This window comes from Tachypleus tridentatus, chromosome 4 (genome assembly GCF_004210375.1).
Source record: "Tachypleus tridentatus isolate NWPU-2018 chromosome 4, ASM421037v1, whole genome shotgun sequence".
NCBI lineage: Eukaryota > Metazoa > Arthropoda > Merostomata > Xiphosura > Limulidae > Tachypleus > Tachypleus tridentatus.
In genome coordinates this window covers 50,352,356-50,496,534 of record NC_134828.1, presented here as the reverse complement: position 1 = coordinate 50,496,534, position 144,179 = coordinate 50,352,356, and the positions used below count along the sequence as shown (strand labels likewise).

The 144,179-nt window shown below is 33.4% G+C and overlaps 1 protein-coding gene and 2 long non-coding RNA genes across 3 annotated transcripts; 2 read left to right on the top strand and 1 right to left on the bottom strand.

Moving 5' to 3' along the window:
• Positions 1-26,851: 26,851 nt before the first annotated feature.
• On the bottom strand, positions 26,852-83,893 carry LOC143249109 (uncharacterized). Its single transcript, XR_013027554.1, has 3 exons — positions 83,796-83,893; positions 29,219-29,314; positions 26,852-27,278 (listed from the first exon to the last, which is right to left on the bottom strand). It is a non-coding gene; the product is annotated as an uncharacterized LOC143249109 (long non-coding RNA).
• A 734-nt stretch (positions 83,894-84,627) lies between these two features.
• Positions 84,628-111,820, top strand: LOC143249108 (repulsive guidance molecule A-like). Its single transcript, XM_076498430.1, has 3 exons — positions 84,628-85,049; positions 87,137-87,630; positions 108,577-111,820. Exons 1-3 carry the CDS (start codon positions 84,947-84,949, stop codon positions 109,210-109,212), a joined length of 1,233 nt encoding a protein of 410 aa, XP_076354545.1. The 5' UTR covers positions 84,628-84,946; the 3' UTR covers positions 109,213-111,820.
• Positions 111,821-115,060: 3,240 nt separating this feature from the next.
• Positions 115,061-119,746, top strand: LOC143248331 (uncharacterized). Its single transcript, XR_013026917.1, has 2 exons — positions 115,061-115,824; positions 117,405-119,746. It is a non-coding gene; the product is annotated as an uncharacterized LOC143248331 (long non-coding RNA).
• Positions 119,747-144,179: the final 24,433 nt, after the last annotated feature.

The following is a 144,179-nucleotide window of genomic DNA, read 5'->3' as shown; positions in this document are numbered from 1 at the left end:
ACACTAATATTTACATAGTTTCAAAATTAGTATTCAAAACGTTGCATCCCCAGTGACTTGCACCGTTAGAAACCGGGTTTTGATACCTGTGGTGAGCAGAGCACAGACAGCCAATTGTAGAGCTTTGTGCTTGATTACAATCAAACAATAATCCAAATAGCTAATACCTTTAAGCTAACATTCTCTCAGAATCATGAACTTCATAGTTACTATCTTTAAATCACCACTTACATTGTCTCAAAATCAAGAATAATCTTGTGGATACTTTTAAATTAGCAATTATACTAACTCAAGTTTACGAACAACTTGGTGCCTACCTTTAAGCCATTGGCTCAAGAAGAAGAACTACCTTTACTGTTTCCAGGTCAGAAATCACATAGTTTATATAACAACGCTTACATTATCAGAGCAGCAGAAACTACTCGTTGTTTACTTATAAACCAATTCTATGCTGCTCCTATTGGTTACCTTTAAAATACTGCTTCTTGTGTTTCATTTCCAAGAGTCATCTTTTACATTTTTCACATACAAATATACTAACATTGTTTGCAGTCCAGAAATAATTTTAAACTACCTATATAATGCATTAATATTGTTTCCTTTCCAATAATCATCTTTTGCCTATCTTTGAATTAATACTGTTTCAAGTACAAGAATAATCTTTCATCTATTTATATACTTATATGTGAGTATTGTTTGAAGTTCAGAAATCATCCTTTTCTTATTTAAATACTAATACACTAATGTCTGTTTTGGAGCATTAGCTTGTAATTTATAATAATATGGTATTAATTTATCTCCTGAAAAACAAATCAAGTTATGCAGACCATGTGAAACCAGAAAACCGAACCTAACTGAGATCACAAATTAATATGTAGTCACAAAAAGTACAAGACTGGTGGCTACAAATTTATATTTTTGGCATTCAAAATATAGTATCTCACTGGTTAGTATCTCACAAAAGTCTTCACCCTTAACAATAATGTTACGTTTTGATAAAATACGAATAATGTAAACTATTTGTTAATGAACTTGTTTTTATTCCAAAACTCTAATGATCAAACGTGACACTGTTTTATTACAATTTACAGCTTTTATAGCAAAATTAATTTTTAGAACAGGTATGATGTTTCGATTTTTGATTCAATTATTATCATAAGGTTTTACGGTCTTATCAATATATTAGTGAGAAAACTCAATACGAAACGTAACATTGTTATTTATATCTGAAGGAGGTTGAATGTCAGCAGTACCTCTAAAGAAAATATATAAATTGAAATTTCTGATTCAATAAATATTCAGTTCCCTAAGTCGGTACTTGGCGGAAGTACCTTTAGCAACAGTTACTGCTGTGATTCTTTTTGGATAAGTCTATACCAGTTATATGCAATAGAATGATGCAAGTTTCGCCCATTACTCCTTACAAAATTGCTCAAATTCTGACAAGTTCGTTGGGAATTGTTAACGGACTGCGATTTTTAAGTCTCAGCATAAATTTTCTAATGCATTCAAGTCAAGACTTACTGGGCTACTCCAAGACTTCACTTTCTTCTTTCGACATCGCTCCAGTAACGCTTTGATTTTGTGCTTCGGATCATTCGTCTGTTGCAATATGAATTTTCGACCCACTTTTAAATTATTGTCCCACTTAGGCAGGTTTTTCTATAAACTTCGCCTGTACTTAGAACTATCCGTCTTGCTCTCAATCTTGATAAGCTTTTCAGTTCCTGCATAACATCATGCTTAACAGTTGGGCTGGTGTTAACTGGGCGATGTGCTGTATTGAATTTGTGCCAGATGTAACTCATTGAATTTACACCATGAAGGTCAATTTATGTCGTCTGACCTTCTGTTATATGTCTCCAGTATCATTTACATATTTTGTCGCGAATTCCATGCAAGATTTAAAACGATTCTTTCTCCGTAATGGATTTTTTTCTTTCCATTCACTCATACATGCCAGCTTTACGTTGGGACTGCGATATCGCCAATTTATGAACACTGACTCCCATCTCAGGCATTGAACTTTGGAAATCTTTTAAATTCACTGTTGACTCCATAGTAGCACCTAACTTACGAACTAACTGCTTAGTTTGGAAGAATGGCCTAATCTGGGTAGTGGCTGGGCGGTATGGAATGCATCCCACTTCATTGTAATAGATTTTATCATACTCAAAAGGAAGCTTTCAATAATTTCTCTTGATCTGCGCTTTTTTACCATTTTATCTCTGGCTTGTTTGGAAAGCTTTTTGATTTTCATGGCTGGTTTATAGTATCACTGTATGAGTTGTGGCTTGAACAGGTGTATTTACTCTGAAGTCAATTTAAAACATTTTTATTACACACAGAAAGGGACCATTACACTAATTTTTTGACCTTTTAAACTCAATCTTTCGCATCTGAACTGTTTTAGGGTTTGCCGTAGCAAAGGGAATAAATAGTTATGCAGCTAAAAATATTCAAATTTTCTTTCAAGACCTAACTTACTTACGTTATAAAAATGTTTTTGGCCTTCTCAGTTTTAAGTAAATTTTGTAGATTCTAAATATAAAGTCCTATTAGAAAATTTTATGACTGCAAGTTGAGACGGCAACAAAATGTAAAACTTTGCAGGGTGTGTTTACTTTTGCACAGCAATGTACATGTATATAGATAAACAGTAATCTCTTTGTTTAGAAACAAAGTCACACTGGGCTATCTGCTGTTTCCATCGCGTGGAATCTAACCTCGAAATTTAGCGTTTTAAATCCATGAACTTATCGCTGTCTCATAGGGAGACAATAGACATGCCATTATCCCTTATGATCTAATGATCCAGTGTTTTAAATATACTTTCTCAGTGTTCGCTACAATTTGGAATATGACTTTGCTACTATACTGGGTTAATTGGTTTAGAATTCTAAATTTACATTGATACAATTAAATAAACAAATATACTTGCAGGACTGACAGCTTTAACATTCAGTAATAAAAGTCTTAGTTGTATACTCAACGTTACAATTTTAGTATTAAAACTTCATACACTTCAGCAGATGGTTGCGTCACTAGATATGTTCGACACTATGTTAATGAAATTGCAAGTCGTTTTTAATTATGAAATCGTGAAACTGTTTCTTTTAAGAATTCCTATTGTGGTTGCTAGGTGGCGCAAGTAAGTTGTACCTATACTTATAACACAAAAACAGAGAAAATTTATAGTAAATACCGCACTTTCTTGTTTTTACCATTCTATGTAGATAAATCATTTTCATTAAGAAACAAATATCTGAGCTCTAAACTTATTTTGATATTTTTAGGTATTATTTCTCTCACTAATTTCTTATTAAATGAGATTGTGAGGTAGCAATGTGTCGCCTTTGTTTGGATATTTTTGTCAGACCAAAACAAGCCTTAGTTTAGAAACTCCCGAGAATGCAATGACTTCGTGTCTCCTGGTTATGTGTTTATTTTTTTTTGTATGAGAAACTCGACAATTACTCTTGCTTTAACACAAATGTTAAGTTTCAAGCCAAAGTATTACATACGCACATATGTAGCTATATTCCGGTAAAGTGAAATGCATTACAAACCCAATAACATTATTGTTCCTTAGTGAGACATACTACGTGTATTAACACCAGTTGAACTATTTGTTTTTAAGAGCGAAGTCACATTAAGATGTCTGTTTTGTCCATCGCGGGAGATCCAACCACGGATTTTAGCATTGACATTTCGTAAATGATCTATAATTTATAACTTATATTATTAGAGTCCTGCCATTGTGACCAGTAACAACAAACAAACAGGTAAGTTATTGCAGAAATCTTATAATTTCACCTAAAATCAGAAATAATAACTTTTGGTTTGGAAACGGATTAAATGCATACAGAAGTGTGGAAATGAGAAATTGTCAGTATCTGCTATGCTTTGTGAACACAACCTAGATACAATAAAAAAAAACGAAAAATTGAATAAAAGTAATTACAGCTACAATATCAATAAAATAATTAGATACTGATAAGTTGCAACATGATTATTCATAGTATAAAGGGTTGAGTACGTTATAGTAAAATTATTTTGAATAACCAAATCGGCAGATCACGTGACAACCACAGCTGTTATAAAGTCATGACAGAACGGCAGATATCAGGATTAAATTTTGACATTGTTTGGCGTTAGATGGGTAATGTGATGCTACAGAAAGTTTAAAGGGTATGTAACAGCCCTTTGCTATATAAACTATTCATGTACTCGGATCATAAAGATATATTCAAATCGGAAATTTGGAACTCCCATTATAAGATTGGAATAAAAATGAACAGGACTGAGCTTCAGACAATTGGACCATCCAAATAAAACCTGCAACAAGTAGCACCTAACCCCAGGCGTCTTGTAAAGAGGGGAATCCAAACAGAAAGGGCAGTGTCAAAAAAACATTCACATTCCTCAAGCATCAGTATGCAACATAATCAAGAAGAATCTTCGTTTGTAAACGATGCCAGTAGTTTATAGGCTTACTACCAAGATATGGGTTCTTCATATCTTTCATTCAACTGTCGTATAGCTCAAGTAAATGAACAATGAAGCATGCTACTCCACACGAAGACCGTTAGAACAGATTTATTATTATGTATTCATTTTACTGTCTATGTTTTTCAGTTTAATATATATTTAGAAATCCATATTTGTATTGTGAAAGTCTCACCTGTTCTCCAAATTTGTAGAAATGTCTCGAACGTGAGAATGAACAATGTGTATATCTACCTAAATACCTAAAGTATTCGAGAACTTCGCCTGAAGAGACAGTTTAATATTATTGTTAGTTTACTACAGTCATTGCATAAACCTCGAAACCTATAATTTTGGTAAAAGCTTATTAATAGGAAAACTACAGATATTTGACCAGAAACGTTTATAGATTTTGAACATTACAAACCGTTTAACTTTCGTGAATTAACTTCAGACGTTAGTTTCCACAAAGAAATTTTCGTCGATGGAAAACTTAACGTGTTTCAAGGTAGCCAGCCGTCAAGAGAAGTGTATTAGTGTATCAACGTAGAATTAATTCGCCTTCCGTGAACGGTGGATAAAAAGATTAAGTTCCAGATCATATAGATAATTCAGTATTATTTGTAAGGTTGCAAAACTTTTGTATGTAAATTATTATTTGTAATAAGAATTATTATAAATTGTATTGGTGTTTGTATATTAAAATACATTTATGTTAAGAATGAAAATTGCGTATATGAATCTTCTTGGCATGTATCATAAATTTGACACATATTGACATTCAATTAACTTCTATGTTCACATTCAAATTTCAGGCCATTTGAAATCGTAATATGTAACATAATAAACTGGAGATTCGACCAAGATAAATTATAGTACATAACATAACAAATTGTAAGTTCAAGTCCGAGATCTGAATCAGAGACAAAATCTGTTCTAAGTTAAAATTCAAATCTTAATTAAATTTATATTTATCAGTGCCAATAAGATTATATCTGATTATTGAGGTTTTCTTGGATCACCATCCCACGAATAACTTGAAAAATATAACAAAAGTGAATTGCTCGAAATTGCCAAAATTTTAAACTCAGAAGTTAAGAAATCAAGGAGAAAAAATGAACTGAAAAAGCATATTGTTGAAATACTAGTCGATGATAATTTGTTGTCTCAGGAAGCATTAGGGAAATACTGTAATGTCTCCACTAGCCAATCAGATTTGATCGATAAAAATAAGTTAAAAATCCAGTTTAAACTCAAACAAATGGAGCTTGAACAAGCCCATATCGAAGCTGAAAGAGAAAATAAACGTCTCGAGGCCAAACAAGCTCGCATTGAAGCCGAGAAAGAAATTAGGCTAAAAGAAATGGAAGTTAAACTCAACTCCGATCGACCACGACAAAATGATAACTCTGAACTCAATCGAAATATTAAAGTAGAGCCGTTTAATGAAAATGAAGTTAATAAATATTTCTAACATTTTGAGAAGGTTGCCCAAACCAGAAAAAATATTATTATTGTAGTGTTTTAACTCTTTCTCTCTCTCTCTAGAATATTCTACGGATTAAGATAAGGTTAAAACAGCTATTCTCAAAATATACGAGTCAGTACCAGAGGCTTATCGCCAAATGTTTCAAGGTTATAACAATCAAGATAGCCAAAGTTATATAGAATTCGCCCTCTAAAAAGAGCTTTATTTTGATCGATGGTGTAATTCTATGCACATTGGAAACAGTTTCGTCAAACTAAGACAATCTTGTCTAATTGAAGAATTCAAACGTTGTGCAAACAACAACCTCAAAACTGACTTGAAAGTCGAGACCCTACAAAAAGCATCTCTTCTTTCCAATGACTACATTTTAACACATACACAGAAATTCCTACCATTTTGACAAAAGCTATGTCCCTTTACTCTTCTAAAAATCCAGCTTCTCTAGTTAGAAATCATATTACACTCAGGATAAAACTTCAAAGTCATTAAGGCCTGTGCGCCATTTTTGTAAAGACCTTGTCATGTTATGTCCGATTGTTGGTGCTTAAAATGGTAAAGGAGGCAACATCCAGTACGTTTGTGTCCACATTTGGACGTACTTTTAAGTATCATAAATTTAACACATATTTCTTCGAAATTAAAAGTAAAATTTCTACCTATTTGAGATCGTAACAGTTAAAGTGCATAACATAATAAATCGTTAAGTTGTTTGAGATAAATTATAGTACGTAACACAGTCGAGAAATAATGCTAATTTGCTGAACGCAGCACCTCAGGATTCCTGTGCGATCGGGTTGCAAAAGCTGGTGCTGGAAAACTGTTGTATACTATAAATAAACTTGTTGTATTTTATACATATCAGCCTCACAACGGAGCTTTGTTTTTCAGTGAAAACTATGCTGCAGGGCTATTGTCAGAATGATTGGCTATCAGATCAGACATGACCGTGGCAACATGGAATGTAAAGACACGGTGAGGGACCAGAATCATTTCAATATGACGCTCTCAACTTAAGTGCTTCCAAATTAAAGACTGTAATGAGTATTTCTTCAAACAAAATAAGAATAATTTGAAAATTTTATACATTCTTCCAACTAAATGGTACGAATGCAGAATATTCTTTAAAACTTCTAAGATCTAAAAAAATTACATTTTTTCACTTCTATTCAATTTCTCACCACCACAGTTTCTTTTTTGCATCCATGTGAGTTGATCACCCCTAATTGCAGTATATTCCTCCTTCCCCAAAAAATTCTTAAACTAGCAAAATGAGAAATTTGGGAAGAATAAAAAGTAAAGACATATAGAAACAATTGGCGCCAACACGTTTTGTCATTTCAAAATAAGAATTATTTTTGTCATTTGACATGTTTGTTTATTTACTGTTCTGAGCAAAACACAGCACAATGTTCTGTCTGCGCTGTTCATGCAACAGGGATCGACACCAGAACTATAGAACTATAAACTGCGAAGCTTACCGCTGAGTATCGGGAGGTGAGGTCACAGTAATAAATACCTATGTAACAGTAAGAAAGTACAAAAATACGAAAGTCCTGAACTCTACTTAAAAGAAGAAAACCTCTTAATTTTTTTTATTGCTTATCTGTTTCAGTGACGCTAAAAAGCAAAATGAAGACTGTTGTGATTTAATTTCTTCTCTAGCTGAAACTTTTATATTTATAGATTTTGTTATATGTATCACACACTGAAATACATGTAGATAAAACAGCAGCCTCTTACTATTAATTTACCCAATTCGCTATCTTTCTGTTGTATTGTGTGTGTGTGTGTGTGTGTGTGTTTTCTTATAGCAAAGCCACTTCGGGCTGTCTGCTGAAACCACCCAGAGGAATCGAACCCCTGATTTTAGCGTTGTAAATCCGTAGACTTACCGCTGTACTAGCGGAATGTTTTCTGTTTTATCAACTCCCAGCAAACGAAATGTTATTAGCAGCGTGTATGCATTAGGCTTATTTCGGGTACTAACAGTGTGTTTCAGTCTATTCAACATTAAAGGTACTAACAGTTATACCCACTCTCCAGGCAAGTATATAACTACTATTTTTTGTAGAAGGCTATACAGCCTTCGCCCTTTTCTGGAATTGTCTGACGGTTCTTCAGCTGTGTACTCATACTTGACATTCGATAGCGCTTACCATGCATGAGAAAAAGAATTTTGATGACATTTTAGTTTAAAAGTGAGCTGTCACCACAGTACTATATCACAGCATGAATTTTATTGAAGTATTTATTTGTATCATGAAGTTCTGTTTAATTTTATGTTTTTTTTTAATTTAGTAGATGACATTCAATTCTGCTCAGTATCTTATGGATAAAGTTGTTTATGCTTTTATTGTAATTTGATTGTTTAGGAATCTACATTCTTTATTTTTGCCTTGAAATGTCTTTGTAATTTCATTATCAACATTCTTATCTTGTTGATATTTCCTTCTTGAATTTCAAAAGATGAAGCGCTCTTGTTTGCTGGTTTAATTTTATTTTTGTATGGTTGATTGTTGGACTAATCTTCTAGTTAACTCTTCTATTCTGTCTTTGATTTCTAAGATATAAACATTTTAGTGTGTTCCGTGATGACAATAAACTGAAGATGACCGAAGAAGATCGAAACGTTGTTCGCTCCTCTACAAGTGCTTTCTTTAGTCATACCAGCCATTTTTAAATATATAATTTTAATGTGTTATTGTGCAGTTTAGGCCTTTGTCTAAAATTTTTTCCTGGGTTAGTGTTAGGATTGTTTTTTGATAAATTAACTATATTTGAGTCTCTCTTTCTTGTATTGTCGTTTTTAGGCTAAATTAGGGACGGTTAGCGCAGATAGCTCTTGTGTAGCTTTGCGCGAAATTAAAAAACGAACAAACAATTATACTGACTCGATTTTAAGTTCACCTAACTTTGACTTTACCTTACAACACTTGTTTCAAGTTAACTAATAATTGAGTTTCAAAATGACTAAAATAATTTATTGTAGCTCAAGGAAGATAACTTATCTCAAGTTTACCAAAAGTTATTGTGTTTTAAGTTCACTATTTAAAATATATCACATGTATGCACTAGCAGTTATCACGAAGATCATTTGTGTCGAGTTCACTGAATACTACCCATTTCAAGTCTACTACAACTCACATTATGAAAATAAAAGAACTAGTATGAGAAGTGTTACTAGTTCTAACTTTTGAGTTCGCCACATACAAACAAAAAACTGACATGGTTATTTAAGTTCTGTTATATTGTGATGAATACAGCTGAACACCTGCTTATGTCCACATAAGTTTATTGTGCATAGTGGTATGACAGTTTAGTGCTTGTCTCCACACAAGTTTGGTATATTGGTATAACGGTTTCATGCTTGTATCCACACAAGTTCAGTATGCACGAGATTTATAGTGGTATAACAGATTAGTCCTTTTCTCTACACAAGTTTAGTACACAAGAGACGAATAGTGGTTTCATTAGTGATCAGCTATATATTAATTCTTTAAATGTGCATGATTAGCTGATGGTCTAAAGAAAAATGTTCGCTCGCAGACATCATGAAAACGACAAATAATTGTGGAATAACTACTATTGGCGGTGGGTGGTGATGACTAGCTGCCTTCCCTCTAGTCTTACACTGCTAAATTAGGGACGGCTAGCACAGACAGCCCTCGAGTAGCTTTGTGCGAAATTCCAAAAACAATTAAACCTGTACTGTTCATTCATTATTTTATGACTATAATTTTAAATCATAAACCTGTACTGTTCACTTAATTATTTCATGATTAGAAAGTTATTTCACAAACTTGTACTATTCACTCATTGTTCCATGAGTAAAAAGTTAAACCATAAACGTGTATAGTTCACTAATTCTTCCATGACTATAAAGTCAAATCATAAATCTGTACTGTTCTCTCATTATTCCACGAGTAGAAAGTACTGCAACGTTATTCTTCATTACTAATAGACTGCTCTTACTATATTGTCAGTGTAAAATATTATTCGTTCGTACAGACAGTGGTCTTATAGATTGCAGTTCATTTAGAGTTCTGCTTGTGCTTGTCTATTTCGCTGACATAAGCGTTTGATCACCTGAATGCAGAAATGCTTAAGGTTACCAAATGTGGTATATATAGTGTATATGGCATACGTCTAAAACGATATATCCTTAGACTGTGTTTAATGTGATAGAGGAGAGATGTAAAGTTCTATTTGTTTATAAACTCAAAATCGAAACGAAATACCAATAACATACAAAGTTATTCAACAAAAAAGGAAGTTAATTATGTTTACAGTGACATTCTCTTTAATATTATAGCATGATGCACTTACAATAATCTCCACAAATACCACTTCAGTTTGTTATCCTCTTTCACACTGTTACGTTACGTTTTATTACATTTGTTACAGTAAAGCCATGCCCATGCACGCTAAGTCTTGAAATGAGAAATATAAGAGCAGTGTTATTATGAACCACTTTCACTTTTTCTAACACTACCATTAGGGTTTACAATTTTGGTTTGTCTTGAATTTTGCTTAAAGCTAAATGAAGGATATCTGCTCCAGACGTTCCTAATTTAGCAATGATATACTAGAGAGAAGGCAGCTAGTTAACACAAGTAGTTGCTAACTGTCGGGTTACATTTTTACCACTAAATAGTGCGATTCACTGAAACATTATGACACCACATAGCTAAAAGAGCGAGCATATTCGATGGGACGTGGATTCGAATCCATGTCTATCAAACTGGGAGTCCAGCATTTTAATCATCAGGTCAGAGTTTACAGTGTAATCATACTTAAGCATTTTGATATGTTTAAAAGTGTCTTGAGAAACGTTACTGGAGGTGAGGGGGGGATTACAGTACTCTTTGGGACACCATAAAAAAAAAAAACAGACAACAAATGTACATGCCGAAATTCATCCGATCGAAAATATTCAATTATTAATGCCACTCTTGGAACTTTACTGGGGGAAATCATTCTGCATGTCTTAATATGGTATGTATAGTCAAAACTATCCTGCATGTCTTGGTAGATCATTTATAGTTAACATTATCCCGTATGTTTTGATAAATTACTTGTAGTCTAAACTATGCTACGGGTCTTTGTAGGTCATATATAGTTAAAATTACCCTACATATCATGATAGACTACTTATAGTCGAAATTTATTATGAATGTCTTTGTAGGTTGGCCAGGTGGTTAGAGCTCTCGACTCGTAAGCTGAGGGTTGCGGGTTCTAAATCCTGTCACACCAAACATGTTTCCCTCGTCGGGGCGTTATAATGTGACGGTCAATTCCACTAATCGCTGATAAAAGAATATCCTAAGAGTTGGCGGTGGGTGGTGATGACGAGCTGCCTTCCCTCTAGTCTTACACTGTTAAATTAGGGACGGATAGCGTAGATAACCCTCGTGTATCTTTGCGCGAAATTAAAAACCAAACAAACAATCTTTCTAGGTCGCTTGTAATATAAATAATCTTACATGTCTCTGTAGGTCGTTCGTAGTGTAAATTATCTTACATATCTTTGTAGTTAACTTATAATGTAAATCCTGAAATTTAACGGTTAAGCTTTTGCTTATTTTAGATTAAATGTAAAACATTTCTAGGAATTTCATATAAAGAATTGTTTGTTGGCATAAATACATCTTCTGCATATTATATATATATATATATATATATATAATTTAAGAACAACAAGAGATCTGTTCATCCAAATAGGTTGTTCTATTCACTAAACTAAACTTTAAAATAAAAACAAAGCACTCAAACCCAGTTCTTATCATTTATTAAGCATTTTCTTAAGTTTCCTTGAGCTACATTTACTAGATCTGAAAGTAACCCACTCCAAAGGCCAACTACCCTGTCAGAAAAAATAAAGCTCGTAAATACTCTGCTCAAATTTATAGTTCTGTAACGTAGTTCTATCATTTTCACCATTAAGCACAAAAATATTTTATCGTCAACACTAACAGTCTTAATCACCACACTCGGATCTTCTCTAACCTTTCTTTTTTTCAAAACAAAAACAATTTCAGACTTTCTTCTTGTATTTCAACTTTCGTATCAACTGAATGTTCTGCCTAAAATAAAGTAATCAAGTCTGAAGACAATAAAACAAATGTAACAAAATCAACGACCTATACAATAAAACAGTAATCTCTTTAGACTTGTATTCAGTATTTCTGTATATGTACAACCTAAAAACGAATTTGTCCTACCACAAGCAATAGCTCATTTCTTGAATGGGTTTAGCAAATACAACACCAAGATCTTATTCTTCCATAACATTATTAAGATTATTCCATCAAAATTATGCTGATAATTCAAATTGTGATAATCAACATGCTCTACCCTGTATTTATTTTAAATAAAGCCCATCTGTCATTTCTTCACCAATAATCCAAATCCTTTTATAAAGCAACAGCAGTATCCTCATACCCAGCAACACTCATAACTTCAATATCATCAAGAAATGTTAATAATTTATTGACCATTTTTTCATCTATGTCATTGATGTCCAAAGTTTTAACACTGAGCTCTGAGTTACCCCAATTCTTCCATTCAGCCAATTTTTATATCCAATGAATCAACCCGTTCTCCACACCTACAGAAATATTTTTACAAGCCTTATACTGACACTTTCTTAAATGCTTTCTGATAATCCAGACAATTGCCTAATTCTACATTAACCACAGCCTCAAAGGATTAGTAAGGGAAGATTTCTCCTAATTAAACCTTGTAGATTAATCAACAAAATATTAAACTTTTCAAAGCATCGTTTATCAGACTTTTAAAAAAATCCCATTACTGATGTAAGAGTAATATACACATAATGAATGGAACAGTTTTTAACTCTTGAAAGTAGGACTAGCATCAGCCCACTTCTAATATTCTAGAAGCTGCTCATTATTCAAGAACTTACAAAAAAATAGTAGGAAATGGCTAGGTGGCGTTTCCAGTCCTTAACTAAGACATCATATTTCATCTGAAGAACAATAAAATCACCGCTCAAACTGTTAGCCATTGGAAAACATTAGTCTGAACTTTGTGCGAGCGACTGTCATCTCATTATAGAAACTTTTCTGCAATATTATGAATTTGTTCATAGTAATGTTCTAAGTTGTGTGTAAATGCTACCGCGCAGAATTCCCTTAAGTATTGCACATCAAAAACAGCAGGCCGCTTAGTTTATTTTAGTATCATGATGAAACTGAGTAAACAAACTATGACGAATGAAGTGAAAAGGTTTTTGGAAGAAGACAAAACTTATTTAGAAGATACATCGAGTTAACCAAAATGTAAAATTAAACTTTAGATTTCAAGTCCAGTAACAATGTGTGAATCAATTATTATGCAAAGAAAGATAACTTTTACAGAAAGTGAATTTCTACACGTTTACTGTGATTCTGTTATATTGCGTTTTTGCTAAGATGATGGTGTGACATGTTAAGTCTGGTATTATCTGACTGACTTAACGTTTATTACTGTAAAGTCTTGTATAAAGACAAGAATTTGAAAAAAAAGCAAAAAACAGACACACAGAGAATGATTTGTATAAAGGGTAAAACATTTTGTGAGGATATACATCTGAGGGTCGTGGAGTCATGTCTAAAATAAACCAAACCTTCACACACCAAGCATAGACCGTAGATCTTAAACACCTAAACCTAATTCCGCGGGCTTGGGAGATATAAAACCAAAACAACTGCCAAGTTAGTTAATTAGCTAGAATAAATCAAGAAAGTATCTCATGACTAGATTGACAAAAAATCTGTCCATTTGTCATATTCATATTTAGTACCTTTCGAGCCTCTTCTACTTGTTTAGCGGTAAGTTATCGGAGTTACAAAGCTAAAACACGGGATTCGAGTTCTTGCAGTGGATGAAATGCAGATAGCCCACTGTGTAGCTTGATATTAAAACATAACCCCAAAGAAAAATTACTTTTAAGTATAATAGCTTATCATCCACTTACTCTACAGAATTGCTCTGCACTTTTCTATCATGTAATATCATTGTTACCTACTGTACTTGTCACATAAGCAAAAAGGTTTTATGCATCTCGCTATGTTCAAACCAACTTAAAATATTATCTTAATAAATAATATAGTTATGAACAGGCTATAATGTCTAGTACGCAATTCTTGATGACAAATTCAAGCTTTAACTATTTAGGTATCATATATCCTTTATGTCTCCCCCTGTCGTATAACGAACATTTTATATTTACACTGTAGTAAAGGGCTTCCTTCGTTTAACTACGATAGACATAACTAAGCATTCGTGGCTTATTGTAAAAAAAAAGAAAAATTCATTCATTCTTTCAAATTGTAGTTTAAACTGCACGTAAAGATTGTATACAAAACATTGTGCTATAAAAGATAGAATATGTTACATGAGTGTTTTTAGTTGAGTGTTTTTGTTCTTTTGTTTGTGATTGAATCTGGCGTGGTCCAATTGTTTAGTGCACCTAGAGTGTCAATCCGGCGATTTTTGTTTGCAATTTGTTGATGCAAAAACCCACTCTGCACTTTAGTATTGTGGGTATACAATAACATTGACAGTCAAATCCCATTATTCGGCCAAACAAAAGCAGCTCAAAAGCTGTAAATTAGTTCTGTTCACTAGCCAGCTGCCTTCCTTCTAGTCTATCAGTTTAAAAGTGACGACAACTAATTAAAGTTATTTTTTTATATACAATTTGATATTTCATCAGTAGAACATAATAAATTCAAATTGCGTGCGCGAAAATCTGAAACAAACAAAAACTCCATTGTATTTACAAATCGACTCTAATTCTATTTTCGCAACCATTTGTTGCCATTCCAGGGTAAAAAAAGTATCAGGGGTGAGCCATAAGGAATGAAAAATACAACTGTTGTTCTAGCTTAGGGAATGTAAACACCGATCACGTTTTGTTGTGAGTCTTCATTCTGCATGCTCATTCGCAAGACAAGTCAAATCACCTTTGATAAATAAAAAGAATAACCTGCTTTGTTTTCAATGACCTGATGTAAATGTTACAAACATCAGGACAACATAGAAATTTTGTAAAGAGACAAATTCTTTGCACGGGAGCTCAGCTGTATATAACATTGAAGGCTTATGAAGCTAACGTGCGGGGATCGGTCTTTCTGGGTGGCACAGTTACTTTGTGTAACTTTAAATCAAACTAACGAATTCCTGTCTTATAAATTAACATACTTTTTTTGCTTCGTAAAAACAATCGTAAACTTTCTATGACATAGAAATAGTCTTCCGATTTCATATTTTTCAACACTTGATAAAATGTGGAGTGCAAAGAACAAGTTGAAAGTTCTCAACAATCTCAATTGCTGTTTTTTTCTGAAAATATACGACTACACTAAGACAGGGTAAAAGTCAATATTCATTTTGTGTTTTGAGGGGAGGGTAATATATGATAAATATGAGTTTTATTAATTGTATAGTAGTTTAAAACTGTCTGAGTAAAAACCAGATCGCTTTCGTATTGCGCATACCACTATTCTGAAGCGATTCAGTGTGTACTTAATAGCAGAGGAATGTAATGTAAAGGTTGAAGCGACGAACGCGTCAGCTGTCGAGCATAATGCAAATTACAAGAAGTCTTATGATTTTTTTTCTTTTTTGCTACAACTTTCTTCAACTTGCATTAATCTAAACCACGAAATATTCATTACGTCTACGACTTCTAATAATCAGATGATCAAATATGTTTGCGGTATCTCTTAGGAGTCAATGCTAGAATGGTACATACACGAGATACACACATTAGAACAATAAATGCTCCATGTGGAAGTTCAACCGTGGGGGCGTTATAATGTTACAGTCAATCCCACTATTCGTTGGTAAAAGAGTAGCCCAAGAGTTGGCGGTGGGTGGTGATGACTAGATGCCTTCCCTCTAGTCATACACTGCTAAATTAGGGACGGCTAGCGCAGATAGCCCTCGAGTAGCTTTGAGCGAAATTCAAAACAAACAAACAAACCATGTGGAAGACGATCCTTCATACACATTTTACTGATGTCAGACAGTACAAACTGCAATGTTAAACGCTATTTATATTGCGTTATTTTAGTGTCTACTGACTGACTGATAGACAACACATCAATTTATAGTGTTCTGAGTGGTTAAAACAGATAACTAAACACCTGAATTACAAATACTATTAACAATAATGTTTTTACATCGACTTCAGAGAAAATAAAATGCACCAATAAATCAGTATTATAAATAGTAACTTATAAAAATAATAGTTTTACCTCCAAAATAAACCAGACTGATGTCTGTGATATTCATTATTTATATCCGTCGATGAAAACAAAAAGCGGAAGATTTTAGGTGCAACAGTAAATTTTAGTTAATAGTGTTGGCTCGAGTACTGAAATCTCAATGGAATATATATGAAGCCACAGAAATGAAAGTAGAAGATTAACGCAGCATGATAAGACACTCTGGAAGCAATTATATAGTTATTTAACACTTTCAATATCCAATGGTGCAATATATACAGATAGATAAATAGAACGATTCACGAGTTTCAATTTAAAAACTTTATTCAACTAAAAACTGGAGTAATTAAAAACATAAATAATTATTAAAAAGATGTTTCGCCAACGTGCATCTTTTGGTGATTTTCAATAATTATCTAAGTTTTTAATTATTTCAGTTTTTCGCTGAATAGTGATTTTAGAATGTGTGATTTTTAAAACTCAGTAGTTCCTATTAAAAAAATAGACATGTCAAAATAACAAGTTGAATTATTCTTACTTTATCAATTTTTCTATTCATTCACTTCCAAAAACAGCAGATTTGAATGCATGATTAATGAATGTAATGTAAAATATTATTAAAATATAGATGACATGATATAAGTAGTTACAGAAAATCATTTTGTGTTATTTTGCGCATTTGAATATCTTCAGACTGAATATATTTTTAATATTTAACACTTAAAGATACTGTCTGTATACAATTATTGTAACACAAAATAACTTCACATATTGAGAAACTCTAGGGTTATAAGTTCATATCTGTCTTTGATTTGAATGAAAATTAATTGCAACGCCACTCATTGCCGAAAGACAATCATTATGGCACATTTTGATGTGGTGAGCCTTTCAAAACGGAGGAGTTTAATATTTTTATTATGAGGAATAAAACAGATCTTGAATGTTTATCTGTCGAACCCCTACGTTTACTGATCTGCGTGTAACATTTAATTCATATGTAACAAATTCTCGCTTTTAAAAAGGGCCAGTAGGTTTAACGTATATAATTAAAGTAGAACTGAGGGATTGAGAATAGACTTAACGTGAATAACCAATGTATGAGTGGGGTCTCTGAGATAGTCAAAAGTAAAAGTACCATATAGTATTACAAAAACTCTACTATTAGATGTGATAAGTGAGCTCTACCGATGAATTTCGTTTACCACTACAAACATAACAAACGCCACAAACTAATGTGTCTTTTATATATGACAATAAACAGTCAACTAGTTATTCAAGGATATTGTAAAAATTTAATACAAACCAAGTAACGTCGCGCGAAAATCATAAGTAGACATGTGAATAGAAGTTCTTGTTAAAGCCTCTTGCTACACTTCATAATAAAATGTCGATAATAAATTTACTTTATATTTTTCTTCTCTTTTGTAAAAACAAAAATTCTATTACACGACGCTTAACCGCATATGTTGTGGAGAACGAAGGAAAAAAACACTAAAGCTATAATACATATTCCCGGGACGCAAAAGACGATATCACATAAAATTATTGTTGTTGTTTTTAATTTCGCCAAAAGTTACGCGAGGGCTATTTGAGCTAACCATCCTTAACTTAGCAGCGACAGACTACAGAGAAGGCAGCTAGTCATCAACACCCGCCACCAATCTTGGGCTACTCTTTTACCAACGAATACTGGGATTAATCATTACGTTATAACGAGCCCATAAACGAAAGAGCGAGTACGTTTAGTGGGACAGAGATTCGAACTTAGGAGTCAAGCACCCTAACCACCTGCACATATCGGGCCTACAAAAAAAGAGCATGTTGGAGTCATCCAGAGTTTCTTTGTTTCAAAAAATCGCGCTGTGGAAAATCTTGTTCAGCAAGTGAGAAGAATCATGTTTATTTTTAAAACATTCCATCTTCATCAAAGTTTTTTTATCTATTTCAATCTTTAACTGAGTAAAGTGTTAAAATCCGTGTGTTTTTCGTATACCAAAGCCACAAAGGGCTATCTGTTCAGCCCACCGAGGGGAATCGAACACCTGATTTTAGCCTTGTAAATCCGGAGACATACCGCTGTACTAGTGTGGGCATGTTAAGATGCAAATTTAAAATAGAATATATTTTCAACCATATTATCACTTAAAACATTACCTTTTCCTTTTTTAAACAAACATTCAGGTTACATACAGATGAGGCCCGGCATAGCTGGGTGGTTAGGGCGCTCTACTCGTAATTTAACGGTCGCCCTTTCAGCAGTGAAATCGTTATAATCTTACGGTCAATCCCACTATTCGTTGTTACAAGGGTCGGTTGTGTGTAGTGATGACTAGTCGCTTTCCTTTAGTCTTACACTGCTAAATTATGAACGGCTAGCGCAGATAGCCCCCGTGTAGCTTTGCATGAAATTTAGAACAAACATACATACACATAGCTGGTATACTACCAGACGGCTACAGCTAGAATACTTTACTACCAGCTGGCTACAACTCGTACACGTTACTTCCAGCTGCTCACAACGGTACACTTCACATCTAACTGGCCAGAACTAGTACACTTCAATATTAGCTTGGCACAGTTAGGACACTTTGCAACCACTTGGAAACAGCTACTTCACCTTACTACAAACTAGTAACAACTAGTACACTTTACAAGCAGCTGCTAACATTTAAGACACTTCACTACCAGTTGGCCACAATTAGCATATTTTAGTACTATCTGGCCATAATTTTGATATATTACAATATGTTGGTCACAGTTATTATGCTTTACTACTAAATAGTTAAAACTGTACAAATTACTTATAACTTTTGTTGTATAACGTTGACAATACCAGTATAATAGTTTTATCGGTTTGGAAACTACAATAACAGAAGACAGCCACTTGTTTTAGTTATCAACAATTATTTCATTACGTGTGAATGATGACGAAGTCACCAGAAAGTTTTTGTTCCACTAAGAAAAGGCGTAATGCTAGAACATCAGTACTGGATATCTGCAATATCTGCTAAGATAATCTGATTACATTTAACGTAAAACTTGATAGCTGAAACTAATCCTACTCTTCACAAGCTGAGGACAAAGACCCAATTCAGTCTAGAATAATAGGTTATTTCCAACAACGCAGTAGTTATCAACAATATTTTATTGCTTGCCTGGTATCCACAAGAAAAGGTAATGACCATCAGGGCTAATAACCCTTAATATGGATGTTGGATTCCTTCCAGTGACCACAGATCTTACAGCTCTTTGTGTAGTTTTATGCTTAAATATAAGAAAGAAAGTACTAGAAAAATAAGAAGAAATGAACAATATTTAAGCATAAATCTACCTACCTACTATTCAACTATTTTATAATTACCAGGCAGCACAGCAGTTTTCAGACAGCTTCTGTTAAGTGAACGAGAAAAATCCTTAATTATCAAGTTCGTTTGTTTCGTTGCCGCTTCTAAAATAATTTTCAGGTAGTCTGACATGATAGTGAGAGCCTTCTCTGTACCACTAAAATAATTATATCTCGTAGTAACACAGGTAGTCTTTACTTCAATTCGTGCCGCCGGAATGAGAAAAGTAGAGTAATTTTAAGAAAACCCAAAAGCGGAGAACAAAGGCCTCGAAGTCGACTAAGTTTTTAGGACCGAAATAAACATTTGTTAGAGATAACATATAAGCCGATGATCCTTTACAAACATAGAACAAAACGTCTGTGCAGTGAAAGTCATCGAAGTGCGGAAGCCATTGACGTAAGTCTGGTTACCAAGGTGGTGAGACTCACAATAAAATGTTCCTTCTAGACAGATCTATGTAAGCCTACGGCAACTTACATACCAAGGTCATTGTCTAGCAGATCCAACTTACATACCAAGGTCATTGTCTAGCAGATCCAACTTACATACCAAGATCATTGTCTAGCAGACCCAACTTACATACCAAGGTCATTGTCTAGCAAATCCAACTTACATACCAAGGTCATTGTCTAGTAGATTCAACTTACATACCAAGGTCATTGTCTAGCAAATCCAACTTACATACCAAGGTCATTGTCTAGTAGATTCAACTTACATACCAAGGTCATTGTCTAGCAGATCCAACTTACATGCCAAGGTCAATGTCTAGTAGATCCAATTTTTTCTTTATGGTTGATAAGTCAACCGAGTTTCTGTACACTTGATTTACAGAACGAAAGATTTGGTTTAAGTCAGAAATGGAACAGTTTGTGTTTTGTTTGTTTAATTTCAAAAACGGGTTATGCCAATTTTACCAACAAAAAATTCAGAAAATAAAGTATTCCTACTCAGAAAATAATTCCACATGCGAAACATAATTATATCTTTACCTAAAGTTAAAAAATACACGCCGAATAAAATCAAAAGTTTCAGTTGTAAAGATACAGAAGTTTGTGTGAAAGGACATGTAATGAAATTAGAAGACGTGCGCCCAGAGCCTGATCTGAATTATCACTCCTTCTTCCATCTGTGCTCCGTTCCCTTTATATACATTGATATCTATCTAATCGTTCAAACTCACTATCCATCTTCCACATAATTATCTTTAATCGTTTATATTTTCCTTGTATATTTTTTCCCTGAAAAATTATGCAAATCTATATTTTATACTATTTATAACACACACCAATGATAAAGAATAACTTTTGTTGTCAAACAGTTGTACGACTAAATATTGTAAAGGTTAATATCGGAGATTAAATTTAGCGATTTTTATCACTTTTAAACTCGTAGCTCACACAGTAAGAACTTTAAACATATAATAAACATTTGGTAACATCAGACAATTTAAAAACACATAGTTCTAGTATCCGTTGATTTATTATTTTTCAAACAAGATACCAGAAAGCACTACGTCTCGTAATAAATAGGCGAAACTAAAAGGACTTTAAAGCAATACGAAATGGAATTCTGTCTAGCGAAGATGTTATTTTTATTCCATTCCGAATTTGACCTATTTCCCTCTTCTTCAATACGACACAAATCAAATGAAAGTCACGTAACCATGGAATCGATCATACGAGCATAATAGATCTAAAACAAACATGTTACTGCCACTAAAGGAGTTTGAATTCCTTACGGCTTAACATATAAACTTAATATGCATGAATTTCAGTGTAAAGTTGTTTTAACAAACAATACTAAAATATAGAGGGCGGAGCTGTTTGGTGAATCTTGATACAACAAATAAAATAAGAATGTGATGCTTTTTGAAGATAAGGTCTCCGAACGTGAAGACATTTGTTTATTGAACGTTGATATAATCGAAAGAAGTGTGACTAAACTGATCCACACTGGATAAATGAGCTCTTATATTTCTGTTAAAAAATATATTAAATAAGATGGTATTCCGTTATTTTGATCAACAAGATGTTTATATAACCATAAACAAAATAACTATGACTAGAGAGACCAAAGGAAGCACCAGGCTGGTGACATTAGGAAAACAAGTAAACCACAAAACATGTTGAAAGGTTACTGAGAATGATGCGATACATGTGGAAAGAAAACATAACAAGCATCTTTGAAACAAAAAATCAAGATAAGTGAACAACTTTCTAAAACAACCGCGAAATCATTAGTGTTATAGAAACCAAAAGCGACCACATGACTTTTTTAGTAAGAAAGACAAATGACTGTTTAGCTCCTGAGATTCTTTAGTTAGACAAGACGGTTCAACAATACGATAAAGATATAGGCAAAACTGCAAATCACAGTTCTGATGTAATAGTCTTCAGTATCAGTAACTTTTACAACTTTATTTTTATAGTATTCAAAATTATGATATATATATATACAAATTATATATGTTTGTAAAAGTCCATTCTTTATCTCTCTTAATTTGTATCATAAGACTGGCATTTTCATGGTAGTTACTAATTTTACCCTATCACCGTATTCTTTGGATTGTTTGGTTAAAGTAACTCAGGAGTTAACATTTTATATAATTTTTAACTGACCTTCCTATGACATTTATAGTGATCAGATAATAATTACTTACATGTGGTTTGTGGAAACTAGGGTAGCGATCTTTCTATTTTACTGATGTATAATGAGCATAATCTCAGTCTCTTTCTAGAAGAATAAGTAGAGACAATTTAATATTCTAGCTGTGGAGAGAAATGTCTTGCAGTTGCATATTATATTTGATTCATATTTTGTGTTTAGTTGAGTTAAATTTTACTGCAAGTTTTGTTATTTGTGCTCTGTAAAATAACCGAGCCGTTGAGAACTGAACGAAGACAAAAAAAAACATCTACAGCAGAGATGAGCAACTCCATCGCCACTGGCCACATGTGGCCAGTGGATAGCACAATTGTGGCCAGCTCCAATTTAGAAATCAACTTTTTCATACTTTATTTTTATTGCAAATTTGGTAATCATCAACTGCACTGCTTCACGTCATCGCTAGTGTCGTGCGCTTCATCACTACCACAGACTCCGCCAATTTTATAACGTCAGTCTGGCTTAGACGTTTGATATCGAGTGTGCGTTGCTTTGCATGCGTTTGCAAACATATTTGTATTGTGCAACTTTTGAGTGTTTAAATATATTTTGTTTTTAATCCCATAATATTGATAAGTGGATAATTCGAAAACGAAAGAATCCAGATGATGGTGGACACTTGGAAAATAAAGATAATTTAACTGATTCTGGCATTACTGTCAAAAAGAGAATGGCGCGTGACTGGAAAAACATGAAACGAGAATTTAACGAAAGTTGGGAGTTGAAATTTGCAGTGATTGAAGCAAATAATAAATATTTATAGTGGTCATTGAAACTCTGTTTGAGAATTATGATTCAAAAACAAAATATGATGTTCTTCAAAAGGTAAATAATTTGCAATGAAGTCGAAGAACAATTGTCCGCAGAATGTTAGAGTTAGCAAAAGACACAGGAAATCAGTTGCTTGAACAACTAAAAGACTGTTTGTAGTTTTCTTTAGCACTAGATGAGTTAACAGATGTTAGGGACACTGCGCAGTTGATATTTTGGGTTCGATATGTAACTTCAGATCTTCAAGTGAATAAAGAAATGCTTGGCCTTTGTGGATTACGAGATCGAACGTGTGGAAAAACATATTTGAAAAATTTCCTGAAATGTCCAAAAAATTCAATTTGAATTTAAAAAAAAAAAACAGTTTCTGCCACAACAGATGGTGCTCCTGCCATGACTGGGGCGAAATTAGAATTTGTTTCTCTTTTGAAGTCGCATTTAATTGAAAATGATGTAAAATACACGCTGCCATCTTTCCATTGCATTTTGTATCAGAAAAAAAAATTATGTGCTCAGATGTCTAAAAGTGATGAATTGAAAAAATTGATGGACATTGTTGTGAAAATTGTGAACTATATTAGAAGTAGAAGCTCTCTCACCAATCGACTGTTTGTTGAGTCTTTGAAGGAAAGCAGTTATTGTACTTTTGATGATCTTACTGATTTTGCAAATGTAAGATGGTTAAGTAGAGGAAAAGTCTTGAAACGATTTACATCTTTATTTTCTCAAATAAAAGAGTATCTTGTTGAAAAAGATAAGATTGAAAATTTTCGTGAAATTGAAAGTGGCAGTGTGATTTGCACTTTCTGTGCAACATGATGGCTCACTTGAATAATTTGAATACGAAGCGTCAAGGAAGAGGTGAAATAATAAGCGAGCAATCACAGTCTATTCATGAATTTGAATTAAAGCTAAACCTCCTTGCGGAACAATTATAAAAGAATGATTTGACACATTTTCCAAAGCTGAATTGTTTCCTAGAAAATGATGCGGACTATGATTTCTTTGATGCTAAAGATAATCTATCTGTGAACTGAATCACGTTTCTCCAAATTTAAAAATTTGAAACTGATATTTGAATTTTTGCATGATCCATTTCAATTTGACTTAGGAAATTTCAGTAAGGAAATTACATTTTTTTGTCTTTGGATGAGTGTGGATTTGAAGACGAGATGCTTACTCTGCAAAGTGTAGGACATATAAAAGGTAAACAAAAATGTTCTATCAGAGAGATGTGGCTCACTACTCTGATAAATGAGAGTTTTTCAAATTTAAAGATAGCAATTTCAAAATTATTTTCCATGTTTGGATCCACATGGTTGTGTGAGTCAACATTTTCTACACTATATTTTCTCAAATTTAGAGATAGATCTCGGCTTATTGACATAAATTTAGAGGCAGAGCTAAGATGCTCATTAAGTATAGATATTAAGCCAAATTTTATGAAACTTGTTGATGAAAACCCCAATCAATTTTCACATTGAAGGTTAGTTAAAATGCAACTATTTTGATTAAACTAGCATCTTTCTTTCTTTTTTTAATAGTATGGCCAACGTTATTTTCATTAGCCACAGTTGTGGCCACTATGAAAAATAAGTTGCCCAACCCTGATCTACAGGAATCTGTTTACTTCTATAGTTTCTAATTTGTATAATTTTTTTGACTAAAGTCATAATTCTTTTAACGCTTGTTCACACTTATATTTACGTTCTCTACGTTTTATAAATTAATTAGTACACTGTGAATCTCCTGTTACTAGCGGTGATAACTCACTGTCAGAACTTCTCTTAACAAGAATGGCAAGCTAGCCAGATGATTATTGATGAAAAAAGGAAGTTGAACAATATGTTAAGAGACTCGTGATAAAGACGATATAACATATGCTATGTATTATAATTTATTTTGGGCGAGTTTCCGATTAGGTACGTTACATATTAGTATTTAAAATAACCATCAGTTTGAATTTGAATTTAAAAGTTAATGAAATGTTAATATGAATCAAATTTATCATATTTACTAATAAGATTGGTACGCACAATATTTTTAGCACAAAGATATTCTAATTTACAAACAAAAATCAAAATAATTTATAATAAAGGTTATTACTAGTAGTTATTATAAATGCTGGTTTATATACAAAAGTTTTACAAGCTTACAAAATACTGATTCTTATATCCAGTATAGAATTTAATAGTTTATCAACGATCCAGGCCCACGATGAGCAAATTAATTCAGGGTTAATATTGTCACACCTTGCTTAAGCTACCTAGCTGTCGTTTCTTGATTGACCTCACACCGTTACAAGGTGACTTTTTACGGCGAAGATATTTAATGTACTCGTAGAAATACTAATGTCTGAAGTTGATTCACTGAAGTTAAATGGTTCGTAATGTTCGAAATCTACAAACATTCTTGGTCCAATTCTGTAATGTCTCGGTTAACAGGCGTCAAACACAATTATATTCCCAAGGCCTATAGCATATTGACTGTAGCTGTCCTATAATAATATTCTTCTGTGTCTCGCTTACTTCTTTTATACGAATCGTTTTCGTGAAACAAATATTGTCGATTCTTACTATCAAGAATATTCCAAAAATTTAGAGAACAGGCGGGACTTGCACAATACAAGCTCACATGCAAAAAAAAAAGAGAAAACTCTAGTGAAACGAGCCTAGGTATTAAAATAAACGTGTAACAGTGAATCCCTTACACATAGAAAAGAAGAATCTCATAATTAGCAGAAAAAACTCGAATCTGTTTTATATAACAGCCTTAAGCTAGAGCTAACTTCACTATTCCATCTGAAATGTGAGTAGTTATTAAAAATATAAATACACACAACATACAATGAACCAGACACATATTATAGACACAATTGAGTACTCTTTGTGAAGTTTAATAAATTATATTACATGTGTACAAATGCTGTAAAAATATTCTGTTTTAAAGGTTTCTCTATGTTTCTACATCTACAACTTGTAGCAAATGACAGTTAAAGTTTACAGTCACAATGGGTCAAATTTTGTAATCTTAGAATATTTTTCTTGTATTCCTGTCGCTGCAACTAGCTTTTGTGACACCCAGGGATGATCATCACTGGAACTTAACACTGTTCATTCTAGAAGCTGGTACTAAATTTCATTATGTTTAATATATTTTGGCAGTTTCACTTGAATAGTGCATGAAGGGGTGCCACTGACAAGAAGAAATCCTGATAATCCAGCATAGACCCCGGGGAAGGATGGTGTGTCGGCCCCCTCTCTCAAGCAATTTACCCTGCTCCGTGTAGAGTCTCTTTCAGAGCATTGGGATCCAGAGAACGTTTTCTGGCTCCCCACCTTCCCGATGGGCCTGAAGGGTAATTTCACCACTGCTTAGAATACAGTGGAGAGGTTCGATATCTGTATGGCCTTAATTTTTTAAGTTACATCGTATAAATTGAAATGTAATTTCTGCAAGATGTCTAAGACAGAACTGTATTAAAGCCAGATCTATTTATCTAATAGTTAAAATTAGCTAATATAAGGTAAGCAGACGCAGCTTGCTCCTGTTATAGATCTTTGGATTTCGGAATTAGCAAACTAGATTCAAATCCGTGTGATACCAGAAAATAATTTTTGCGCTTTAAGCGTAGGTGCGTTATAATTCGATCCCTTGACGTCGATGGCGGTGGTAGGGTGTTGCTAACCAACCGCTTTCTCTGAGTCAAGAGTTCAAAATTAGGAATGACGGCAGATAGCCTAAGTAGCTTTGCCATGAATACGAATGATGTGGTAATGTAGAACACTCAATAAACAAGATACAGTCATCACGTCTAAGGTTTTTAAACTGTATACTTTTAATATAGTCACACACACAATAAACAATATACAGTCATCATATCTGAGAGTTTTAACCAGTATACATTTTTACATAATTAATGTTTTTGTTTGTGTGTAATTAAGAACAAAGCTAAACACTGGGCAATGTGTGTTCTGCCCACTACAACTATCGTAACCTAATTTCTAGCATTGAAAATCTGCGGGAATATTATGGAAGAGAATAAAGAACGCAGAGTAACTTGAACATCTGTAAAATCACTTCATTTGTAAGATTGGTTTACTAATAATGGAAAATGAGATCAAATATATTTTTCCTCAGGATGAAAGCAAAAGTGCAGCAGATTCTCCCTTGTGTCTTCAAGTGCAGCGTGCATTTTATGGCAGAACTTGTGCTGATGACGTCAAACCAGTGTGTGAAACGTCAGTGTTTTTAAACAAGTGGGTTGTTCATAAGGTCTGACCCCTTGAAAATAGAAGGATAGATAAGTAAGAAAGACAGGTTAAGATTCATATGATGTGCAGTTAATCCTACTAAAAACAAATCATGTACATATATACATAAATACGTACAACATGCACACACAAATGCCAAGGTTTATATTTGTATATTCGAATCTGTGCATACTTATTTATTTACCTTTTAGGATGAATGAATGATATATTAACGACTGATAATAATTAAGCTTAACCAAACACTTGATCATTAATTTTTAATTAAGCTACAAGTTAAAAATCTTTCTAATTCAACAAACGTATAACATAAACCTTATATCAGTGGCTATGTTATTCAACTTTATTTATTGTATATTATATTTAGTTTCATGTTCAACTAAGTTTCAGAAATAACTTGATTCCTATTACCTCCTAAAAATCAGCACCACATAACTCTTACAGTTCTTCAAAATAAAAGTTCATACTTTTAGAGCACTTAGTAATGCTTAAAGTAACATTTATTACAAAATAAAAGATGAAGATGGATGAAAAAAACACAGTTCTTGTTATATTTTTAAAACTAAATCAAGAATAAAAATGAAGCTCTTCAAAAAAACCATAAAAGTTCCATACATCCTTTCTTGGCAACCTTAAAGTCTTCTGGTTGTATAATATAACTTGTCGGAAAGTAGTATAGTTCTTGCAGAAGCGGGCTATTCTCTAAGATACGGTCTCAACGCACACCGTTATCTGCTTACAGGTACTAGTGTATAGCTTGTAGGAAGTTACTAGTAACAACAGAGAATTAACCTACATGTCTACCATCTGGAGGACTACTTACGTGGCCTAGAGCAAGGTGAAGCCTTTTTATTAATGTTATCTCTTCCTCTACCTACTACTGACTCTAAAACATAAGTCCTGCCTGTTGCTTCTCCAGCAAATTCTTATGAATAACATTTTCTAAAACTTCAGACCACAGAAACTATCTGCTAACTACTATTGATATATATATCCAAACCCTTCTGTCTAAATAAATAGTCTGACTATGAACTATTTTACCAACATGAAGACCTTAAACAACAATACTGATTATGTTCATAGCTGTGTGACATCTAATCGAGAGAAGCTCATAAAGATAATATACTATAACCCAGACAACATTTACGGTTTGTGTTCTTACTTAATTGGATGACATGTTATCAATACAATGAAGTACATTTATAATGCACTAGAACCCAGACAACAATAGTGGTTTGTTTTCCTGGCTTAATTGTGCGACATTTTATGAACACATTATCATAAAGAATGTTTATAATATACAAGAATCCAGACTACAGTAGTTGCTTGTGTTCATAACTATGTCTGGCAATGTTATATCTCATCAACACAATCTCATGAAGAACATATATAATATACTAGAGCCCAGACGACAGTAGTGGTTTGTGTTCGTAACTTTGTCTAGCTGTGTGACTTAACGACAAATCCCATTAAGAACATTTATAATGTGTTATACTTCAAGTTAAAGTAGTAACTGTGTTTATGGTTGTGTTTAACTGTGTGACACTTCAGTAACGACATCTCTTGAAGAATAATTTAGGGATGTTATACTCACGATAAAGAATTATTTTTTCATTCTTATCCAAAATATCATGATAAAAGTTATGTGATAAATGATAGTTCACTTCAAACTTTTTATTAAGAAATTCAACGGATTTGCAGAAAACCTATTGCTAACAACAAAAACAAATACAGCATAAAACATTGATAGTTAAACAATATTTGCAGGTAACAAAATAAAGATTGAGTCGAAACAATTTGAAATCAAAGTTACATAATCTCTTAAAAGCAGGTGTTACTGTACTTTAACGAGGTCCTTCACAAAATACGCTACGATCACTCGTATATGAAAATTAAAATTAAAAAAAAATTTCATTAGTTTTAAGGAATGTGATGTAAGAACATAACTAGTACCTCACTTCCTGGAACCAGCTGCTGTTTGAAGTCATTGAACATTATCACTCGAGCAAATTGCCAGGTGAAGTCTTTGATCACCACTACTGGAAGAAGCTGCTGATTGAATACATTAAACAACACTATTGAGATAAACAGATGGTCAAAGATATTTAACAGTAGTATGAAACCACCTACTGGTTGAAGACATCGAAGAATACTATTGTAACAAACTGTTGGACTACGACATAAAACAATTGTATCACTGGCAGATAGATGTCAGTGTACATGTAATTCTAAGTCTGTTAAAGACAGCATTTATTTGGAAAAAATATGACTGAAATCAGGTGTCAGCTCAATGTTCTATATAATAATATTTCAACAATGTAATGGTTGAAAACATTCAACAACACTATTTATGACAAAATGGTCAATGAAGGCATCGAGAAACACTGACATAAACATTTGACTGAAAACATTAAACGTTAATTTGACAAAGAATAAATACTGTGACAGTTTGTTTTGGTGTGTTTTTTTTAATTTCGCGCAAAGCTACTCGAGGACTATCTGCGCTAGCCGTCCCTAATTTAGAAATGTAAGACTAGACGAAAGGCAGCTAGTCATCACCACCCACCGCCAACTCTTGGGCTACTCTTTTACCAACGAATAGTGGGATTGGCCGTGAAGTGCGATTAAAATATTTCTTCTAGAATATACCAGTACCATGTGCTGTCTCTTTACTAGATTCTGCTATGGACTTAAAAAACTGTATGGAACACCATTAATTTTATTTCAGACCTTATGTTTGACCAGTTTGCGCTTTCAAGCCCTTTGACACACCCTTGGTACAAGTATATGGGAATTCTAAAGAATAATAAGTATTCTCAGCCTGGTTCATTCAGTTGTTAACAGTGATCAGTGAAGCATTACCACAGTGTTGAAATTTACATTCTGTAATCGCACGGAAGAATTAGGCTCATGAATGACAAAATATTCTCTTGTTGTAACACTTTTGCACAGTACTATAAGCCTGATGTGAGAATGTTACATATAACATTGTTTCGTTTTGTTTCTGTGTCATGTCTTTACGGAGTGAAATCATACTGACTCTAATAGATGCAATTATTGTTTGACCAGAAAGCTACATAATGAGTTATCTGCACGCTGTGCTCCACGAGGAATTAAATCCTGGGTTTTAGCATTGTAAGTCTGTAAACTTACTGCTGACCCACCAAGGGACTAGTGGTTTGGGTTTGGTCGTTGTTAAACACAAAGCTATACAATGAGTTATCTGAGCACTTCACACTACCTATAAAGAAACCGTATTTTTGGTACCTTAAAACTGCAGATTTTCCGCTGAGCCATTGAAGGGATAGTAGTATAGAGACTTGTGCAGTAAAATTAACGTTAACACAAATAATCTAAGGACTGTAGGATGCCGTCTTTGGTTTGGTTTAAAAATGTAGCATTGCTTTCGTTTTACTTTGGTGTAGATGTGCTTCCTTTCCAGTTCTTTATGGCTTTGCTAAAAGAAAAACACACATACTTTTTATTACAGTTGATATTTAAATATTTCACATAATAAAGTTCAGAATTAAACAATCAGTAATAAAAATGTATCATTTACATATACATATCCATATTCGTTCGCTATATTGTTTTTTGTTTGTTTCTTCTGTAATCAACAACAAACTATACAATGGCGTATCTGTACGCTGTCCATCACGAGTATCAAAACCCGATTTCTAGCGTTAAAAGTTCACAGGCATTCTTCCACTGTGCCATAAGAGGAAAAGTGACAGATTATGTCACTCCTGGTAATTCTCGACACAACAGATAATAACTAATAATAATAATAAATTTATTATAAATTAAAATTTGATTTAAGTAGTTTAAAATTGAAGATTTAATTAAAGTAAGTTTAAAATCTAGTTTTAAAAAGCATTTTACTTTAAAATTTTAAATTTCCAGAAGATGGCATTATCAGCGACATGAAATTGTTGTCACTTTGAGGTGTGGTCTAACTTGGTTCAACTGCTCTTACCATGTAAGGGATAGTTAAAACCCATTTCTATACCCCTTCTACCATGTTTCATGTTGTTAATATCACAAGTGAAAGAAAAAACTTGTAGTCGACTTGAATTACATATACAGAAAAGATATTCTGATGGGATTAAGACTTATTTAAGAGCAATAGCTCATAATCTGTATCACTTTAATAATCTTTATTAAATATCATTTCTAATGTTGATTTTTTTAGATATACGTTACTTTAACGTTCATAATTTTTTTCATATGAAGATATAAAAAGTGAAATTACTGGAAGTCAGGTTACCGGGAGTGAAATTACTTAGAACTAATATTTCACTATATGTCTAGTACGAAATCAAGCAAGTTAAGAAGAGTAGAGTACATTCAGAAAAACCCGATTAACTTTACCCTTTTTGTCTTCATCTTCGTTTGATGATAGAAAAGAAATAAGAAAATAAGACATGTAACCAGTAAGATTCTTGTTTATTTTAGTTTGAGAATTTGAATACATTCGAAATGAAAAAATAGCTTAAATTATTTTTGTACGAAACTTTGATTTTACTGTACGAGCTATCTGCCCACGGCGAATATCGAAACCTTAACTTTAAATCTATGAGAATACATCAGACTTGCTGCTGATACAAGTTAAATTCATTGAGTTCTGAACCAATTAGCTGAGGTTTGATATAACCATACAAACATGTGTTCTAGCTAGCCTCCCAGTGACTTAGCAGTAAGGCTAAAGGCGTATAACTCTAAAAACTGGGTTTCGATGCCCGTGTTGGGCACAAGGTACATAGCCCACTGTGTGGCGTTGTGCTTAACAATGTAGAAAAATCTTAAATAAATAAGGATGTCTTTGTTAAGTTTTCAACTTAAACTATATAAATTCCGTAATATCCCCAGGCTAACTTGATTGAATATAAAGGTATTTAGATTCTTGGAAATCACTGACGTTTTTATGTTCTAAGTCAGGGGTGGGCAACTCCATGGCCACTGGCGACATGTGGCCAGTTTGAGTTCAGGAATCAACTTTTTCCATCATTTATTTTTTACCACAAATTTGGTAATCAACAACTGCACTGCCTCACGTCGTCGCTAATGTCGTGTGTTTCATCTCTGCCACAGACTCCGCCCATTTTGTAACGTCAGTCTGGTTTAGATGTTTATTATCGAGTGTATGTTGTTTTATATGCGTTTGCAAGCATATTCGTGTTGTGCAACTTTCAAATGTTTAAATATATTTTGTTTTTATCCCATAATATTGATAAGTGGATAATTCGAAAATGAAAGAATCCAGATGATGATGGACACTCAGAAAATAAAGATAATTTAACTGATTCTGGCATTATTGTCAAAGAGAGAATGGCGCGTGACAGGAAAAACGTAAAATGAGAATTTAATGAAAGTTGGGAGTTAAAATTTGCAGTGATTGAAGTAAATAATAAGCTAGTGTGTCTTTTGTGTAACAAAGCTTTTAGGGAATGATAAAGTATACAACATTAAGCAACACTTTAACAATTTTCACCACGAATTTGATATAAAATTTCCAGTTGATGGCAAAAATCGTATGAATGAAATTAGCCTTCTGAAAGCACAACTTCATGAACAAAAGGGAAACCAATAAAAATTTTTATCACCGATAGAACTAGTTACGTTAGCTAACTTTAAAGTAGCTCAGATTCTAGCTCAACAAAAGAAATCATTTTCTGATGCTGAACTAGCAAAAGAAATATTGATTGTGATCATTGAAATTCTTTTGGATAATTATGATTCAAAAACAAAATATGATGTTCTTCAAAAGGTAAATAATTTGCAATGAAGTCAAAGAACAATTGTCCGCAGAATGCAAGAGTTAGCGAAATAAATAGAAAATCAATTGCTTGACTAACTAAAAGACTGTTTGTATTTTCTTTAGCATTAGATGGGTCAACAGATGTTAGTGACACTGGATAGTTGATATTTTGGGTTTGATATGTAACTTCAGATCTTCAAGTGAAGGAAGAAACGCTTGGCCTTTGTGGATTACGAGATCAAACATGTGGAAAAAATATCTTTGAAAAATTTCTTAAAATATCTAAAAATTTTAATCGGGATTTTAAAAAATTGTTTCTGCCACAACAAGTTGTGCTACCGCCATCAATGGGGCGAAATTAGGATTTGTTTCTCTTTTGAAGTCGCATTTAATTGAAGATAATGTAAAGTCCACACTGACATCTTTCTATTGCATTTTGCATCAGAAAAAATTATGTGCTCAGATGTTTAAAAGTGATGAATTGAAAAAAATTAATGGACATTGTTGTGAAAATTGTGAATTATATTAGAAGTAGAAGCTCTCTCACCAATCGACTGTTTATTGAGTCTTTGAAGGAAAGCAGTTATTGTACTTTTGATGATCTTACTGATTTTGCAAATGTAAGATGGTTAAGTAGAGGAAAAGTCTTGGAACGATTTACATCTTTATTTTCTCAAATAAAAGAGTATCTTGTTGAAAAAGATAAGACTGAAAATTTTCGTGAAATTGAAAGTGGCAGTGTGATTTGCACTTTCTGTGCAACATGATGGCTCACTTGAATAATTTGAATACGAAACGTCAAGGAAGAGGTGAAATAATACGCGAGCAATCACAGTCTATTCATGAATTTGAATTAAAGCTAAACCTCCTTGCGGAACAATTATAAAAGAATGATTTGACACATTTTCCAAAGCTGAATTGTTTCCTAGAAAATGATGCGGACTCTAATTTCTTTGATGCTAAAGATAATCTATCTGTGACCTGAATCACATTTCTCCAAATTTAAAAATTTGAAACTGATATTTGAATTTTGCATGATCCATTTCAATTTGACTTAGGAAATTTCAGTAAGGAAATTACATTTGTCTTGTCTTTGGATGAGTGTGGATTTGAAGACGAGATGCTTACTCTGCAAAGTGTAGGACACATAAAAGGTAAACAAAAATGTTCTATCAGAGTGATGTGGCTCACTATTCTGATAAATGAGAGTCTTATTTTCCATGTTTGGATCCACATGCTTGTGTGAGTCAACACTTTCTACACTAGATTTTGTAATAAGTAGAGGAGTCAGAAAATGTTCATTGACTATGGAGTATTTTCGTTTTTCATTAGACAACTTATATACTTCGTAACAGCTGTTGCTAAACGTCCGAAAACTCCATATGCAAGTTCCATACTAACTGACATATTTTCAGTTATTTTAGTAAAAGTTTCGCCATTAGTTTGGATTGTTTTGAATTTCGCGCAAAGCTACTCGAGGGCAATCTGCGCTTCGCCATTAGCACGTACTTTGTTGTTGTTTAGAATCACGTTGTCACCCCACAGCAATCTGGTGTTAGCGAAAGTTTACTAGTGTAATTCAAGTTTTAAAAAGTAGATTGTTTAAACGAAAAAAAAAACACTCTTAATTGTAAAATCACTACACTAAGCATGTGCCCTTAGGTATAAAATATGGAAAGATTGTAATTTATGAAATATTTCTTTTTTTTATTGCATAGAGGCTTATCTCGCAAAAAAAGTGGTTAATTTTTTTCACAAAATTATATAGATAGTGACGCATTAATAATAAAATCACTTGAAAATATTATTGTATACTTGTTTAAATATGCAAAGGATCTTGTTCTATAATGAATCTAAACAACAAATAGCCTTCGCTCTTGTTTTATATGATCAAATTACTATAATCTCATAGGAAATTAAAATAAAACTTTAATTTTTTTGTAAAAATCTTTACTATGTGAAAAAGATGTTTATCAGCATTGATAATAGCATCTTTTTGTTTTGCAAAGTACGCTTTACTGTGACAAAATATTTTTTTAAATACAATTTAAAAATCATTATTAAGATATCTTCCTTTTAAGTGTCTGCTAAAAAACCTTGCGTATTACTGATTTATTTGCATTTTATTTTTAAAACTCTTCGCTGATTAATATTATGACCTTGACCAAGATATGATGTCAGTTTTCTATATTTTCATATATTGCGTTTGCATTAGTACCTTAGAGACAATGTTCATATCATTATTCTAGAAAATATTCATTTCTCATTTTAGAAATATTTTCTATTTCGTTGTGCTAAAAAACATTATTATTTGATTACCGTTTAATGGATCGTGCGTGGTCCAAGGTGAAAATGTCCTTCTATTAATTGAAAGGTCCGAAGTTTAAGAGGCCGGGTATGGCCAGGTGGTTAAGACATTCGACTCGCAATGTGAGGTTCGCGGGATCGAATTCCGTCACACCATATATGCTCGTCCTTTCAGAGACGTTATAATACTTTGATCAATCCCATTAGTCGTTGGTAAAAGAGTAGGCCAAGAATTGGCGATGGATGGTGATAACTAGCTGCCTTCTCTTCAGTCTTACACTACCGAATTAGGGACAACTACCGCCGAAAACCCTTGTGTAGACTTGCGCGAAATTCAAAGCAAACAAACGTATCTCGTCATCATGTTCTCTACCATAATTTTGCAACTATGGTAATTTCTAATTCCTATAAGTAGGTACACATGTGAGTTGTGAAAAGTTTGTATGTTTTTTGAAGTTTGCGAAAAGCTACTCAAGGGCTATCTGAGCTAGCCGTTCCTAATTCTTTTACCAACGAGTAGTGGGATTGACCGTCACATTATAACGCCCTCACGGCTGAAAGGGTGAGCATGTTTGGTGCCACGGGGATTCGAAACCGCGACCCTCAGGTTACGAGTCGAACGCCTTAACCCACCTGGCCATGTCGGATGAGAGTAGTGAAAAGACTGGAAATAACTTGGTTTCAATAGTTAGAGAAATCTGTTTAACCAAGATATCTTTAGCTTAGAAAAAGCAGATATTATGTAAATTATTTCAAATTGCAGCTCTAAAAACGTTCTTCACCACTCAGCTACAGATGTTTATCACAAATTGGTTTTATAGATATGAATTTTTTTTAACTTTTTCTCCTGGCATTCTCTTTTTTAAGAATGTGGTAATTTATGTACTTTAAGATGCGTAAAAAGGCCAAATACTTTTTTATATATTTGATATTTGATATTTCCTTTATGTAACAAATTCGTTCCCTAGGTGACACCAAAACGTTGCATTGCTTTAAAATACTATAAAGTACAAAGAACTTACTGTCTCAAATGGTTTTATATGAGCTAAAATCACAGTTTTAACAGTCATAATGATAGAATAGTTTTGTCATAAACGTGGTTTAATTGGTAGCGAAAGTAAAATAACGCATATTGATAAAAATGTTTCATAAGAAAAAATGTTTAAGTGAAAGGCAAACACTAAAAAGTATAATGCGTGCATGCCATATTGTCTTTGATGATGGTGTCTTTGTTATTAATGTCAAACAGGAGTTTGGTTTTTTGTGGTGGACAGAGCTCAGATAGCTTATTGTGTAGTTTTATGCCAAGTACTGGTAATATTAATATTATTGTGAATTTCTGAATGTTATTTAGCTTTACAATTTTTATCTTCAGAAGTTAAGGTTGCATAAATGACAGAGCAAGAGATGTAATGTAGAGGACTGAGAATAATGCAGTCTTTGTTGTGCTCGTAGGGGCTAAAGATATTAGGCAGAGTAAGTCAGAGGAACTAATTACTAAGTACAAGGGGTTGGTAAAAGTATTTAAGTATAAAGGTCATAAATTAATTGTCAGAGGTACTGCTAAGAATTAATTGTGGAGTGGAAATTTTGAATAGATCACTGTAGCTAAATGCTAAGCTGAAATTAATATTTAAGGATAACCAGGTTAGCTTATTGGACTTGTGAGATTAGTTCATAGGGAGGAGGAATTGTTTTGGAATAGATGATTTACACTTAAGTAGGGAAAGGTCTAGCATGTTTGTAAGGGCTATTAACTCAGCTGTAAGGGAGGTTTCAAACTATGATTAGATAGTGGCGAACACAAAATTGAAATGAAGAGGGAAGTTCAGCATAGGGAATCAATATAAAAGCACTTATAAGAATAGGCTTAATTGTTATACTAAAAGTATAAGAAATAAAATATATAAATTTTGATATAATAGGGATAACTAAAACAAGGTTAAATGTGTATAATTTTGTCGACAGTAATCTCTTTGAAATACATGGTTAAAGGTTATTAATAGGGACAAAGTAATAGTAAAAAATGGAGAGGAGTGGCTCTATATGTAAAGTGTGAATTACATCCTGTTGAAGTTCAGAATATTAAGGATAATATCAAGGAGTTTCTGTTAGTGAATATCAAGGGTAAAAGCTCTTAGTAGGAATTTGTTACAAACCACAAGATGAAACTGATGAAATTAATGAGAAACTTTACAGTAAAATTAAAATATCAGCTCTTAATGAAGTTTTAATTATGGGTGATTTTAATTTCAGACATATTAACTGGGAAATGCTAGAGTCAAACCATGATGGAGAGAGGTTTCTGGAAACTGTTTAAGAAGGATTTCTTCAACAACTAGTCAAGGAACCTACTAGAAATAACGCTATTTTAGATTTATTGTTTACTTCTAATATAGAAATTGTTGAGAGGGTGGATATTAGGGAACAATTAGGTACAAGTAATCATTGCTGTATTAGGTTTGATGCTTTGCTGCATATGAAGGTCAAGAATAATGATATTTTGATTCAAATTAAAAACACATTTTGAAGGGAAGCAACAAGAATTATCTGTTGTAAATTGGGCAGCTGAGTTATTTAGAAACACTGAAAGTGTGGAAAATGTTTCAATATTCAAAACAAATATATTCCTTACAGAAAGAAGAGGTAGCAACAAGTAGAAACCAGTCATTATAACAATAATGTTTTAAGCCATAAATAAAGCATATTAACGTGAAACAAAATACGTTGCATATTTTCAAAAAGGATCCTATGGTACAAACTACTACGAGGCATTATAAAATGTATCCTAGGTTGAAGGTGACTGAGGAAGTAGGACCCACATTGCGGTGGGGATACACCATCTATCAGTCTTAGCCTCCATTTCGCTAGTCTCACATAAGAAGATTAAAAATTAGGAGAGCGAGATGTGGGAGTTCAAGCTATAACACTCTTCACTGCCTGCAGACAGTTGTGGGAAGGTGATTGCTCTCCCAAGTTAAAATAGGAATAAAAGAAAGATAAACAAAAAAATGAAGAATAAAAAATAAATAAATAAAAAATGAAAATAGGGTACGACCATTTTGAATTTACTATACACGATAACAGTACAAGGAACAAAACACTAAGTATATACAAAAATGTACAACAATGATATGGAACTAAATAGTAAAACAAATATATAATATATACGACTATGTAAATGAATATCAGAACTATAAAAGTAGAAATTGAGAAAAAACATATACATATATATATGTATATATACACACACACCAAATATTAAATTTAAAAAAGGAATCGGTAAATAAAGGAACAATATATACAGATATGTACAAGTAATTATATCAAAAAACAAAACACTATAAAAATGGAAGTAGAAAATTAAAAAAGAAATGAAATACAATGGTTAAATAAAAATATTAAAAAACCCAAAAATTATTTAGGATTTTATTAAGAAAAAAAGCCCCCAGTGGCTCAGTGGTATGTCTGCGAACTTACAACGATAAAGACCGGTTTTCTATACCCGTGGAGGGCATAGCACAGATAGCCCATTGTGTAGCTTTGTGTTTAATTCAAAACAACAAAAAACAACGAAAGAAAATAAACAACCATATAAATGAACATTATACGTAATATACAATATGTATAAAAACATTTAAAAATATATAAAAATATAAATTATAGGATACAAAAAATATTACAAACAAAATAAATAAACAAAAATGAAAATACAAATAAACAATAATTACACAGAATACAGACAGTCTAAAAAATCAGCCGGACCCCGCTACCCTCAAGCATGCACACCAGCGAGACTTCTGGGCGCCAATAATGATAAAAGTTCCTCGAACTCAGTAACCGATAATCCGCCTTAGCATTATTAGCATTTAGCATTATTAAACTGCACTAACATGATCTTAAAGTATGACACTGGAGCCCTCTCCAAAACGAATTGATTACGGGTAAGTCAGATGACGTACCTAAACACCGATAGGGTGTAGTGAAACGTAGTGGCCTGGTAACTGGAAACAGGCACCGGCACGCGATACAAAATGACCTCAGCCGAGATCGATGGGACACAAAAAAGGTGAGTCACCTTATTCCATATCCCATCCGATGTCGGATAAAGGACCAACATGTGAAGGACAGACACCACCCGAGTATGACAAAATGGATATAACTCGGTGACACTGATACCAGAGAGGTATAAGCATTCTCAAACCGGTAGGATGTTACGAACGATGCTCCAGTTGAAAGCCTGAAGGTAACTATCAACATAGTGCATCACTACCTAACCCCAAACAACGTCCCACGAAAGAATGGGGTGGTGTTGCTCTATTCTGTGAGTACATTTTGAGGCAAACAGACGGTAGAGAGAATTGGAGTCCGCTGTAATATCACGTGACATGGCGTGACAACGTCTGATCGCCGCAACAGAGTTAGCATACCAAATAGGAGGATCAAAATACATTGGTTTACTCAGGCCCGGTGAAACACCAAATCACCTGAGCCCTGTGCCACTCAGGAAACGAGCCAGTTGGCTTCAGGGATGATCCTTTCAAGAGAGAAAACAAATAGTGGTGGACAGGGAAAGAGAAAGACGCTTGGTCCAGTCACATGCGATACCCAGTACTCCAACTTGGCTTAACAATCGAGAGACACTGCCTCAGTCTTACTACTTCACAGGAATGTATAGACATGCTGCTCGACAGCTGACGCACAGCGGTCTTTTAGAGGAAGAATTGCATCAAAATACTATATCAAAGGGAAAATCCTCCTCTTCACTATCTGTATGCTGCCAAACAACTTAGCAGTTGCAATGATAATCTTGAACTGCCAAAGTAACATGTTGCACCATTTCCACCCAGGCAACCTCAGGACTTGCAAAGACGTGAATCCCGAAACAAATGACTGGAGAAAAGTCCATGTCAAACCAAATGGAGTGTCCATGGATGAGGCCCATTTGCCCAACCATCGAGCCCTAGATTTAGTGTAGTTGAGTCAGGCTGCAGTAGTCTTAGAGTATTTGTTGACAATCGCCACTGCTGAACCTAAGGATGTTTGGTTTTATAGAAACAGGTTCACATCACCTGCATGACTAACATACTTGATGGACTTCCCATCTAGCAAATGTAGGCCACGCACAGAAACCTAGCGGTACAGATAAGAGAGCAGGCACTTTATCACCAACGTATAGAGATGGCAATAATGGAAATCCTTGACAAACACCATGACAGATGTTAAAGGGAGCCATCAAGTATCCATTTCCTGTCCGTGATGTAATGGAACCGGTCACGTAGAAATACCAAGTTTTATTGGATACTTCTACCCCGCACAACACATGTTTGAGTGCCAAGGTTAAGATGGGGCATAACAGCACTCAAACGGGCACACAGGACCTTACAAACATTCAGGAACGATATTGGATGCCACGAGGAAAGATCTTCAGACGGAGTGGGATGCTAACAGATTAGCGTAATTAACCCATCCAGTATACCCGGAAGCCTGGACCCACGGGTCAGACAGTCGTTAAAAAGTCTAATGAAGAGTGGTCCAATAACATTCTATACATGACAATAGAATTCCACTGGTAGGCCATCCGGTTCCAGACAATTACCGAGTGACATTGACCAAATATCTGCCCAACATTCACCCAGTGTAATGGGCTTCAAAAGGTCGTCAGACCATGATGGATTGAAGGTTGACAATAACTGAGTGATACCTCGCCAAATATCCTCGTGCACGGGCAAAGCCGAATATATTTGGCACGTGTTGAGGATGCCAATAATTTCCGAAAACACCTGACCATCTACCCTCAACAGACTGGAGATGTGCTTATATTTAGACATCTCCAGTCCTTACACAGTGGGATCAAGCAACTCTATTAGACTGGAAACTCTTACTGCTCAGAATAATTTGGCCTATTCCAAGCCTATGTCCTTTTTGAGCCTGTCAAAGTCAGCAAGTATCCACTTGTCAATTGGTCTGCCCCTAAGCAAGGCCAATAAGGTGTCTTGCTTACTATGCAGGGCAAGACGGCGAGTTTTCGAATCCCACATGCCTGTCCGCCTTAGCAAGAAGGCACAGACTTTCTTAAAACCCAATCACCAGGTCTCATTAATGGTGTCAATGGAACAGAGGCCCCAGATAAAGCCTATTAATTAATTTATCCCCACCTCGTCCTCAGAGAGGAGGGAGACATTGAGTCTCCACACTCCATGACCCCAAAAAACAGGGGTAAAATCCTGGAGTGTGGTAAAAAGGCTCGATGGCCAGACACGCGAAACAAAGAACCTGTCCAAGAAAGAAAGAACATCTTCAATTCCTTTCCCTAGACAGGTGCATAGACATTAACAAGCTGGACTTTACAAGCCTGAGTGATAACATCAACGTGCATAACCCGTCCTTCAGTATCACTATGTGATGCGAGGATACTTCTTGAGAAGTCGGGGTTAAGGAGAATTCCCACACCTCGAACATGTTTCGAACCAAAGGATCAGAAACCGGGAACAGGGAAACGATTCACAAAGGAGAAGTGATCCCTCCTAAAGTAGAAATAAGTCTCCTGCAGAAATATCACATCAACCCAAAAGCATTTAAAGAGAGAGAATGTGTAGAACTGTTTCCATCGCTATGCATTTCCTGGATATTAATAGTGAGGCAGGATAAACCGATCAACTTCTCTGGAAGAATCAGTTTACTTCCACTGCTGCTCTGGTGATACATCTGGCAGCGAAGGGTCATGGACGTTTTTCAGACTTGTCTGTTCAATGACAGGAACTTCAGGGTGGTCATTCGATAGGGTGTGCCTCAAATCAGGTTTCTCCACCTCCTCCAACAAATCTGGCAAGAGTAAGAGATTGCTGGGAAATATACAGTCTGAAAACAAGAACAGCGATGGTAGCAGCAGAGCGAAACCCTCCACTCCAGCCAAAGAGGAGGCTTTGGCCTCCTCCTGAACCTGCAAAGAGATTCGAGTCTCTTTAGAGGCTCCAATCTCCCCAGCACCTAACAGGGGGGTTCAAACCTCCTCAGAAGCCAAACCTGCCCACGATCTGAGTGTTGCCCTCTCTTCTTTTTCAAACACTAACAATCTGAAATAACTTGACCAGGTTTTTATAAAAATAGCAGTCAGGCCTTGATGATTTTGATGTAGTTTTATCCTGACTCTTAAAATATTTCGAACTATAGAAGCTGGATTTTCTGCTGAGATGGCAGGAGTTTATTTCTATGAAGGAAAGTGGTTTTATGTGTTAAAGTATAATAATCAGAAAGAGCGACTGCTTTCTTAGTATTTCAACTTTCTTTTCATCCATATATAAGGTCGTCACTTATACAGCGTTTAAGTTCCTCAATTAGAAATAATTGTCTTAGTTTGTTAAAACAGTTGCCAATTTAGATAGAATTACACCATCGATCAAAATAAACTCCTTTTTCGTGGGCGAATTCTATATAAGTTAGATTTTCTTGCTTGCAATAAGATGGAAACTTGGCGATAAGCCTCTGATACTAACTCATATGCTTTGAGAATGGTTACTTTAACCTGTACAATCTTCTAGAGAGAGAGCAGCATAAACTTCTTGTGCTTTACCAGTTAAAACACCATGAAATAATAATGATCGTTTTTCGGTGGACCATTCCATGATTTGGGTAACTTTCTAAAAATATTGTAAATATCTATAAAATTAATTTGTATTGAATGGTGGTACTTTCAATTAAGTTAAATTCAATCAATTAAACATATCAATTAAGTTCAAAGTTGTTGTTTTGCCTTGGCAGTTTAGAGTTAACTCTAATTTCTATTTATTTCAACCTAATTTCTGGGCTTTGATAAGAGCTTGTTGGGTCTCGAGACATTTACTTTCTCTTTCAGCTTCAATAGGGGACGGCTCTTGCTCAGCTTTGTTTTGGGCTTTTTCTCTCTCGGCTTCAATATGGGTTTGTTCCATCTCGATTTATTTCAGTTTTAGCTGGATCTCTAACTTGTCCTTATCGATCAACTCCAATTGGCTAGAGGGGACCCTAAACTATTCTTCTAATACTTCCTCAGACAACAAATCATTATCAACTAGTATTTCAATAATATACTTTTTAGTCCACTTTTTTGCACTGATTTCCTAAATTCTAATGCTAAAGTTTTAACAATTTCGAGCAATTAACTTTTGTTATACTTTTGTAAAGGGGAGGGAAACTTAAGGAAACCTTGATAACCAGACATGATCAAATCTTGTTGATACTAATAAATATAAATTCAATTTAGATTTAAATTTAATTTAAATCGAATTTTGTTTCTGATTCAGATCTCTTACATGAACCCACAATTTATTATGTTGTGTATTACGATTTAAAATAGCTTGAGACAGAGTTAACTTGTGATTTAAATTTAGAAGTTAACTAAAGGTAGAAATGTACCAAACTGATTATTTTTGCCAACAAGATCGACATACACTGTTTTCTTTTTTAATACAAATATCTTTTAATATACAAACAATAATACAATTTATAATAATGATTATTACAAATAGTTATTACAGTAACGATTTATACACAAAAGTTTTACAAACAATATTGAGTCTTCTATACAATCCGGAACCTTCTTGTAATAGTACTGAGGGTTCACAATGAGCAACTTAATTCTGAGTGGATATAGGCACATTCACTCAATGGGGTCTCCCAGCGGTACAGCTGTACGTCTACGGATTTACAATACTACAATCAGGGGTTAGATTCGGTGGACTCAAGCAGATAGCTCGATGTGGCTTTGTTATGAGAAAACATACACACACCCAACGGGGAGTTGATCACACGTGAGTTTTTTCACCGCTGAAGTTATGTAATGTCTTCGTAAAAGTGCTAACGTCCTATGTTAATCCGCTGAAGTTAAACAATTTGTAATGCTGGAAATCTATAAACATTCCTGTAGTTTCCAGATAAATATGTGTTAATCACAGTTATAGTTTCCGAGGTTTATTGTATAACAATTGTAGCAAACCAAATATATATATATATATGCTGTCTCTTGTTGCATTATGTTGGTTAATTTTATAAGGTTGAGAGGAGAGTTTCTTAAAATTTCAACTAAAGCAACAATTCTGGCAATTACTAGTATTTACATACACATATAGTACATTACTGATTCTTAGACTCGAAGAATCTTCTACATATTTAGTAAATATGCGGGAATTTAAGTTACATATATTTCAAATATGTATTTAACAAAAACAAACTTCGATTTTAAAATGAACATATAATAAACTAATATTGCAAGTAGTGTACCTAGGGCTCAATCTTAGGACCATTGCTCTTTTTTATTTATATTAATGACATTGATGAAGGAATGTGCAATAAATTACTTAAATTTGCATATGATACCAAGGTCTTCTGTGTAGCTAACTGTAAAGAAGATGCTGCTGCTTTACAAAATAATTTAAATAATTTAGTACGTTGGGCAAGTTAATAGTAGATGGGTTTTAACTATAATAAATGCAAAAATCATGCATGTGTGCTATCAAAATTTGATTTATAACTATTATTATAATTGGAATAACTTTAACAGTGTCATGAAATAAAGGGATGTAATGGATGATTAATTTCTTAAACCATTTAAGCGTTGTACTGTTGCTAGTGGTTGGGCAAAAAAGATTTTAAATTGTATCTACAGAAATACTGAATACAAGTCTAAAGAGGTTATAATTTTATCGTATAGGCCACTGGTTAAACCACACTTGGAGTTTTGTATTCAGTCTTACTTTCCTGGCCTTAGGAAAGACATTGAATTGTTGTAAAATGTTCAGAGGAAGGTTAGTAATAAGTGGTGACTGGGAGAGAGAAATTGTCATATGAAGAGAGATTAAGATCCTTAAATTTGTTTTCTCTTGGAGAAAAACAGTTAGAAGTGATCTGATTGAAATGTTTAACATCGTAAAAGTAACGGATCTAACTGAAGTGTTTAAGATGGTAAGAGGAGGAGATCCGATTGAAGTGTTTAACATTGTAAGAGGTGTGGATCCGATTGAAGTGTTTAAGATGGTATGAGGAGGGGGATTTGATTGAAGTATTCGAAATTGTAAGAGGAGGGGATCTGGTTGAAGTGTTTAAGATTGTAAGAGGAAATGCTGATGCTTCAACATATTTCATATCTAACAGCGAGAGTTATAGAACTAGAAGACACGTATATAGTTTAGCCAAGGTAGAAGCCGTTTTCAGCTAAGACAGTTTTATTTTTTAAATAGTAGCATTAAAATTGAATAAATTTAAAAGAAAGCTTGGCAGATATGGGAGTGATAAGGGCTGGCTTTAATTTTTTTATTTAATAGTTTTAGTTTGTTTAGAGGATAGGAAACTAAGATGGAACAATAGGTCCCTAATCAGTGATGACGAGAAACCCACTTGTTGAGAAATATATATGCAAAAACGGCTCGTTTGGGCTGAGAAAACACTTTACATTCGCTCTTCTATGTAAAGTGTTTTCTCAGCCCAAACGAGCCGTTTTTGCATATAATAGGTCCCTAAACATTATGTTACGTTATTTATAGGAATGGTGATAATTATTCATTCATTAATACCATTATAACAGTTTGTCGCTCACAATACAAACATATCTCGACAACATTGAATTGTGTAATTCTTACTGGTTTAACGAAAAATCCTAACGCCTTATAACGTTAAAAATGGAGTTTCAGTACCTGTGGTAAGTACAGCACAGATAATCAATTTTGTAACTTTGTACTTAACAACAAACAAACAAGTACTAGTAATATAATTTATGAATTTTTGCTGATTTGTTTAGGGGAGTACAAAAAATGCGCATTGAGCAGAGTGTCTGCATTGTATATAACATTTATAACAATTGCTTTTGAGCATTATACTTGTTAACATAAACCCTAACCAGCAATATTAGTTCTTGTAGTTTCCCAACACAGCGTTATGACAGACTTACAACGCTAGACACTGGGTTTCGATATTCATAGTGTGCAGAGCACAGGTTGCCCATTATGTAGCTTTGTGCTTTATTACAACTAAACAATACTTCTGGTAACCAACTTAAGAATGACATGTAATGTTTTCGTATAGTATAATGTTAATGGACAGAGTAGAAGTAACTTACTGTGTGGTTTTACGCTAAAGCAAACAATAAACTTAAAATTTATTTTACGACATTTCGTATGCTGAGCTATATGATAATAAATGTGTGTCAACTGTAACATTGATGCGATGCTGTGCTTCGTGGTAATAAATACGAGTAGGCTGGATCGCAGATGTGTTTTCAACACATTTACAAGAATTAAAAAGCGTTAGCAGCAGAAGAAGGTCTTTCGTCCTCATCTTGCATAACGTTACAGATAACAGTGTGTTTAGAATTTCTGCTCTACGTTTTCATATTAAGTAGTGTTTTCTTAAAGATTAACAGCCTGACTAGAGCTTCGGCTTTCCGTTCTTGTATTAACTATTGCTTTCTTAAGTTTAATAATGTAACTAGAGCATCTGCCTTACGTTTTTTGAGTCAAGTATTCTAGAATTTCTCTCTTATTTCTATGCATTCATTGTTCTTTATCTAAACTTTATAGCATGATTAGAACTTCTGCCGGGGCCTGGCATGGCCTAGCGCGTTAAGGCGTGCGCTTCGTAATCTGAGGGTCGCGGGTTCGCGCCCGAGTCGCGCCAAACATGCTCGCACTCCCAGCCGTGGGGGCGTTATAATGTGACAGTCAATCCCACTATTCGTTGGTAAAAAGAGTAGCCCAAGAGTTGGCGGTGGGTGGTGATGACCAGATGCCTTCCCTCTGGTCTTACACTGCTAAATTAGGGACGGCTAGCACAGATAGCCCTCGAGTAGCTTTGTGCGAAATTAAAAAAACAAAAGAACTTCTGCCTTACGTCTTTGTTTTAAGTGTTGTTTTATTAAGTCTCTGCATTCTTATTAGAACAGAAAATATAACATATACTACTGTTATAAATTTTTAAAAAAATCAATTTTAGGGATCCCAGCTTTAATTACTCAAGATCTCCTGAGTAGTCAGAAGTACCTTGTTTCTTTGTTTAGAATTAAGCACAAAGCTACACAATGGGCTCTCTATAGCTTGCCCACCACGGGTATCGAAACACGGTTTTTAGCAGTATGACTCCGCAAACATGCCGTTGTGCCACTAAGGGGCGACCAGAAGTACCTTAATTTCCTAGTAAAGAAGATGAAAATGAAGACTTAATGAAATAATATCCATGCTATTAATGATTGTCCGCTATTAGAACTTATTTTTTCAATATTTGTGATATGTGGATGTGGAGGATGTTATCACCTATGAAAACAAAGTAGAAAAATTTCCTGTGAACTTTATAGACGATGATATGAAAGACTCAAAGCTGTCAAAATCTGGAATGCAAGGTTAAGATCAAAAGTGTTCTTTAATTGTCCAAACATCGATCTACTACATCAAGAACCTCGATAAAGAATTTCCGTCATCTGTTCTGACGGATACGAAGATGGAGAAAGCACGACAGAAAATAAGTGATTACAATGACATCGTAAAAGTGAACACTCTGAGAAAGAATATGCTTCCATCTAACTGTTGTGGACAAGGTAATATTCACATCCTTAAATATGTGAATTTGAAACAAATAAAAGTTCACATCTCTTATAACGTAAAGGCGTGAAGTTGTAAACAGAATGTAATCTTGTAAATGGTACGCGAAAATTAGAAAACAAAAAGCTCTTTTGTACACGTATCACATATATGATAAAGACATAAGAATTGGTATTATAATTTTCAATTAATAATAATTAATTATTTCATTTAACTGAAATTTTACGGCACTGTTTTACTGTGTGGTGGAAGATCGCATTTCCTGATAAAGAGTACAAAATCACTGTTTTTTCCGAGCATATCTATTCACTAAGAGTACAGGTTTTAAAGTAGATACTGCAAAGTTTTATTTTTGTAGGGTTTCTTTTTCTATTGAAATCTGTAATTTTTTCGTAGTTTGGTTGAGCAACTTCTAAATAAAACTTAGAAAAATAGCTTAACTTGTTTGTTTGAATTTTGCGCAAAGCTACTCGAGGGCAATCTGTGCTAGCTTTGCATAAATTATGTTAGTAGTGACAGACTAGAAATAAGACAACTAGTCAACACCACACCCGTCAATTCTTGGGGTACTCTTTTACCAATAAATATTGGGAAGGACCGTCACATTATAACACTACGACTGAGAAAAAGAGAGCTTGTTCGTTAACGTGGATTCGAACTCATAACCCACAGATTGCAAGCCAAGCATCCTAACCAACAAGTTATGCCAAGCACAAAATGACCTTTAGGTCATAGCTTATATTTTTCTTGTTTTGTTTGTTTTTGTTGTTTCGTGGAATATGAGCTGGAGAAGAGAAGGGTGAATTGTATATCATTCACTCTTTTAACTAAACGTATAAGTTACAAATATGAAAGCTTTTAAACACAGCTATTATTTTAAATTATAATTACCTTTAGAATTAAAGATTAGTCAAGTAGATTTTAAATTAGTGGTTGTCTCGAAATTTGTTAATACATTATCAAGAAGCATACTAATAATTAATTTGTTAGTTTTAGAATTTTTGTGCGAAGCTTCACAAAAGGTTTTTGGCGTATAACTGTCACTAACCGCTTGGCAACGCCTTGCTACACTGGGAAATACCTATCCACTTACACATGAATTCCCTCTATATAATTCTAAGACTGTTTTCTTTTGGATATACATGACTCTTTCCGTTTCAGTTTAATGCGGGAGTTATGATTTAAATAGTTCTATAGCACAAATGATAAATTTAGTTATTTTGAGAAGTGATAGTTTATTATAGCTAGGTGTACGGGACTGTTTACAAATTATACATTATGAATTGGTGACTGTTATATTATTGCGTCATGTTATTAGAACCTTCTGAGTTTCTGTCGTTGTTTGAGTATTATTGTATCATAAAATCTAGTAGTGTGTTGAACGTTTTAAACCCTTCTGGGCATAAATACGCGTCGAAAATGTAGCTCAAAAGATATAACTAGACTGAGTGGTCATGAATTTAGCCATAAAGAGCATATAGTAACGTTTTCTAGAGTAAAATTCTCACTGACTGTATTGCAATAATAATGTAGAGAAGGAATACTTTGTCTTGTCAATTGTGTTCTAAAGTAACTGAAACAACCTTTGGAATTTGACGAAAAAATATAAGAAATTAAAGCTCTAGATACAAGTGTAGTAACCAACAGTGTAATGAACATTTGTACATACAATTGACTTGTTTTCATATATTATTTTAAAATGCGTGGACTATGTGCTGTTTGTTTATTGTTGAAATTTACCATCAACAAGTCGTACACACCTAGTGTAAAGAATCTTACCCAAACATAAAACCTGATATTTGTTTATTACTTAGAAAGCAATATGGACCACCTAAGAGGAAATAAGTGAGGCACTGTTATGGGTCTATCCACATTTCTTGTGCTCGCTGTGGTACATTTCATTCTTACAGGATAATAATGGATATAATACTTTTTTTTTTCAGAAATTAACAATACGATCTTGTTTTATCTAAGGTTAACAAAGTTACTAGAGTCACGGTTTTAAGTTTTTATGATATTTGCTGCAATAAAATAAGACATATACGTTCTGGTTAATGACTATATATATATATACATATCAAAGATTTATGGGTTTTTTTCATGAAGGTGAAGTTGAAAAGAGACTATGACGTAGAGGTGTAATGCATTCTTTGATTGGCCATAAGTTAAACTGACTCAAAGCTCTATACATATTATATATACTTCATCATTATAACAGGCCTAGCTGTATTTTTCAGTTTGCTGACCCAAGCTGTGATGGTAAGCCTTGAAAACGTGAACCCGCAATTCGCAGCAGAAGGTGCAGACAATTGAAAAATGCATTAGGCCTCTATCACAGATTCTTTTAGGGGAAAGGAAAGAAATATTTAACATACTTACAATCATTAAACTGTTGGTTCGCTGTACGATAATGAATAATGATTTAGACAAAAATGTCATAACATTATTCACACTTACCTAAATTAATTTAGAATATTATATGGTGATGTAAAACGGATTCAAAACCTCATAGATAATGAACACTTTCTGTGTTGTACACCAAAACGTAGTGCACAAATTCATGGCAATACACAACAAATAACACATATTCTGTGAAGTACAACAATACATAAAATAGACGTTTTATGTATTACAGTAAGACACAGCACACATGCGCAGTAACAAATAACACACATATTCCGTGCAACATAACAAATAGTACGCATGTTCTGAGTAGTACAACATAAAATAACACATGTTCTATGCAGGATATTAACACATACTAAACATGATCTGTTCAATACAAGTAATCTATGCGGTGAACTGCTAAATAGTACGTGTGTTCTACGCCGTACAATAATGCATAGTACGCCTGTTCTAGCATTATTTTTTATGCTTGTTTACTGTGCAAAAATACTGCATTCTAGGCACTATTCTTCGTTTATTTAACTTGGTTTTATGCAGCACACTTATAATTAGAAATAGAACGAGATTAATTAAGTGCGTCAACATTTAACTTGTTTATCGTGAAACGGTTGGCTACAATTTATTTTCTAGGAATCTTAAAACTAAATGACGCTTTATGTAAGCTTAACAACTAAACCTAAGACAGTATTATTGAGCTTATTTACTCAATATTATGTTCTTGGCTCAAAGCTCTGTCTCCCATTCTCTTCTTGTTTTCACCGTATGATCCCTCATTTCTCAGATCGTCCAGTATTGATTTTCTTTTATTACACCTAAGCCTTTGAATCTTTCTTTCTAGGATTAACTTCACAAAATTTATCCTCGAACAATGTATCTCACCCATATATTTTCTTGATATCTTGCATTAATATTCTATTCACCATCTCGAGTGCTCCTTCATTACTTATCCATTCAGTTCAGCTGATTCTTGACATTCCATGCCAACCAACCCCATAGCTATCCAACATTTTAATGTTCCCTTCTTCTCAGTGTTCATGTCGTCGTTAATAAGCATTGTCTCTTAATTTCATCTGGATCTTTGAAACGAATAACTAATGGGACAGATTGTGGGTTTTTATAAATGTCTATAGCTGAAACTGAGAAGTATTTTAACTTAGAGGCATCATTTCGAATGTTAGACCCTTCGATGAATAGCCCGACACGTTAACAACTTGTCCCCGCCAATTAGTGTACCAGAGATCAACGTTTATATGTATTTATATATAATATCCGTCTTTATTGTGCGTTTCCCAGCCGTTACCTGAACAGAGGGTTGGTGTTTAACTATTTTTAAACAGAAAAGAAGAGAGGAATTTTGATGTTCCTTGCGGACGGCGCTCTGTTTAGCGGATGTCGTCATTGTTTCTACGAAATTCCTGCTCTTGCTGAGTCTGGACTTTGTGAAGAGCATTCTGTCTTTTTCATTGGTTGTCAAAGTGTATTTCCATTTCTTTTGGAGTCTGACATTGTCGCTTTTGTTGCATGCTTGTGATTGGCAATCAGTACTGTTTTTTCCTTTTCTTGACATTTTACTTTGGATATTCAGCATCAAAAATATTTATTATACGTACCTCCCCTTTCTCCTCCCAAAATAAAATAAATAAACAGCAATTTATTCTTGTAGAATTTCGCCGGTTCAACTGGTTTATTCTATAAAATTGTTACTCTCGTTTGTCGGTAGTCAGGAGACCGTTTGATGAATTTTTATTGTAACATCACCAAGGCAGTAAGTACACCTCTATGTAAAATATACGTACATATTTCTGACGCTATTTATGTAAAGCATCTTCTGTTAAAAAAAAAAATAGATAACGAAGTTTTCATTGAAACGAAAATGTTATGTCACAAACATTAAACCTGAGTTTCTGATTCCACATCTTCATACACCTACTTCATAGGGGCTAAATGGTGCAAACAAACAGACACAAACTTAGTTTTATATATTAGATACTTATTCTCTTTGACATAGGAAGGTGACTTATTAAATAATATTTTTCAGATTTATCGCTTATTTGATGCCCCCCGCTAGTACAGCGGTATGTCTCCGGATTTACAACGCTAAAATCAGGGGTTCGATTCCCCTCGGTGGGCTGAGCAGATAGCCCTTTGTGGCTTTGCTATATGAAAAACACACACACACACGCTTATTTGATAATTACTAAATCTAGGATATATAATACATTCAAGCTCATCATTACGAAATTCTAAAAAAATTTACATTTTGCAAAAGAAAAACATTACATTATTGGTTCAAAAAATAAATGTTTTAAGATAATTTCTTTATGTTAAATCAACCTTTTGGCCATTTTAAATAATCCTTGCTTGCATATCTTGTTTTATTAATTTACCTATTATTTAAGAATCTCAATAAATAAATAGATGGATATATAATAAAACATAAAATAAAGCCCCTCAATATATCAGCGGTAAAAATAAAATAATCATTACTTTCATGTAATCGCTTGTGATATTTTAAATATAGAAATTCCTGTATAATTTCCAAAAGTATTTGACAGATGGCAATAACTCTGTAGAAGGATCTTGAAAACAATTTCGGTTCCAAAATATCAATAAATTAAATACTGCAGTACTTATAGCCCTAACCGTAATGAAACGAAATGGCGACCATAAACAATGCCCGTATAAAATCACCTTTAAAATGTCTGAATATTAACAATCGCTATTATATAGTATTGGTTAATCAAAACCAAATCTTATTGTAGCTATAAAGTGCTATATACATGTTTATGGAATGAATAAAAATTTCACTATTTCAACGAATTTTCATCTAAATAAGTAACTAAATAACGTTTCTAAAAAATGTGCTGTATAAAATGACAAATCGCTCTAATTCTTTCACAGAACTTTTACGTCTATGGTTCCAGTAATTAATATTTGTAACGAAAAGTTAACATAAATCCTGATGAATGATAAATTAAGATTGTTTATATGCATGCCCAATGCTTATTTTGCTAGCGCACTAAAATATAGCTAATAAAAAGGAAACAAGCGAGTATAAGAAAATATACAGACAGGTAGGATTGATGTGTATGTGATCCAGCTATAGTAGTATAGAAATTTTAATGCTACAAAAAATATTGAAATAAGAAAGTCAAGACTACAAAACTGAGTTACTTAAAATTTTAAAAAAAATCCTACTTCGGCGGCTCAGATAAACATAATTGCAATGACTTGTAAAAAATAGACACAAACTGTGCTATTATCATTAAAGTTCACTAACAAATAAGAAAATTTTAAAAGGTTTTCTAAAATGTCATGAATTACATAGTGCCAAATTATTAAGCAAGTTTTGTTTGTTGCAGATTTTGATCAAAACAATGGTCATAAAGAAGCATTTAACATCAGCGGAAAAGTGAAAGCTGTACATAATTTTACTAAAACAAAAAAACAACTGAAACTGCAAATGAATTGGCCGAAACAACAGAACTTTTAACAAATATCTAGTTGATTCTGATGTTAAGCGGACAAGATCTGATAAAGGAAAAGTACGATGATTTCAAGACATCAACTTTCCAGCATCAAGCGAGCAGCTATAAAAAAACTTCTTTTATCGAGTATAGATATATTACAGAAGGCCGAAGCTCCAGGTGTTCAAAACTCATCAAGATGTAGTGTCCTCCGGAATGTTGCAAAATATTTTAACCCTGCAATTCAACTACCATTGGGAGCCAGGCATAAAAATCCAGCGATTTGTGTAGACTCACCAGTATATAGAAACCAATTTTCAAGAGGTTTTGTTTACAGATAAGGATCGTGCAACATTTGATGGTCCAGATGGTAGTACCAGAGAGTAGCTTGAAAAAGGTGTTTCAACGCTATCCAGAATGAGACGTCAACAAGGAAGAGTAGTAATGTTGTTATTATTTGTAATGAACTTGTGGGTCCACTTAGAATGCCTGATGATGTAAAATAGCTTCTGATGTTTTATATTAGATTTCTTAAGGACGAGTTAGAACTTTGGTATAAGAGCAAATCTGTGGGATTTAAAAGAAATGTATTTTTTTTATGTAAGATAATGCACTATCTCACGTTCCTCGTGGTACACTTGGTTACTTTTCAAAGTTAGGCTTCAAAAATATTAAATGGCCAGCCTTCCTCTCCAAATTTAAACCGCTTAGTAAAGCTTTGAAGTATCATGAAACTTGCGATTTATGTTGGTGGAACGCAATTTATATCAAAGAATGATCTCTGGAAGGTTGTAATATCATCTGCAAGAGATGTTGAAGCAGAAGATATTCAAAAACTGACCAATTTTATCAATGATAGGCTCATCGACGTCATGTCAAAAATAATGGTGATATCAAAAAGTAAATCGATTATCTTATTCTGATTCTTAAGTATTAAGTGGTTTCTGGATTTCTTTTGTTTATTAAACCTTAATAGTATCAGTTTTATTTATTGTTACCTCAGATGGCTGCTATTTTTGTGATGTAGAATTATTTGTCAGGAACTTATTTAATAACACTATGTAACACAAATTTTGTTCCTGGATAGTATGTGTTATTTCTTAATTGCTTATGTTGTAAAAGTACAGAAAATGGCCATTATTCCCTTTGCTTTTGTTGCCTTGATAATGAAATTTAGAAATTAACCTATTCTCTTTGTAAAAACGAACAAATTTGCACATTTTCATTTACATAAGGTCTGAATAAAACAACAAATGAATCAAGATTTACGTGTATTTATACTAAAGTTACACAAAAATGTTTAGAAGAGAGTAGTCTCCCATAATGTTTTTGTTATACGTTCCTCGGTAGCGGAGTTCAAAGTCCAGTATATCTTGGTGGAAACGCTCGCCTTGCTCCTCTGAGTATGCTCCCATGTTCTCCTTGAATTTATCAAGATGAGTGTCAAGGATGTGGACTTTCAGGGACATCCTGTAGCCCATTTTGCCGTAGTTCTTCACCAGAGCCTCAACCAGTTCCACATAATTTTTGGCCTTGTGGTTGCCTAAGAAGCCCCGAACCACTGCGACAAAACAGCCCCAAGCTTTTTTCTTCCTACTGAGCTTTTTGGGGAATTCTGTGCACACCAGGATCTTCTTTATTTGTGGTCCAACGAAGACACCAGCTTTGACATTTGCCTCAGACAGTTTATGGAAGAAGTCTCGAAGGTACTTGGAGGTTGCAGGCTCCTTATCAAGAGCTGTGATAAATTGTTTCATGAGACCCAATTTTATGTGCAATGGTGGGAACAACACCTTCTACAGATCTACTAGTGGCTCACACTTAATATTGTGCCTCCCCACAGAGAACTCGGTCCATTGTGGCCAGCGCTTCCTGATGTAGTGAGCTGCGGTGTCCCTGCTGTCCCAAAAGCAAAGATAACAGGAAAACTTGGTAAAGTCTCCTTGGAAACCCATGAGGAATGCTACCATTTTTAACTCTCCGATAACCTCTCAGCCATACTCATCATACTTTAAGGCTTCTAGCAAGGTCTTGACGCTGTTGTATTCCTCTTTGAGGTGCACCAAATGAGCCAGGGTAGGAGATGGAGCAGCAGAGCTTTGAGGCTTCTACAACATTCTGGAAAGTTCTTGAAAATTCTTGTAAGTTGGAGAAAATTCTTTATCAGCTACTCAGCGCTGAATCTATCTGGAATGTTCTGGAAAAATGGGTAAATTTGAAAATTTCATTTCCCACGTCAAAAAAGCAAAGTTTGAAGAGAAAAATAGGTCTTTTTCTATTTACTTTAGGCATAAGCAATTGGGAAATAACACTTTCTGCCCAGGAACAAGAAAAAGTAAAAATTTTATAACATAGTGTAATTTGGCACTGTGTAATTCATGATATTTTAGTTAGCCTCTTATAACTTTCTTATTTGTTAGTGAATTTTAATGACAACCGCACATATTGTGTATGATAATATGATAGTTAAATTTCATCTATATGAAGCGTATTCTTTTTTAAAATATTTGTAACAACAAAACTTGCGTAAACATTTAGCACGCATTGTAGAGTAACACATGCCTTGTTGCAGTTTTCATTTCTTAATATGCAAAGAACTTTAATAACAGCTGTGATTTTCAGTCATGTTATCTGGAGATTTACAGACCTACACCTGAAATCTGAAGCTTAGTTCACTGCGAAGTGTAAATAGACCACTGTGTAGCTTTGTATAAACAACAATCTTTCAGTCATAAAAACTATACTGAAACAAAATCTGCATGAAAATTTCACTCGCTAATATTTCGGACTAAACAGTATTAGCAGAGAAGAAAGATATGAAACGAGAGAAATATCTTCACGTACCCTAGCTAATTTTCTAATAGTATTTCACGTACCCTAGCTACGTTTCTAATATTATTTCACGTACCACAGCTACATTTCTAATAGTACTAAATAAACACGGTGTTTCTCAGAGAGTTGAAGTGTTGAAGAAGATTGCTTGTAAAACAACAAAAAAAACGAAACTTCAAGTACGTTGAAAAGTTAGCTCTTCAATGTTCTATACACGGAAAAGCTCTCTCTGACGGAATTAAGATAAAGAATAAAAAAAACAGTCAATACCAGTCTGTTCTTCTTAGAAAATTTAAGTTTGTTGTTGTTGTTTTTTGTCGGGTATTTATTGTTATTATTAACTGTTATTCTGTTAATTGGTTACGATGTATGGATTAAAGGTATTGATTGTGTCATTTCACACTGATAAATACTTCAAAAACATTTAAACAAAAAACAATGTTCACGATTTCTTACTAAATGGACCGTATAAATTATTGCATTATTTCTGTGAATGATCCATAAGGGATAGCTGTGCCCTAAAACTGAACTTGATAAATTGTACAACAGACCAAAAGCGGAAATATAAAAAAAGAAGAAAAAGTCACTTTACTTCTTCCATACTCTGTTTTAATGTACTTGAATTAAAACACATCCAGGAAGTAATAAATAAATAACAGCTTAATTACAAGCTAGAAATGAAATTGGTAATAAAGTATTTAGTTTCAGGTTGAAAATAACCACTCAATCCTGACACCCCAAGTTTTAGGTATAACCATCTCTGACTTAAAACTACTTACTAAAAGGAAGGAAACCAGTTGGCAGTACCTGCTGCCAACACAGTTCCTCACAACCAAAGAGGGGATTTAATGTCAGGATTTGCTAAATTATTTATTTGCGCTCTTGGAAAATAGATAATAGGTAATATAAAATATTAGATGAAATCATACTTTTGTAGCACAAGTGTGACAAAAACTCATAGGGCATTCTAGTCTGCTAAGCCTTAGCAAACAAACATTTATCACAGGCAGCTGTGCATTCAAACTTTGTAGATATTAAACAGAACATTACGTTGTTTTTTTATTATTATAAATGCTATATTTTAGTTCAAATGGATTATCTGATTGAGTTTTAACACCAATATATCTTACAAAATCGAAATGAAATTTTGTTTTACTTCAGATAAATAATAATCAGCTAACATAGAATATCGAGTTACATGCGCATGCACATCAGAAGTCAAAATAAAATACTCGAAACACAAAAGTAGTAAACTATTATGATAAACTTTTTGCGCAAATGCCCTTAGTTATAATTTATAGACATCTTGAGGATATTCAATTCATAATAATCGTGTGTAACATGACTTCTAACCTCTCCAAAGCATTAAATTGTTGAATCCTATTACTTGTGACATGTAAAATTTATAATATATTTGTTCTTTCATAACCCCGACTCAATATATCATGACTGATAAGCCTAAACATACTGTATTAAAGTAAGAGTATTCGAAACAATGCCCATATTTCGATATAATACTGATTGTTTTCGATCACTTTGTATTAATAGATTTAACATGAAAACACTATTTTAATTTATTATTAGTTATTACACTTAAATATTTAATATAATTGGTTTGAGTGATTAACTGTCATCAATAATGAATTTTAAATTGTCTAACTTCAGTCTTTTATTAGTTATAATCGTATATGAAGTTTATTATAATTAATAAAAAGTTTTTACCATTCATCCATCATGTTCTTGAATTATGTACTTACACATTTTTCAAATAATTTAAATTTTCATCAGAAATAAATAAATTAGTATAATCAGCACAAGCAAAACAAAATGTGTTTTAAGCAAATGGACCTAAGGTGAATTAGTTGTTTCTATCAAAGAGAGTACTCAACATTGCCTTACATAAGCTCTATCAACAAAAAGTAGGATTGTGGATCATCACATTATGGACGAAAAGTGTGAGCATGTTCGGTGACGGTATTCGAACCTGTGAGTCGAGGAGCCTCTTCACCATACGCTGATTGAAAAAATATTGAAGAAAACTTTATTATAAGTTTAACACACTAACAAATAGAATACGCAGTAAGATGTTCTAGTTTCCGGCAAGTCTACGAATTCACAACTTTAAAATCAAAGGTTCGATTCCCTTCGGTGGATACAGCAGATAACCTGCTGTGGTTTTGCTATAAGAAAACACCCACGTATACTGAAATATTGTATATCTGTAATATTCCGTAGTCTCCAAGTTGGTCCTCGTTTTAAAATTTTACTAATAGTAAGATATTTTCTATTAGTTCAAGAGTGATTTTCATGTTATCAAACGCTTTTAATGAATGAAGAAAATCTTTTAGTAGAATAATATTAGGAATATTATATATCTATTTATCTGGAAATGTAAGTGCAAGTTTAACGAAATGAAAAATAAAGTAATTTATGTCATTATTATTAATTTGGTTACAATAATTGTTATAGTACTTAGTAGAATTGTTCAATTTAATTGTTCCATTGTCTAGAAAGTTTAAGTAGGTTAGTTTATAAATTCTTATTGGAGCGTTGAAGGTGAACGGATAGTGTTTGTTGTTAAGCGCCAAGTTTCACAATGGGCCATCTGTGCTCCACCCAACACGGGTTTCGAAACCCGGTTTCTAGCTTTGTAAATCCGCAAATATACGTAAACAGTCAAGCAAAATAAAATCAAAAGGTAGGACTGCGTTAAAAGTAGCAAATCAAATAAATGACATTTACTTGAACAAACCAAGCCATCCCACCCCCACACCAAAAACAATTAAAGAATCTGCATAAAAACGTGAATTTCTTCACGTGAGACTGACTAAAGTTAAGACTGTTAGACGATGTATCCCTATCACAACGTGGGTTTTACTTCCACAGTCACCTCCAAAACCCAGGACATATTTTATATCCCACATTATGATCTATAAATTTGAGGTCCTTTTACTTTATGCAGCATCTTTATTTTTTATTTAGGATTACTTTGTTTGTTTACATATGTGTTCGAGTATTTAAAAAATCTACTAATGATTCAATGTAGGAAAGAAGTAAAAACTTTTATATATTCAAAGCAATAGACTTACAATGCATTGTGATAACGTCATACTACTCTCAGCACTGAAATTGTGCTGACACTGAGTAAAAATCCCATAGTATACCCGAAAACGTGATATGGTCTGTTAATTTATGCAGGAAGTAAGAGCTCTGTCAGGAATACGAGGCTTCGTGGATTGGTATAATTTAACGCATTCGGTAACGCTTTCCCGTCATTTCAATATTAGAATACGTATTTCAAAACATGTTTGAATTAGTTCCTATGGCTTTGTTTTATTACAGTTCTTTATACGAATATAACATTAGAAAATTGGTATTACACTTAATTAATAATTGTCAGAAATGTCGGAAGACTAATTCTGTAGAATAAATTAGTAGCGAAATCATGGTGTTTGAAAATTATGTTCTAAAGTAACTTATATATTAGAGAACTTTAATATTAAGCCATAAACCGTGCTTTAAAATCACGTTTGTTTGTTTTTTTCAATGTTATTACTTGGGCAGCGTATATTTTTATAGGAATAAGTAATAATAACTTATAACTTGGTTACTGGATGAATAATATCATGAAATTTTACAGAGTCGCATTTCAGAAGAAAAAAAATGTTTTCGTTACTTATTTATTTATTTAAAAGGCTGATTTTACTCTATATTTTTTCTTATACGTCGAGAACAAGAAACTTTTGGTCTTTTTACTTGGTAGCTGCCTGCTTGTAACTTGGTATGCAAGTGTACAAATGGCCATTTTCAAATAGTCAAAAATAGCAGTTTAATGAGCAAACTCTGTTTACATTTATAATTAATCAGGTTATAAATTTTAGAGAATAGAGATTTCGCATAAATATTCTAAGTAAATTATTGCATGTGTAAAGCATTGCAAAGTGACAAACGGTGATACTGTACAGTAGTATCACGTTTCTATCAACGGAAAGAGAAGAAAAAATATACAAACTCAAAAGCTACGCGCAACACAGTATTGGCAGGGAATGGAGGGCGCGTTCACGCTTTACTAGTAGATGAGCTTTACACGTGCTCATTTCCTAGTGACGTCTTTACTCTAACTTTCAGAATAGTATACATGTATTTCTGGTACGACATGTGCTGACATTAGAAATATTTCGTTATACGTGTGTAAAACTAACAAATTGGAATAGTTGTATTGTGACACAGAAAAAAATATTTGCGTTTATGAAGACAAGAGTACATAGATTACTATGATAAAATGAGAACAACAAAAAGTCTGTCTCGTTTTAAGACACAAACATTTAAATTAGTAATTAAAAATATAATAAGTGTTTAAACATGCAGTGTGAACAAAAACAATAACAAAATAGATTTGATAGCGTATTCTTTAAACAGGAGAATCAAGACGTTAGTATCAGAAATATAGTTTAACAAAACTTAGTACATTGGTTTCAATATCTCAAAAATATAAATGTATCACCACTGAAGTTAAAGTGAACTCATATAACTGCAATAAAATCTTAAAATGTATAAAAACATTTAAATTACAAAAACCACCATATAAGAGGAAATTGTGAGCGAATACTATCAGTGTACAAAAAAATGGAAGTTTTTTATAAAACCAATGTGTCATAATGAAATTCTTAACAGAACCAAAATTTCAGCATGAGTGTCTCAACAGAGGTAGTAAGTATATGAACGTAGAAATGTTAACAGAACCAGAGGAGGTCTTAACAGAAGTAGTGTATCAACCAGAAAGTATTAGAAAAACTAATACGTTAATAGAAATCTTAACAGAGCTAGTACATCAGTGTGGAAAACACAACAACCTCTAAATATCAATTTTGGTGTTTGTCTGTATCATAGAATAATTTATAGTTATCAAGATTATGCGTATAAATTTAACTCTTAATTGTCCATTCTATGAAATTTAACTTCCTTCGCATAATGAATGTGTTACTGATTCACATTAGAGGAAAGTTGAAGACATGTCTAAAACACATTAGTTGAAGGAAATAGTTTCCACAGTAACCAAGAAGAGACTATGTAATACTTATTTTCACCCAACCTCCAAACGTGATAAGGAAACCTCGTAAATCATTGTAGTCACAGAATAATTTACAAACAACAGAACTCAGAAACTAGCTCCTGCAATGGCTTTGATATCATTCATTCAAATCTAACTCTTAATTATCCATTGTAGAAGTTTTAATTTCATGAGGTGAATGCAAGTCTCAAACTTCACACAAATCAGAAACATAAATAATATATATATGAACAGATCAAAACCCAACATATATTCTGCAAGGCACAATCAGCATTCTCATGCTATGGGGATCTGGGGGCATGCTTCCTTCATAAAACTTTGTAACAAAGAGGAGTTACGAGATTAAATCTAGAAGCAATTTTGTACGAAAGAAACTTTACACGATTACATGGCTATTTACATAAAATCCATAAACATCCAATGAAAAGTCAGCAAATCATTATTCTGTTGTAATACTACATGGGGAACTAAATTTAACTTAGCATAAGTACGAGTGCTTTATTATAGTAAAGTATTGTATTACATATATGTAGATTAATTGTTAACTTACATTATTAATTTAAACAGGTTTGTACAACAATATCATATCAGCTATCCGAACCATTGGTTATCACATACGTACAAGTATGTACCACTGAAATAACGTGTTAGTATTCTACATTATACTTGAATGTTTTTCCATGAATAGCTCATATACATTTTTAATGTTATTAGCAGTGTCATAATTATAACTCATTTTTGCTTCGGTTTGTGTATATCTCAACCGGCGGATAGCAGATGCTGAACGTTCACACGACATGAACTTAATGACAGTTGGCACCGAGTTTCAGTAACATGAAAATATTTGATACACTGAAGAACGTTTTTAAGCAGTCAGCCAGAATCTCGGCCCTGTTCTCAAGAAGTATACAAAAGCTATCTTGTCTTCCATCGGTGAAGTTGTTCATCACAAATATCAGAATTTGGCAAATCTTCCTTGTAAAAATCTCTAGTGTGTCTGATATCAGAGATAGAAAATTCTTATACGCGTTTTGATGGTATGAGATTCTGAAGTGATTACTGTTTGTTTGTTTTTGTTTTGAATTTCGCGCAAAGCTACTCGAGGGCTATTTGCGCTAGCCATCCCTAATTTAGCAGTGTAAGACTAGAGGGAAGGCAGCTAGTCATCACCTCCCACCGTCAACTCTTGGGCTACTCTTTTAACAACGAATAGTGGGATTGACCATCACATTATAACGCCGCCACGGCTGAAAGGGGGAGCATGTTTGTTGCGACCGGGATTCGAACCCGCGACCCTCACATTACGAGTCGAACGCCTTAACACGCTTGGCCATGCCGGGCCTTGTTTTATTTAAAGCCCTGGATAAAATTGTGATAATCAACAGTGTAACTTGATTCAATATATTATATTAAAACAAATGAGCTGTATTGCCATTTGTTAACTGTTGAAGTTTGTCGCCAACAAGTCAAAAACATCAACTGTAAAAAAATCTGTCCAAAAAGAACCTGTCAGTAGCAATACAATTTTCGACTTATAACAATGAATGCAGTACATTATATCCTGAGAAAGCGTATTAACACGATAACACATTGATTTTACTGATAGAAAGAGTTTCATTATCAAGAGTAAACTTCTACCAGTGGAATGGAAGGAACTTCGACAAAAGAATTAAATACAAAGCTGAAATTTAAACATGTATTATCAAAAGCTAAATTTAAATCAGGACCAAAGACAAAGCAAAAACTGTGTATATATTCCCGCAAAAAAAAAAATACCAACAAAATAATTGTCAATTAAAATAATTCAGTTAGATCATATACACGTCAAATATATCGATACGAATGACATTTCGATACTACGAGATGTATATCAATTGTTGTGCACCTTTATAAAGAATGTTATGTCAATATATCTTTCAGTTCTACCTAACCTCTGTCGATCTTGCTATACTTTCCAGATGCCCTCGATTCGTGATGACGAGAAATCCGCTTGAAGAAAAATGCATCTCAAGACGGCTGGTGATTAAAACTTTTATTAAAATAAAGTAGAGAACAACATTTCCACCTTTTTAGGTCATCTTCAGATTAACAAAGAGACTTTGTAAAACCAATAAACTATGATGGAAAGGTATCGTGTGAGGCATATAATGTTAATTTCAAATTGTTTTTCGAAGTGAACGGGTGAAATGGTGAAAAGCAAGCTGTTCATTTGAAAGAACCAGCTTTAATAAGGTTAAGCAGTTTTCCATCGGAAAACCATAAAAAACGATTAATATTAGCAGTTGCCTTATCCAATACTCGCAGAATGACGCCCAAGTAGCAAGTACCCAAAGCATGGTTCAGAATTAAAGTACAGAGAAAAGAAGAGTCCTTGTGCAAACTTACAGCATATTTGAAAAGTCTTCCCTTGTTATTTTAACGAGAATATATGGATTAGGCTAAAGCAAAGTTTGTGTACCTATTTAGAAGAAACTCTGTAGTTGGTGATGTAACTTTCATTATCTAATGTCAAACATAAATAATTAAAGATACCATCTAAAAGTGACTGGATCATAAAATCAAGTAGTATCAAAATATCAGCTCCTTCTAATGGTATTCTAGATTCTAGAAGAACTGACCTTAGACAACTAGTTAGGCAAAATGGAGGCAATAAACCAAAAGGAACTTGAAAGAAAATATTTCCAGAAATTGTAGACAAAATAAAGCTTGTTGGGTTGTCATAAAAAAAAGGGAAGGAACTGTTATAAGTCTATAAAACATAACCATTACTGTAAAAAATGTGACAAATTAATATTTTATAATAAATCAAAAAGGACAATGCCATAAGAATGATTCTCTAATTACAACCAGATTAAAGGAACAAAGCTAATCAGACATTGAAAAATACGAAATAGCTGGACTTATGGTGCAAACTTTAGCTTAGAATGCTCCATCTACTATAAATAAGATAAAAAAAATCATGAGTCTACTAGATTATTCATGTAAAGCTTTGAATTAATTTAAACTGGTTCTACAGGTATTCGATTTGTAACAAGAGATGAGAATAAGGAGGTAAGTAGTTGTACCATTAAGAAGTGAATACTCATACCAGAACGTATTATGAATAAATTTGCATCTAGTAGCTGGAAAATAGTAGAACTAAACACTCCAGTGTGTTCTGAGAGATTATTGATTGGAAGATTAAGGTGAATCTGATTAATAAATTAGAGCAAGAAGCATAGGAAATTATGAAATTTAAATTCAATCTCTCCGCAACAAAGATAATCAATAACCATTAATGAACACCTGGTGTCACATCATCACATAATACCAACTTACTACTTAATTTTCAAAAGCTGGATAACCAGAGTTAGGGTGGGCTTATAGTTGATAAATGCCAAAAAGTGCATGATTTGCTCCTGGAATATCAATATACCTTCTCCATTGGATCCTATGAGTTAAGTAGAACAAATAAAATACCCTATAAGATTGATAGTGGAGATGCAGCTCCAATACTTCAGTTACCCAGACAACTCTCACTTGCAAACCAGTCTAAGAAAGGCTTTCGAGTATAAGAATCACGAAGTAAAGTGAGTAATTGAACTGATTATATCCGTGGACATCATTTGTTTCATTATAAAGAAAGAGGATATGTCCACAAGATTCTGTCAGCGCTAGCAACAGTTTAATGAAATCACAAAACATGCCTGTTTAAACATTGACAAGGAGCAAAAGGGTTTCCAAGTCGACAAAACAAATAGATAAAAGACAACCTTTACTACAGGAAATGGACTGTGGCAATTTGTTGTGTTACCATTTCAATTATAGTACCGTGCAAAAATGTTAGGGCAAGAGAATATTTTGTCGTTATTTCCATTTTGGGGGCTAATTCTTCCATGCCATTAAAAATGTAAATTTCAACACTATGGTAATGCTTCAGTTATCCCTGTTGACAAATGAATAAGCCATGGTAAGAATACTTATCATACTTTATAATTCTCATATACTTGTAACAAGGGTTTGACACATACTCGTCAAATTTAAGTACTTCATGAGTACCTTAACTATAGAAAAAGAAGCAAGTATATAGTACCGGTATACGCTAGAAGAAATCAATTTAATAGTATTCCACGAATAAAGTACTTCCTAAATCGTAAGACCGAGACAGGTAAATCTGAAAGTAGGAAAGGAAAAGGCAGGATATCTAAGCTCATTGATATTGATGTTAAAAATCTTTGTTTATGTAGCCTTCGGAACAGAAGGAAGACTGACATTGATTTTGGACATGAGATAAATTACCATGTACAATATGAGAGAAAAATGTCCAGATCTACAGTATCAAGAAGACTCAATGAGAATGGAATACTTGGTCGTATATCGGTTAGAAACCCTTTATTTCGATCTCCAAATGTTGTCAAGAGACAGAAAATGGTAAAAAGTAGAAAAGTGTACAGATGTACAGTATCAAAAAGACCCAACTAGAGTAGAATATCTGATTCTGTAGACATTAAAAATCCTTTATTTTGATCTCTAAATATTGTCCATAGACTGAAAGTTGCAAAAAATGTACAAAAATTGGACTGTTGATGATTGAAAAAAGGTGTTATGGACAGCTGAATTGAAGTTTGAAATATTTCTTTCAAAGTGTAGGTTGTACGCCCCGTGGAAGAAAGGCAAGTGATGGTTTGGGAGTATTTTTCTGCTAAAGCAACAAGAGATATTTGCAGCATAGATGGATACCGATCCATCATGGTATACCCACTGGTTTGGGTATTATTGGTAAAGGAATCTACTACCAAGAACATAATGGCCCCAAACACTCATCCAATCTACACAGAAATTACTTAGCTAAAAAAAGAAGCTGATAGAGTCATTCAAGTGATGCAATGACTCCCACAGAATCCCGTAATTACCTCATTTGAGCAAATCTCAGATTTTATAAATTAAAAACTTGACAAATTAGAAGTTACTGCCAAAGGAATCTTATGGAAGTGTATTAGAGACATTTGGAGTAAAATTAAAAAAGACTCCTTGATTGAATATTTTGCAACAACAGCTGAAAGACATTAAGAAACACACAAAATATTATCTGTTTACTGAACTCAAGCACTTCCGCTGAGTTTCTGTTGTACTAGATATGAAAATTAATAAATTGTGGATTTTGTTATTTGTGATTTACCTCCCATTGTTCTTTCAAAGTAGCCTGAAATCTGATTTTAACTTTGTCCTAATACAGTACTGTATATCCAATTCTTTTAAATTCTACATCCCCGATCTGGACACTGCTTTGTGATCTCAGTGTTTGAATAATTTAATTCGAAGCGGAATATTACATACCTTTCCCAAAAAGGCATAATTTGACAGTTGCAGCACACTACCTCTGTAAATGACAAATAATGTCAAAATGTAATTCTGATATATGAAGATCTACCGCGACTTTATACTGGCTGTGATTATCCTTATTTGAATATTCAAAATAATTTCAATATAACGTAAGTAATTCTCTGTACTATATGTAGACCAAAAACATGTAAGATACGTAAACTCAAATAGTAGCCTATAAAACTAAAATATAATAGACATTTTAACCAAAATATTACACATAGTCCAACTTGTAGAACATGTAAATCATGTAAACCTTTTTATTACCCATAAACTAAATTGTGAAATATAGGACAGACAAAAAACATGTATAACTAATAGATTTCAACGCAGCAAGAATTACGTAAAGCCTAATATTTCTAAACATTGATAAATTTAACTTTAATTTGTTGACAAAACTATCTGCTATATACTGTTCAATACACAGATTCTGCTTTTACCCTAGCCTAAATAAACATGATATTATAATTTTACCTTACGTGATAAAACAAACTTATCATAATCAGAAGAAATTAGTCACACTTTCACAAAGAACTTATCGACAAATACATTAACTGAGTGTATTTTGAAACCAGCTTGTAGAATAAGAAATGTGTTTTAAGGAATGCGGTCATTTTATGTAAACACGCCTGTTGTTCACATGCTTAAGTGTCCTTGCTGCGCTGAAGAATATACTGTAAGTATGTTCATTTTATTTATTGATTTTTTGCTTATGTTAAATATATTATTTTGGATAAACGAAAAACTATGTAGCTTCTATAACCATGGAGCGAATGAATTTATTTATTCAGTAAAATAGTAAGTTACATGGGGATAAAAATAATTTGGTATCAACAAATAGCAATTGTATTCTTTAAACTTACAGGGTTTCGGTAGATTTTTTCATTCTGTTAGAAAAAATGAAAAACTCAATAAAATATGTTACTAATGTACTTTTTCAAACTATGATACGACATTAAAGTCGTTCTTTAAGGTTCATTTGTAATAGTAATTCGCACTTGGCTTACGAAGCTAAGACTATCATTATTGACATAGGTACAATGCTGCCACTTGCCAGATGTAACCTTTAGGTTAATCTTATCTTAAGGTAGAACGTTTATCAGGTTATTGAATGCAAGAATGTGACATTTTTAAACTAGAAAACTGTACAGACACTTTACAATAGATCGAATTGTGAATGTGTATTAAAACATTTATGACAACTTAAATTCACAATTCTGTAGTTTGGAAATCAGTATTCAAAACCGGATGTTTTACAATATGAAAATTAGATTATGTTTAATTGATAACATTACACTTGCCACATTATCATCCCAAAAGAGATTAAATATTTCACTTTTTTAACCAGAACGATGAAATGTATATCACTATCAGCCATCTTCTTTTCCTGAAGGCTTATAATGCAAAAAATTCGATGTTCGATCCCTGTGCGAAAAGTAATTCATGTTTTGTGAAGCTGTAACTCAGCTGGTATAATTAGCAATAGTATTGTCCGAAAGGTCCCGTCAGCTCCTAGATATAGTAAATGCAATGTAGTTGACATATCACAACAGATTCTCCTTTGTTCATGGATTCTGAAAATCTATGACTTTCCGTTTTCTCGCCATTTGCAAGATATACGAAAAAAAAGTCTGCTAAATTTATGAGTGGCTTAAAGAACTTCAGAGTTTTGGGGGAACTCATTAAGATGGTTCAAACGGTATCAAACGTCCTAGCTTTGACACTCTAGATATCTACGACGTAAATAAACACTACAAATTATCGTTTTCGACTTTTGTTTCAGTTAAACAATTATACAAAATTATTTTTGTTTAACCATCGGCAAAGCAAGCACGAAATGCGTGAAATTGTGAACCTTAAAGTGAAACTGGATATTCGATAGTGTTTACAACTTTGCTTAATCCTTTTACCACCGGAAATATTTTGTAAACAGGAATATATTCTGGTACTTATAAAAAGTAAAATCCTAAAAGTCGAGTTAGTTTTGAAAATAGTAGTCAGGGATGTATCATTGCAAAATTCAATAGTGCTTTGTTTTTTGATAATTATGTGATTATATCATTTATTTTCGCCAACCATGATTTCTGTTTGACGAGTAAATTCCAATTTATTTTTTCATTTGTTTACAAGTCTCAACTTCACCTGCAACGTTATTCCTTCCTCTCGTCGAAAAATAGAAAATTGTGTTTTGAACAGCCAAATCTAATAGCTTCCTTTTTGATGCAAGTTCATTATACCTTCTTCATTCAAATATACCTCTTAGAACTTTGCAAATGACTCGCTTTATGAAAATTGATTCTGCAGACTATTTCTGTTCAAGAAAAATGTCACAATAAGAATAGGAATGAATAGAACAGTAGACGTCAGTCCTTTTATTTTCTAGAAATATCATATTTAAAAACATAAAATGTCTTCTTTTTCAAACTTCGCTTCAAAGACATATTTAAATACATATAGCCAGCAGCACAATTCAACTTTTGGTTTGTGTCTATACAGTTTTTCGTTTTTTCGTTCTAAATATAAGGACCCAAGGAATGTTTACATACTTTCATACCTACCTTAGTCAACAAGTCTAGCTTTCTATGAAAGAGTTCGATTTACAATTGTTGGTTTAGATGCTTTGTCTTCACTCCATGTTATTCCTTTGGAAAATGGACCTGTCGCGTATAATAGCAATGTATGCAAGTTTGACCGTAAATTTTTCTTTACTCTAACCCTAAACGAGCTAACGATTTTAAAAGATGGTTGTCATAAAGCATTGGCATTTAACGCTCTAAAATCAGAAAGGGAAACGGAAAACCATATGTAAATTGAACTAAACATATGAAAAACATTAACGGCCTAGATGACCTTACCAAATATGTTTAATTTCTAAAAAAAATAAAAGCTTAAGGTGTTGATAGAAAGTGACAATACTATACCCCATTTTAATCTTCTCCACTTTTCTAACATATAGGCCTAACAATGCTTGGTTATTATGGCTCGCCTCATAATATACGAGTGGTAGGTCCGAATCTCGTCACCTAACATGTTCGCCTTTTCAGCCTTTGGAAGCATTATAACGGTCAGTCCACTTTTCATTGGCGGTGGTTTGTGTTGGCTAGTTGTATTCCATCTAGTCTGTCACTTCTATATTAACGCAGATAGTTCTTGAATAACTTTGCACGAAATTCAACAAAACAGACAAGCGCCTCAGTGGCAACATGTCTGCAGACTTAAAACGGTAGAAACTAGTCGATACTCATAGTGTACCTTGTTCTTTACCTCGAACAAACTCGAATGGATCTCAACGCATTAAATACTTTAGCTGATAAACGACCACTTTAATGAATCGTAGGCTCACTGAATGAAAAGCAAATGCCGAATGAATCAATTCTTATAGCGTCTTTACCAACAAAACTATACTTAATGATGTTCTATACTTAATGATGTTGTCCGCCTTTTTTAATTATGTTTTTCCTTACGGAGGGGGGGGGGCGGGTAGAAAAGGATATCATATAAAAAATCACAATCAACTACAGAGAACATTTTAATCCTGTTGAGTTTAAGTTCAGAACATTAGCTTGCAATTAAAAAAAGAAACGCACCTGAATATATGTGGTTGAAGATTTATTTTAAACTTACTGTGTGAGAATGACATTTCTGACTATTTAGGTCATTACACATCTATTACTTATTTTTTGTAATACACGTAACATCGTAAAAGTAATGAATAAATGTGACAGTAGAACTCGAGGTAAAAATGTGTATGAGAATATGTTACCATTCATACACGAAACAGCATAAGAAAAAAAAAAAAAATGATTGACGGTTCCTGATTGTTAAGCAGCAACGTGCTTTCGAATCCAACACAGATACGAAATTGTTTTACGAAAATTAGTAACAATAGCAATTTTAAGCGTGTTTCAACTGCTGTAAATTTTCGTCTGTAACATATTAAATAATATTGCAAAACAAAAAAGGCAAAATAACGTCCAAATATGGTCTTCTCTTATATTATTCCATATATGAGTTCCTGTTTCACACAGCGTTGTAGAGATAGGTGTGATGGAAAATGAGATGTATTTGTTTGTAGATTCATTGTTGGAGAAGTCACAGTTTAGGAAGATGAGTAATTTCTGACTTTATAAGAATGTAAGAGATTTACATAAAGGAAGACGTGATCCTTCCTCGGTGATTCAGGACCACAGCCTAGTGTTACGAAGGCACATAAGTAATTAATTAGGCCCGTCAATATTGTATCAAGATTTCTATCTATGTTGACCTACCTTCAAACTGTGTGTGTCCTCTTTCTATTAAGTTATAAATGAATGAGTTAAGTGGAAAACTTAACTTTGCATAAAATAAGATCATTGTTCCGAATATGGATTACAAATACACTTATTGCTGTCAAACTGAGAAATGCATGTTATATTAAACATCTACATATGTAAGTTGTGTAATTAGACAGGTTCTATGGATATCATGAGCAACTTAAAATAACAACAAATAATTTTAACAGACAACTGTTGAAAGATGTATAATTCAGCACTTTACCTAACACAACAAAACCTTATCAACACGTACATAATGACAAAATATAATATAAAATTGTTATAAATAGCATCTGCAACCTTATATCAGTTGCTGATGGTTAGCAATTTTCCGACTCAGTTCTGTTCAATAGTCCTCTTGAGACTTTGTTGGCCACGACATGTTGTTACGTTCCTCTACTCAATATAATCCTGCACAACGAGAGCACTGTGAACAGTGACATTGTCATTCTAGATCACAAAGTTATTGACAGTCTTGCCTTAGTGTATGGCAGAAATATCATCTTCATGTGATGTCTATATTAGGCGCCATTCGCGTTTTTCTGGAGGACATAAAGAACAGTTTCTCTATTATTATGAAGAGCTGCCCAAACATGTACTGTACCATGTTCTATGTGTTATATGCGGAAAATACAGCCTTCCTTTATCTGTTCTTCAGGCAAAAAACGAATATGAATTCTACCATCAGCTATAAAAAGTCAGAAATATGACTTATCTGAAAAGATGACATGTCGTCAGTATCATAATTGCTAGTCGAGTGCCTTAACTATTATCAGGCCATGCTAAGCCACCCAACTGCCAAAGAAATTTTTTGAATAATTTTTATACTTTTGTCATTAGATGTCGATTTGCGGTTACCTCTCTTCGCCTTCTTTTTTACAACTTGCGTCTTGTATGCAACCCAAAACACATATTATTAATATACTTTGTAGAAGGCCTATACCGTGATCAGCTGAGAATCAGTTTTTCGAATTTTTCTACCTCTCACCTACCTAACTAAATCAACGAAAACATTTCTCTGCCAGTGTAGCTTTATATGTTTACTTGCCCCCCATTTGTTTGCTCATTGTGAGATGTTATGATCAAGGCTGTTTAGCTAGTCCACAGTTGGAGATTATAGTATTCATCATATCACGTACCATGTACGTATTATATATGCTCTATACAATGGCAGGGTTTCCTGACATGGAGAAGTAGAAATTTCTTTACTCCATGATGTTGCCAGGTTTATTTTATTTTTAGACATAAAAACAAAACAAAATCTGTGGCAGGTATTCCGGTTTGGCATTGTTTGGCTCTAACCAATGGTTCGGAGGCAAATATAATTTAGGGATCAGTTAGTATATTAGTTTCTCGTGACTCATTCAAACGTTATGGCCAACCTCAAACGTCCTAAACCGGTAAGTACTGTTTGTCTATGAGTAACACAACATTGTTAAATCAAATAGTACAGAAGCTTCATCGATTTAACTGTATTGTCAGTATTATGCTATCCATTTTATGCTTCCTTTTTTCCTGCTCTTTATGATATCAGTATTATTTTCATTCATTTTTGTGACGAACTCTAGTTGACAAAAACAAACGTGCACAGATTTGATACACTATTACAAATGAAGAATTTATCGTTTTAATATGAACAAAAATACTTAATCATGTTTTCCACGTGGTATATAGCCTACATATAATGTATTTCCTCATCCACTTGGCGAAGTCCATTATCTAACTTTAACAAAACAAAACACATGCTTCAGAACATTGACTACTAGAAATCGATCAACTGAATCTCCAGAGTGAGGGGCTGACGGGAGAAGTTGAATAATGTGGCCTTAAACGCGCTGCTCTTATAATATGCCTACGCCACCCTGTAAAAAGACGTTCTGGGATTATTGATCTGCAAGGAGCTGGCTCCTTAAATTAGCAGTGAAAGATTGATGATTGCCTTAAGTTAAGCAGCATATGAATAGTTCGCCTGATTGCTGCAGGACTTGGGCGTTCAAACGTCATTGTATTATAACCGTCTTCCAACGCATTGCAATCCTAGAAATAACGTTCGATTAGTTGAACCTCAACAACTTATTGTCTTAATAGAACTTTCAATTTAACCTGGTTAAAATTCACTAGGAACATTTGTAGCAAGAAACAAGGACTGTTAATAAGCTTAATTATTTGTATATGTTACCCCTCAGTTTTTGCTTTATAAATCTCTTTACGAGGTCAAGGTGAGAATGCACCTGCTCACAGAAAATCGCGAAAAAATTATTCCTTCATTCACAGTAAATATACAAATAATGCTTACTGAATCATCGAAAAATCTAAAGGTAAAGCCTGACTGGTGAGGATCTTAAGTTTGAAAATTCTTTTACCCATTCTTTTTAAGTAGATGATATCCTGATTTTATACTTATGGTTTTTTGTTTGAGGTGTATATCTTATTATGGTGTACAACATTAAAATCACACAATTCTTATTACCATGGTAAATTGATTATAGAGACTAAATTTGCATAGATAAGTAGATCCCGCGAAACAGGGTTTATTGAAAGTACCCCGAGTGAAATAAAGACATAACAATTTTTAAAATGCTCAAAAACAACAACTTTTTAAATTATTATTTAAACAAAAAGTTGGAAGAAAGTAACAGAAATAGATACAATTTTAAAGAAAATTTTATGGTAAAAAAGCTTAATAGAAATGACCAGTTTCCTGTGTTTACTGAAAGGACAAAAAAGCTGCTTCCAAATGAAATTGCATCCTCCTAAAGATCATACTTTAACTTTATCAATACTGAGTTTCAGAAAAGGTTGATACCATAGATTATTTGCAGCTTTTTTTAATATCTAGTTGTGGCGCCGACAAAGAATGAAGAGGTCGAGTTAATTAATCGTGCTGTTAGTCCAATTTGTTTTGAATTACAAGGACGGCACGTGAACACATTCTGTAAAAATAGTTGAAGTGCTTATTGTTCCAGATTTTTCGGACACCCTTTATACAGTCTTACCACTAAAATCAGTATCACCTGTGTGTTTCAGCTTTATAGTCAAGTACAATTTTTTGTTTTTGTTTGTTTTGTTTTGAATTTCGCACAAAGCTACTCGAGGGATATCTGCACTAGCTGTCCCTAATTTAGCAGTGTAAGACTAGAGAGAAGGCAACTAGTCATCACCACCCGCCGCCAACTCTTGAGCTACTCTTTTACCAACGAATAGTGGGATTGACCGTCACATTATAACGCCCCCACGGCTGGGAGAGTGAGCATGTTTGGTGCGACCGAGATTCGAACCCGCGACCCTCGGATTACGAGTCGAACGCCTTAACACACTTGGCCATGCCGGGCTTGGTCAAGTACAAACAAGCAAACAGCTCTAACTTCTAATGCGATTATAATGACGGTTACCTCAAGTGACCAGTTTAAGCAATCTTAAAACTCAATAGAACAATAAACAAAAAAGACTGGCTAGGTTGAAATCTACCACAGATTTGACAAAACTATGCCAATTTTATTTCTTTTCGAATAAAACCATATGAAAAATTCTAAGAAACTACCGAATTTTAAACAATAAACAGTTTAATCCTACATATCGGAGGGTATAGAACATGATATAAGATATGAGAAAATTACCGTCTTTCATCTTACCATATCCTCAAATTAAATTAAAATTAAACCTTACTTCATTATTAAACTTTTAAATGGCTTGTCTTAATTCCGTCAAATCATGACCTAGGTTTGGACATCACAAAATCCTACCCTGAATCAAAGATTGTTCAAATTACACGACAAATATTATGCCCTCAAATTTAAATATGATGACTTGCTTGAAAACATAATACACGAATATAATAACACAATACGTGACAAAAATTGTTAATTAACTCTATGAGCTAAGAAAAGGCGCTCACACAATCGTTGTTGTAATGAAATGCTTAAAATATATAATAGGCCTAATAGTAATGTCTAATGACAAGTATAATTAGTTGAAAAGAACGAAAAAGGAACTTTTTTTACTTGGTTAAATTAATTACCTGTGACTTTTGAGAGCTGAGATATACATAATTACCATTACAACCGAGTTTGAGAAAAGTGATTACCAAAAGATAGATGAAACTTCATTTATATCGAGGTATTTAAATTACGGCTTAAATAAATGTTCGAAACGTTGTATAGCCATATTTATATACGCGTGTGTATTTACATGTAATAACATCTCACATATCGCAAACAATAAGATATAATGTTTTTCGTTATTACCATACACTTGTATCCAAGTTGCAATGAGAAATTAAAGTTACTCTATTCAAAACTATTACTTCACTCTATAGGACTGTGAGTACCATATTGTATTTAGAAAAACTCAAGAAATTCACAAACACTAATAATTTCATTTCGATTTCGCTGAAACCAATCAAAAATGAAAATTTGTGATTTGTATTCATTTTTATGTACTAAATTAAATAAAGAAAAATATTTTTATAGAATAAATTTAAACTCTAACATATTTCATTTTTTTAATTCGTGAAAAATCGACTAAACGTTTATTTAATTCATTTAATTCAATGGAGCAATTTTAGCTTCGAGATGGACAGACAGCCCCCTTTCTAGCATGTAAGAGCTAAAAATTTAAAAAGAAAAAACATAACTGAACAACTTAACAGTGCTTCCATGGCCCAAGCATCCAGGATTTGTGATGTATGGCAGAAATGAGCTTAAACCGTATTTTCATCGTTTTCAGGTTTAACTAACATTTCACGCAAAGTTTTAGAAAAAAAATCACTGATTTACTGACGCTATCGCACGTAGTAGTAAAATCAGTATTTTAGGTAGACGTCCACCTTAGAAAATGTTCATGTGATGTTATGTTGTTGACTTACTTTCTTGGCTTCTGGACTAAAAACAAGCACAGTTTATTGTGTTCTTGGCTATTTGTTCCCTTTCTTGTTCCTTGTTTTCATAATAAATACGTACGCAGATCATATTGTAGGTTCTAGTTGAAACCCAGAATTCAATCGACAAAAGTGCCATATAGCTATTCGAAAGTTTTTTCTCCAATCTTCAGTCTCCCTTTCACTTCTTTTAATGTCATCAACTAACACAGAAGCGCAAGTATAACTTTTCTATGAATAAATTTCTCTGGCAGTTTGTTGCATATCGTTGGTAGATGAGAATAGTTTTGTATCATCAGATTTCTTACAAATGTAATTTACAATCACATTCATAAGACCATCTGAATCTCTTGGGAATAAAATGTGCATAGAATCTTTGATACAGTCATGCAGAACGCAAGCAATCGATTGTTCTTGTCAAGAGCACTGAAACTTGATTGATGCTTTCCGTCTAGCTTCTTCAGTTGGAAAGTTTGTTGTCGCTGTGTAATTCATATCAAAGAACTACTCAATTGAATATACATCGTTCCCGCGTTTTAGTGGAACACTACAACAGCGTCTTGAACGCCTTACTTTCAAACTTGAGTTCTTAGATGATTTCATCCTTTCTCGTTGTCACTAAATCCAAAGGATCCTTAGAAGTATCGCCGACACGTTATTCTCTCTACTCTACCTACACTTGTAGTGTTGTTTGTGATCTAGCTCGAATTGGACCAATTTATTTTGATTACAACCCTGATCTTTCTTGTGATTAAACTGGGCTTTCACTAGTTTGCTTTACAACTGATAAAACTCTTCTCAAACTATGAGTTATCCTTTCTGTAGGGATAAAACGTCTGTTCATTCTGTTATACGGCTTAGCTTTGACCAATTTATTAATGAAGTCTTTTTTTCAGATATAAAACATGGTTGGAACGTGGTGAGTGATGATGATGCAGAGGTCTTAAGCTTGGGAAAGATTCAGGTATTTAAGGTTGAGTTAATGCTGGTATCATTCATTTACTTTTAGAATCCTATAATTTAGGTTTTTTTGGTTTGCCACCATGAGGATGTTTTTCAGAAGATTATGAGGCAGCTTGTAGACATTTCATTGTCTTGGTTACTTTAATAATTGCTTTTTTTTCTATTTGCTCAACTTGTGGTGTCACTGTAGTGTGTTCACGTCTCATTTTCATGGTAATACTACTCTGACAACCTTGCTCAGACACGTTTCATTTTCCTACTGTCAAAATTATGATGATGGTTACTTGGTTTGTATCATTTGAACTTCAGTCCAAAGGAAACATAATCTCATTTTAAGCTCCCTCAAACTCTATAACTGTCATAACAGTAATAAGAAGGCTCTGGTAATGTGTTAGATCCAAGGAGGTGATCACTAAGATAAGGAAGGCGAGCAGACATAATAGCTAAATAAAATCCTAAAGCTTTTTTGCGAATGGATGTTAGTCACACACTTCTTGATAAATCTTATTGTCAAAGCCTGTAGAAACAATAAAGGCTGTTTCAGGTAAGGCGAGAGAGTAGATTTAAACTAAACCTGATCTTTTATAGCAAAGAAATGGAGTTATAATTGGTCAAGTCTATCTGGTGTAGGTCTAAATCTCATATAATTTAAAAAAACACATCAACATGGATGAGACACAGAGCCTTGCAAAAAACCCAACTTACTCTTATTGAGCTTTCAGACGTAGAAAGGGCATTTAGAGCACTAATGGACGATAACAATAACAATCTTTAACATCGTAAAGGAACACTACAAACATCCATAGAAGCTAACTGAAATAACTTTCATAAAAGCACTTCATTTACTTCACAAATAAGTATCCACTTTTAAAAAATATACCCGTATTTACTGTAGCAAATCCACAAAAAATGGACTTTGTTCAACGACAGGAAAGTCTGGCATAACTATGTGAAGCAAGAACCACTATTCATGATTCTATCGCTCAACATCTCAGTATAGACCAATCACATCCAACAGAAGGAAGAAAAGTGCTCTGATTCAATTGCTGTACAAATATTCACAAGAAAATAACGTTATGTATCTGTGTGTTTTGAGTAATGACAAACATATATTATTCATGAACCTAAGGTGGGAAGAAAAATAACCATAATTAAAAATCGTTATACCAGAAACCAGCGTTCAAGCTAGAATACTCACATAATCAACGTTTGATGCTCTCCAAAAATAAAGATTTCAAGTTGTGTATTTTAAACGTTAATAGTATTGGTATTTTCATCAAGTTTATACGCAAGGCCAAAAGGGTATGGGGTCATCAAGCCAAGGCTTCTTGTAATACCTCTCATTCAAACAGTTGTATGCCTCAAGCAAATTGAGAATGAATCAAATATTTGCACTACTCTATACAAAGACATACAGGTAAATTTTTCATACATGGTGCTCATTGAATTCCATACAATTAGACTAATGAAATGCACACTGAAAAACCGACGTCTTTCCAAGTAGGAAAGAATGGTGTGCTTTATACATGAATACATTGTGATGGGATTTCTGCAGTGGAAACGATAGTTATAAGAATACACGACTAGTAGATAGAGCATAAACAGACATGGAAACATGAGCTGTAATGACTTGTAACGATTTTGAAATAATATACTTAATTTCTGTAAGAGCTTGGTCTGAGAAATATAATAGCACTGATGGAATCATTTCAAATGCTGCACTACAATATGTCTCATGTTACATAAGGCCTAAATGGATCATTACTAAGTTTATCAATCAGGCGCCTCTACCAACACTGCTAATTGTAAATAAAATATATCCCATAGCAAGAAACTTACCACATAGGATACAACAGCTTTGATAAATTAATATTCAAATCTTATCTCTAAAAGAGAAGGGATGTAACAACTGTTTAAGACTGTTCAGGAAACAGATAGTATCAATGCATCATCTTTATCTTCGTATTTAATTGTGAGAATGATAGAACTAGGGGACATCAATATACATTTTCGCATAGTAAGAGTTATCTTTATCTAAGACATTTAATTTTCTAACAGGGTAGTTGCCATTTCGAATGGCTTGTTTTCTGACGTGGTGAATGCAGTAAATTTACGGATGTTTAAAGAAAAGCTTAATGAATATTTTAATAAGGACCGTCTTTGAATGTTTATAAAAGTTTAGTTTAGTAAATATGACATCCAGATAAATCAATAGGTTCATTATTGGTCTTACGTTATTATTGTTTGTTTGTTTTTTAAGTTAAAAAGTCAAACTTTCCAGTTAAACTCTAAATAGACAACTTTCGTTCAACTTCAGAAAACAGGCAGAAGGATACTAATGAATTCTAAAAAAATAAAGAATGATAGAATAGTCACTCCCAAACCGAAGAACCCAAGTAAGATCAGAGTAGGTTTAGATGTAAAACTACCAAACTAAACCGTTGAAAGAGAATTGCATACCACTCTGTTGACTGACAGTATAATACACTATTTGATTGGAGCTCTTTTTTTTTTTTTTTCAGTTAGATTTCATGGCAGAATATCACCAGCGATAGAATTAACACGAGAGTATTGATACATTAACACGTTTCTTACTCACATAGATCTTAGAAAATGTAACAGATTAAAGTTTAGGATACCATCAGCCACAGAAGTCTTTTAAGCCATGTTTAAGATGGCGTGTCGGATATCATAGATGTCGTAGACAAGACTTGAATATTCAATATTGATCAAGGCACTTACAACAAAGCCCTACTTTGAGACAAGAGTCATATTTGAAACAATGCAAGAAAGTAAATTAGCTCATCAACAAGGTAAATACAATTTTAGTAGAGTTAACGCACTCTTTTGTCCTTTAGTTCATATCCATTGTCGAATTATTTTTGTTAACTCATGCGGGGAATATGTAATGGTTACCAAATTTGGTACGAAATGTCCATGATAGTTTACAAGACAGGAAATATTTTAAAATAGTTAAATTAGTACAGAACAGATATAGAGTATCTTTTCGCTTATCATTAACTACTTAGCTGGTCTGAGAAATCATTTTGTGTTTTTTGTCTTGGGCCAGCTAATTACTTAATGATAAGCGAAAAAATACTCTATATCTGTGCTATGCTAATTTAACTTATAACAGATTACAAAGTTTTGAATATAATTTCCAATGCCTTGGATTCAGGCTACTAGCAAGGATTGAACATTTTCCGCTTTGATGCAACCATAAAACTTTCAGCCCTTTTCATCAACCAGGTTAAGCCAGATCAACTGACTATTTTCAGGATATAATAACACAAATTAAACTTAAGAAATTTGTCGAGCCATCTTACTATATATAAGACTCTCAAGATTCTAACACTCCCAGTAGTAACAAACACGTCAGCAAACACTGTCATATCATTACTAAGTCATTTATATCTCAAGAAGCAAAAGCAGTAATTAAACCACTGCTCATCAGCCAAGATTTCAAAACATTTGGAAAATACCTAGATTTCTTCCGTAGCATAATTACATCACACTGAACCAGCACCAATGGTGAAGCAGAAAGATTCCTGAGAAATCTTATTAAAATACTACAGCAGTCATTGGGACGTCAAACGTTGGGTGATTTTCAACAAAACTTTCAAGCCCTTTCACACGGGAAAATCACTTACTCCAACCAAAATTAGAACAGCTTTTCTGATATTCATTAGATCGAGAAAAAATAAATAGTTTCAACTGAGGGAACCAGCAACTGTTATAAGAATAAAATGTAGACAAATATTTGTATATTCAATAGCGGTTGGTGTCGTTGCACTAGTGCAACAGAAAGAAGTTATGAACCTCACAACTTAGATCTTCGCTTATGTAAAACCGACCACTCATCATTGTCAACAGAAAAAAAAAATTATCTCTAGGAATTCGTTATTCTTTAAACGTTTTGGGGGACTTAAATACAGCAAAATATTCAATATAGCAGGTCTACATTTTATAATCATTCAAGAAAGTGAAACGCCAAAGACTCCAGACTAGATCTTTTCTACCATTCACTGCAAAATTTAACAATAAACACCATGCAGGCTTACCATCTGACATTATCCAAAACAGGTTCACAAACCGTTGACATTACTTTTACTTAATTATATTCTATGTAAACTAGAAAGAGGACTAGAGTAGACAGGTGCAAACTCTGCCTGTACTGCAATGGCAATAAATATAAAAAAAAAAGAAAATAACAGTCGCTAAATATTTTTAACAGAAGATTTGTATGTCATATATATATTAACTTTTTAATATTATTGTTATTATTAAGTTATATTCCATTTTGATGGAGGCGTTAGACCATTTGTAATTTGCCTAGTGAGGTACTGTATTAGATCTTTCATTACGTGATGCAGTGTTGCTATATTCCTCCGTTACTACGCATGCCTGTATGTAGCTGGTACTGTTTGAAGGTTACGAAACCCAAAGTCGAAGGCCATCTACAGGGTATTCGGAAAGTCACTGTGCACTTATATATTTATTAACAGACAAACAAGTTTCAATATAGAATACAGGAGGTAAATATGAATGACAATTATAAACAATGTTGAAAGTGACCCCCGTTGGCATCAATACAGGCCTGGATCCTTCTTATTTTGTTTTCAAATACCGCTATCAGTTGCTGGCTTGAAATAGACTGAATAAAATATGATTACAAAACTGCACAGTGAGTTTCCGAACACCCTGTAGAATCAAGAATAAATTGCTACAATTTTTTTATATCTTATATAATTAATTCTTTGTAACCATTCACACTAAAATAATACTTGCTTAAACTTCTCCTGCCAACATATTATCATCACTTTCATTAAATTCTGGGCTTTAAGCTGATTTCTGGTATTACTTTCTTAATAAGCAAGTTAGTTTATAGAAAAGTGATCATCCTAATCTTAATAAAGTGTGAGGCAATATTTCATCAGTAATTGACTTTGGCCAATGGAAATCATCCACCAACAATTTTTCATCCCTGTACATCATCATCATGTTCATCAATAAGCTATGTGGGTGCACCTTAGAGCCCTATAAGTCCTCATTAGAGTCAGAATTAGTGGCATTTTAATGATCGCTACCAATAACATCACTTCTTCTTTACTTGAAGCCACACCTCAGTTCTCTCTTTGTTGGAGACCAAATGGCAATTTTTTGGAGAGCTTGACAGAGTTCTGATTCATATACAAGAGAAGGCTCTTCTGGGCTCACTTTAATTCTTTTGAAATAATCTTGACTTCAAACTATATATTTTTCTATTCATGAGTTCTATGATGCACAGACATTTCGTTATTGAAACGTTAAAGAAAAAAAATGAAATGTGATAAATGCAAAAGAATAAGCCGAAACGCTTATCATGCTCCTCCATTTAATATCTGTTTTACTTAATTCTTGTTAATAAATATGTGCACACAAGTAAGTATATCCAGCAAGTTAGAGTTCGAAAGAATATGGTTGGTGTAATTCACAACTGAAACCATTGTGTCTTAAAAAGAGAATGTTCAGAACAAATAAACACATCATTATTAAATAAAAAGTTTAACAAGTAATACAAGAGATTAATTATGAACAGAAATCAAGATCAAAGTAATTTAGAAATGAAGACTCTTCTAACGGTCATCTTTCTGTTTACTATTGGGTTGTAAGCCAGTAAACTTAGTGCTGACACAGCGAACTACTCATCTACCAGCGTACCAAAGCTTTGTACTTTGTACTTTCTGTTGTTTATTAACTTACTTGACGTTTCAGCTTTGTTTAGAAACAGAATCAATAAATTATATGCACCTGCTTTTTTTTAACAACAAGAAACTCAATAGTCATAACCTTCTTGGAAAATATATCTTAAAAAATTTATTGCTGAATAAATTAGAGACAAAAAATCAACCATAAAAATTACAAACCAACATTTGAAGTTCAGCCATAATATATATCTACATGTACCAAACAATCTTATAGTTGTAGCCAGATTGTGGTGCGCCATGGAGCAATATTTGCAGCTTTAAACGTATCAATGTGTTACTCTTGATAACGAGAAACCTACTTGAAATCAAAATGTATCTCTGAAAAGTTGATATGAGTATTAAAACGTTTATTGATAAGGAGAGAACGACGTTTCGACCTTCTTAGGTCATCTTCAGGTCAATAAAAGTGTTAATACATATAACAGCCGTTCTGATATACATTTGTATCAGTGTCTTAGTTACTAAGGCGCGAAAACGACGCCCTCCTGTAGCGTGGATAAAGGTGGGACAGTAATGAAATGAGAGAGCCAAGTGCGATCGTTCATTAGTTTTTGCTTGTTGCTACAGCAGCATCGTGCACGTAATGCTCCTCGTGAATCAACACCCTCATAAGTAAAATCCCCATGGTTTTGTCGTCAGGGGAACAACATTTATTTCTCTGAACGCATCCGTGATCCTGTTTATATACAAAACTAATTCTCTGTGGTTAGACCAGAAGTATAATCGTAACAGCTAGTTTAAAGCCACAATACTAATTTATTACAGTTCAATACGTAATATAAACAAACAATTACAGATAGCGCGTTCTTATATGCACACTTCAATTAAAAATAGATTTTGAAAAATGTTTAGGTGTTGGCACTTACACTATTTGTCGCGTCCTGTAGGTCATAATAAAAGGCACGTGATGTTTTGCTTCTATACTAAAAACTCAGTTACGTCAACATGTAATACTTGTTTTCCGAGGTCGTACTAAAAAGAAAACAAAACCTGCTGTTTCAGGGGTGTTTCTTGGCAACCTCACATTTTGCTTACAAATAGATACTGAAAGCAACATCGGCTTGGGATGTTTCTAGAGGAAATTTCGACTTAAAGCACAAGAGATAAAATAATCAGTGATTTATCGTTTTCAAAAGTTGAACAAGCAAAATACAAAGACAATCAACGTAAATGATACGAAGTTTGTGCTGCATGCTGATGCTACGGTATAAAAGAAATGCATTTCCATCGTACACACACAAACTTTAGACTTCTTTATTACCAGTATTTCCATAAATAAACTATCTCTAAATCTATAAACGTTTAATTATATTCCATTGTATAATATTAAACATATAGCAAATACGATTATGTAATTTTTGTTTTATTCATCAAATATAACTTTATAAGGTTTTGTAATCAACTGGTCTTTAGAATACTTTTTCCTCTTCTTTTCGTTACATCTAACGTTTCTTGTTAAAGGTGTAAACTAGTTTGCCCACAGGTGTGTTCTTGCTGCCTTTCGCGATTCTTTGGCTTTCCCCTTTTCTAACCCTGAACGATGGAGTTAGCCTCCGCCTTCGAGTACCATAAAGGTCACAATCACGTCTTTGCTGCAGAAACCGGTCTTTTAGCCCAATCACAAAACATCTTGAGGCGCTGGTTCATCAATGTAGGCATGGATTTGTGGTAGAGCGCATGCGTTCATTTTATAGCTTTGACACTCTGTATTCTTGTGCTACATCGCCACGAAGCGCATTTATATTATGCTGAAAGAGTACTCTGAGATTTTGAAATGTGTTACTTACTTTCAATTTATTTCGATTTTTATAGAGAGAATACATATCATAATGTACTAAAAGCTCATAGTGATACAATACAGAATAAATGAAAGTTTAGAAAAAGGAATGCCACTATATAAAGACTCTTTTCAAAGTGTTATTTTTTTCAAGTTCCCAGCGAATGCAGGCGGAACCGTAAGGAAACCATTCTTTCTGACGCAGTACGACGCTGCCGCGGCCCCGCTTTATGGGTGGTGATGGGGCCGTGGCCTTTCGGCAGCTACCCGTTATTGTCTATCGGTTGTGCATTTTCCAATTTTCTTTTTCTGGTCTTGATAACAAGCAGCTTGAAAAGTGCAGGTAAGACTTAATAGGTTCTGAAACTTGCTTAACGCAGAGAAAAACTTTATATTTTTTATTAATACAATCATAAACATAGTATTTGCATACTTTTTAAATTAACCTTCAGTAAACTGAATATACAATCAGGCGAGAATTTTCAAATAACGATACGAAGCTCGAGTGATATACTTATGGCACGTTGTAGATTGTAATATTTGGAGGAATATGCAATTAAATTACAGAGCCATGAAAACTGGAGGTTTGAAGACATGGATGACTTAACACAGCTCATATGTTTGTTTTTAATCTAACTTTAAATTTAATGAAAAGTTTAACATTTGCTCAACTGCCTTAAAAATATCTTATCACGTTTGTATATATTTGTTTCGTTTAGTACTGCACTATATTGTTATACTATTATTCAGAAGCTTTTATGTTTGTTTTTTGAATTTCGCGCAAAGCTACTCGAGGGCTATCTGCGCTAGCCGTCCCTAATTTAGCAGTGTAAGACTAAAGGGAAGGCAGCTAGTCATCATCACCCACCGCCAACTCTTAGGATACTCTTTTACCAAAGAATAGTAGCATTGACTGTCACATATAACGCCCCCACGGCTCAAAAGGCGAGCATGTTTGGCGCGACAGAGATGCGAACCCGCGACCCTCACATTGCGAGTCGCACGTCTTAACACGCTTGGCCATGCTGGACCCTACTTTTATGTTTAATATTAATTTATTACGTCCGCCTCCAGCTGCACCCATATACAAATATTCATACTGTTTTGGATTATGAACATATTTGTATTTAAGCTGGTGCATCTACTGTTGGAGGATTTTTTTTTATTAGAATCAATCACTATTATTAATTCACTGCTCAAAATACCATAATGTCTGTTATTAAGTTTTACTGATACTTTAATACGTTTTTAGTCTATGATAAAATATAAATTAGGGAATAACATTTTGTTTATTCAACAAACAATATGCTTTAAATAGTTTATTGTGGTTGCAATGGTTTAGCTACAGGCAATGTAACAAATTGTTGAAACAAAACAGAGAGTATTAGTAAAATGATAGCTGGAGTAAAACAATGGAGTTACAAAGATGGTTAAAGATGTAAACTTGTTTTCTTGGAACATAGAATATCTAGAAACCTTGAACCAACTGTTTAACAGTACTAAAAGCTTGGACGAAGTACATCGGGGGGTCTGCTTCAGAAATGGATCAGAAAAGTTGAAGTGCAGAACTAAATACTTCAATATGAAGGAAGAAGTCATACTAACTTAATTCCTCACAAGGTTCAAAGGAGGGCTAGGATGTTTCTGAGAGTGGAAGGGTTATCCTATGGAGATAGATTAAGATCTCATATTTTATCTTGGTGAAATAGAGACAGAAGGATATTTAATTTAAGTGTACAAGGCACTCTGGTGGACCAGTAGGATAAAGTCCTCTGACTTCTTTGTGCTATGTTTTGAAGACAATCAAATAAGAGGGCACATATTTAAGATTTCTAAAAGACTAGGCTATAGTTAAGTCTTATTTTCCGAAGAGGGACTGGTTTAAGAAATAAGTTGCCATCTGCAGTGCAGAAGGCCTACACTACAAGAGATTCAAACAGAGAGAGAAATCCATAATTTCATTAAAAATAAAAAGTGAGCTTTTATTTTTTCTCAGTTGTGGGTATGCAGGAACTTGTTGATGGACCAAATGGTTCTTTGTTACACTGATGTTAGTATATCTTATTCAAGCAATAAAAAGTTTAAATCTCTTAATACTTCTATATTTGTGAATGCATTTTAAAATTGCTATGTTTCTATTTTAATTTTCTGTATGTGGGAAATTAAAATTGCTTCTATAAGCAATCTCTTCAACCTGTTGTGTATGAAGTCGTGTCTGATCCTATCAGTTTTTGTGAGTAAAATGAAAAGCTCTAAAATTGTTTGAGAAATATAATTTGTGTTGCATAATGATTTGTTTTTTTTAATAAACCATTAATGAAAATGTAAAGGTGTAACTGTGTGCACTGGAATTCATCAGATACATCTCTGTTGCAGGTTAATGAATTTATGTATATTTTTTTTAATGTATATTGTTTGTTTGTTTTTCAGCTAGTTCCACTTGTCAAGTTAACTTATGCTCTACCCAGTTTGAACATGAAAGTCAGTCCCAACCACAACTGATTAGAACTGATTCTAATTATCACTACTGCACAGTGTTGGCTAGTTATGCTAACTGCATTAGAGCTACAGGACGTAGTTGTCGTGGCAATTTGAAATTCCATTCAATCTCAACTTTAGTGATGCAGTGGTTCAATAATAAAAACTGTTCTCAGATCATTGCTAAAGGTGTAGAATATCCAAGGAAACAAGCTCCAAAACCCAAACAAATGATACCAGGATGCATGTTTCAAGGCAGTCATTCTGGTCCTGTGACATTTAGTCACTGTGGACTATTTGGAGATCCACATCTAAGAACTTTTTATGATGAGTTTCAAACTTGTAGAACTTTAGGTGCTTGGCCACTGATTGATAATCCATATCTTGCTGTTCAGATCACTAATGAACCTGTTCTAAGTGGATCCAAAGCCTCAGGAACTACAAAAGTAAGTTTTTCATTTCCTTTCTTTTTTTTTTCTGAAGTTTTATACTCATATGTTTAATGTAAGTGAGATAAACCAGTTTAGGAAGTTCAGTCATTTGCTCTGAGCAACAATCCAGGTGGTGATGCATTTTTAATTTGATATTAATCATAGTGTTTTAAAGCAAAGTACTCTGAAAATAATATTGTTATTAATTAAAGTTTTACATTTTAAGATTTAATTGTTAATAATGTTTGCATTTTGTTAAAAAGTGCAAACCTAATAAATAAAAAAAATTCTGTGCTATGCTTTATAAGACAGTTAAGTGTGATATACATATAAAAAAACTTATTCCCCTCAAATGTTAACTTTATAATATATACTATTTTTAGAATAAATATTTGTACTGAAATGCTGATTTCCCCTTTTTTGTACAACCAATATTTTCCAAAGGATAATAGATTCCAGTCTATTGATTATTTACTCTGAATAATATTCTACAGATAAATGCATACAGTTGGTGATTTTCACTGTTTTTACACCTTTTAGCCATTTTTCATTGGCTACTCTCTGGTTAAATAAATTTAGTTAGATTTTAATAATTACTGAAGTGAATCATATGACTTACATGAGTTTTAAGTGCAATAGGTTTTGATCTACCAGTTTTATAATTCTATAATAAATATTACCTGGCTGAGTAGATGAAGTTTTGCAAACAATCATAAATTACATCTACTGTAATACAATGTATAATTACTAAGAATAACAAGTTAAATAACTCTGTTTTTAATAGCAAAATTTTATGCATATCTTTGTATCATACATGTTTAAAAAGTCGTTATTTATATATCTAGATTCAGAGCATCTATTTGTGTAATATCACAGCTACATAAGACTTTTATGCTATAAAAATTATGTCTAATCAAATCGTGATGACGAGAAAACCTACTTATATAGAAGATTACGTATTTAAAAACAGCTGGTATGAATAGAGAAAACATTAGTAGATGAGCGAACAACGTTTTGACCTTCTTCGGTCGTCGTCAGGTTCACAAAGATTCTTTAAGAAAGGGTTACTGACCGGTAGCTGACCACATGTGTGAAAGCGGTTGCGTAATTGAGTGTAAGAATGTAGAGGGCGTGCTTAGATGTTGGATATATTTATTAATATAGGTATAAAGGTTTTACTTTGTATTGGTTTATTTTGGGCTTGAGTTGTTATATAAGTAAGGCTTCTTTAATTTTGCGTTTGTTTATGTTTGTTTCTTTATTTAGTGAACCTGACGATGACCGAAGAAGGTCGAAAGGTTGTTCGCTCCTCTACTAGTGCTTTCTCTACCCATACCAGCCATTTTTAAATATATATGTCTAGTTAAGGTATAATCCTAACCACATGGTTAGTATATTTCTAAAATTTGATATGAATTAAAATAAATTTATAAGTTCCTTAATAAAACAAGAGCATCAAATTTCATACGTTTCATAAATACTGTTATGAGGATCTGCAATATAAACAACAAAAACACAATCGCTGATTCAGAAACCCCCAAAGTAAAGAAAAAAAATCTCCAAGTGAAACATCAGAAGAAGCGTTTTAACTTAGAATTACAATAAATTCCCGCAATCATCGAGAATGGTGTAAGTCTACACAAATGATCTGTTTATATGTGCAAGTTTATGTAAGCTTGAGACCTACGCCCACACGTGACATGTTTAACAAACTTCCTACACCTTCTCCAGTACCTGCACCAACTTGCACTTCCTGTGTGCCTCAGCCTCCTTCCTTACGACTGAAACATAACTTTGTCAGACGTGCCACTTTTCGAGGTCAGACCTCTGTCAGTCGAGTGTATTGTGGGATTACAATTAACCAAACAACCATCTAATCTGGCTGACTGATAATTACTGGATTACAATGCATATGGTGTATAAATTGACGAATACTTGTAAGTGTTTTATGTTTTGTTTTTTTATAACAGAACTTTAATTATTCATACTGGTAGTTCTAGAGTTATATTTTTAATAAAGAACCCATTTTAGTAACTTTTGGAAATAAGATAAAAAGGAGACAAACCATATAACATGAAGCTAAAACTAACAGTTTGGAGAGAATATTATAGGTTAGGCTATAATCATTATCATAAAGAATTCCTTAATCCTAAACTTCTTATCATCCTTAAGTTTTCCTTGTTACTTTTACCGGATTGTTATTTTCTTGTAATAAATTTTAATTTTAAGGACAACAAAGTTTGTAATTAACCAATGAACGCCTTACAATAAGTTTATTTGTTGGTTTGTTTTAACATGAAGTTATACGATAGGTTTTTGCACTTTCCACCATATCAAATAGAATCCAAGATTTTAGTGTTGTAACTACCGCAGAACCACTGGGAGACTTCGCATTATGAAAACGTCTGTGAATGAAGTTTAACTTAAAATATGTTTCGAAACACAACCAATAATTGTGGACATTGTCTAAATTATGTTATTAAATTTCATTTTAAACTAGAATGTGGTAAGCCGTAGCAACTGCTTTATTTTTCCAGTGATAGTGAACTGCAAAATGTGAGAGGCGACACATTTGTATTAAATTGCTATATGCACTTATTAATACATTATTGTGACTGAAATAACCTCAGGATAGTAAAGTCGCTGGTGATTTTTTAAATATGATTTTTATTTTTCACTATCTCTGAAAAAGAATTAGCCACAATACGTACAGTTATAGGAATCCAGATTGATCCGTATACCACCAATTTGATCACAGTTATTTTCATTAAAACATAAAACGCAGTATCTTAAAAACTAAGTGTTTTTGTTTACTATTTATAGTATCAGAATATACGTAGAAAATTCAAAAAATTAATATTGACTGGTCATAACTCGCTGTGTGCTTTAAATTCAGACATTTGATGCAAGGTATCTTCCTTCCTAACGATGGCTCAGCTGTTAGTTGACTTACAACATTAAATACCGTGTTTCGATACCTGCGGTGGCCATAGCATGGCTAGCCCATTGTGTAACTTAGCACTTTACGGCAAAAACTTCCAGTGGCAAAAGTTACTTAACTTTCCGTGTCCACCTCATATAACTTATGGACATAAGCATAAATAACAATTTCTACAATTAATCTTAATAAAAAATCAAATCAATGCACTTACATTTCAGACTACCCATTCATTCATGATAAAACGTTTTGTTCGTACGCCACATCTGAAAAAATGGTTTACTTTCATCAACTTTCCTCTAGTTTAGGCACAAAGTGTCTCTTCATGGGATTAAACTTGCTATATTTGTTGTAAAACTTTTGACGTGCTTTAAAAATCAAGTTAACTGCAGATGATGTATGTTGTCTATTTCACGTCCATTTCGGCTCAAAATCAGATCTGTCTGTCTCCCACAAGACAAAATATTCTACGAAATACTATACATATGTACAACACAATTTCTTTAAAAGTAACAGTTTAAACGCCAAAAGCCGAACTGTTAAAAATCAATAGATCTCTAAAATTATTATAAAACTAGTTAACTGCAAATGTATTTTTGTTTCCTTCAATGTTGAGCTGGAAAGGCCATATTATGAAAAATTTGGAGAAAAAAAACAAGAAAACATCTGCAGTTGGTTAACTTGTGATTCTATAACAGTTTCTAGGCCTATTAGTAACCAAAAGTTCGATGACTCTCAATATGTTGTTAATACAGTTTTTCTTATAATTGATTGAAACCAATACATGTGTTATTATGTGGTTTTCTTTTAAATATATACCATAACCACTCGTTAACCATTTTGTTACTTTTAGGAACAAGTACACAGCTAAGGGAAGGATGCAACTTGCAACTTAAAAGATTGTTTTTAGCTATATATTTTTATAATATTTTAGCTAGAGGGAGCTACGGGTCGTGATGACAAAGTTAACATCAACGAGTTTAACAAGACTGGTATAAAACACCTAACAAGTTCTAAAAATTGACGTAAAGATATCTAATTTGAGGGTATTTTATAAATCAGGTCTTAGACGTAAAGTGGCACAATTAAGTTTATTCTTAACGTTAGTGTAGTGAAATTAACATCATTTGTAAATGTTGCCTACCCGTTCCACACTCTACAAGTTTGTAAAAATAATAAAAATTGAGAAATAAACTAATTTGTTATTGTTATGAGAACTGGACTTTGAATTATTTTCAAGAGAATAACTTGAAAGAACCTACAAACGAAAGAACGACGTTACAGTATCGTAAATACAGACTGGAACTAGATGCAGCTTACAATTTATACTAGCGTAAATAAACTAAGAATTGTGTGGTTTTGAATTTCGCGCAAAACTACACGAGGGCTATCTGCGCTAGTCGTCCCTAATTTAGCAGTATAATACTAGAGAGGAGGCAGCTAGTCATCACCACCCACCGCCAACTCTTGGGCTACTCTTTTACCAACGAATAGTGAGATTGATCGTCACTTTATAACGCTCCCACGGCTGAAAAGGCGAGCATGTTTCGTGTGGCAGGGATTCGAACCCGCGGACTGTGAGTCGAGTGCCTTAACCACTTGGCCATGCCGGGCCTAGCTAGAAAAAAACTATGATTGATACAGATTAGGTCACACGAGAATCTTCCCTTCGCTAGTCTCAATTCATGTTTAAATTATCAGAATGCTCTTTAAATTGGAAACTTGTTTCAAGTTGTACTTATGTCTCGTGAAAAGTAAGCTACATGTTCTTATACAGTATAGTATAATAATACATAGCTCAAAATCATTAAAGAGTCATTGAAATTTGTGGTGGTATGGTTATGAGAAGATCAAATCACTGTTAAAAAGTCCCATCAATCACGCTATCGATTCATTTTTGTACAAATCAGATATTTTAGAATAGTTCATGTGATCTGAAATGCAAGTTATTTGACATTCAACCTACGTTTGTAAATAACCTTTTGGTAGGTGTGGTTTTACATTTTGGCAGTTCACAACATTCAACTTCAAGGTGGAGTATAATCATAATGAACAAGAGAAGCCTGATGCTGGTATTGCTTGCTTAAAATGAAATTGTTCTCATGGTTCTGAGTTATCCTTGACCACTCTTTTAAAAGAACTGTTTTATTTTTTAGTGTCTGAAGTCACTTAACAGGACGTGATACGTTTCCTAAGAGCGTTCTTTAAAAAGCTTGATTGGAGTTAAATCTACAGAGCATAAAAATTACACTATTTGGTTAAATTTCTTCTTGAAGAAAAGTGTCTACGACTTAACACAGTGAGTGCGAGCCCTATAGCATTTTAGGCTGAAATTCTGGCAAGTTCTACAAAAATATGTTACTCTAAAGGTATGTGGTACAGTTTTGCAGATTATCGGAAAGCTCAACAAAGCTTATACCTACTAATATTATACTTCTATTGTCGCGCTCAACAATACTTATTCCTCCTTACACTGTACTTCCATCACCGCCATATGTGTGATGTTCCTATGTGAAAATCACATAACGTTTTAAGAAAACCTAGGACCCATTGGTCCATCTCACTTGTTTGATACTCTTAACTAAACTAAAACTATTAATAAAGATATTTTTAAAAAATCTTAAAGCCGGTCCTTATCATTCATTCAAAGGCAACTCGTTCCAATAGCAAACCACACTTTCAGATAAACAAAACTGTCTTAGCTGAAGATGACTCCTACCCTGCCAAAATTTATACTTCTGTTCCCTAGCTCTAATATGAAAAAAGATAATACATCAACATTACCAATTTAATTTAGTCTTAAACACCTCAACAGATGCTAACTTTTTCTTTTAAAGAAAAAATAACCTGAGATATTTCAATCTCTCCTCATATGACAGTCCTTTCATCCAAGGCATCATTCTAGTAGCCCTTCTCTGAACACTGTCCAACAATTCAATGTATTTTCTAAAGTAAGAAGGCCAAAACTGAAAACAGTATTCCAAGTGTGAGCTAACCAGTGACCTACACAATGAAATTGTAATTTCTTTAGACATGTATTCGATATTTCTATAGGTACAACTTACAATCCTATTTAGCCTACCACTAGCAATAACACACTGCTTAAATGACTTTACAGACTGATCAAATGTTATATCAAGATCCCTTTTTTTCATGACATTGTTAAGATTATTCCTATCCAAATTATACTTTTAATTCAAATTATGATAACCCACAGGCATTTTCCTCTAGTAGCCCAGCAGTATGTCTTCAGACTTACAAAGTTAGATACTGGATTTTCATACCTGTGGTGGGCAGAGCACATATAGCCCACTGTATAGCTTTGTGCTTAATTTCAAACAAACCTACATGCAATGTCTTTAATTTATTATAATTAAAACCCATTTGCCATTTATTTGCCCAACTCACTAAATTATCTAAAGTCATTTGTAAATCAGCAGCATCCTCTTCAGAGCTAGCAAAATCCAAAACTTCAATGTCATCAGCAAATTTAAGCAACTTTATCTATGCCATTGATCTCAATTAAAAAGAGCAAAGGTCTTAAGACTGAGCCCTGATGTACCCCACATGTTACATTGATCCAGTTTGTCTGAATTTCATTTGTAACAGCCTTCTGCTTTTTCTGATCTAGCCACTCTTCTACCCAATTTGCTAACTTACCCGCACACTTGTAGAAATAATACTTTTTACAAACCTTTTATATGGCACCTTGTCAAATGTACTCTGAAAATACAGATGAATCAAATCTACACTCTTGTCCTCATCTATAAATACATGAGCTATTTCAAAATAGTATCTAATTAGTAATAAACTTAAGTACTCATAGAAAGTATTAAACATGGCAATAATTGATATAGGATCATCGTAACCTTATGGTAAATGCAAGATAAAGATAAAAGAAATTCAAGAATGGTATTCTTGAGTAACAAAGTGAAATTATGTTGATTATCTGATAAAATTCTTAACTTTGTTAAATTACTTTGCAAAGTATCTTTCATCAGACTTTCCAGAACTTTTCCCTCAACTGGTGTAAGTCTAATAAACCTATAATTACTGGGACAAACTTCTGTTATGTCCCTTAAAGATAGAAGTGATATTTGCTAATTTCCAATCTGTTTGTACATGTCCACTATTCAAGAACTTACAAAATATTGTGGCAAGTGGCTCACATATCCAGTCCTTGACCTCCTTTAAAATACCTGGGGAAATATTGTCTGGCCCAGGAACCTTGTCATTCTTTAAACTTCCCAATTATATTTTAATAGCTCAGAATTTATGCAATTAGCTTATTCAACTTTGTTTTTATCTATCAATTATTGAAGATGAGAAATATTTTGTAATACTTCATTTCTAAAAACTGAAAAAAAGCAGATTTTAATAAGCAAGCCATCATCAGATACAAAACTTTCTTTGTCATCCATCAAGGGTCCTATCCCCCTCCTAACATTTTGTTTACCCCTAATGTACTTAAAATGTCATTACTGTTAATTTTCATGTTTTCAGTCAATTTTTCCATCTTTCCTTTTGGATGTCCTAATTTCCTGTTTGACTAACTTTCTTGATTGCCTATAACTTTCTATAATACCAGTCAATTTAATTTTTTTTAATTTTTTATGCTTTCCTTTAATTTAATCTCTTATACCCTTTGTGAGCCAACCTGTTTTTTTACTTACAACTACCCTTTCCTTTGTATAAAGAATATGTTTACTTTGAATATTTTAAAAATTGTACACCTTTAAAAATTTTCCACATTTACTCAATGTCCCTAAATAACTCAGCTGCCCAATTCACAGCAAAGAATTCTTGTTGGATCCCTTTAAAATTTGTAACCAAAATATTATTATTCCTTATCTCCATATGCAGCAAAACATTATGCCTAATTGGGAAATAATCACTTGCATCCAGATGTTCCCTGATTTTTCACCTTATTAATCATTTCTATATTTGAAGTTACCAATAAACCCAAACAAGCATTTTTTCTAGTAGGTTCCTTGGTGAAAAAAGCCATCTTGAACAATTTCCAAAAACCTTTTTCCTCACAGTTTGACTCCAACATTTTCCTGTCTGTCTGCCTCAAATTTAAATCACCTTTAATTATGACTTTATTAACAACTGAAATGTTACTCTCATCATAACGTTTCTCACTAATTTCCTTAGTTTCATCTGGTGGTCTGTAACAAATTCCTACAAAAAGACTTTTTGCTTTACATACAAACCTACATGGAATCAATATTGTGATATTATTTCTGATATCCTCAACTTCAACAGGATCTAACTCACATTTTACATATAAAGCCACCCCTCCCCATCTTTAATACTGTATCCCTATTAAATATTCCTTAACCCTGTATTTCAAAGAAATTTCTGTCATCAAAATCATCAACGTTTAACCTTGTTTCAGTATTCTTATTATATCAAAATCCTCCATTCCAACCAGTGCTCTAAAGTTACTTATTTTATTTCTTACACTACTAGCCTACTCTTATAATTTTATATATAGTTATTTTTTATGCTAAACTTTTCTTTGCTTTTTATTATTTTCACATTTAGTTTATCCTGACATTCACCACTACTAGTCCTAGTTTAAAACTTCCGTTACAGCTGAGTAACGGCTAGCTGTTACGGAAGTTTTAAAATAAATATAAACCGTTCATTTCAAAAAGGTCCATTCTTTCACAGAACTGATTACACATGTAAAACAACCAATCTAAATCTAGCATTAGTGCTGATCAAGCTCCCGGTTGTCTCCAAATGAGTGGATACTTGTTACCTGGGTGTAGGACGAAACTAATCTCTTAGTAAAATAAGACTGGTCCATTGGACGTGATCTAGGTACGGTACCAATGCAGGTTAATTAATTTTTGCCTTACTGTGAGTGGAATACGCCTCACTGGGCATCTAGGACAAAGGTCAACCTTGTGAATTCTATTTCTGTCTATGTACTAACCCTGGTATCCAGTTATGGCTGTAAACATCTGATCCAGTCTCGAAGCTTGTACACTGCGCATGCAATCGACGAAAAATAAAAAGATAACAGTCGTTTTCTCTCGTGATGGCCTATTTTGTCTTAGTGTACAAACAATTGTACTATTAAATTCAAGACAATTCCACGTGCTGTTAATGACATTTTGAAAACTTGGAGCCAAATTGCTGTTAATGGCTGACATATTCGTCTAATGGCTATCCACACGACTAAAACATCCAGCTATATTCTCTGAGGTTTATCCGTGGTTCATGAACAACTTAGAGCACTCTGAACTTTCGAAGTGACCACTGATACAAGATTGTATGAGACCATTATATATATAGTAAAGCATAGGTAGAATTATAATCAGGTATTTGATTTTTACAACAATAAACTGAGCGAAGAAATTAACATACTTTATGATAATGGTTTTTACCTTACCGTAAGTATGGTATTCAATGATCGTTTAAATATTTTTAGCAGTGCTTTTTTTTTTATCGATTCGAATTTGACATTAGTTTAATTCCAAGCCACAATCTATACTTTAATCTAGTGATTATTTTACCTATGTAAACAGATATCTTCTGCTTTAATGACGGCTGCAAAAATATAAAACTAATTAAATAACGTATGTTTTAAAATGTAAGATATAAGTGATTTATCACTCATGTCATGAAATGATTCCAGGCTTGTGAAAACAGAATTACTAATTTCTCCGAACTTTGTAAATTAATTTATAAAAATCAAATCACTACCTTAATAATATGTTTTCAAACACATCTTCGAACGTTTTGTAAATTGATTGATCGTTTGTTTTGTTTTGAATTTCGCGCAAAGCAACTCGAGGGCTATCTGCGCTAGCCGTCCCTAATTTAGCAGTGTAAGACTAGAGGGAAGTCATCACCACCCACCGCCAACTCGTGGGCTACTCTTTTACCAACGAATAGTGGGATTGACCGTTACATTATAACGCCCCCACGGCTGAAAGGGCGAGCACGTTTGGTGTGACCGGGATTCGAACCCGTGACCCTCGGATTACGAGTCGAACTCCTCAACACGCTTGGCCATGCCGGGCCCAAGAATTTGGAAATTGAATAATTAATATTCGTTTAAATAAAATAAATCATTGAAGTCTTGCTGTGAGGTTGTGCCAAGGACTACGGGAACAGCAATTTTTAAATCATTCCTTTCCTTCTGCACACTGCAATTTCTTGTCACTCATATTTCCTTTAATAGATTGTTGGTAATATAGTTTAATGATGGTATGACGTCATGTCCTACCTAAGTACTACAGTCTTATCGCCGATGTGAAATACTTTAACGATATCAGCCTACACCTTATTTGAACCCCAAACTTTATGATAGGGCTTATCTTCTTTTATACATTTAACATATGATGAAGTGACTGCCGCGCCCTGCAGACGAGGTTAAACTTGTCAGTTTAAAAGCTTTCGCCTGTACGCCTTTGTAAGGAAAAGTTCAAAGTGCTTTGTTCTTGCTGAAAAGGGTGAGCGTTCTGGATAAAGAGATATGTGGGTGGTTTCAAAAGCTGAAAAAGAGAGAGACGAAAAAACAACGTCGAACTTTTCATTAATAGTTATGTGAATGATAAGCATGTTGCATAAATTATCAAACTGTCTTGATGTGTCATGCATACACTGATAACCAAGCATTCAATTTAGAGTTTTCACAGTTTCTCTGAGAAACTCGAATGATGTGCAGTAGTGCATGAACAAATTATACGAACATAATAAATCAAACTAATGTGACATATAAGTTTGTGAAATTTTAGTCTCACATTAATTTAAATAAAATGTAAAATACAACCAGTTTGTCAACCTTGTGTTATCATTTCGGCAGTTTGAAGAACCGATAGTATTTAAATACTGATTGATACACATTTTCTGTTTACCATTTCCGTATTAAACGAGAGTATGTTTCGTGTTACTTAAGGCTGATGGTAGGTTATATAACTAACCACATGTTAATGTCTGTACTGTATAAGTTAGTTGTCAGAAATCTGCTGTATCAATTTATGTATATATGAGTTACCTGTAAATTGTATTACTCGCATTTTTCACTACTGAAGTAATTTACCTTCTCCTTTCGCCCCCCCCCCGTTGCTCAGCGACCAGTTTAGAGGATTATCACGTTAAAACTGGAGTTTCATTGCACACAGTGAGCAGAACACAGATTGTGTAGCCTTGCGCTTAATATAATACAAATTTTTCATATTCTACAGTGTAAATATGCATTTAAAATAGTTCACCCATTAATCATTTAGAAGCCTTAGAATGACCGACCGCTTTTTATTACTTCGTAGTTACATCCAACTGTTTGAATTCATAAGTAATATTTTATGAATAATTTTTCAACAAATCAGATGTAAAACCGTTTTCTCTTTAGAACTTTCAGTTCTTTCGCCTTTGGCTTGTGATTAAATGAATTATTATTTCTAACTTTGCGTGATGCATTTCAGTAATAAAGAAATAGATAACTTGATAATTTGGTGCACGTGAAGAGGTATTTATTAATTCCCAGGGTTTTTAATTATTGTGCCTCTTGTGATAATTTGTATTTGTTGCACTATTTCTATGGTGTATGTTCACTCACAAAAACAACCAGTAAATGGAGGGAAGCAAAGGTTTAAAGGCAGCACTAACGCAAAGAGAGCAATTCTAATATTTCAAAAATCACATTTGTCAAATTTAGCTTAAATTGAAAGTTTAACCTCTTTTTTCTTTTTACACAAATAACTCGTATTTGTCTGAACGACTTTTTTCTCAAAACATTTTTTACTGAGTCACCAATTTATTAGCATGATAACTTCACAAATAAAGTCAATATCTGCACGACATTTAACACATTTGTTTATATTATACTCTTCCATTGCTTTAAGTTTCTAACTTCAAATATATTTACAAATTGTCTTGTTATGAGTCTAACGAAGGCATTAATCGAAATTAAACGCCAAAGCCTCGTTAAAGTTGCAAAACATTGCAAACTATAAGGATGATCACGAAGAGTGTGTGTGTACATCAATTTTCTCACATTTTTACCATTTCTAGCTAACATCATGTTGTTAAAACAGTTTATGTTATGCATTTCTTTATTCCTGCCGCATTGATTATGCTTAAATATAACACATGACTAAAAGTGAACTTTTAAATTTTGCGATATCATACTTTTGTTTTGTGCTTAATTTGAAAATTATAAAAAGTGTTTCGCAATTGTTTCTCAGCATGTATATTTGTTCAGTTTTAAGGGGGGCTTACTAGGGTTTGTCACAATGTAATTATGAATCTATACATTGTACAAGTGAATGTCGACAAAATACTACAAAAAGTCATGACATATTTCTATATTTTAAGTAATGTTACGAATTAATAGGCTCATAACTAATTAATAGGTTCATAACTATCGATTTCATAATTTAAAAATAATAATGGTGCCATCATAATAAGATTCTTTATACCAGGAAACTTTGGTAACGTTAGTATTTGAAGTCAACCAACACAATGATTTATACTTTTTATAAACAGTTTCCTCCAGTGACACAGCAGGTTGTCTTTGGTTTATTTGTTTGTTTTGAATTTTGCGCAAGGCTACTCAAGAGCTATCTGCACTAGCCGTCCCTAATTTAGCAATGTAAGGTTAGAGAGAAAGCAGCTAGTCATCACCACTCACCGCCGACTCTTGGACTACTCTTACCAACGAATAATGGGATTGATCATCACATTATAACACCCCCACGGCTGAAAGGGTGAGCATGTTTGGTGTGATGAGATTCGAACCTGCAGCCTTCAGATTACGAGTCGAGTACCCTAACCATCTGGCCATGCTGGAGCCTTATTTAGAAGAGGATAATTTTTAGGGCTATTTTTTTTTTCTCTCTCTGGAAAGGGTCCCCAGTGATTATTCATATTGACCCTAGTGTTTTCTTTGTACTTTTAACGCTAGAAACCAAATTTCAACACGTGTAGCGGGCACAGTACAGATATTTCATTGTGTAGTTTTTTCTTAACTACAAACACAGAAACAATAAATAATTAATGCTCATTGCTGACGTCTTCAGTGGTCTTTTATTTAATGCATTTTTACGAGGAAAATGCACTTATTTCGAAAGTTAGATAATGTGATATATATTTTTATGAACTCACGGCTAAAAAAACTTAAACATTAAAGTTAATCAGCTTGAATTAACCAGCATTGTATTTGTTGCTCAAGGACGCCATTCTTGGCTTTTTTTTTTTAATCTTGCAATTACCATTAGGTTACGATGATCCTATATCGAATGTTGTCATGGTTAATACCTTGTACTAGTATTTACGTTTATTATTATAATTACTATTTTAATTACTAGCTACTTATTGTTAACTAATTAATAATTAGCCTTAAGTGAACTATAGACCGCACAGTGGGCGCTCTGCACTGTGCCCACAGCAAGGCTCTAATCCTGGATTTTAGCACTGTAAGCCTTGAACTGAAAGATAGCCGTGGGAGTTATATATTCTAAAGAAATTTCAAAATGTGCTAACAAAGAGATGATGCGGTTTGTCGCTATAGTAAAAAGGACGTTTTCAGCTGCTGAGTGAGGTTCGAAACTATGCAATATCATCACATATTTCCCACTGTCAAACAGTGTTATATTAGCTTCCCACATCAATAAAAGCTCTATCAGTTAAAACATATGTTTGAATAATACCTTCCTCCCCGCCACCTAATACAGTAGCACCGTGGTCAGTATTAAAAAAAAAAACAGTTTAGTAGTTTGGTCATTACAATATGTATATATTTGAAAACTGGCGAATAACAAAAATAAAACTGATAATTGTGGGAGAAAAACTGTTTTGTTTTGGAATTTCGCACAAAGATACTCGAGGGCTATCTGTGCTAGCCGTCCCTAATTTTGCAGTGTAAAACTAGAGGGAAGGCAGCTAGTCATCACCACCCACCGCCAACTCTCGGGCTACTCTTTTACCAACGAATAGTGAGATTGACCGTCACATTATACGCCCCCACGGCTGGAGGGCGAGCATGTTTAGCGCGACGCGGGCACGAACCCGCGACCCTCGTATTACAAGTCGCACGCCTTACGCGCTTGGCCATCCCAGGCCAGAAAAACTGTTAATGAACAATTGTAGTTTGTGGTTTAAATCATAATAGCATTTACTGATGTTTTATTTCAGTTAAAATTATTAAAATTAAAATGCACAGAATTAGCAGCAACAATCAACAAATCGGTTCTAACTAAATTAATTACCAATAGTATGGAAAAATTATCTGTGGGCAACAGAACGTTTGTATAAGAAGAATATTGTGAAAAGAAAACGTTTGACTGCTGTTTACCTGATTATGCGCAGCATATCAGTACAAAACAGTATTATGCAGAAAGATAACATTTCGTCACTGTGCGCCTGCTTTCAGTCAGCAAATTGGTGTGAAAATAATATAATAGAAAGCTTTTAAATCACTATGTCCTAATATCACCAAATTCGAAGACAGTTACAATTTCCAGAAGATGTTCCCATAATAGTTAACTTATAATTATAAACTATTTATTGTTGTTTTTATTTACTTACAGTTATTCCACTTCAATGAAAGCGAAACAGATAAGTAAAAAAGTTGTATATATACTGTATATTTCAATTAACGAGTAAGGATTGGGAACAGCTTTAGACACCATACATATTGTTAGTATGAATTATGTGATGAAGCTCGCTTATGGAAATGTTTTGGTCTCTACGTGAAATCATATTCATTTAATGTTAGTGTCGGTAAATATATATGATCAAACATAATAGTATAATTCATTTACTGAGCTACCAATGTAGTGCCTCTACCATAATGGAGTCTGAAATACTAACTTCAAGAGATAATTTTATCTAACTTACTTACCTCCAAATGATAGTACCTCATTCTTATTTTTATTTTTCGTTATTTTTTCTTATTATTCTTTTTTATTTTGTAGAGCAGTCTAGTCACCTTCCCACCTTTATTCCTTTAATGTATTCTACATCTGTATGTGAGACTGGCGAAAGAAGGTTAAGGCTGATAGACGGTAGGTGTATTCCCATCGCAATGTGGATCCTATTTCCTCAGTCACCTCCAAAACCTAGGGTGCATTCTATATCCCACAGTATATCCTGTACCATGGGATTCTTTCAATTGGTGCAGCATTTTTTACTTTTTTATCTTTGTTTCGGCTTGTTTTAATTATAGCAAAGTGACCAAACGTATATATTTAATGGTATTTTGTTATTCGTTTATTTTTTTTTTGTCTTTTAACTCATTGAATATACCATGAATAGTGACGTAACCATGTTACAAAGGGTATTGGCTCTCCATCCATTCCAATATTTAAAATTTCAAATACAAATTTTGCCTCACCCATGACATCACCATTGTTCATAAATCTTAACTTTGAATATCTAATAACAGGTTTTCAATCTTTTTGAAATCGTAATTTGCCTGAGAGCTCGGTTAATCACATTACAAGTCTTTAGATTGTCAGTATCAGAAAGGAGTACTTTATATTTCTTTATTATCAGTACCATTTAATCTCCCCCTCCGTCAATATTAAATCCAACCAGTTTAGCTCTACTTTCTCAGTTCCTGATACAATTAATTGGCATATCTTTTTCAGTATCAATTAAGATTAATTGAATGCCTACACTTCCTCAGTGTCGTAGCATAGTGGTTTGCTGGATTATCAAAATATCACGATTTGAACTTTAAGGTCAAATTCCACTATTAGGTCATATAAGAGTAGTCCAAGAGTTGGCGATGGGTGTTACTTACACCCTGCATTCTTTCCAAGCTGTTAGATAGCAGTTGTGTAACTACGCTCAAATATCCGAACAAAATCCTTAGAGTCAGTTCACAAGTGAATAATTCTAGCTTTGTTTGTTCAGTAATAAACTGCAAGTAATTTGATTATGGTTCATTTGTTTATTCCTATAACCCATTTAGCGTTACATCTTCATGTGTGATAACGAACAAGTATTTTATATCTGTAGTTTGTCCTCAACAAGTTTAATTTTTCCAAAATCTTCTAGTTTCATTATTTTGAGCTGCATGTTCATTGTTCAGTTATCTAACACTATATTGCAAACTTTAAATTTTGGTATAAATTCATGTAGAATTAGTTTTAAATTAATACCATTATCATTATGATGACAGAGAGGAATTTAAAAGTTTAATTAAAGACTTTTAACACGTTTTAATAAAACACAAAGCGAAAGACATATTTATGGTGATAAGAGAAATAGAACGAAAAAATACTTGTTTGTAGCGAAGTATCCCTGACGAGTCAGCGAGCTCATGACGCTAACCATCGGTTTCGGTAATCAGATATAGCTTATTTTGTAGCTTTGTGCTTTACAACAAACGAAATAGAACCACGTAAAACAAATAACATACATTAAGATTCAATAATTTTAAGTTGTGTATATGTATACCCTTTATTAGTGAAGTTTTATAAGTGATAGAAAATAACTAAAAAATGCCTGTTCAAAATTATAGGAAACGAGAATTTTCAGGACAATTCCTTGTCGCCAAATGTCTAAATGCCACTTATTCCATATCTTGCTTCAACAGTTAATTATATTAAAATAATATACGAGGACTTGATGTTAGATAATTTTTGATAACCTATTTAAAAATAAAATAAAAATGTTCATTTTCCATCAATACATTACTGGTAGTCAGCGCAGATTGATAGTTTTAAGTTCTCTGTGCATATTAACATTCAATGAAACTGTGTGGTGGTGATACCTAATAACAAAACCCAATAAACTGTTATATTAGCTTTCTAAGTCAATAACAGCTCCATCAATAAAAACATATGTCTATGGACTTATAACACTGGAAACTGGGTTTCGATACGCGTGGTGGGCAGAGCATAGGTAGCTCATTGTGTACCTTTCATTTTAATTACAAATAAACAAACACTGAACAATATAAAGAAAAGTAATTTTTTTGCATGAGTATAATAATTTTCGTGCTGCTGTAGCTTTAGTTCCAGTTTGTCTACATTTAGCGACTTCTCTATCTTGAGCATCTCCGATATTATTGGATTTTGAGTACCTCTAGGCGTGTCTCATAATTATAAGCCACTAAACCAGGGGTGGGCAACTCCACGGCCACTGGCCACATGTGGCCAGCTCGAATTTAAAAATCAACTTTTCCCACCATTTATGTTTTATCGCAAATTTGGTAATCAGTAAATAAAATATTATTCTAAAAGGTTTTTTTTATTAAAAGCAAGGGTGCTACTGAAGTGGCAATTTAATTGCTAATTTCTTACATTCACTTGTAATACATAACAAACATCTAGAGTGAATGACCTCAATTTATAAGCATTTTCTAGAGCACGTTTCTTCTGATAACATATCTAACGTGACTCATTCCTCCCTTTGTCGTGTAAGTAGCAAAGTAAGATGTCACTTTTAAGTCCAACCTGACTAGATCAACCAGGGATATGTGTTACTCAACAGTCAACTGTCAAGTGAAGAAAGTCTGCTGAAAAGTGTCAATTATAATTTGTCTGAAGAAATGGAAATCACACCAAGTAACATTGCTTCCATATGTAGCTATTCTCTGACTTTAAAAAGTGGGGGGTTGCAGTTTTCAACTAGAAGATTTTTAGAGAGGAGAATCAGAGGATCCTTCAGATATTCTTTTAAGGTTTTGAAATCGCTGCAAGGAAAATCACAGCAAAATGTATCTAGGGTAGTGAATATAATTACATTACATCATCAGCACAAGATGCTGAAATTGCAGCAATCAAAAGAAAAGTAAAGCCTTGAGAACATTTCTGCGAGGACTGGAAGTAGGTAAAGATATAGTTGAAAGTAACTAAACTACTCCAGAAAGGTTTCTTCATATGGAAGGTTTGGCAGCTGGGCTTGCCTGGTAAAACTATAATAAACTGATTGACTTAATTTTTTTAAAAAAATACATTATATATGATATGGTGGGTGGGTGTTATCAAAACATCCAACCTGAAGGTGCAGAACCGATTTTAAAGATCACAATTCAGGCATCAATGAGAGACAATGGAAATGATAGTCCATGAAGCACAATATAGTATATTATCATTTTTCTATACATATTATTCTTAGGATAAATTGTTAACAACTCAAAATTCAGAAATGTATTTGTTGAATTGTGAAAGACTAAACTAATTACTTCTGATGTCCTGTCACGTATTGTTTGTATCATGTAATCCATATCTAAAATAAACAATGGCAGTTATGCTAGGTTTTTATGTTTTATAAATATGATCCAACTGATGGAAAAGAGTAAGAGACTGAATCATTGCACCATACCTCCTTGTAAAGCTATTCTACAGAAGATGTGGAAGTGAAATAATTGTGTTGGTCAGCTGAGGAAAGGAGTAACCAAAGCACAAACTGTATATCATTGACCAGATGGACATGATTATAAAGTTGTCCCTGCAGATTTGATAGTTCAAGAAATGATCAAGAGAAGGTGGAAATTGAAAGTCCTAGTTTGTCTTCATATGAAGATAAATACAGGAAAATAAATGAATAACTGTACTAAAAACTATTGTTTTAAGGCCAATCTAAACTTTTAGGAAACGTTTTATTAAATTTTAATTTTATTATGAGATAGGGATTTAGTCTCATTTTACAAAAATAACTTTGTTGAGCTATCCTTCATTGTTATTACATTCAGTGGTTAAGATGTCCCAAGGGGTATATGCCTTTCCAGATATTCCACCCAAACAACTGGCTATTTTATGCAAATTCAATCGAGCAAAATACTTTTTTTTTTTTTTTACATTTTATCATGAGCATTTACTATTTGTGAAGGTGCATTCATTTAATAAAAATAATTTTACAGTTAAAAACTAGGCCTATCAACTGATACATTATTTACCATTCTAGTGCAAACATCAAAATTGAGTCATGGTTTAATGATAAAAAAGCTTTTCCCAAAAAGGTATTATCTATTACAACAAACGTGTAGTTTCTGCATTGTGATTTACCTTACCAAGATTAGTGAAATCAGTAACAGATCATGACCTGTAGAACCTGATATACTTAAACTATAAGTCTAATATTTGATACCCAACTTCAGAAATAAATATAGGTATTTTCTGAATAGTTTAGTGAAAAATCACTGAAGAGTACTCTTAAATATGATGGAGTTAAACGGGAAATAATTCAGAAACATTATTTTAAAAAAGAGCAAAAATGACACTTGTGGCTTCTTAAAAGCACCATAACCACTTCAAATGTATAAAATAAAATTGCTTGGTGAGTTCAGGCGAAGATGTTTCATTTGATGCTCCACAAGCCTATAATTATTCATACTGACATATTACACTTCAGATATTAAATAGATGATAAATGATCCCAATATTTAAGATTTTGCCTCTGGCACCTTCTTTGACCACAATATGTACATTCAAGTTCGTGATTTAGGTGCATCAAGGAATGATGTACCCTCCAGATATATTAACTACAGAAACTGGCCATTTTATTCAATAATAAATAGATTCAAACTCTTGGACCTTATGATTTGGCACTAAAATTTAGTCTTACTAGTTTTAAACAATCCAGGTTTTAACTTGTGTTCTCAGATATATAGATCTGTATACAAAAATCCCACAGGAACAAATAATTGTAACGGGTTAGCCTTACATTCGAGTGCTGGAGGTATTAGTCGATGAATAAAAAGAAGAACAACAATTATAATTATTTTATCGTAAAATTGTTTATTCTAGAAGAACAAAACGTAATGAGAGGCATATGGAGAATAATAAGTTTTATTTATTAAACTGTGGACATTGTGCTGAGTTATTAAAGCGACGTATGGAAGTATTTTTTTTACCACAATATTTACCATTGCCTTTATTTCTCGTTCTATTTCTTTCTTTAATTTGGTGATTTGTATAACATGTATGTCAGTCTGTAAGATAAATCAGATTTACGTTTCAAAATTTAAATTTTACTTGGAACATGAAATAGGTCTACGTTGTAAATTACTTTCATTACATTTTCAAGCTCGTTACGGTCTACCTAGATGGTCGCATATGGAACTGTGTTAAATACCAGTTTATTGTTTACTGTAATAAATTGATATGTAAAACTAGAAAATGTCAATGCAGTTTAGTTTCACAAGTTTTTTGTTTGTTTGGTAAGCACGCTAAAAAGTTTTAAACGGTTTCAGTAGGCTTAAACTTCTTTTGTCTGAAAACTTCTTAGTGTTGTTGTGGTTGTACACATAGTCCTTTAGTGTATTTGTTTAAAATGTTGGGGTAACGTAGTTATCCATCCTGCTTAGACCAGATTTAGCTACTTACGTGTTCTTCCTTATTAATTAAACGAGAGTGCAAATTAACCTACGTACAAAAAAAAAAAGACTATGTGGTCTTTCAAGGTTGAACTTGCACATCCACTTATTTAAATTCACCTTTTTTTTTTAATAATCAATTTCATTCTTAATACTGCTCCCCATTGGCTCAGCGGTATGTCTGCGGAATTACAACGCTAAAAACCGGGTTTCGATACCCGTGGTGGGCAGAGCACAGATAGCCCATTGTTTAGCTTTGTGCTTAATTCAAAACAACAACAACAACATTCTTAATACTACTATAAAGTACTGATCGCCACTACTGCCGACAGTATTTTATAGAAATAAGACCGTTCTAATTGTAGCCTAGTTTGTGTTTCTGAATTTTACGCGCGTGTTCTCTCGTCCTTTTATCGTAAGAATAGTCTTTTATCCTATCGTCCTCCTGGATAATCTTGTAAATTTCAACAGTATAACCTCTTGCCCTTATGTTTTACTGAGAAAGTAAGGTTAAGAGATTTTTATCTTGTAAGATAATTTTCTTATTCCTGAAATCATCCTTTCGGCCTTTATCAATAAATCACCATCTTTGCTTAGATAAGTAGGCCAACACTATACAGTATGTTACGTCTAACTAATGACTTGTATGGAGCAGTGGCTGACTTATTTTGATCATTGCTAACCTGTAATATTGATCAGCAGTCTTCTTTATAAAATATTTTGTGTTTTCTAGGTGACTGTTTTGGTGCGGGATTACAGGCCTTGCACAGCAGAGAAAACCTACGAAGCCCAGACCGGTAGTTTGCCCCAGGCGTTTGTTGACGGCACACGAGGAACAAGAGAAGATGACACTGTATTTATTGTTGAGAAGGAACCTGACCAGCACATTGAAATACATGCCCGCCACATCTCAACTCATATAATCATCAGGCAAGTTGGAAAATACTTGACTTTTGCCATAAAAATACCACAAGAAATTGCCAGATTGGGTAAGCAAAGTGAAACCTTGCAACTTTGTGTAAAAGGTTGCCCACGACGAGAACTCATAGATTATAACAAGCTGGTTGGTTCAGCAATGCCTGTGCAGGAAGCAGTCAACATGTGTAGAAACTGGAATGTCACAGACTTTTACTTTGATGCTTGCGTTTTCGATCTACTGACAACAGGGGACTTGAGCTTCAGTCAGGCGGCTGGTGAGGCTAGAAGAGATGTTCACTATTTAAATCCCTCCTCTGCCAATGGCGAGAATCGAACGTACTTGTTACCAGGCGCCGTGAGTGCCTCGAACAAGGGAACGCCAGAGAACAGTGCTCCTGGGCGGCCGTTAGTTCTATTTGCCATAATAACATGTTATGTATTCAGTTTGTAAAGAATTAATGTGAGTGTCTTGTGAGCTATAGTTAAGATAAAAGTATTGACCATAATATAATGTAAATATATTACAGAAGAAAGATGGGGGAAGTGTGAAGTGTATTTACTCAGGAGTGAACCGAACGTCACGTGATGATAAGTTTTTTAGTCACCAATAGAATACGGTGATAATCATCTTATACGTATTGTTTATAGTATTTACTTTTGTTGTGTATTGTGTTAACCCACTTTGATATACAGATACAAAAAAATTATGTGATATTTATGACATCACAATATACGATATCAATATATATATATTTTACGAAGCCGAGACGAATAAGAATCATGCACGACCATATCAATTATCATCCCGTGTTAGGTTACTCATCATTATCCACTTTGTGGTTGTTATAATGGAGTGAAGTTAACAGTCAGTATTATTATTAAACAAAGTCTACAGTGTCCTGTTACATTGTATTTAGTTTATCATTCTAATAACAACTTCACATACCGCTGATGTAATTTACAGTGAAGTTAATTGCATTATGCAGTCAATACGATAAGTAATTACATACAACGACGAACTAAAAGTGGGTTTCTCTGAAGTAAAATTTTTAATTATATCTTGTCAAGATATTTATCAGTTTCATGAATTACAACTCGATTTAACCCAATATTTATATCCTTACAAGTTTGTAAATATCTCTTTGATCCTAGAATACATTCGGTATCACGTGGTCGTAGGTTATTGAATCAAGAACTGTATTACCAAAATGTTCACCGAGGTTTCAGTGGGATACCCAAATACAAGAAGACCATATCAACCAAGATGTAGCTACAGTACGAACCAAACTCAATACTTCTGTTTACGCATCGGAATTCAAAACCTACGCTTAGACGTTCAGATTCCTATATGGTACGTTATTCACAAAATGTGCAAGTTATACATTCTGTAACGAAAATCACCTCTTATTCGAGAATGATTGTTCTTCGAATACATAACCTAAACTTCAGTAGTATAGTATAAAAGCAAAGCAGAAATAATTCTCTGTCCATCTTTTCATTATTATTATTACACTTGCAACTCGAAAGGTGATCTAAATATTTTTATTGCATCTGTTTTTGACATTTTTCTTCCTTGTTATTTTCTTTCCTCACCATCACAATCTTGTATGCCCGACGCCACCTTGAAACCTCTGATCTCCCCTGATGTTTTTCTGCATTATTATTGTTAAAAATAATTAATAATTCTTTGTGGTAATAAACATTTTTGTTCAAAGAATGGCCAGAATATGCACCAGTTCTAAAGCATTTAGTTTAAGAGTGAGGATTTTAATTCTGTTTTTCTATGTTTGATGAAGTAACTAACCCGTCCGTGCGGGCCAGCTCCAAGGTTATTGATCACCTGTGTTTACGTACGTGGTCGTTCGGCATCTCCTGTTAAGCGTCAACGCCCACCTTTGGTTACCTTCACACGCGTTACTCGAGAGTGCAAGCTTGCCCTACCCTACGTTGTAATGGTTTAGTCCCAACTGTGGGGTACAACAGCTGGGGCCATCGTTGTAAGGAGCGTGGCGGCGAATGATTCACGGCCGGTGAGGGTCGTGCCCTGCAAAAACACCGTCATATAAACCATGTACTTGTCCTTAAAGCGTTACAAACAGGCTTTAACCATCTTAGAATGTGTTTTATAACACGCCAATATCTTATGCTAGAGTCAGCAGAGTGAAAAAATTCCTTATCGATTACAGTTCAAAGAATAATAACCATTATATAAACACAAAAGCTTACGTAATGAAAAGTTCAAAACAAATATATAAAAATATATACATATTTGTGTGTGTATATTAGTATATATATATATATATTCAGAAACAAGTCGATGTTTGTTCTTATACTTTGATCATTGAAGTCAATAAAATGAAAATATAGCGTTTACAGTTTAGCAAAGGCTGTTAAGCACTATATATTACAGTATCGTAGTTGCACAGTTGCAATGATACTTTCTTGTGCCATGAGAGCCTCAGCATGTAGAGTTCAGTTGATATATCAAACTATTATCGTTTACGCGCCTCTTATATGATGATCTTCGCACTTATACAGGATAAGAGAAATAAATCCCCGTGACCCAGTTAAAAACAAACGGCGTTTAAATAAATATAAATTGTTGATATAAAAAACGTAGTTTAGATAGAATATTTTATATGGCACGTTATACATAGGTTGTAACTTGTAAACACCAGAAATTATTAGTTAGAATGGCCCTCTCTTGTATAGGGTTGTTGTTAGTGTCGAAAGTACTTCACAAAATAACAGTACATTTATTTAAGTTTTTTTTCTGTTGAAAAATAAAAATATTTTAATGTCTTTCATCTGTTACCACCTATTTTAGAACGTATATAGACATATAATTTTCTGTATATTTGTAGATTTCTGTCAACATCGGGTATATATGTAATATTTCTTGATGTTGTAAATTTTGAGACAAAATGTAGCAAACTTTTTATCTGCTAGTGTACTTTTATGTATATTTATAAATTATTCAGATCAATGTTTGCTAATGTAACACTGGATTCAAATATTCTAAGATTTTATCAAAATAAAATTATGTATTGTGAAACCTTTTCGAACGTATTGCTATAATACTGTGTTAATTACCCAACATTCAACTTTCGGTTGAGCTGTTATTCTGATAAACTTGGTTTCTGAAAATAATTTAGTTATTGTTACGAATTCATAATCCGAAAAGTATTGTGGACAATTTTAGTTAACGAGAAAAAAAAAATCAAACCATGCTCACTAAGTAGACAGATCCAAATTGTGATACGGTGTATGGTGGGGGAATTAGCCAAATGACATGAGCTTTTCATAATCTAAAACGTTTTATTCAGTGTCCAATTGGGTGAGCCTTCCTAACAAATTCAGACCTTAAGTTAATTATTATAACTGGTTATATTAGACTGGGCCTAACTCACATGGGTCAGGAAATGGAAAGAGGTGACCAAAAACTGCATTCGTGAAGTAAACGTCCAAAAGTGTAATAAGAATTATTTTCAATATAAACTCGAACTTTATTTTTGAAATAATCTGATTTTATTGAAATATATTCTAATTTTGACGCAAATTTCGAGCTGTATAGATAAAAATGAATATATGAAACAACGTTCTTTAAAATATGCTTCTAATTGTATTATTTATGTGTAAATACAGTTTTTGGAATACGTAAACTTAATATTACTATTTAAAGAGGCCTGAACTTGATATTAACATGTCATTCAAAACGTTGAAGCCAGGTTTTTCCATGTTTCAGAAATCTTAATATTTTGTTGAGTGCTGGTAGAAAGAAAAAAGGTGTTACATTTTATCTGTACTTTTTAATATCCTAAGAATTTATCGTTTAGGTGGTTGATAAACGTGTGAAATCATTGGCTGAAAATAAGCGGTAAAGTTGTAGAGATAACAGAGGAAATTATCCAGTGGTTCTCTAAATAATGTAAATAGTTTTACACTTTGTTCTAATGATGGTGATCCGATCGTAATGATAAGGTAAGAGCCTGTCCTCTAGGTACCCAACAATTCAGATTGTATATACACTTGTATATATTTTCGCTGTTAATGACAACTGATTGTCACTTTTTTGTTTTCAGATCTGTTGTGCGTGAAATTATCGACTTTTGTTTTTAAACCAATATTTATTTTGTTATGTTTGTTAAATTTTTGATACGTATAAGTGGCACACACAAAATGCAAATAATTTTCGAACCTTAATTGCATTTTGTTAGTTCTCTTCGCTGATTCAGGTTTTTTATATCTATACTTTATTCCCATAAAATATGCAATCCTTACAGTACACTATACTGCTGACGATGCGAGTTAAAAAGAAGTCACATGACTGCTACTACAATACCAATTTGAACAAACTGTACATGAAACGAAAGCATTTTTGTAGATGTATTGGATGGATATAAATTAAACGGCGGTTGATAGCAGTGATGTAAAAGAGGAGTTCATAGACAAAACGGGCACTTTTCAAACAACTTAAGGTAAGTTTTTTATGGGAAGGATTGTTTTACAAGAATGTGAGAACTGCGGGTTACTTCTACTACTAGTACACATGGAAAAAAGCCACATGAAACGAACAAATTCTCTATTATTCCGATTCATTTTGTCTTATAACGACTTTTATAGTCTAAAACTAAACAGTAAATGATTGCGTATTAACACCTAATAGTATATTAAAATAATTTTTTTTAACTGTAAAGACCTATAAGTTTCTGTGTTCCGCCCCCTGCACGTCACTAGCTGAGGTATATAACTCATCACCATTTTAAGATAAAAGTTTCAAAAACGAAAAAGATAATTGTTTGTTTTGGAATTTCGGGCAAAGCTACACGAGGGCTGCCTGCGCTAGCTGTCCCTAATTTAGCAGTATAATACCAGAGGGAAGGCAGCTAGTCGTCACCCCCCTCTAATTCTGGGGCTACTCTTTTTTACCAACGAATAGTGGGATTGAGTGTCATATTGTAACGCTCCCACGGCTGAAAGAGCGAGCATGTTTGGTGCGACGGGGATTCGAACCCGCGACCATCAGATTACGAGTCGAGTGCCTTAACCACCTGCCCATGCCGGGCCTTCGAAAAAGAGAAACTATGCAAAAACAGAATTTGCTGTATATTGTTTATGTGACGATGAAAATAATAGTGTATTTCTGCACTCCTTTAATTTAGAGATGACATCTACTGGGTCCCGAGTATTGTGTCTAACATACTATCTAGTCCAGCCTTGAATAGAACAAGGTAACATATATCTAGAACACTGTGTCGTCTTTCTCACAAATAATATTATTTTCTAACTTTATTAATTGCTTTTTTGTTGTTGTTACATGAGCTCACAAATAGGAAACCAGATGACAATAAAGTGAACTAGAATCTACACGAACGTTCGGAATATCAACAAATTTGGAGATTTTTTATTCCGCTTCATGTTAGGCACGGTATTAATAATGTATTTGAATGAGTATTCAAAGTCCGTGGCTGACAAGCAGTCACAAAGTTCAAGTGGAATTATTTTTCGTTCGCGCCCTTTTCAGTCGCCTTCCTTTTTTTCCTTTTTTTTTTTTTAAGGTAAGGTTTCACACATTTCTGCTATGCATTAATGAATAATGTTTTGTGAAAATGTTTGGTATCCTATCTGTTGTAGCCTTTGCAATTCTGTCAGTGCTGAAAACGTTTGAGCTCTATAAATTGTCATTATTAAAGTAGCTATAACATATTAAATAAATTATTAGGGCTTACCATATGTTTAATTGGCTAAATTCGTGTTTAAGAACACAATTCTTGTGTGGAACATGGATACTTTCACGTAAGACATATTTTACACTAAATGCTATTTTTGAAACAATATTTATTGTGTGAAAGATGGGTATTAATGTATGGTAAAAAACCAACGAAAAGCGTAGTCTTAATGTTGACTGTCGTGTTTAGGTGTCTGAGCTTTGTTCTATAGGACAAAGAAACATAACTTCACCTTTTCAAAAATTACTTTTACAACTAACATGTCTCAATTAAATGAATTTCTTACATTCTTTCTAAACGAGGCCAGAATATTGGTGAACCTTTTCATTAATCCATTCTCGAAGCAAATGTTAGCCTATATTTCATTAAAGATAAACATAAGAGTACAACATGTTAATCTTGTAATTTTTCTGCAGTCCATGATAATAGATAGCATTATTAGTAAATATCCACAATTGATATTTGTTCTATTAAAAATACCTAATTCCAGTTAATGTTTGGATTGTAAAATTGAATTTTCATTGAATTCATATTAGTGTCAAAATAGTTTTCCTTATAAGTCAAATATTCATTGATCAAACAGTTTCTTTAGTTTATCGATGTTTCATAATTAATCTTTGGAGCGTGTGTGTGTGTATGTTTTTCTTATAGCACAGCCACATCAGACTATCTGCTGAGCCCACCGAGGGGAATCAAACCCCTAATTGTGAATCCGTAAACTTACCCGCTGTACAAGCGGGGACAATCTTCAGAACAGTGGTCATTTGTAATGGAAAGCCTCTGTCCGCCTGTCTAACGATAGATCTGTTCAGTTTTTAGTATAATATATTTACACTGAGAGAATTTTGCTGTCATATTTATACAGATTTTATTGACCTTTAAACAAACACTAAATCCATTTTGCTGAACGAGAGGGAGGATGTGTGGCCTCCAAATCTTTGAAAAAAAATTGTTGCAGAGAGAAAATGTCTACTGTGTGGTGCTTCTGGGGATATATAAAAAGTATAATTTTTATGATGTAGGGGATGCTTGTGTTGATCTCCTGCTGTTACTCTGCAGGGGTAACGTTGTAGCAGGGCGCATCACAACTGTGCACTGTCCCTCCCCTAATGCTAAACACCTTTTTACTTCACTATCCTATATGTAACTTGTAAATTGTTTAAAACCAATCAATTAATAACAGTTTCTTCTACAGTTTTGAAGTAGAACTAAAGTTAGTTTTGAACACTAAAATTTTGAACACCTTACAATCCGTTTCAGTTTATCTGCTGCCGTTTTCGTGATTTATCCATTCACCAGAACAAATTATCAATAATAAGGACCACCCAGACCAGGTCAGTAAGATTACATTTGATACATATAAATGTATCAAATAATATAAATATATTATTTATAGATATATAAATAAATATAAATGTATAAGTCAGGGTGTAACTTATTTTCTATGGTGTTCTCTGGTTTTGACTTATAAGACAAAATGTTTGGTGATTCCCAACACTTGTTCTTAATGTTTGATGGATGAGTAGTAGTATATAAGTGATTTCCAGAAGCAGCCTCTTAGTCTGGTGGATAAGTCATGGATAACCACTGATTCCCAAAATGTAAAAGTGATTGCTAGTAAGTTCCAACTTAGCAAATATGGCAGTGTAACAGTGATTCACAGAAATAATGTTCGACTTGACAGATAACAGAGCGTAACAGTGATTCATAGAAGTAGTGTTCAACCTGACAGATAAAATGTACTAGTGTCCAATTTTAAGAGGACGTTTTATTGATTTTCCAAAGATGTTCTTCAAGTTTCGTAGATAAACACGAATGTCTCATCGGGTTGAATAATTTAAATTTCAAGTTTGATACAAAAGCCAAGTGCATATCGTTGTATTAAATTGTCAATTTTGCTTTCATCCTCGCATGAAAATAATGTTCAAGAACGTATATTTTTAAGATGATATAGGATAACAAATGAGTCAACTTTTGTTTGTTTGTTGTTGTTGTTTCACAATCCGGTAGCTTGTCTGAGTGACCCCAATGAGAATTCATGTTCTTAATTAATTAAATAACCATAGAACACTGAAGGTACTGGTACCTTTGTTCATTGAGTAGAGTCTAATCTTACATTTGTTAGTTCTAGCATACTGAGTAGCATATTAAAATATCTGGCCATGAACAGTTCAGGATAAACAAATCTAAAGTTTTAACAATGTATTTAACCAGCAATAAAATATATAGTCTTATACAACACTGATCACGTGTTAAATATCGGCTTTTCAACTTTTCGATTTCCCACTACCAGTGGTAGACAGAGCACAGATAGCCCTTTGTGAAGCTTTGTGCTTAATAACAAACAACAACACTTTCCCAACACAAACTATTTTCCACAAGCTAGTCATAAACACCATAACTACTAGTAAATAAAGAAATTAAAGTTTTTATTTACACAACGAGTCTATATTAATAGTTTCAAGTTTACTCACTGATTATAAATTATAGCTTTTTATAGTAAGGAAGCTTATAAACTTTTGTACTTAAGAATGGTCGATCGAAACGTCATACCTATTTTTAAAATATTCTTACTGTAAAAGAGGTAGCTTGTAATAAATTAGATATTTTATTAACAAATATACATCTGGTCATTATTCTGTGCCTACCATGGGGAATCGAACCTAAAGATTGTGGCGTTAAAAGTCTGAAAGCTTACTCCTTGCGCACTGGCGGATCATAAGCACTTCACAGATTTTCAATAAACCAATTGGTATACCACTTTTTTTAAAAGATTAGAACATGTCTTTTTCTTTTTTTTCTAAGATGTTTAACTGACAGTCATGTTGTTTTAAGTTTTTATGAATGAGTGAGTAAGGTCTTTAGTGGATTACTTCTTCTGCCCTTGTTTTTTGAAGGTTCTGTTTGTTTCTAGAATGTTCGACAGAGCCGAAGCAGATTTTGAGTATGAAGGCGCTCTAACAACCTGAACTATCCGAACTACGTAATGCTCCACAAGTCAGACTATTTTCATTGAAATTTGGTCAGAAGCTGTCTGTAATCGATATGACTCAAACTTCTGTTGCGTTTAGAACTCAGAATCTTTTTTTTTTTTTTCAGTCACTTACTCTACAAACTAATGAAAAGAATACTCTATTTTCAATTATGGTTCTTTTTTGAGAATGGTAAATAAAACATCTAATTCACTGACTTCCAATTCCTCTTCTCAAAATTTTGAACTAACTTCTTTAAACTGAAATATTTTAATTAAAAGTGTTCTTATGAGATGTCATTAAGAATTTTTCAAACACCAAGAATGGCAATAACTTCAGTACTGTCTGGAATCAAAACTGATAATTATAAAAAAATGTATCCAATTCAAAAGTATTAAGCTATTTTATCTAAAAGACAGTAAATTAAAAGCAACATACCGCCAAATGTAAGGAATAAAACTACATAATAACTAGTACGTAATCAAAGTGTAAAATTGTTAAAGTATCTTCAAGCAAACAAATATTATTTCTAATCTACTAAGCTGGGAGTTTGTTTGAAGTGCCGCAGCTGCTTTTGAATAATACATAAAAAAATAATATTTGCTACAATTTAACGTGTTAATGCCACTTTCTTATAATATAATAGGAAAATGGGTTAGGTGGTAGACTCAAATTAGGGTTTTACGTCATGCGAAATCAACAGGCTATATATAAATTTTAACATACAAGATTCTCTAAGTGGAGTGTGGTTATGAAACAAATATTACTTATTTATGTAGTATTTTGCTACAATGAAAAAGTGTATATATATGTGTGTGTGTGTGTGTGTGTTGTTTATAACTATAAAAAATACACGAAAAGAAATATGTTATTGTTTGTTTGTTTTGAATTTCGCACAAAGTTACTCGATGGCTGTCTATGCTAGCCGTCCCTAATTTAGCAGTGTAAGACTAGAGGAAAGGCAGCTAGTCATCATCACCCACCGCTAACTCTTGGGCTACTCTTTTACCAACGAATAGTGGGGTTGACCGTCACATTATAACGCCCCCACGGCTGAAAGGGCGAGCATGTTTGGCGCGACGGGGATGCGAACCCGCGACCCTCACATAACGAGTCGCACGCCTTAACACCCTTGCCCATGCCAGGCCATATGTTATTGAAAGGCTTTAAAGACAGTGTGCATTTATTTGCACAAAACAAGAATGTTGGTAAATAAAAGAAGACAAGACCCCCGCTTGTACAGCGATAAGTCTACAAATTTGCAACGCTAAAATCAGGGGTTCGATTCTCCTCGGTGGACTCAGCAGACAGCCCGATATGGCTTTGCTATAAGAAAACACAAAAGACAGTGCGAGGCTATGCCCTTTTTCTCAGAATTCTTAATACTTATTTTCTAAATTTCTCGTCCCGTTGATAGAGAAACACTGATCTGGAATACAAGCATTAATTATTAAACTTACCTTTGGGAAATTAACAATTTGACAGTCACGTGAGAAGATCAAGCTGTTGCATGTGACAATTTTCTATTTTCACTTATAAACTACCTGGAGAATACATTAACCACTAAGCTAGTCTTTGAAAGATATCGTTGTTACATAGGTCAACTTTCTCTTTTGAGATAAGCTACCTGTAGAATATAACCATTAACCACAAAGCTAGCTTTAGGAAGTTACCAACTTGATTGTCATGTGAGAAAATTAAGATGTTATAAAATATGTTTCCAAGCTTTTGAAGGCTCAACTAGCTAAAACATTGTCGTATTTTTGGACTGGGTTGCAATTTTCAAGAAGATAAATAATTATTTATTTTCTAATGTTTTGTTATTAACTATTACAATAAAAATCTGACTTGTAACCGACTTAGATAGAATTAGCAGTAATTACAATTCACTTGCTTGATCTGGTTCATACCAAAGCAGTCGTTGTTCATTAAAATTGAAGATGTTTATAGCGCCTATATCACAATCATGTTTGTCTTATCCCAGTCGGGCTGATTATTTGTGGTATTGGGCGAAAGGATTCGTTGACACTGGTATAGCAAACGTGGTGTTGTTGAGGTATTATATCATAGTCTCTTTTACAGTCACTCATGGATTATAAGAACTACATGTAAGAGTTTAAAGCGAACAGACTGACCCTAAATTGGCTATTCTCTTATCTTGTGTCACCTTAAACAGACTGCGTAAAGTGTCTTTGATACATTGTTTCTGATAAGTGTGTTTCTATTTTGATTTTTAGTCGTGTTGTCTCAATATATGAAATAAAAAGTACATTCTTAATTCTTGCACAAATTGGCTTGTTCTTCTTTTTAAGTCACATTAATTTTTCATCTTAACTTCTTTCCAAACAAACCCTCAAACCTTATTTTTCGTGGTTCAACTCAACATTGATAGTCTTCCACAAGTAAATGAACATTTCAGTCCAGAGTTTTATATGATGTGATGTGGTTTTTCATCGTAGTAAGGCGAATAAATTGCTTATAAAGCTTTCAGAATGGAGCTAAATGAAAGTTTGGTTTCTTTAGAATTTCATACAAAGCTACAATTAGGTATATCTGCGCTAGCCATCCCTTATTTGGCTAGAGGGAAGGTAGCTAGTCAACACAACTCACTGCAAATCCTTGAGCTATTCTTTTTTTCCAACGAATAGTGGAATCGACCTTCACATTATAATTCTCTCGCAGCTGAAAGAGTATGATCGGTAACGGGGATTCGAACTCTTAACCCCCAGATTGTAAGTAGAGCATCATAGCCACAATGCCAAGTAAGTAAACGTAAAAATAAAATTGCTTTGAGAGTTAGAGCCTTTAAATTCACTTCTAAAACAACTTCTTAATTTCTAACACAAAAGTGTTTATAATTTATTTTTAAACCGTTTGAGAACAGTTAATAGCGTAAAAATTTGCAAGTGAATATAAATTCTGAATATATTTTTTTCAAGTTTAAACAAATAGGAAAGTAATCCAGTTTTTTCTCATGCTTTAATGAGATATTTTTGACCCAAAAGGAAGAAGTAAGAATGTATATTCTCTTTGTTTGTAAAGGTAAAAATTATTTTAAAACTGAACAAACATATGCATATAGATATATTTATATACGAGGTCTGTTCAAAAATACGCGGACTGTTTGAATTGCGCGGCTCCAGTTGGTTCCAAGGGAATCCGCTTGGTGTCGTTAGGTTCGCACAGATCAGCTGATTACGACGCCATTTCCCGATTGCAGATATCTTGATTTGTGTATTAGCTACGCGGTTTTAAGTGAAGTGCGATTTTTTTCGTTTGGCGGATTTCAGAATGAATGACCTGAAGGAGCAACGACTTGCTGTGAAATTTTGTGTTAAACTTGGAAAATCTGCGACTAACACTTTTGCTATGCTTAACACGGCTTACGGTGATGTTGCTATGAATCGTACGGCATGTTTCAAGTGGCATGAACGTTTTAAGGATGGTCGTCAGTCCATTGAAGATGATGAGCGTTCTGGACGTCCTTCCACGTCAACTGACGACCCACACGTCGACAAAATCAACACCCTGGTGCTGGCAAATCGACGTCTGACTGTCAGGGAGCTTGCTGGTGAGTGTGGGATATCAGTCGGATCTTGTTACGAGATTTTGACCGAAAAATTGAAGATGCACCGCGTTGCTGCGAAATTCAGCCCTCAGAACTCGTGAGTTTTTTGGCCAAACATTCGATCACTGTTCTTCCCCACCCCACCCCCCCCTACTCACCTGACCTTGCTCCTTGCGATTTGTTCTTGTTCCCGAAACTCAAAAGACCCTTGAAAGGAAGAAGATTTGAGACGATTCCCCGAAATTAAGGCAAATGCGACGAAGGAGCTGGAGGACATTACAAAGGAAGTGTACTAGGATTGTTTCAACAAGTGGAAACACCGTTGGGATAAGTGTGTGCGTTGGGGAGGAGAGTACTTTGAAGGGGTCCCAGACTTGTAACTTCTAAATAAAGTACATTTTGTTTTATGACGTCAGTCCTAGTATTTTTTGAACAACCCTCGTGTATACACACACATGCATATTTTACCTTTACAAAGATAAAGTTGTGTGGAACTGTTTAAGATTCAATTGAATAAATAGCTTCATTATTATTATTGAATAAGACATTTTATTAATGATGATGAAGACATCTGTATTTATTAATGTTACACAGTTTGTTGGGAATTTATAATAAGATTAAATAAGATTTTATTCTGATGTATTAAAATAGAGAATATTAAAATTTTCAATATATTTTTGAATTTGACATTCAACGGAATGTCATTTTGGTATTAATAAATTTTGTTTTCAGAAGACCATTTTATGCATATTCTAGGAAAATCAAAACGTAATATTTTCTGAAGTGATTTCTATTTTAATATATCTGAATTACTTTTTTGATGAGTTTATTGGGTTACACAATGAACGAAAGAAATTGTTTTGTTTGTTTAACTCCGGTTTGAATATATTACTCAACAAACTTTCCTTTATCCACAGTTGGCTCCAACAAAGATTTTAAATTGCCTTTTATATATATAGGTTTATTATATTAATTTAGCGAGTGTGTGTTTTTTACTGCAAAGCCACATCGGGCTATCTGCTGAGCCCACCGAGGGGAATCGAACCACTGTACTAGCGGGGGAGGGAGGTTAAGTTAGCGAAGGTAGGTTTATTCATAATCAAGATGATATATCTGAATTTATTTTCCAATAAGAATTATAAATCAGGTACTTTAAACCTAAACAGTAAAAGTCATTCTATATCACCTAATTTGAATACAGCCAAATATAAACCTTCTTTAGTTGTCCCATACACCTAGATATAGGGAAATAGAACGTTGTGATTAAAAATCAAGTCACACTAAACATATCCCCAAGTAGAATAGAGACGTGTTTTTAATGACTCATAACAGTTTACAGTGTTCTTGCAGATGTGAAGGTCATAACTTTTGAAGCGATGTGTGAGTAAATATTCTAAATATTTTTTTAGGTTATACTTGTTTCACCGATAAGTGATTAACAGTTCGCGTACAAGAACATGTTAATTTAAGATCTATGTCATTTTCAAGCACTAAGAAATATGTGCTAAATGAATGCCATGAACTTATAAGTAGAGGACAATTTAGAATTCTCGTTATAACCAACAGTGAACAAAACTGTGAATAAAGGAGTTTAATTTATGTACTTGTGTTTTATGTTTTAAACATTCTTGGTGACTTAAATATTGAAATGGCTTTCTTTATACACAAAAGATGGGGGTGAATTGCTTTGTACAACACTTGAAACTTCTATAATTCTCGGATCACACATTTTATTATACATACAGCATGAAGTCGAACTTACACCTAAGCTAGTGAAGGTTAAATTCTCATCAGACCTCGGAAATGCGGTGGAACTTAATGATATTTTCCTTATGATCCTTCAAGCAGTCCATTTCCAGATTTTAACAGTTTAAAATTCAAAATGTACTTACAAGAGCATCAAAAAATTAGACATTTAATTTATAACTATTATCAAATATGTATATTCAAGGCTACAACATCCCACATTTAAATAAACAACGTTACGGTTACTAATAACTTAAGATAATATGCTTCCACACGTAAGTCCACCACTGCTCGTCTGCAGCCAGTCTTGATGAAAACGATAGGTTTAGTTATTTCGAAGTTCGCGCAAAGCTGCTCCACGAGTATCTGAGCTAGCCGTCCCTAATTTGGCAGTGTAAGACTAAAGTGAAGGCTGCTAGTCATCACCACCCATCGCCAACTCTTGGGCTACTCTTTTACCAACTAATAGTGGGATTGACTGTGGGCTAAAAGGGCAAGCATGTTTAGTGTGACGAGGATTCGAACCCACGACCCTGGGACCTTTCGGAAATGATAGGAAAAATAAAAATAGATATCAAAAGACGGTTTTGAAAGGTAAATTAAAAACATTAGAATAGTTAGATTTGAGGATTTGTTTTAATGAACTTTTGGGCCCAAACTTAATTTCTAACTGTGGTTAATGATTTGATTAAGGATTATTCAAATTTACAAAATCATAATACTTTATCTGTCGGTTTATAAATCACTTTTTACTCTTAAATCAATGTCATACTCAACCAAAACTACGTTGTAACATGTATTTTGTTTGCTTTTAAGTGCGTTGTCATTGTGTTACCTGCAGTGTTACAATAATACACTTGTAACTGTATCATTTGTCTGAATTTTTCACAATTAGATATTCATTTCATATGCTAGTCACAATTAATCAAGACATTTTTATTTGAAATATATTTATCTCATCTGTCATAGTGAAGTATTGCTAATATTATATCAAAAAACTAAGTTTCTGTAAGGTAAACCAAATTTGCAAACATGTTTTTACAGTAGATCGTTACACCGTTTGTTGTTGTTTTTTTGGTTTTTTTTTGTAACAGAAAAGGAATTCAATTGCGATGAGAAACTTTGTAAAGTTGTTTCTCCAATATAGAATATGGAAACTAGATTATAACAACAACAAAAAAAATTCATACGTTTTTGAACACTCCAAATCAAGTAAACATAACCGTAGAAAACACCCAGATACTACGTAGGGAAATAAATATGAACAAATGCAAAATCAAAAAAGCTCTACTTATACAACAACCAAAATTAAACCAATATAAAGGAACAACTTTATACCTATACTAATTAATAACCTAACGTATACTGCAACACCCCCTATAATCCCGTAACCGTTTCTACTCTCGTCCCTAGGACATGTTGGCAATCGTCACTTGCAAATTATCTCTTTCTTAACTTGAAGATGACCTAGGAAGGTCGAAACGTTGTTCTCTCCTTATCTAGAAAAGTATTAATACCCACACCAGCCGTTCCGAGATACATTTTTGTTTCAAATGGGTTTCTCGTAATCAAGAATAACGTTTACTATTTGTGTAATTGAAATATGTTTATTGAAGCCTTCAGCAGTTTCCAACTGAAAAAAAAAAAACCTCCACTTTGACTTCAGGAGTTATTTACTGTATATTTCTTTTAAATATTTCTAAGTTATATAGATCAAATGGTGTTGCTTTACCGTGATGGTAATAAAAACAACGGAAAGAAAGACATACAAAAATGTCAATCTGAAAACGAAGACAAATAAAATATAAAGTTATATAAAGAGGTAAAATATAAAGCTATACATTTTAGGAATGTTTGTATGAAATTCAGAAATAGACGTTATGTATATATATGTGTGCGTATAAAACAAACAATTTATAAGAAAAGACAAACACTTTTTTGTTTGGAGTGTCTTTTCTTATAGCAAAGCCACATTGGGCTATCTGCTGAGTCCAGCGAGGAGAATCGAACCCCTGATTTTGGCGTTGTAAATCCGTAGATTTTGTTTGGAATTAAGCACAAAGCTACACAACGGGCTATCAGTGTTCTGCCCACCACGGGTAACAAAACCCGGTTTGTAGCGGTGTGAGTCGACAGTAGGAGTGCAGAATAAACGGCATAGTTTAGTAGGAAGTGTGAAACAAGCCTATAAGGGGAAGTCATTTATTAGAGAACTAATAATAACAGCTTAATTATTAACTAAATTGGTTTACATAGTTTCAGTAACTGACTTAGGCTTGGCTTAGCTAAATAATTTTCTTTATTTATACCTTTATATTATTTTTCGATTAAACTCTTTTGTCTTTTTTTTCCGTCACCTTCTTTACTCTTGTCTTTATTACCTTGATTCGTTATTGCGCAATGCACTGGCTAACCCCTACAATATGTTAAAGCAGTGTTATTTTTTAAGAGCCGTTGACGTCTTTAATAAATATATATTAATTGTGTAAATATGAAACGTTATATTTTAATTATTCGTCCAAATTTAAACAACAGAAATGTGCCAATCATTCATATTATAAAGGGCTTATAAAGAATGTAGCGTTAAAATAAATAGGTTTAATAGGAAGATCTTATGAAAAGTATAATTGAGTTCAAACTTCTCTGCTTAGAATGGTTTCAAAATTTCCTGCAATATATGCTCTTTAAAATTGCTTGCCGGTACCACAGCAGTATTTCTGCGGACTTACAACGCTAGAAACTGGGTTTGGATACGCGAGTTGGTAGAGCACAGATAGCCCATTGTGTAGCTTTGTACTTAATTATATAAAAAAAGAAATCTTTAAAGTTAAAAAAAGTAAATTCCCAAACGTGCCAATTATTAGTTCTTTAATTTCATTATTTTTAAATTCAATATTGCACTACAACTAATATTTTCCCATTATGATTAAATAATAAGGATGAAATAACATCTACTGATGAAAATCGAAGGATTAGCAAAACTTATTTAGAAAATAGATACAAAAGTACCAGAAAGATAAGTTATTAATCTATTAATATTAACTTTGTTTCTTTTATTGTTAAACATAAAGTACATAATGGTATACACGTGTTCTGTTCACTGTGGGTGTCAAAACCAGTTTCTTTTTTTTATCTGAAGATGACCTAAGAAGGTCGAAACATTGTTCTCTACTTTATTAGTAAAAGTGTTAATACCCATGCCAATCGTCCTCAAATACAAACCAAGTTTTACTGTAAGAAACTATTAAACTTACCATAACTTTGAATGCCTCTAAAAATCAACCAAGTAATGAGTATAGCTAATCAAACATACTTTCTTAAGTTATTTCATATATTAATCAGAATTTATTGTCTCAACAAAAGCTCTTAATGATATTTTCGTTCATATTAAAACCTTACTATCGTTATTAAACACAACTCTATGTGCCAAGAAAAAAATAATGTATATATAGGACGTCATATGTTGTTTAATTTTCAAGCTACGATAAATATATATGTATATATACGCGTATATATATATATATGGTAAAATAATACAACAGATAATATTGACACTTTCTCTTCTTGTGTCTTATAACATTATTGCTAATTAAGCGAAACCGCCATCTATCGTATCGCGTGCTTGTAGGTCACATAGGAATGTAGTACTCGTAATTATTTCTCGAATCATGTGACTGAATTAAGAAAAGAACACCTTTCAAGCAATTGAGTAACGTTGACCTAGTATGGGTTTGCGCCAGTAAAATACCTACTCAATCGAACAAGATTCATTTTCCTACGCAAGCAAGCGAGGTTAGCTTGATTTTTTTTTTATTTTTGCACTTACGTTTGTTTGTTTTTATTTTCTTCACGAAAGGCAAAAATTATTAACAAATTACATAGAACAATCGAAATAGGTGACTAACTTAAGCATGAATAGAGACGAAGGATTATATAGAGGATATGTTTCTCTACTGAAACATCGGTTTTTATTTAATTAATTTAAAATTTTTATTATTATGTCTTAAGTATCTCATTTAAGTGCATGAAATTTTCTATGTAGAGATACTAAATGATACTTTATTTTAAATTCATGGGTTTATATTAATAATTTAAGCGTATTTCTATGAATTTTAAATCTGCTTTATTGTGCGAAAACCGAGGTAAGATATTTATCAGCTTCGGCATTTCTCGCAGCAGATGCTTAATTATTTAATTAACTTTTTATTACAATCGACACTAAATGCAGTTTATAAACTGAGTTTTATTTCAAAATACTAATACGTTAACAATTGTTTATAACATTTGCTTTCAATTGTTTTAATGATAAAATTAAAAGTATTGTATTAAAACAAAATTCTTTGTGCTTGTTAAATTTCTTATGAGATTGCGCACATTTCATATCTATTTAGAGGCTTAATGCTCATTTGATTTATTTTTAAATATATCAAATATATAAAAAATACAGGTCCGTACACGTTGTTTCGGCATATAGCCTGAGCTCTGTAATTGACTTCTAGATATAATTAATACAGATTTACAAATGATGGAGATAGGTTACTCAGTGCATTAAATGTTTCTGATCGTACAGCGTTTCACGTGAAAAAGTAAATAATACATTGAAACTGCAAGTTCAACAATGTGAAGAAAACATATAACGGTCTGGCATGGTCAAGCGTGTTAAGGCGTTCGACTCCTAATCCGAGGGTCGCGGGTTCGAATCCCGGTCACACCAAAATTCTCGCCCTTTCAGCCGTGGGGGCGTTATAATGTACGGTCAACCCCACAATTCGTTGGTAAAAGAGTAGCCCACGAGTTGGCAATGGGTGGTGATGACTAGCTGCCTTCCCTCTAATCTTACACTGCTATATCAGGGACGGTTAGCGGAGGTAGCCCTCGAGTAGCTTTGCGCGAAATTTAAAATAAAACAAACAAAGATATAAGTAAAAATCTCGTTTGACCAATGATATAAGAAAATTATAATTTTTCATTTTATTTATATAGCTTCTACAGTCGGTTATTATTCTATGGGTTTGTGATCGCAAAACCATTTGGGGTTATTTGACGCATCTACGGAGGTGAATCGAACGCCTCCTTATGGCGTTGCAAGACTTACCGCTGTTTCATCGGTGGCCTGGTTTTCCTTATTTATGTTTTAAATAAATTCGTATTATATTCAAATCGTAGCAAGCTACCTACATAAAAGGTAGTTTCGTCCTTAGGGGGAATCAATATAAAAAGAAGAAAAAGAATCAAACCAAACAACAGTTAGTTCCAGCGCGCATCTCTAATTCTGTCCTTCATTTGTGATTTTATTGGCTTATTTTGTCATACAAACAAATCTTCGTCATTGTTTTTATAAACTATCTCTTTACTAGTAATGGATATATTAATTTATAGCGAAGAAGATTTGAAATGATTATACTTGCTCGGAATTATAAAATAAATGTAAGTTCAGCAAATTTCTTAATATGACCAAGTATGTGTCTCATTGTGGAAATATGTGTGAGTGTAGCTGTTTAGTATTTTATTGTCAGTATTAGAATTAGTGAACTTTGTAGTGATCCATAAATCCACGAGGATCGACAAAGCCTTAAATTAAGTAGTATTTTACATATTTTAGGGCCATGAGTGGCTCAGCAGTAACTGTGATGACTTATAACTTTACAATCGACGTTCGATACTCGAAATGGACACAGAAGATTGTTATTGTTTCTAATTAAGCACAAAGGCCTCTCCGTGCTCTATCACTTCTCCCACACGTATCGAAAGCTATATTCTAGCAGTGTAATTTTATTTATGTGTCACTGAGGGTATAATACTTTGTTTCACTACAACTGGAATAATTTTTATCATTATTTAAATTTCTTTATAAATTGCGAAGGAAAAGGGGTGCACAACAACTAATAAGTTAATTGAAATGTTTGTTATATGAATTATTACATTGTATGTTGCGTATTTGTATGTATAATTTTGTCAATATTGATTATATTTCGCAGTATATAGGATACTTTTGTTGAATTTATATTTTTATTGGTGCTACTGTTTGTTATTAATTAACGAGTGTGCTGCCATCTAGGCTAATCTTGTAATATTACGTCAAAACCATAGTTGCGATTATTTTGTTAGTTTGTTTTTCGAATTTCGCACAAAACTACACGAGGGCTCTCTGCGCTAGCCGTTCCTAATTTAGTAGTGTAAGACTGGAGAGGGAAGGCAGCTAGTCATCACCACCCACCACCAACTCTTGGGCTACTCTTTTACCAACAAATAGTGGGATTGACCATCACTTATAACGCTCATACGGCTGAAAGGGCGAGCATGTTTGGTGCGACCGGGATTCACTACTAATATGATATTTTACCTTCCAGCAAGTAGGAAAGAATACGTAAACTTGGCGGTCTTCCTCAGTGAACCATAGGAACTTGGGGGGGGGCGTATTACATACATGATGTTGTTTGGTGTGAAGGGGATTCGGACCCGGGACCCTAGGATTACGGGTCGAGTGCCTTAACCATCTGGCCATGCCGGGCCGACTCGTTGCGAAGGCGAGACACTATTTAAAGTCATCTCTTATTAACAATAAGAGATTAATAAGAAATTAATAATTTCAGTAGACACTGAAAAAGAGCCAGCATATAACATATATAGCATATACATAAATCACAGTTGAAATGACAGTTATTTTAATACTTCCATATAAACTAGAATACATTTGTAGAGCGATATATCCAGTACCGTTTCTAAATTTTTGTACACGTATTTTGCATATACAACTTATACAAGTAATAAGATGGGAGTTTTCTCTCTCTTTCTTGCATGTGTTATTTTGAATAGTCGTTGATGTAGGTCAACTACAAATTATAAGATGCCATAGTAAGACTTTTTTCTGACTTAAAAATTTAGCATTTTATTGTTCTTAATTTGGTCCTTGTCTTTTCTGATTAAAACGTTTGTCATCCTTTGTTATTTGTCCTCTTACTCCTCATTTTTGAAACTTAAGTTTTGCGGATAGTTGAGCTCTTATCTCTCAGGCACCAATGTACCATAAACTATCTGTTTGTTCATCTGAAAGTGCATACAGTAGGGTACGAAACCCCCATGATTTAGTCATAATTGTCCCTAATTTTGAACTGCATAGCCAGGAGGAAGGCAACTATTGGGTAGCGAGATTGAGTAACACTTTTATAATGCATCCACAGCTGAAAGTGCGAAGCGTAGTTTATTTAACTAAGACTCCAGTCTTAATTCCTTGGATTGTCAGTCCGATACTAAGATTTTTTTTAATAGGGAGTTAATTATCGCGCCTATTCGGAGGCAGAAGAATCCGCCTAAACGAAAGTGTGGGGAGAACAAAAGGTACCGCTTGAAGGGAGTATCCTTTGTAATTAGGGAGATCACTCAAAGCGACACCAGAGTAACGATAGTTCCATGAACTGTCATGGGGAGATAGCTTGTTCCAAAATGTATTATTAGCAGCATTGAAATAATCTAGGGCAGGTGTTTTGTTATATGATTCATTAGCAAACTACCAGAGGGGGTTCCTTAATCTATCTGAATATGAATATCAAGTTATGGTGTGTAGATTGCCACTAGATATTAATGTGCCTCAATCCATGGTAATGTCATAATAAACTTTGTTTTGACTGCAATTGCAAATTCCTCATACGGCTGGTATGGGTATTAACACTTTTACTGATAAGGAGAGAACAATGTTTCGACCTTCCTAAAGATGACCTAGGAATGACCTGAGATACATTTTTATTTCGAGTGGGTTTCTCGTCATCAATAAATTCCTCATACCATTTACTAAGGCTACAAACATGTATTACGTAACACTTTTTAAAATTATAAATACGCTGTTACATTCTCAACTTCACTGTTTAGTCTAATTATCAATCGCACGGAATATGGAAGGAATAATGATGAACCAATCTACAAAATTATGTCATAGTGTTATTTACTTATTAATTCATGTACCTTAATAATTTCTGTCATTTTATATGCCATGTTGTAACAATTTTTTTTCTGACGTTATTAATATAACCTTAATAAATTTTGTCGTTGCATTTTACTAATTGACAAATCTGCATATTTTAATGTACTTCTACGGAAAAGAAATATTGCTAGTAATGAGAAACTAATGAACAAGACCAAAAGCAGAAATCAAGCTCAATCACAAGATACAACAGCCAGCGTCCCTCAGTTGCACATTTGCGGATTTAAAACGCTAGAAATCGTGCTTCGATACCCATGGTGGCCAAAGCACAGATAGCCTGTTGTTCAGCATTGTGCTTAACTTCAAACAGCACCCAGGTTCGTCAACCATTACAAAATGTGAAGAAGCAACAGATTAACCTGATGCTTATCCTGTTGAAGTGACCAATAGTTTATTCTAGAAATTAATTTGAACATTTTTATTTGTCAGTTTAAGAACTGTGGTCTGATCTGGTTTGTTTTGAATTAAGCAAAAAGCTACCCGCGGGCTACTTGCGCCACCGCCCCTAATTAGGCAGTAATAGACAACAGGGAAGGCAGATAGTCAACACCATCCATCACCTACTCTTGGGCTACTCTTTTATCAATAAATAGTGGGGTTAACTGTTACATTATAATGTTTTCGTGGCTGAACATGTTCGATGACCGTGATTCGACCACGCGAACCCCAGACAGCGAGTCGATCGTCATAGTTTCTAGATCATGCCGAACCTTAAAGACTTTAGAAAAAGAAAAATATACACTCCACTAAGGACAGCAACAAGTTTTCTTCAGATGAATGCTACGATTTTAAACAATGGGATCAGTAATGTTAATGTAATTGTGCAGTGTAAATCTACACAAGGTTTTTTCCTAGATAGGCGAAATCATGTTTTTCTTGTTGCGTATTAATTAAGTTTCCTCTGTGTTGTTCATGTATCATTTTGAGTATCACGATATTGATATGATATCGGATAAGATTCTTATTATTTTATCAAAATTAGAATAGTACAGGCTATGTTCTCAGATGTGTCGCATTGATGATTATTTAAATACTACTGCCGTTGTTCATGTAGATAAGAAAATAGATGTTCACTTTAAAACACTGCCGCTTGCTTATATGTATGCTAAACACATGTACTCTGTTTTACAAGTACTGAAAAAAGAATGGTGTGGAACATTGAAATCAACGATCCTAGTCAGGTTCATCATAATTGTACCATGTCATATCACGATGAACATGCATGATTATACCTAAAACCTGTATCGATATGAGGGAATAAAACTATTGTTCAATCAGTGATTAATCAGCGTACCCTAGTTAATTTTATCAAGATCCACCGTGGACAGTTTCTGGGACACTTTATCCAGGACTTGCAAATGTAATATGTAAGTGTCCTACATTTTAAGATTAAACGAAATCTGTAACAAGTTGTTCTTACCAATAAAAACGTTCTTGACAAACGATTTTAGTTTTGTTGTTTATTATTTCATAAAAACCTGGCAGTTTCGTCTAAAAGAAAAGAGATATCTATTAAAGATGTTTTCATATGAAAGGATTTTGAAATAAAACTTTGAACAAACATAGGATTACTATCTTCATCGGGTATAAGTTTAGTTAACAGTTTTTGTTTCAGCAACGCTAAAGTACGTTAATACAGTATTGTTCACACATAAACAAATATGAATACCATTAGGTAACTCTCTGTCAAAACTTATTTCAGTCCGTAAATTTCCTTGTTTTACCAAGTTAAAGCGTGAAAAAACTCCGGCAGATAAATAAGTTCCCTGATTAGAGACAATATATATATATATATATACATATGTTCTCTAAAAAGTCTTCCACGTCCCAGATTGATTAGAAGAACTGACGCTCGTTGGTCTTATTTTAATACTGTGATGATAAGACTAATTAAAGACGTTGAATAGACTTTTCAGCACAAGTTCCTTGGTGTATAAAATAGTGTAACGTTTTAGTTTTAGGAGCACAATTAAGTCGTTTAACTATAGACACTTTTCTTTTATTATGTATGGTAAAAAAAAGTGCATGTTTTTTCTTTGAGATAACTTGGAAATAGACAATAAGTAAGTTCTGTTTCAGCATTCGTGTGAAGTTTACAGACTTTTCAACCCGTTTGAAAATTTTTGTTTCAGAATTTTGACGAGTGTTGCATCTTTTTTTACTTACCCTAGAGCAGAACAATCCACGCATATTTAGAAAACGCGTCGAAACACATGAATGCTGTTACAGTGACTTAGTTTAGAGAGAGCCATAAAATCAGTCTGCCATTGTGCATCAATCCCTGAAACGACCATTTGGTTTCTCGAAAATATGTATCTTACTTTGGATATATATCGACTTAACCAGTCTTTGGCTTGGGTTAACGTGATATATTTGCTTAATTATTTTACAAATCTAAATAAGGGTTATACTCCACCATAAATAGTAGTATGGGCAGAATTATAGTAAATAAATTGTAAGACTTGGCCCATATTAGATGGTATTTACTTTATAATTCATCTGAATTGTTCATACCGCCTACTCGTACTTGGTATACTGTCAATTCTGTCTCTAATAGTAGTTTTTAATCGTCCGTTACAATAAGCATGATTAATCGACTCAAAAATAGTGCAAAGTTTCAAGGGTTTACAACAATTCATGATGAAATATAAATGAACAAACAATTTTTTGCATTTATTTTGTTTGGGATACTTCTTATAGTTATTCTACAAATAACCAAAGACCCCTACTTTCCATTAAAATTAATTTTTCCTTCTCATTTGTTTAGTTTTAAATGTCCGTGGTAGTCCACAACATCTATACACTTTTAATATAGCCGTATCCCTGATAGCTATAGCTTTTACAAGAATTAAACCTGCAAAAACAAATTTCTAAAACTTAATCCTTACTTTGGCCTACAGCTAAGCGTATGAAGCTGCCAAAGTACGGATCAAATTAATACTCTTGTAATTGTGGTCATAATTCTTGTTTCATTACTTTTTATAGCAAAATCTCTACTTTATTTTAAAAATCCATTATTTTTAATACTCATTATTTGTTTACTTTTGATGTTATACCTGTGTAATTCAAGTATATACTTTACCTTTAAGAATATCATGTGTCTATTCATTGCAATATAGTATTATCTGTTAGGTTGAAAAGATATTTCAGTACGTGCTTGTCATCAAGGTCATTAAACAACTTGGCACTACTTCATGCGGATGAACACCTTACTTCATATGAAGGCTCGTGTTTAGAGCATGAAAATTGATAGTGACAGCAGACTTAATGGGTGGTGTTTGGAAGTTATACTAGTTAGTTTAGTTAATTGGTTGGGACCCTTCATACTAGTATAATTCATTCACTGGGCAACTAATTGTACCTTACCACCATAATAGGGGCTAACTTCAGAAGGTAAGTGTATTTAACTTACTTACCCCAAAATGGTGGTACCTTACTTTTATTTTTTATGCTTTTTTAATTATTATTATTCTTTACTTTGGTGAGCAGTCACCTTTTCACAACTGTCTGCAAGCAGTGAAGGGTAATATAGATGTGGGACTCTGTGAGCTTGAGTACTCACATCTCACTCTCCTAATTTCTATTTCAATTACTTTAATTTCCACACAAGCGAGGGCCTTCAGTCAATAAGGATGCTCTCTCCAACATGCCAATGTAACCAGCCACTGTTTGACGCTCCTGTATAACCTGAAGCTCCATTGTTCCATGAAAGGAAAAAACACCCTAGTTCATGATGGAACCTCCTCCACTGTGTCGTGTAGAAAATGTCTCCGGTGGGATATCTTTATTGTGCCAGTAACGTTGGAAGCCATCTGAACCATCTAGGTTAATTTTTTCTCATCAGAGAACAAAACCTTCTTCCACTTTTCTACATCCCATGTTTGATGCTTCTCAGCAAAGTTTAACCGATCTGTTTCGTGGCGTGGCCTTTGAAGACGTTTACGGTTTTTAAAGCCTTTCTCTCGTAGATGCCGTCTTATTGTTCTTGAGCAGCATTCTGCATCCATAAGAGCATTAATCTGGTTCGATGATCGGCTGATGTCTTGCCAGACAACCCGTCGAATCCTCCTGCTCAACATCGGCGAAATTTTCTTGGGCCAACCCCTTGAAATTCTCGTTCCGTACCCCTCAGGGCCTTTTAAGAAATTTGCAACAGCAGTTTTACTACGCCCAATCTCACCAGCAATGCTATGTTGGAAGAGGCCTTGCTTTTGCAGCTCGACAATTCTGCCACATTCAAACTCTGTCAACCTTTTAGCCTTTGCCATGTTTTTACCCAATGTAACAGAGGAGATGTCAGTAGGAGATTTGACAACGCTAATGCTTGAACACAAATGACTAAATTTCGTTACGTGTTTATCGATTACCGCTTCGTTTCAGTATGGTCTTAAATTTTAGACCAGCTAGTATTTAGGCTAATTTCATAGTGTTCACATTTTCCCTATTAAAGGCTAAAAAAGTTTTTAATTTTTATTTTCCCTTTTCCTATTTTCATCTTTCGCAGCTCTACTCAAATAAGTGGTTGAGTCTAACAACGCAAAATGCATATTTTTTTCTTTATGTTAATTGGCCTTAAGATTTTGGCCAGCAGTGTATTTCCAGTAGCTAGACATTTAAGTGCAAGTTCCTTAATCACATAAGGCTTATGTTTCATATAAAATTCTCCTAGTTCTATCATGACCAAAGTCATGTTAATCTATGTGTATATATTCAGTGAAAAAATAGTTTTTATCTTACTTAGCAAACACTCAGACACCACAATTTTAACTTCAGGAAACTGCCTTGAGGTATATTTGTTTGAATGTTTGTAGTTTCAAACAAAGCAGCAAATAATTAAAGGGTTTGTTTTGCATTTTGTGCAAAGCTAATCAATGACTACCTGCACTATCTGTCCTTAATTTAGCAGTGATATACTGGACTAGAGGAAAAGCAACTACTCAACACCACCCAACGTCAATTTTTGGGCTACTTTCTTACAAATGAATTATGGGATTGACCCTCATATTATACAATGCCTCCACTGCTGAGAAGGAGAACATGTTCAGTGAACGATAACCTAAGGAATGCTGTTCTGCTTCTTGATATGTTTCTTCAAAATACTTGACACGAGTCAGAAACGTTTGTCTCGCTATAATATTCATTTGGCATTTGTCTTCCTTATTCTTTAATACAATAATATATCGAGAATTTATATTTGTTACACATTTCTCTATCCTTATGAAATAGATTTTGTACAATATAAAACACTGATAAATCAAAATGGTGATTTTCAGATGTAAAAAGTTAAGGCTTTTTATTTCTCCACTTTCACTTAACAGTTGACTTATGAAAACATATTTAATTTATTAGACCCTAAATAAAAATGCTCATAAAAGCATTCGATAAACTTAATGTTGGGAATATTTTGTATTGATTTAGTTTGCAGGGTTAAAATTAATTGTAAAACCACCCAACATTTTTAACAGCGGGATAGGTAACATCACAATGATAGTTCAAAAATGTGCATGCTAACAGATTTTAACTTCTTCCTGTCTTTTTTCTAACATAAACATGTAAATAGATGATGAAAAACTGTCGAAAATCTAAGTTCTAAGGTGAAAAAAGAGAAACAGAAGTCACTTTTTATATATCCTACGTTTTTTTGTTGAAATTGTAAATAGAAAAGACAACATTTCACAGATGATTACTCTTAGGATATGCCTTCAAAGCCCTGTCCACGTCTTACTTTCAACCAATAGGATATGGCGAGGAATTACATCCATTAGCTATCGATGTCATGCTAGTTACGATATGGTAGAGAACGTTTCAGTCTTAAAAGATGTGATGTTTAGTGTAAACTGGACGATAATTTTTATTTTGTGCTTGATTGATTATTTGGAATGGCTTAAAGGATCATATTTTTCTTTGATGAAAAATTTCGTTTCTGATTATTAATAAAAGTAAATGTAAATCATCGAGTTTTATAAGCCTTACTGTTTTCATGTTTGTATTTGAAATTGGTCCGTCGCTGACCCATAATATAATGTCCATAAAGGTTGTTCGTAAATTATCCGAGAACGCCTCTCAGAGGTGGGTCGTTAGTTCTGTCATAGTACAACACAAGGAGTCCTAATTTCTCGAATATATTGTACAATTTCAGCCGATCATGAACAGAGGTGAAGGTAACCAAAAATTTTTTTAGTGTTTCTGAAGAAGATATCATGTCTTTGTTTACAATGGAGAGCAATGACTTCGTTTTTGATAAAGGTAATCTCATAATAATCACATATTAATGTGATACTTTTACGTAAAGGTGATACGTGCTTCAGTTGAATTTTGTCTTCAGATATACATCAAGGATCCAAAACTTTCCTGCTTAAGCTTTAAAAATGCATCTGTATATCTTTCAGAAACTTTAGAAGATTTATCAGAATAATGATATAGTTTATAAACATTCATTATCTAGTATCCACACATAAGAACTTTCTTAACTTCTGTCACCGGGTTCCAATAAAAGTTTCTTCTTCATCCGAGTGCAAATAAGATAATGGTAATTTTTCTTCTACATAAAATTCAGATACAGTGTTGTAAAATCGACTTATGTAATGCATTATTCTGCGTTTTATGTTGTAAATAGCCTGGTGGCGTTGATTATATGTTCAAAGAAAGCACCACGAATTCAGAACGATGAATTACATCATTGATTGTGAGGAAATATTGTAAATCAATATTAGGTTTGTTTTAACATTATGCTGAAGTTGTTTTCCAGATAAGGACAATTTTGTGCTCGTGAGTTTCAAGTTGTTGCTGTCTTTTTTCTGGATACGTTTTTTTATGACTCACATTAATGAGTTTAGAAGAACATTGTTCGTATTTGAGTCGTAACATTGGTGACATCCACAATAATGATACCAATAAAACACATATTTCTTTCGCTGCAGAAGGTATCTAATCTGTAAATGAGAATTGTTTATCTTCACCATTCAAGGCATGTTGAGTGTTGGTCTCTTGTGATTTATGCATAAAATCTAACCACTGTTAACTGGCTTGTCTATAATTGTTGAATCTTCTAGAACCATAGTTAACAAGTTATCAATTAGAACAATGTATCGTGGAGAGATGAACTGGTCCTGTGGATCGTTATATATACATACACCAAGAAATGGTACTGTGTGTAAAGGACTCAATACCACATGTTTAAAGAAACTCGACCCTGAGCTGAAAGCAGCGCCTTTGAAGTATGTTGATGTCAGAATGACAGCTTTGAAAAAATAATAGGAAATACAAATTAGATATCAGTTTGTTAAATAAATACACATGTATAACAACTAAATGAATATGAAAGACAAAATTGTAACTTTTAAAGTTAGGTATAATTATTATAAAATAATCTTGCCTGTACATCTCTCTTGGAAATCAAAGACGTAGCATTTCTCCCTCGTTGCTCACGATGCCATTCGAGGAAGTTCCCTCGAACTCAGGGTTGGCATTGTTTCTAGTGAATAAAAGTGAATGTCTGATATATGTTCCCTGGTAATTCAGGGTGATTCTTGTATTTCATAAGTGAGGAAAATAGTCCTTCTGTAAGTCTTCCAACCAAAGGTTGTTGGGAACAGGAATAAAGTTATGGGAATGAAATTTAATATGTCAGAGATTCTTATCTATAGATATTTTACCTTCGTTCACATATCTCTTCCATTGACAATCACATGTGATTTAGTAACTTGACGGATAAAATAATTCAAAATAAAAATGCCGATCAAATACCTTCACACTGTGGGCAGTCACTCTGTAACCTTTGTGTTTCTGAAGAAAGAAAAGCTTACAAAAATCGTTACATGCTTCGTACCCTTTCGAAAATTGTTTTCTTACTTTACAAATCACAGACCACGTAGTAATTAACTTCATATGTCTCTATCTTCTGATTAGTGTCAAAGTTGGAGAACACACGTAACAATTTTTCTCATCAGGATTTTGAAACAAGATGTTCATTGACCAAATTTGCATTTTATTCTTGGATCTAAGTTATTATAGCAATCTGTTGATTTACAAAATTTATTACAATTTCTGCGGATTGTCGTTTGAACCTTTGTACAATTGCTATAGTAATATATATTACAACAAGTAGATTGAATCCCTTGTCACAATCTGAATAGTATTGAATAACCACAACGAAACACTTTATACTTGATATAGCATAAAAATGGTTATTGTGATACAAGATAAAGAATATTGTGGTACAAGAAAGACTTATGCGAATAACACGATTCAAGCTATCCAACAATACAATATGAATACGGATCTTGGGATGACGCTCAAACTTGGATATCTCTTCAATATCATAGGGACCGAAAGTCCGATGCTTCACTCAGATCCTGAGCCAAGAAGGTCAAAAGGTCGTCATTAATCTCTAAAGTAATTGTACTTAGGGTCCCTTTAGGGTGAAGCTAAGGCATCTGCAATAAACTTACGCTACAAAAGTTTTTCGTAATTATTAATGAATATAACAGACTCCCTCAAAATTAAATGATTATATTAATTAAATTAATCTCATTATAACAAGTACTACTTCCAACAGGTTACAATATAGTTGTTGTCTCAGTCTTGAACGAGTTGTCTAAAGGTAAATCCTTCTTACTCTGGTTAATTTTTTCAGCATTAGATAAAGCCATATTCCAAAGACAAGTACCGATTAGTAAAAATAAATCAGATTAGTAAAAATCTAGAAAAAATACAAACTTTAATTTGTTCACGTTGTGAATATTCAAATAGGCTTTGTCCCACGGTGGACAAGTGGCAAGTCTTCGGAGCTACAACACTAAAATCAACGGTTCGATTCTCCGCAGTGGACACAGCAGATAGTCCATGTGGTTTTGCTATTAAAAAACACAGATTTTTGTCTAGAATATGTTGAATATTTTGTTTTAATGCCTTCATAACTTATAAAATTGGCTGGTTGTGTGGCCTATAGCTTTAAAAATTATATTGTATGTATTTCATATGACATTATGTTTCTTAACATTTTTAAGAGAAGGATGAATAACAGAAAAATAACCAGGTTCATCATCATCAATGGAATGAAAACACTTGACTCATCAAGCTGACTCAAAAAAATATATAACCATGAATGAATATAATAATCTGCAAAAATGTGAAACGAATTTCGTGACATGAAAAACTTGCCACTTCTTCGCCCTGCACAGTCAAGTCGCTAGTCATTCTTCTCTAGTTTGTCAGTCTTCTAATGGCCAGGGTTGAAAGTAGCCAACTCTCCCTCTAACTCATCCATTTCACCTTAACCAATGAATAATGGGTACAATTTCTACACATAATTAATACACGCACTCATTGAAAGTTCACAAAACAGAAAATAATAATAGTAAAGGGTAAACACATTTACAGAGTCAAAATCATTTCTATGTTCCATCGAAAAAGTAGATGATACTTAGTACAAAATCTTAATAAGCGTTGAAAACACAAAACACGCCAACTTTATATACCCAGGCTTAACTAAGATTTAACTTATGTGTGATCATTAGATGTATAATGAACTCTGACAGAAAGTGATGAAATACACACAAACATCTGTAAACTTCTGTAGAACAATGTAGAATAATAAAATCGTATTCAAGAAAAGTACATAAAAGCTATATGTCAAAACACCTGATAAACAGTTACATAACAATAAAACATGTCACGATATGAATTATCTAAGCTATGTTGTAATAAGTGTAACTTCTGGTAATTTCAAGAGTTAACGTTATTTTCACATAATGCATTAAGCGTTCTTTATGTCAAGTGATTTTAGTAGCTACTGACTGACAGGCAACAGATAAATGTATAGGAATGCAGGTAGTTAAAATAGGTGATCCTTCGGGTAAATAAAAAATTTATCTTGGAAAAATAACTACTCACAAAGGCGAAAGACTAATTATATTCTAAATACAATTAAATCATGCCAAGTTCGAAATCGCCTATTTTATTAAAACGGTTAAACAAGTATAAAGTAATGAAGTTAAAAGTATACTATGTTTCGCTCGGTTTCTTGTGTATCTTACATTGTGATAGAAACAACTTACTCGTCATCTTCTCAGTCACGTTTTTAAATACCTAAAAACGTTTAACTTACTAAACATATAAACATTACTAAGTTGGTTGTACTGTTATTTAATTAATAAACCTTATCCATAATTTAAACCACGATCATTATCGCAGAAACGTTACTATGGCACGTGGCACATATCAGTTTTTAATTAAATTTCTATTTAAAGAAAACAGCATTAAGAAAAATGTATGTATATATATATATATTTCTCTTATAAAATATTAATTCAGGCTTCGTCTTTCTTTAAAAAAACACCTCTGTCATAAATTATTACCATTTAATTTTGTCCCTCCAGGTTTTTCTACATTATTTAAAATATGTAAAGATAATATCTCTCATCTCATGATTGGTTATGGTTTCGCTCTTCATCACATCTTTTGCCAAATTAACAACCAATAAGTGATCGTTCTCATCCTTACTATATAAACACTGTACAAGTGGTTCAATACATTTGTTAGCCAGATACAGTCTTTAAACTAATCGCATAATGATATTATGATTTATTTACGTATTGTATCTTTATTCAATTCAGTTCCTGTAATTGAAGCCATTAACTTTTTTGAAGACAGGTTAATACAGAACCATATTTCTTCACTTGAAATGATCAACACCATAAACTTAACGAAGACATGTATTACGTCCTCTTATTTTTTAACATATAATTAAGTTATATTCTCAAATTCAAGGAACACCTATGGGATCTCCTCTCTCTCCAGTACTTTGAAATATTTTCATGAATTTTTTTAAAACCACTGTACTTTCCGAACTGTCACTTAAACCAAAATGTTGGTCAAGATGTGTGGACGACAGACTTAAGTAGTAACAGATTGATGACACATTAAAATAATGTTTACACCAAGTAAACAATTGACATGATAGGATGCAATTTACAATTGAAAACGAACAAAATAATAATTGTCGTTTGTGGAGTAACGCTATATTTGGCTGTCTGCTGTATCCACTACGGAAAATCGAACCCCGTATTTAAGTGTTTGAAGGCCATAGACTTACTGCTGTCCCATTTTCCTTCCATTCTTGCATGTCCCACTCAAGTTATACATGCTTTAAAAAATCTTTACATAGTAGTCTTTTACTAATCTCTTAGATTAAAACATCAAAAATAAGAAAAAGTAACATCTTCACTACTGTCTTGTTTCTCTTACTAATTCCTGATAGTATTTTCTAGTTTGGGTGTAAAATACATTGCATGTGAAGTTTACTGACAATACGCGACGTAACAAGAAGCTCATCTTGTGATATATGGTGTAACAGGATCACATAACAACAATAAAACAAAAAGAAAAGAAAAAATACCACTGCAACTGTAGAGATCCTGATATAAAATTATATCGGTTTTAAATTACATGCTTAAAAGTACAAGAACGATTTTACACGTACACATAAATATCTTGACCCAGGCTTCCTCGGGAAAGTTGAATAAAACGAGTCGAACACAATCTTTACATCGAACAAGAAAGCAACTTTTGATATCTCGCAAGACAAGTGGGAACGACAACGTTACATCAGCTATTTTAACTTTCTCCTTCTACTTATAATTCTTGTTGACAGGTTTTCGTACATTCAGGAGAATCTTAAAGGTTAAAACATTGCACTCAGTCAGATACAGTACTTTATTACTTGTCCGTTGCCAACACTGTTGGTTTACTTAGCTAAGTTTCTGCTGGAGAAAAAATTCAATACTCAATATACTTAGTGAGTGTACCAAAAATTCTAATTTATTTCTGAAGAAAAAGAAAATACAGTCATTAAAATATGGAAAAATGCTTTGTTTTCCATAACATGCTGAAAAATTAAGGTAGGAGGGTAAACATTTTTTATATCCTTGAAAATAGATAGGAAGAGTATTTTGTTAATGCAAATACATATTTTTAAGATATAAGTACAATTTTAATATATGACATTGTACTAGATCCTAAACACGATAAAAAGTATTATTTAAACATATAGACACTACAGAACACTAACAGAAAGTCGCGTAAAGAAGTCAAGGATGTGCATCTTTGATCAACTATAACTCACGTGTGAGGTTCATTTTGGCATTATGACACATTGTTACCATTGACCAAAATGTTGTACGTACTTTTACAATATACAATGTGTTCTAAACATACGAAACAAAGTATAAACCTGAAAACAATTATTTTGACATGCTTGATGGCATAGTTTTTTAGGTTAGCTCATTTTCGAAATTTAACTGAACATTGTTTCAGTTAACGTTAAAGTTAACGTTAACTTTTTTGAACAAACATAAAAAAAACAAAAGTAGATTGCTGCCAAAAATACAACAACTAAAATACAGACTTGAATACTGTTTTTCGAAAAAAGGTTCGAACATCTTAGTTCTGTCAATATTCAAACTACAAATACCATCAAGAATCCCTGTGTGTCCGAACGAAATCAAATGCAACCGTTCTTGGAGATCAAGACTGTCTGGCACTGCTGCATCTCTCGTGAAGTATTTATACACAAACGTCTTTACACCTGGAAAATTTTGAGTAATATTGTTAATTATTGCTTTGAAATCTCTCCTTTGATTCCTCCTATGAAACTCCTAGATATGTGGTGTGATTTCTGTAGTATTCTTGCTCCTTGTGCCAATATTGTTAACTCATTTCGACTCTCATCGACCTTAACTAAGATCACTGTTGTTTCTTCAGGTTCCCCACGACAGTATCTCATTCAGTTATTAATTGGCACAGAGAGATTAAACCTCTTGAAAAAACGGAATGTTTGCTGAGCATTTTCAAAAGTTCTGTCAGTATGCTTCGGTTCGTCAAATAATACCAGAGCCAAGATGTGTGCATGAGCCATTGCTTTGTCAATGAGGGAATATTTATTCTTAGTAGGTACTGGAAAGTATTGCAGAGTTCTGTGTTTGAATGTATAATGAACATCGTTGATTAGCACTCAGTGATTTGGTTTTTCGAGTTGTTCATTCAGATTATTATTTTAATAAAGCATAAGTTCTGCAAACTCCTGAATTTCTTGTGCCACCATTTTCTAAACAGGACTATTGTTGATAATAGGTTTTTGCAATAGACTGTAGAGCACCTGTCCATAAGATTCTAGCTGTGATGCTAACGTTGGTTGAACTTTTGTTTCTTTCTTTTATGATCATTGTAGCCTACATACTTTTCAAAAACAGTTTCAATTGGCTGTACTTGTGTTTTTAAATGAGCAGCCTCATTTATAACTTAAATGTTCATTGGTAACATACCACAATACATTATTTAACATCTGAAAATAATACAAAAACTAACAGAAATATTCTGTCATAAAGATAATGGTATCTGTAGAACCATAGATGATACAGATGATAT

Excerpts from the sequence above, each read along its gene's own strand:
- LOC143249108 (XM_076498430.1), top strand. The coding sequence starts at position 84,947 with ATGGGGCCGTGGCCTTTCGGCAGCTACCCGTTATTGTCTATCGGTTGT. Across the intron at positions 85,050-87,136 it reads AAGCAGCTTGAAAAGTGCAG|CTAGTTCCACTTGTCAAGTT; the intron begins GTAAGACTTAAT and ends TTTGTTTTTCAG. Across the intron at positions 87,631-108,576 it reads AAGCCTCAGGAACTACAAAA|GTGACTGTTTTGGTGCGGGA; the intron begins GTAAGTTTTTCA and ends TGTGTTTTCTAG.